Source organism: Zootoca vivipara, chromosome 1 (assembly GCF_965207765.1).
Source record: "Zootoca vivipara chromosome 1, rZooViv2.hap1.1, whole genome shotgun sequence".
Classification (NCBI taxonomy): domain Eukaryota; kingdom Metazoa; phylum Chordata; class Lepidosauria; order Squamata; family Lacertidae; genus Zootoca; species Zootoca vivipara.
Window position 1 is genome coordinate 88,782,840 of NC_142582.1, and position 122,400 is coordinate 88,905,239.

A 122,400-nucleotide genomic window follows, 5' to 3' on the forward strand; every position below is an offset into this window, starting at 1 on the left:
CCAATCAACTGACATGATTATTGACAGGTTGTTCTGAATGCGAATCTTCAAGCATGCCCTCCAAGACCAATTTCCCCACCCACTGCACCTCACCGCACCCCCATGAGCCTTTAGACTCTAAAATGGCAGGCATCATTTCACAGCTTAAAGCATTGGTCTCCGGCAGGTGTGTTGCGAGCCAGTACAGGGTTTTAGCCTGACCTAAGATGGGTCAAAACAGCAGCACTACCACCATTCAAATATATGGTGCACACACAAAACACACACACACACAAAGAGAGAGAGAGAGAGAGAGAGAGAGAGAGAGAGAGAGAGAGAGAGAGAGAGAGAGAGAGAGAGAGAGAGAGAGAGATGGGCCTCCAAACGTTCCATGTCTGAAAACATTGATGAACAGGGTCTGTTTGGGTGGGAATTTAGGCTTGGAAGATAGGAGTCTGTTTATTTTCCACAGCCAGGTCCTTTCTTTCCCATTAGGCCCCAAGCTAGAGGGAAGCAAGTGCTTGTCTGCTTCATTGCTTTCCTTCAGCCTAACTCCCAGTGCCAGCTGGCTGACAGCTTCTGCCTGTGCATCTCTCCGCTGCCATGGTTCCCTTCCTGGCAGCATGAGGGCGACACGTACGTCCAGCCGTCAGCCTTGGATGGTTTTGGATGTGAGGCAGGAGGTAGTTTCGACACACACCCCACCCCACCCCGTTTTCCCTGCAAAACCTAGGGAGTCTCTACAGGTGGTAGAGAGACCCCCTGCAGTCCTCTCCTCTGCGTTTTTGCTTCTTGTTGCAGAAAGACGACACAAATCAAACTGAAGCATATATTGCTTACAACAGACCCTCCAAGTGCCCCTATTTTCCAGGGACGTCCCTGATTTAAAGAAGCCGCCCTGGTTTCTCATTTGATCCCAGAATGTCCCACTTTTCCTTAGGATGTCCCTATTTTCTTTGGAGAAATGTTGGAGGGTATGGAGTTATCTGACCCCCTAGCCGTCTGAAGGCAATCCTGCATAAAGAAGTGTTTTTTTAAAAAAAATGTTTAATGTTTTATTATGTTTTTATATATGTTGGAGGCTGCCCCCAGTGGCTGGAACAACCCAGTGAGATGTGTGGGGTATAAACAGTAAAATTATCATTATGGAATGGGATGCCCTTATTTTCATCAGAGAAATGTTGGAGGGTATGTTACAAACAGCAGGGGAAATATTGTACAGCTCTTTCACCTTTTGCTTTCCTGTCTCAGTAGAAATCGTTTAGTGGATAATGCAGCTGTTTCCTGCCTCTGAATAGATGCTGTTTATACACAGAGCATTTTGAATAGGTAATGTGTTGTTGACAGCTAGCATGTAGTCATGTCCTTGGACCAAATACAAGCAAGCTTTATATATATATATATATATATATATATATATATATATATATATATATATATTATATTGATTTACAAAAGTACATGCATTGTCTCTCTTTTTTCAGACAAGCAAGCATATTGTGTGTTACATTAGCCTTCCTTACCTTGTCATTGCTAGTTATACTTCAGTCAGGAATAATAATAATATTTGTACCCTGCTCATCTGGCTGGGTTGCCCCAGCCACTCTGGATGACATACACAACCAAAATGTTTCCTGCCATTTTGTGCATACTTATACACTGTGTGTTTTACACACACACACACACACACACACACTCATTTTATTTATAAAGGCTCAGGGTGTTTCTTAAGCAGGCACCTGTGAATTTAACGCTATCCTGGAAGGTGCACAGGCTGACATTGTGTCATCAAGGCTGTTAAAAGGGCAGCACTTACAGGCGACCTGTCCTCTCCCTCCCTGCCCCCTGGTCATTTTTAGCATATATTTTTAATGTTTGCAATGCACATGTGTAAAATGCCGGAAATGACTGAATCATAGAATCATAGCATTGGAAGAGACCCTAAGGGTCATCCAGTCCAACCCCCTGCCAAGCAGGAAACACCATCAAAGCATTCTTGACATATGCCTGTCAAGCCTCTGCTTAAAGACCTCCAAAGAAGGAGACTCCACCATAGAATCATAGAGATAGAATAATAGAATCTATCATAGAATCATAGACTGGTTTCTAAAGGGCTGCTGAATTGCATTTGGAGTGTGTTTATTATTAAGGGACAAGCAAAGTGCCTGTCAGGAAGCCAAATGGGAGGAGTCCTCTTAGCTTTCACTGAACCATATGAATCAAACTTGCACTTTGTTCGCGCCTACTGTTTTTGAAAGTTTGTACACTTATGGGAACAGTACTACCCAAAACTCTCTTCCTCCTTTCCAGGGGCAGATCTACTATGAAACTAATGAAGCTTAAGCTTCCGAGCCCCTAATCCCGGAGGGCCCCCAAAAGCGAATTTAGTCCACATTGCTTTAAAATGTTGGGTCTAGTAGACCCAATTTGAGTCACACATTTACCCAATGGATTCTGGGTTGCTCATGGAGAATTTCCAGTAGATAGGCCAGGTGACACGGTTGTCAGGCAGTAGGAACAGCGAGACACATCAAGCTCTTGACATGCTTGACTTGAAGTGCCACACTTTTGTTGACACTGTGATTCTACATCAGCTCAGACCTGATGCAATAGGAGGGATTAAAAAAAATTTTTTTTACAGACATCCCTGAGTTGACAACTGCCCCACCCATGTTACAACACAAGATCATAGGATATAGTGTACACAGCATACTACCATGAGGGAGAATTTGCTTAGATGGCAGGGCCCTTGGTATGTAGCTACATCTCTGTAGCCTTATGTTTGCACACTTAGACTTCAGAAGAGGGGCAATCCTCGTCTTGGGACTCCAGACACAAATAGCCAATATGAAACCCCAACAATTGTGGGTGCTAAGAAAGAGTGTCTTGCATAGGTAAACAAAGAAACAAATATGCAGTTGCATATGAGCCAAAACAATCTTTCAGATAGCTTGGACCTAAGCTGTGTAGCCAATTTTAAATATGGTGATACTATCATAATCACCTTGCCACTAAGGAATTTTTTTTACCCTTTTTTATGAACACACAGAATAATATACATAAATGTATCAAATATTACACCCCTCCCCCAATGAATACAAAACAGGCCTTCATAAAAGAGACATCTTGTTTCACCTTGGTTTATTTGAGCACTGGAAAACAGAAAGTGTGATCAAAGTGTAATTTAACTCATGAAAACACCCACCTGAGCAAGAACACAGAGCAGAACCTGTGGCCTTGAGGTGGTATCCAGTGCTGGTCCTACTCAGAACAGACCTAAGGAAGTTAATAGACATGACTAATTTAGGTTCATTAATTTTAAGTCTACTCTTGGAATGGATTTAATTGGATACAGTCCCAGGATAGCCAGTGGCCAGGAATGATGGGAGCTATAGTTTGGGAGAGTATGGAGACCACAAGTTCCTCATCCCTGGTACAAAGAATCTGCGGCTTCTGATTTTGCAAAGGCTTGTGTACTTTCAGATTGTCAAGCCTTAAGCACTTCTTCGAGTTTGAGATAACAGGAAAACAAAGGAGAGGAACAAATGTGTAGTCTGTCAAAACCAATGACAAGAGATATGAGATTAAAAGCTGTATGAAAAGCGCCTCGCTCAGAGGGCCTCCTGCTGCACCTCTTTGGGAAATTAGTGACAAAAGCAGCAATTATTAGTGGTGGCGGTTTCTCTCACAAAAGTGTGTTTCTGGATGCAAAAAAGTGTTTTATTTAGATAGGGGAGGGGCTGCAAGACTCGGAATTTTCATTTGATAAAGCAGGGAAATAACTTATCCAGAGATTTGACTTTCTACAGCGGAAGTCCAGTCAGGCACTGGGTGAGAATGGGTTGCGAGGAAAGAATTGAGGTGGGGTGGGTGGGTGGGTATGAGATGGATATGCAGGTTGATCCGATAAAATGGAAGAATAAAAAGGTAAAGGGTGGCAAAAGAGAAAATGGAGAGGACAGAAAGGATAGGGCAATATTGTGGAAAGGGTGGGGTTGGCGAAAGAAACCACAATTGCCAACTAACTTGTTCCCTAGCGTATATAACATTTTGCATTCGGAAGCTTGTCTCATCTGACAACCCTGGCCCATTTAACGCTGAAGAGGAGAAATAAATAAAACGAGGGCGGGGAGAGAGAGAGGGGGGGGGTCAATCCCCACTGCGCTCAGAGTTAAGGCACAGTATGTGAAGAGACGAAAATGCCCCAAAAGCACAGGGCGCAAACGGGGCATGGGAAGAGAACGGAGCCACCGCGCTTCCTCCTGCCCGTTTCTCTTCCTCCCATATTCCCCGCCCCGGAGGAGGGAGCTGCTCCTCCTCCTCCTCTTCTTCCCACAGTCGCCGAGGCCGCGCGAGGAGAGCGGGGAGGCGGCAGTCCACGTGCGGCAAGGCGCTGGCTGATCTCCTGCGTTGTTAAGGCCAGCCGGCGAGGCTCCTCCCCTTCCTTGTATTCCTCCGGTCTGCCTCGCCCCGTCCTTTCCCTCTCCCGGGTTCTAACTTCGACCCTGCAGGCAGCAGCTGTTCCGCCGCGCGCTCTGCCTCTGCCCCTTTAAATCCTCGCCGAGGGAGGGAGGGAAGGCAGGCCGCCCTCTTTTCCCCGCCTCCCTCCCCTCCCACTCGCCAGGCCCGGCGCGTGAGGCGAGCTCGCGCTACAGCGCAGGCGGAGTAACGACCGAGAGCGGCTGTTGCTTGTGGCGGCGGCGGCGGCGGCGGCGGCGGCGAAGGAGGAAGCGGGACGCGGCGGAGTTGGAGCGAAGAAGAACGGTCGGACTGACGAGACGAGAGGAGGAAGGAGGGGGAGAGAAAGTGCCCTCGCCTTCGTCGCCGCCCTCGCGACATTGCCCCGAGCTACTTTTGCGTTGGCATTTCTATCTATTTAAAACCCCCTCGCTTGTTTGTTTATTTCCCCTGGCGGCCGCGAATGTTGTATTGGCCGAGCCCTGCGCCAAGAGGAGACGGGTCCCTCCCCTGCCGTAACCAGGGCCAGGCAGACAAGGGCACGCGGGCCTTGCAGCAGCAGCAGCAACAACAGCGGCGGCGGCAGCCCAGCCTCTCAGTGCCTTGGAGCGAAGAGGAGGAGGAGGAGGTAGCAGGAGAAGAAGGGGCCGCCTTCTTCCCGGAACCAGCAGCGGCGGCGGTCCTGCTGTTGGGTGAGCGAGCCGCTGCCGGGAAAGTGGGTGGGGAGGGGAGGGCTGGCGAGGAAAGTGTGGGGTGTGGGGAGGGGGCTGGCGGTGGGGCTGAAGGCGCGTCCTTCTCTCCAACCTCCGCACCTCCTTTGGTTCTTTGTTAGCCAAGCGCGGCAGGCAGGCATTGGGGGGCGGCTGTCAAGAGTTCCTGGGCTTTCCCCTTTCCAGGCACGCACACCTGCTCTGCGGAGCCCGGGGGGTGGGGGCTTCTGGAAAATAATAAAAGAGCCGCCGAGTACAGACGGCGACGGTTTGGGTGGTTTCGAGGCAAAAGGGCTGAGGGCGAAGATGCTTGAGCCCTGTTTTCTGTGGGAGCATCTGTGAATGGAGATTGACAGCCGCTCTCTTCGTCTCCCCCTCCCCACTTCCAAAGGGGAAAAAATTCCTTCAGAGGATTAGATTCCCAAGGGTGACGGTGGGGGGAGAAATCCTGGGAAGAAATCCCATCATTGCCTGGGAAACTTGTCAGGACAAAGCTGTGGTGGAGATGCCAAAACGCTCAAAGTTGCTGGAGGATGGGCTAGTTAGATGCAGCAGTTTTTGTTGTTCTGCGACCCTCATTGAACCCACAGAAGCATTCAGCGACCCTATTATTATTATTATTATTTATTTTATCTTCTGTTTCTGTATTGCACTGCTGTGCTAACCTGTCTTAGTCCAGGCCATGTCCCAAACCACTAGTTGAAGACCAGTGGGGAACATGGATTCTCAAATGCAGATGTGCCTGTCCTGTGTCTACATTGGGGGCAGTGACTAAAGAGAATTCTGGGGCTTGATGACATAACGGAACACAATCTTTATTTATGCCATGTCTCTGAAACCACCTTTTAGTGGGTGGTGAGATGACTCTGTTAGGCTCTGGTAATGTCTAGTTTCTTTGTGTCTGAATCTGTACCGGTACTTTGGGTGCTACTCTACGAATGCTGAATTTCCTGGGGATAGTTATGTTGCTGTAAGTAACTACCTCACTCTTTTAAAAAAGAGGAATAGGGGAAGAAAGAAGACTCTTTCAAAAAAAATAATAAAAATCTGTATCTCTTTAGAAAGTCGTGCTATTTTACAAAAACCTTTTGGGCTTTAGAAGATGAAATATTGCATTAATTTGCTTATCTCTGTTTTAAAATAAGTTGTGAGGTGTAATGAGAAAATGGTTGTGCCTGTGAAAAAGACTAAAAATCCATTATTGGGTTTAAGAGAGAGTGAATGCATTGCTTTCCAGTAATGTGCTCCTCTTCCACGAAACTTTACGTAAGAATTGCTAATCGTATATAATCGTGGCTGGTGTGCTGATCCTGTTTGATCCTAATGTTAGCTGCTAGGATGTGTTCTATAATAAACTTAAAGTAGAAAAAACCAGCATAGCCTTCTGCTGACAAAAGGTCTTCTCATGTTCTCCTTTCCTATAAAATGTATATGCAAGATCAGCTTGAGTGGTACATTGACACTTTATATTGAATATTTCATTCTAAGTGGTGGTTTCCCCCTGAATATTAGCATATTAGTGCTGTGGAGCTGAATTTTTATACAAGGCCTCTGTCTGGTTTAACATTTGTTCAATATTTGGACATACTTTTTTTTTAAAAAAAATCCTTATATTAAAGGGTAGGGGATTGATGAGATTCTCAGTTTTTAATTGTTGTCCTATGCTGAAGAATTCATCATAGAGTTGACATTCACTTTTCAGGTACTGTACATGTGTGTGAATGTACACCTGTCCATGTTAGTTCCCCCCTCCACTGGTTTTGTAGAATTTTGTGAGCTCTGCTACCATACAGATAATACCAACAATTGAATCTATTTATTACTTAGCTTTTTTGTTTACTAAATCCCGCTTTTCAGTATCAGCATACCTATACCTATTTGTTTTTTGAAATAACATTTTGCTTCTAGGCCTGTAAGCAAGAGTCACCACTCTAGTATCAAAAGTCCAGGGGCTGAAAAAAGCAAAAAATGTTGAGATATGTTGGTCTTTAGATTCTTCCCAAATGGCTATACTCAACTTACAGTATAATTTAAAATGTGATAGTGTCTGATGAGCAAAGCTCCACACATTTGGATCCCCAAATTTGTAAGCCTTAGCTAACCAAAAACATTTTGAAACTGCTAGGATTCTCTTTGTGTGCTGTACAATCATAACCACCTGCTCCTTTCCACAGCTTATAGTGTAGAAGTAGCAGCCTTCTCCACCTTGGAGCTAGAGCAGGCATCTCCAAACTTCGGCCCTCCAGATGTTTTGGACTAAAATTCCCATCGTCCCCGACCACTGGTCCTGTTAGCTTGGGATCATGGGAGTTGTAGGCCAAAACATCTGGAGGGCCGCAGTTTGAGGGTGCCTGAGCTAGAGAGTGGAGTGAGGATCTTCCCTGAATTAGGCTGCATTTCTGAGGCACTCTGGTGCCCCGAAAGTATAGTGCAACCACATGAAAGATCACTGCCCCATCTGACAGGTTCAGAGGAAGACACTGGCTGATGGTCTCTTCAGAAAGTGTGGTAGACGAATTTGTGGGTCCCTGCTGAGGAGTAATTTAAGAGACACTAGTTTGGCAAGCTTCAGTTCTTAGGAAATGTGGGGTTTTTTGGAAGTTTTTGAATGTCATCACAATTTATTGTAACCTTGTGTCATACATTTTTCTGCACTGGGAAGGAAGCGAAGATGTTGAAATGTCTTGATGATGCTTGAAGTTGTTTGTATCTCAAGTACTGCCAATTTATTTTATTGTGCTTTCTTTATGTTCCTTTAAATGCTATTGTGTAGCAAGGCTTCACTTGGCAGGCTCTCTTCTATCATGGTAGATATTCAGGGTTTTTCTTTCTTTCTTTTTTTTAATAAAGTGAGTTTCTTAAGGAAAGTGAAGAAGTGTTTTTAACAAAAGAGAATGTTGTTTTCCTAATACAAGTTAAGATTTTACTAAACTCTGCTCAGGGTTGTTGAAATAGTCTTGGGACTATAGTAGCTAAAGCCTGATACCTGTACTTGGGTGCGGAAGCAGGAGGAGGGTGCCACTTTGTCTCCTTCTGTAATAAAATGTACTTGCCTGTCCCAGAACTAGGGCAAGAGAGAAACAGAAATGCTTGCATAGGCCTAATAAATTTTTTGGACAGGCTCTGCTGTCCCCACCAAAGAAAGACAAAACAGTGGTGTGAGTTTGAATGCTAAACATTGAAGCCCATTTATGTGGATTTATGGGCAATGTGTGGATAACTTATACCTGGCAACTAGGGCTAAAATGGCACACACACCCCACCCACTGTACTTCTTCACAACATATAAAAACAGCAGTTCTCTTTCAAGCTATGCCTGTGTATGAAATTCAAAAGGTGTTAACTGGAATTTCTTAAATTCTTCTTAACTTTAACTAAAAAAAACAGAGTTGGAGGCATAATATATTTTCCATTTTTTTGTTAACTAATGGCTTGGCATTGTTTATACAAGTCTGTGTAAAATAACATGGATATTTGTATTTAGCATTATCTGAATGATTGGCTAGGGCTTATGCTTGCAGGAGCAAAAGAGAGCGTACTTTGTAGTCATACTTGGGGCACCCTCTTAGCTGGCTTCACTACATGAGAACTGCTGCAAACTATGCAGCTTCTTCCCATGCTACTTGCATAATATAAGAAGTCTAGACTTGAACTGCAGTGTTCTTGCTCCCACAAAGATAACATCCGGAGGAGCCCTCTGACTCAGTGAATGTAATTTGATTGACTTACAAAATCAAACATGCATTGGATTGAACTGCATGCCCACTAGGGCATGTTGAATTTTTCATCTTTAAAAATCTTGATTTGAGGGGTGTTAAAAAGTTGTGGTATGATGAGGTAATTTGAAATCTATTTTGGTTCCTTGTAAATATTGAGGTCTTGCTTGGTAAATCTCTATGTGAAAAGTTCCTACTTTTTAACATTTTTAAAATTTCCCTGTCATTTAAAGGTATAGGTTATTCCCCAATTTTGATGAAAACAGATGTTGATAAGTGCCTAAAATTTATTACAAGATACAGTGGTACCTTGCAAGATGAAAATAATTTGTTCTGTGAGTTGCTTTGTATAGCAAAAAATTAATCTTGTGAAGCATGGTTTAAAATTTTCCTGGTTTACCTGGTCTACCCATTTAGTTAATGCATTCCTATTCATCTTGTGAAGCGCAGTCATAGGAAACTTCATCTTGCAAGACGCCTCGCGCAACGGAAAACGCTTTCATCTTGTGAGTTTTTCGTTGAATGAGGCATTCGTCTTGTGGGGTACCACTGTATTGTAGTTCTCTTATGTATGTATTGTAGTTATCTGTACTATTAATATTATACAACAGTATGTGATATCTTTTTTGCTTTCTACCACCAGTCCACCCAATGAGGTCATTGGGGTTTTAAAGCCGAAATGCTCTGACAAGTAGATTTATCGTCTATCTGAGATAGACAGAATGGGGTGGCATGAGGACATCTAACCAGCCCTGACAATTGTCTTCTGTGTTTCATTGGAGACTGGGGGCTGCGGTCTTGCTTGAATATGTTACAGAGCATCTCTGGTACAAGAACAATTGTGTGGTCATCAAAGGAGCTGGGATCCTCACCCACCAACTTCATTTTATTATCCTATACTATATTCTATATATATACTATATTCAGCAGAGAATTGTGTCCCTTTGTTGCTCACTCCCACCCTTTGCAAACAGAATTTTATTCCCATGAAGGAGAAAAGCATGTTTTCTTTGAAGAATAGCTATGATGATAAACACGATAATGAAGTCTATGCAGAGGACTGGTGTTAAAAATACACTGTAAAGTAGAGCTACCAAAGTTCAGTCGATTGACTGTCTTTCCTTATTGGATAAAACAGCATTCTGATAGTGTAGGATTCAGGCTGTTGGACAGGCACCCAATCTTAAGAGAAGGATTGCCACATTTTAAGAAAGACAAGATTTTAGTTCCTTCAATAGTAGCATGGATAATAAGCATTATGGTAACCCTTCTATCACAGTGATGGAAGGATGGAAATACTATATATTCTCCTGCTTCAGAACCATTAAATGAACAGAAGTCTTGACCTGCATGGAATATGGTTTCTCTGAGTCTGACACCATCTTTGTGAGGATCAAGAGCAGGCCTTTAGATTCTACTGTAATCAAATTGAAGTGCATGGTCCAGGGGGCTTCTGCCAGTGGCGCTCCTGCTCAGATGCAGCAGATACATGATCATGTGACACCAGCCCTTGAAGTTGTTCATTTATTTTTCTTTTTTTACTATAATAGGACGTTATAAGATAAAGTAATGATATGTTGTTACAGCTGGAAACAAAATTTCCTTATATTTTCGCTTGTATAAAATTATTAAAAACTTTAACTTCACTTCAAAATGCAAGTTTTTGGCCTTTTTTTTAAGTGTATAAGGTGAGTGTTGGGTGTGTCCTGAGTCACATTATGTTCGGGGGGGGGCAACAGTGAAGCCCAACAGGGCCGGTGCATGCCTCATTTGAATGATACCCAAGAACATGTTCCAGAATCCTTTGCATAGTACAATGGTTTTTGATTGGTAGTTTAGAGGTGTGAAAGCCAGTTTTCCCCCTCATAAATAACTGAGTTGTCAAGGCTAAGTTTGGTTTAATTTTCAGTTTGTGATTAAGACTCAGAAATACATTTGTTGTCAGGTAAGCTAAACTCTATTGCATGTGTGATGATGATGATGTTGTTGTTTATGAATCACCCTTCCTTTAGTATCACCCCAGGCGGTGTCCAACAAACGATAATAAAATTACTTCAATGAGTAAAGCAAATAGAGAACTAAAATAAGAAGGTCAGGCTTGTGTCTGGGTTAGTATTATTATTATTATTAGTAGTAGTATTTATTAAATTTGTATACTGACCTTCATCCATGGCTCTCAGGGTGGGTCACAGCATAAAAATACGAGATAAAAACACAATATGCATAATAAAAAAATTCAAGGATACAGTATAATATGCAATAAAAGTCCTTATGTATTGAGCACAGTCAGCATAAAGACCCACAAATATGAAAATTAGTTTTTGTGTACTCCAAAGCATAAAATGGACAATGGACAATGGACAATAACACAATTAGACACTAATACTTTGGAACAAACAATTATGGATATATTTTGACAATCAAGTCTTTTTCAAATTTGTCCCGATCAATCCTAAGTGTGGGTGTCAGGGGAACCTCTCTAAGAAGACATTGTACAGCTAGGGTGCCACTACTGAAAAGTCTTATTATTGATACTATTACTATTAATAAGGGGCTTTCCATTCAAAACTGACCCAGATACAATATAAACACTAAAACCAGTTATAGCAAACACAACAAATAAAAACTTCAGTCAGTAGCTACCTGCTGAATTTTGTTTGGTGGAACACCTGAAAAAGGTCCTTGATGTCCTTAATGTGGCAGGTGTTACGTGGAAGGAGACTATTGTTCAGATAACCTGTCTGGAACCTTTTAGGGCTTTAAAAGCTTAATATTGGAACTTTGAATTGGGCCCAAAACAAGACTTGAAGCTAGTGCAAAAGAAAGGGAGGGAAGAAAACACTGAAGCACTGGTGTATTATGGTCATAATGTCCAGTCCCAGTTGACCATCTTCCTCCCTATTTTGGATCAACTGAAATTTCTGCAAGGTTTTCAAAGACTTCCCCATGTATTATGTGTTTCAGTAATACAAAGAAGAGGTTACCAGAGCATGAATCACTGCAGCTGCTTCCCTGTGCTGTTGCTGTTCTAGCTACCCAATGACTTTGATGTTAAAATTGCTCAAGGCTTTGACTTCTAATCTAGACAGTATTAAGTAAACTGCAGAAGAAAAAAAATGTTTTCTTTCCATTACCTTTTCCAAGTGCTTCCAAGTGAAGCAATTAAAGGAAGAGTTTTAAACATATATAGACCCCAGCAAAGGTTAAGAATGGCCCGTATGCAAACCTGATCAGACTAAAAAATTTGCCCCCTTTACTTAAGACCCAGGTGGCACTTTGGGTTAAACCACTGAGCCTAGGGCTTGCTGATCAGAAGGTTGGCGGTTCGAATCCCTGTGACGGGGTGAGCTCCTGTTGCTTGGTCCCAGCTCCTGCCAACCTAGCAGTTCGAAAGCACGTCAAAATGCAAGTAGATAAATAGGAACCGCTACAGCGGGAAGGTAAACAGCGTTTCCATGTGCTGCTCTGGTTCGCCAGAAGCGGCATTGTTATGCTGGCCACATGACCTGGAAGCTATACGCCGGCTCCCTCGGCCAATAATGCGAGATGAGCGTGCAACCCCAGAGTCATCCGCGACTGGACCTAATGGTCAGGGGTCCCTTTACCTTTACAGAGAACATTGCCCTTTTGAAGTCTATAACATTTAATTTGATATCAAGATTCTTGCCACCTGACTATGTATTCTTTTGTTAATGTCAGTTTTCAGAGAGAGGAAGGAAAATGTCACTGTTACTACATTGAGTTTTTTTAAATTATTGTTGAAGATCTGTGCACGAATCATATGGAATATAGTCTATATGGAATATCATATAGATGCCTTTAGAAGGCATCTCAAGGCAGCCCTGTTTAGGGAAGCTTTTAATGTTTGATGGATTTCTGTATTTTAATGTTTGATGGATTTCTGTATTTTAGAATTTCTGTTTTGTTGGAAGCCGCCCAGAGTGGCTGGGGGAACCCGGCCAGATGGGCGGGGTATAAATAATAAATTATTATTATTATTATTTTATATATGGAATATAGACTATATGGAATATAGTCATAGTGACTACAGTTCCAACTTAGAAACTATACTGAAAGTCTAATTCTTCCTGAAGTGAATTCATATCAAAAAATAGAAGGATGGCATTTAACTTTCAACATTGATTGCAGCACAAAGAGAGAGTGAAAACAGGAAACTTGTTCTGTGGTAAAGTTTGCAAACAGGATATTTTCACAGAACAAACATAGCTCAAGTATAACCTAAGAGAGATAATAAAAAATGTTTTTCTGTAATGTCATATTTTTACCAAGTATTACTTGTAATTCCTCCTGCCAAGTTTTATTGATTTTTTTTTTGTGGTACTTGCCCTGCTTTTACTGGAAAGGGGCAGAGGAGTGCTTCTCTTTCCTTATTTGAATTGATTTAGTTCAGCATTCACCAATAGAGAGCTAGGGATGAGTGACAAAACTGAACAATAGAAGTGTGCATGCACACGAAAGCTCATACCAAAATAAAAAACTTAGTTGGTCTTTAAGGTGCTGCTGGAAGGAATTTTTTTATTTTGTTTCGACTACGTCAGACCAACACGGCTACCTACCTGTAACTGAACAATGGAAGAATGTCAGTTGCAATACCTAGGTACATTAATATCACATTGGGACCTTAAAGGTTCATAAAAAGATGTACATTCTGAGATCCATCTTCACTGAAGAAAGGATAGTTTTGTCTCCTGTCACATAAATACCTGCAAGGAATTAGCAGTCTTGGAAACAACCCAACCTTCCTTTAAATCTGCTTCACACACCCAGAGTGGAATGTAGTGGTATTCTTTCTTGGCAGTCTTAAGCTACTTCAATGTTTATGTTGTTTTAGCTTTATTGTAATACTTCAGTAGCTAATGAAGCACAAGAGGAAGCAAAATCGGTTTCTACAAATACTCAAGCATGAAAATTCTGTTGTTTAACTCTCTGCCTGTACCGCTTTTTAAACTGATGAATGGCACACAGGCTGAAAGCTACTTTAATATTTAGAAAATCCTCTTTTCAAAACTTTTTAATCAGGGTGGTGCAACTTTTTTTCTTAGTGATTAATGTATACTTACAGATATTGTATGTTTCTTGGATGTCTGATCCTAAATACAGTTATCTAAAATTAAGCTAGCATTAGAAAAATCAGGAAGCTTGATGGCTGAATGGGAATTTTGAACCTGTGTTTGCAACATTGAGCCTTGCACTTCTGGAAATGCACTGGATCTTGGGAACAGTGAAATTGTACAGGAGCCCGAAAATAATTATGAAACTGGCTACTGAAGAGCCATGGGGCTTTTGCCTGGAATACTGAAGCACAGCTCAGTGCATATGATTACAAGATATAAAGACAAACTGGACGCAAAGCTCTGTAACTTTGGTGCTTCTAGCATGCTGCAGCATGTAATCGTGAAGAATGTGTGTAAGGTGATAGAACAAAACAAAGGCAACTTCCTCCTTTCTTTTTCCTAGCCATAAAGAACAGCAACGAGGCTGTTCAGATTTATTTGTTATCTTTCACCAGGCTTAGTTCTTTTGGCACATTCAAGATAGTTTTTTGGACAGTGGACGCCAGAGAAGGGATTTAGAAGTTCCTGCTGTGGTTGAATGACAAAAATCAGTGAGGACAGAGAAACCTACAGGCAAAAAGTGTAATGAAAATGTTAATTACAAGGTTTTGGTTTTCAAGTTAGTTCCCTAAAGCAAATCTCTTGGGGGCTAACTACACAGAGTTGTGATTCTGAAAAGCAGCTTCAGAAGAAAGCAAAGTGACAGGGAAGGAGGTACATAATCCTCTTCCTACTTGCTGTTTCTTGGCTTCACACGGCACCCCAAGCATTTTCTCCCCTACATGGGGTTCCAGATGCATGAATCCTGCTTAAAATGAAGAAAGAAGATAAACTTGAGCAGCGAGAGGTGATATTTCAAAGGAAATCTGAGATTCCCTTTAAGCCTTGCTTTTCTGATAGCTGTTTCACATTTTGAGTATTATTAGCAAGCATATTCTATATGCTATATGTACCTTTCAGAGTTTACCATAGATATGTAGTAAGTTCTTTTCTCATTATGTGTATTACGGAAGGGATCTGGGCTGTGTTTTCCAAGCATGCTTGTGGGGTGTAAGGGAGGATGAATTTGTCTTGGGCATTACAGGGAACACTGCTCACAATTTCAGTATACAGATGAGTACCCAGTTTTCTTGTAAAGTGTGAAGTTATGTAAGTTATGTAAGTTGTTGAGCTAATGGAAACCAAATGGAGCACAGTGGCTTGAAGTACAAATGGTGGATGTAGGGATTAATGTGTGCCTGTTATCCTATTGCTAATGTAATGTAATAAGCTGCTTGACACACAAATGTAATCTTTGGTCATATTGGTGGAATATGGATGTGACTGCAGGTGAAAGAGTAGTTTGGAAGCAGAGGAGCAGGCTAATTTCCAATCTGCTGTCTGTGCTAATATTTCAATTATCTGAATCGCCCTCGAGATTTGCTGTTACTGATTGTATTTGAAATCCAACACATTGTTTCAGCGAAAATTCACTCCTGTCTTTGTGAAATGGTTATGCAAGAGTTTTATTTTAAATGAAGCACAACGTGAAAGGCTGGTGTAGATTATATTTAAGACTGCTTCTGTTTGTTCACAATTAATAAATGCAAGAGCAAAGATTTGAGGGAGTTGAGCAGCAATAATTTGTGCTTGTTTTCTGAGTGTCTAATAGTATTTCAGTATGTGCATTTGGTTATTTGTTCCTGAATAATTTGGTCAGAGTGCCTCTTCCTGTGCTATGTTTGTAAGTAAGTGAGCTTGTGTACCCTGGAAAGGTTTCCTAATATGGTTCAGCCAACAAAGCTAGCTTATGGTGAGGAGGTGGGAACTTAAGAGCAATGCTAAAAAGAGCATGTTAACTCACATTTATTTTCATCTTAGCCTTGGCTGACACCTCACTAGTTCCTGTTTGTTACTCTGTTGCTAATCACAGAAGACCATTGCATTTAATATTGATTAATTGTAGACTACATTTTACAGCCTTCACCTCAGATCATCAACTTGGGTGGTGATTCACAAATGCCTATACTGTACTAAGAGAAGTCATTGTTCCTGATCACAGAAACTAAGAGTATTCTAGGTATAGCGATGAATTATCTTTTCAGATGTCAACTGGGAATTATACAGCATGCCGCTACTAGTAAATTAATGTCCTTGAATCCAGGTGTTTCAGTGTAAGCTTCTCAATGTTACTGTATGCTTTTATAATTGGAAACTGTTCTTTTACTTGGCTTTTCTGTATATAATTATCAGGTAGGCTTAAATAAGAAACAATAGGCGGAGACATATGGGGAGGAAGACTTCTTCACCAGAAATCCTATGGCATAAAAGCCTGAATTCTTCAGGTAGAAATAATAGCCTGAAGTTTTTTAGGGGGAGGGAGAGACTATATATGATCTTTCAGATGTCGCTCTTACACATTCTAAAGTCACATTCAGTAGTGTGTTATTTGTCAGTCTTCTGTAACCACATCTGCTTAAATTAGAAAATGACAGACTTTATTTTAGGACAAATTCTATTACTCTTCTTAAATGTATAGCCCTTTTGTTTTTCTTGGCGCTATAAGATGCTTTAAGATAAAAGTGCTGATGCAGGCTGTGGATAAGAAATGGCCAGGACTGCTTTTGATGCAAGGCAGTGTTTTAATATGGGCTGCTGCTTTAAAATAGTATGCTTTTAAGCCTCAGTATTTGCAGTTTTTGAAGTGGCTTCTGAGCATTGAAATGGTTCTGTATTGCACAGGCTACCAGTTTGATAAAAATACTGTTAGCCTTACTTTTGGTATTGGAGTGTGTTTGTTTGTTGTTTTGCTGCAAGTGGCTACGTTTGATATCTCTAAAGCAAACTCTGTACAAACCTGGGTTGAGGGATGCTTTCTGGGAAAACCTTAATTTTGTAGCTGTAACACGAGGGCAGTAAAAAGTGACTCTGTAGACTTCAATCATCATTTTCTTTTAGACATTATCATTGTGTAGGAATAAAAATTTCAAACTTCTAAGAGGCAGCATAAGAATTTCAGGTGACTGGAATTTTTCCAGTTTACCTTTCATGCACTGTTCCATAATTTTGCAGTAGATGCCAGGCAGTGGAATAGGAGAAGGCTGAATGCAGAATATAGGCTGTGAGCCATCCTTTCAGTTCAGTTAGAAGCTTGAGAATCCAAACTGTGAAAAAAAAATTGCTGATAATTTTCTGCAAACGCATAGGTCAGGGGATTAAAAAGGGGGCAGGAAAAAACCCACAAGAGTATGAGTTCCATTGATCAGAAACTAGGACCTTCTTACTCTGTAGCACTTTTAGAAGTTCCCCAAGTGCCAGGCACATTTTGCAACTGGTGTGGGTCCAGTTGTAACCATGTGGAGAACTCTGGATGCCAGGTTGGCAACTGACATCTCCATAGGCAGAAAGCTTATTTGTTGTATTTATATCCCACCTTTTTCTTCAAGAAGTTAATCCCTACAATGACCTTGTGAGGTAGACTAAGAGGCTGTGACTGGCCCAAGCTCACCCAGTGAGCTTCATGACTGAGTGGGGATTTGAACCGTGATTTCCCAGGTCCTAATCCAACACACTAACAACTACACCACACTGGCTTCCTAGAGTACTAGGAATATAGCTGTTATGGGGCAGCTATATAAATTAAGTACGGTAGGTAAAGGTAAAGGTAAAGGGACCCCTGACCATTAGGTCCAGTCGTGACCGACTCTGGGGTTGCACGCTCATCTTGCATTATTGGCCGAGGGAGCCGGCGTATAGCTTCCAGGTCATGTGGCCAGCATGACAAAGCCGCTTCTGGCAAACCAGAGCAGCACATGGAAACGCCGTTTACCTTCCCGCTGTAGCGGTTCCTATTCATCTACTTGCATTCTGACGTGCTTTCGAACTGCTAGGTTGGCAGGAGCTGGGACCGAGCAACGGGAGCTCACCCCGTCGCAGGGATTCGAACCGCCGACCTTCTGATCAGCAAGCCCTAGGCTCAGTGGTTTAACCACAGCGCCACCTGGGTCCCTCAAAAATTAAGTACGGTAGGTACCGTAAATAAATGTGAGGAAAGCAAAATGTCACTTAGAGAAGGATCTGAAATACTTTCCTTGAAGCTTGAATCTATCCTATTCTGGATTGTTTTATTTGATGTTTTAATGTGCTGTAAACTGCTTTGAGATTTTTTTCCTTTAAATATAAAGCAGTGTAGAAATGAAAATAAGAATGAATTCCACTGCAAAAAACAACAACCCACCTCTGTTGTGTGCCTCGAAATTCTGTTGTGGCAACTGTAACCTAGGTTTAAGGTGCCACTTGGCAATTAGCTTATATATCTAACACTGCTCTGCAGTCTTGTGTAATTTGTTAAGAGATTTCAAATGATACTCTTAGAAACATTCTGTAAAAGTGTCCCATCCTGTTCTATCCTAGTCCCAAACAAATCCCCAAATTTGCAGGAATTAAGTTAATAACCTCTCTCACACACACCCAGATATCTGTGTACCGGTAGTTCCCATATTTGGAGTTTCTGGCCATTCAGTGTTTTACATTAAGTGTAGACTTCTAGATTCAGTTGTATAATATTTAGGAGCAATTTTCTTCTTTTACTTAGTGCAAGGCTGTTAGTTGACTTTTGTTTGTGATTTAGGAGGCCTGCCGTCCTTGAAAAGCTGAGTTTGGCTGCGGTGTGTAAGCCACCTCTAATTTTTGTGTTCATAAAAACTATACGTAACAACAGGATCTTAAACATACAGTACAGTAGTTTCATTTTTGCTTGAATTGAGTTTTTGCATTCACCATTTCCACTTCTTGTTTGTTATTGTTGACTCAGCATTTGAATCTTTATTGGGTTAGCTTTAATCTCTGGCCAACTCTTGGTTAATTTGATTTGTTTTGTGTAGTGAACTGTAAGAATTCAGCACTGTTTGATTTTGATTTCTCCTTCTCAGTTGAAATATCTTTAAAATTTGAACTCTTGTTTAGGCATTTTGTCTTGTGTTGCTGAATCGTTTTTTAAAACCACTGCAGGAGGGACAAATAGACTCTTTTGTTTATATTTAAAGGATTAAAATGCTGCATTCAAGCCAGGCCCACAACCTTAGTTGGCATCTGTCTGTCTCAGGAGACAATGGAAGAAGGCGTCTGTCTCCAACAGTAAAGTCAAACTGTTGAAGAGTTACAGTGCCTGTTGTGTTGTTGGACCTCAACACTTTTATCTATCCTCTCTAAAGACCCAGATCGTCCTATGTCAGCTCACTCGTTCCTCCCGTTCCATCAAGGAGTAGCACTTCTCTCCCTGTCTGTGCAACATAGGTTCCCCACCTGGAATCTGCATACTGTCTTATTGTCTCTATAATGTCCTCCCTTTGAGCTACTCAAGTTGGTCCCTCCTAGGTAAAGGGACCCCTGACCATTAGGTCCAGTTATGACTGACTCTGGGGTTGCGGCGCTCATCTTACGTTATTGGCCGAGGGAGCCGGCGTACAGCTTCCAGGTCATGTGGCCAGCATGACAAAGCCGCTTCTGGTGAACCAGAGCAGCACACGGAGACGCCGTTTACCTTCCCGCTTGGAGCGGTACCTATTTATCTACTTGCACTTTGACATGCTTTCGAACTGCTAGGTTGGCAGGAGCTGGGACCGAGCAACGGGAGCTCACCCCGTCGCAGGGATTCGAACCGCTGACCTTCTGATCAGCAAGCCCTAGGCTCTGTGGTTTAACCCATAGCGCCACCTGCGTCCCGTCTCCTCCTATCCTTTAAAGTCCTGTGCCTCATAGCCACTACCTCCGCCAGAGGCATTTCAGAACCAAATGCATTGTCAGTTGAGAGACATTGTTGTGTTTTCCACAGAGAGAGATAGTAATTCCTTCCTAAGGTACTTTCACAATTCCACTGCCAACAAGACCTGATTCTTCCATCATTCTGCCATTTTCTGGTGCATCTGTCAGAAAAGGCAGGGCACTCCCTTGATGTTCATTGAGAAGTGAAGGTATACATTCATCGTACATAGTCTATACAACAGACCAGCTCGCTCTTCAGCTCCTTTCATCTTCTCCTGATGAGGAAAAGAGTAACCTACTACTCTAGCTGGATGGCAGAAACAATGCATTTTGTTGGCTTGCGTCTCTCTCATCCTGCCTACACCTACTCAACTAGGACAGCAGCACCCTTGCAGCCTTCTCCCTAAATGCCCATCTACATACAAGAGTTTTGCTGAGTGGTCACATGGTCAACATCTTCCACATTCCTTTAGCATTACAAAATTGACACTTTGGCTTCAGCTGAAGCTGCCTTTGGAAGGAGGGTGTTGCAGCACCTTCTTCCAGTCACTGTTTGTCCCACCCTTCATGGGTCTGTACATCCCAATCTGGCTGCATTTGTTTCTGTGAAAGGTTTTTCTGGATCCCATAAAAGCTGCCGTCCGAGCACACCCAGGCTGTCAGCAGCTGTTTATTCCATTGCACCTCATCACTCCCCCCCCCCAATAGTTCCTCCATCATACTTCTCTACCTTTCCTATCAGAGTCTCTGAATTTTAAAGGCAACCTTTCTGTTTAAAGCTGTGTTCCATGCTATACTGGTACCAAATTTCCTTGCTTTCTGGCTTGTTATTTAAAAACTGAAGAAGGAAGGGGAGGAGCTAAAACAGCAACTTACTGTTTGAATTCTTTATTTTTTTGCAAGCTTACAATGTTGCCTACTGACTGCTGGGTAGTACCAAACCTAAATCCCAATCTGGCAACAGTTTTTACAGGATCCAGAAATACTTTTCATAGTAAGTATAATGGATTTGCTTTCTCCCTTGAAGAAATATGCATAATCCTGGTAGTTGTGTGATTTGGGCTAGGCTATCTCCATGCTTTCTAGGGGAGAAAGGCATGAAACTGTTCTGAAAGGTTGAGTCAATGGCCCTGCATGGTTTTCCATGGGCCCTCAAAATCTGAAGAGATAGTAGGTAAAGGTGGATCTGGTGAGCTGATTAGAAGGTAGGTAATAATCCCAGGGGCATATGTGCACTGTGCCACAGGAGACTGCTGGTTTCTGTTGCAGTCTCTCTCTGGGTGCAGCTGCTATAGAGTAACCTTTGTTAGCCCCCTTTGCCTTGCATGTGTATGTAGAGGTGTTCTAACATAATCTTGTATTGTTTTGTTGAATTGAAAACTCATATTGGTGTGACTGAAATTTGTTTATTGTTGTCTCTTTTGATTTGCAAGCTGTCAGTTGCCAAGTTTTCTCTTCCACAGCTACCTGTATAGCCCTATGCTCTTCAGCATCCTGTAGCTAACACATCATGTTTTTAACCTAAGGGCATGTCCAGCTGCACCATGATGATGTTTTTGGACAATTCCTTTAAAGTAGTGCCCTTATCATGTCAGGGTTTGCAGAAAGCAGAAATGTCTTATAATAAACAGATGAGTGGTGATCATGATCTGCTGGTATTTTATTACAGCTCAGTGGACACTTGAGACTGCCTTGGCCTTATCCACTTAGTGTTTCCTTGACTAGCAATGATCTTTGTGATAGATTCCCTTTTCTCCCTTCTTCCTTCCAAAGTGGAAAATCTATACAGTATGTCTTTGGCTATAGGGCACAATACTTCCTTGCCAGCTTTGTTGTCTGGCTCAAGTAACAAGGCATTCTATATTCATGTTGCTGTGCTGCTTTTTCCTAGACATCAGTTAACTGAGTGGTGTCAAGTTGGCCTTCTCAAAAGCAGGAGTATTTTTTTCCTGAGGGTGCTTGGTTTATGTGTACTGTTCTCTTAAAAGTCTGACCATTGGGTGGATGTGACTGTAAGGAATGAATGCTTCTGTTGTCTTCTAAAACATAAAGACTACTGTCAGTAACAATCTAAAGATTCATGGAGATTGTTGGGTTTACAGCATTAGTCCATTTCTCTCTGCCCCTTAGTATTCATTTCTGCTGCAATTAATGGTATACTCAGAAAGAAGTTACACTCTTGCTTAGTTCCCAACCCACTGTTTATTTGGGAATATAATGTTGAAGGCACTTCATTGGATAGTTCATACACTGATACTATCAAAGACAGTGCTATTTCTAGGTCTGGAAGAGACTGGTTCATTTGGTGCAGATGCACGTGTATGAGACTAGTGGCGGACTTTCTGGTTTTAGACCTGGTTGCCCAGTGTCTTTAGTTATGTATGTGCCATTTGCAGAAGAGTAAATTGTTTTAAAGGCATGCCAATAGCAGGTGAATCAAGTTTTGGAGTATCCCAAACAATCTGATACTAGCACTATCAATAAACTTTTATTGTATATAACCAAAGGACTTTACAAAGGACGACAGAGAATTAAATGAACCTTTCATCTAAAATCATGTACATAACCTGTAGCAGTTTACAACATAAAAGGAATTTACAACATTAAGACTTAAGATGGGAGTGCATTCCCATAGCTGGAATGGAGGTTGTTGGCTGCCAGCGCAAAAGTGACTACCAAGTATGTAATATATACGGTAGATGTTTATCTGCTAGGTGTTCAGCTGTCACTTCCTGTATGAATCAACCTGGAAGCCAATTAAGAATTGGTGATATAAATTTTCCTCTGGGCATTGTATACAGGGGGACAAGTCAGCAGGTAGTGTGTGATGTCTTCTACCTGATTGTATCCATTTGTGATCCGGTATTCCCCGATATCTCCCCTCTAAATATGCCAAGGGCATCTGTTGAAATCTTAGTTCTACAAAGACCCTGCACAGTTGTGGGAAGGTCAGAGTCTCAAGGTAACGGGGCCTTGAGTGATTGGTCTTAGTTTGGGGGTACCAAGCGGAGTAGCGGGCAGCAAAGATGGATGCTCTGTCTTGGTTGGCATCCTGATCAAAAATCCAATTTCTAAGGTCATGTGGGCTAAGTAATTCTCCATTTGGAAAATTATAAGCCCTAAGCTTATCTTGGCACTTTTGTGCCCAGCCCTTGTCCTTAGTTGCTCTAACCAGCAGAGCTTAGTAAGAGTGTGATCTTCAAAGGCATTTAGCCTGCACCAGTATCTCAGCTAGGCTAGATCAATTCTGGTTGCTACTGAGGGAAGGCCCAACTCGGCTCTGAGGTGGGCTGCAGATGTCCCACACGGAAACCCCAAAATCTGCCTCATAAATTTATTTTGTAGGATCTCTATTCCAGATTTGACATGAATTCCTCATATCTTAGCCCCATTGAGCATTTGTCCAATGATTTTAGAGACAAATATCTTAATAGCTGGATTGATTAACTGTCTGCCCTTTGAATGGAAGAACCTATATAGCTGCCCAGTAGAACAGCCAGATATTAGCTCAATTGCTTCCAGATGGGATTTCCATGATGACTTTCCATCAATAAGTAAGCCTAGATATTTAAATCTGGATACTTGCTCAAGGGTGTGACCGTCTAGAGTCCACCTGGACTTGGTAGTCCTCTTGCCAAATACAGTGACCTTGGTTTTATGGTAGTTAATTTTTAGATACTCTTTTTTACGCAGCCGTCCAAATTTAACCAGCATCCTTCTAAATCCAGTTTTATTATGGGATAACAAAACTAAGTCATTGGCATAGAGGAGAATTGGCACTTTACAATTCCCTAGGGTGGGAGCAAAGAAGGATGGGGATGCCATATCAGGAATGAGATTATTTATATAGTAATTAAATAGGAAGGGTGCATGTATACATCCTTGCTTGACAACTCCGTTAACTGGAATTGTCTGTGAGAAGGGCACATTAAAAGCCTAGTCTAACTAATCAAAGGCCGAGGAGAAGTCAATGAGTGCAGCATAGAAAGTCTTATGTGGGCTTTCGGTGAATTTACAGATTAGGTGATACAAAACAAATACTTGGTCTGTGGTGCACTGACTGCTCTTCTTAAATCCTGTTTGTTCTTGTTTGCTGTTCCATTCTAGAATTTTATTTAGTAGATAGGAGTATAATTTGGAAGCCACATCTAGGAGACTGGCACTATATTTTTTAAGAAAGCTGGTAAGGGAAAAATAGAATACCAAATATAAATCAAAACAGGAATGCTGGATTGGTAATTGAGGGTTGCATTTGCTTTCCAGGACCCTGATTTTTGTGTATTTGTACTGCTTGACTAAGCTATAGTAATACAGGCTAGTTCATTTTTAAGGACTAGTCCCCCCCCCCAGAATAATAGCTAGGGCAGGGTTTCCCAAACTTGGGTCTCCACCTGTTTTTGGACTAGGGCCCATCATCCCTGACCACTGGTCCTTTTAGCTAGGCATGATGAAAGTTGTATTCCAATACCAGTTGGAGACCCAAATTAGGGAAACCCTGAGCTAGGGGATAACACAGTGAAAGTTCAAATAGGATTAACTAGGCTTGCATGTGACAGAGGCAGTTGATAGGAAATGTCTGCCCAGTGCCCACACACTTGTCATAAGTTGAAGCAATACAGATAGCTCTAGTTTCATTGCAGGATGGTTTTAATATACTGTATTATTAATAGATTGTTTCCATTTATATACCACTCATCGCTCAAAGTCACAAGCTGATAATAAATAAAAGGGTAAAGGGTAAATAAAATACCGAATCATGGGCATAGGCAGGGGGGCAGCTGCCCCCCCTAGAAGCAGGGCCGGCGCATCCACTATGGCCAGGACCCCGGCGGAGCGTGCAGCCGGGGGCGAAAGCAGGGCCGTCTTAAGCCTCCAGCCCTTGAAGGGAAAAGGGGGTGCTGTGGTGCGGGTGCGGGCGAGGCCCGGCTTAGGAGGCCGTCCCCATTGCGGCGAAGGGGGCCTTCCTGCCCTGGCGAACTCCTGTCTGGCTGCCCCCTTTCCTGGCGCAGCGGTGGCTGCACTATCGCCGGCGCCTCCCCAGCTTTCCTATCCGTGATGAAGGCGCTCGCCTTTGGCCAGGGTCTTCTGGATTGGGCCATCGCGAGGCAGCGGGAGGAGCTTGGCTCCGTCATCTGCCTGCCTGCAAAACCGTGCAGGGGTTGGCAGTTGCTGAGAGCAGGGCCGCAAGGAGAGAGGGGCATCTGCGCGGTTGCAGATCTCTTTCTCTCTCTCGATCTCTATTGCACTCACTTTTCTATTTCTTGCTTCTCCAGCTGCATTACAGGTTTTCCTCCTCCCGGAGCCTCCCACCTCCTTTTCTCCTCCCCTCGAGGAGACGGCGCCTCGTTTCAAGCTCTCTTTCTTCCTCTCCCCCTGGCTTGTCAGTTCCATTAAAGAAATGCTCTCCCATCTCCCCATCACCTTCTCGTCGTGAAATTTAAATGCTGTTTTGACACCCTCCCCCCCAAAAAAGAGAGAGACGGAAGAAGGGCACTGATATCACCCTGCCTCAGAACTGAAAAGGAAGAAAACGAAGGCGAAGGGATCTGGTTCTTAATTTTTAACCATTATTGTTTTGTTTTGTTTTGTTATAACTCTCCAAGCTGCTGCGTGGAGGAGAGATCCTGGGGAGGGAAGAAGCCCTCCCAGTGCTTCCGATTGGCGCAGCCGCACCATCTGCTCGCCCATCGGGGGTGCCGATTGGTGCAGCCGCGTGATCCGCCCGCAGGGGCTTCCAATTGGCGTGCCCAACCGCCCATTGGCGCAGCCGCCCGCCTGCCAGGGGGTGCCGGCGCTTCTCTGCCACTGCCGCCAGCCATATAGTTGGTGGGATGCAGCTGGCTTGGCTCGCAGAGCGCCCCCAAGAGGCCAGTGCTGCGCTTGGCCTTGCTGGAGGGCGTGACGGGGAGCTGGAGGGAGGGCGTGCTGCGGTGGGCGGGAACGCCAAACTCGCGCTCTGCCGGGCTGTGCTCCGCCTCCGCCTCTGTCCATCAGCCCGGCGCCTCCGGCTGCACTTTCCCCACCCACTTTGTGGCCCCTCCCCTTCCGTGCCTTGCCCTCGCCCCTCGCCCCCCCTAGTTTTGATGCTGGGTACGCCCCTGTACCCAATAGACATGAGCAAGCAGGAGCAAGGTTGCACTCCCCGTTTCTTGCGCTCTACATAAGTCATTAATCACAGTGACGAAGGCCAACTCAGTTCTGTGGCCAGGTCTGAGCCCAGATTGGAATGGAGCTAAATAATCTTTATCCTCCATGAATGCTTGCAGCTGCCCTACCATGGCCCTCTCCATCACCTTTGCCCAAAGTGGGTATTTGCAACTGGTCCAAAGGATCCGGATCTGGTTTCTTTAGGAGCAGTAACACAACTGCCTCTTTCAGTGCAACAGGGACCACCCCCTCATGCAGTAAAGTGTTAACCTCATTCTGGACCCAACCAGTCAGTCTCCCCTCCTGCTAGATTTAATAAGTCAGGGGGTACAAAGCTCAAGGGGGCACATGGTTGCATGCAAAGTTTCAACGTTGCTGCTTTTAAAGGTTGACATTCTGACTGGCTCTCCCCTTGCATGCTGTCTCAATAATCAACCCTTTAAAAAAGCATTTAAAAATATTTTATGTGTGGGTTCCACTGAAGTTTTGTTTAAAGTAAAGGGTTCCACCACTGCAAAAAGTTTGAGAACCTGTCTTGGGTCATAGCTCACTTGCTGCTGCTGACATTGATTGATTCCCATTTAATTTAAGTTCAGCTAATTTAGCCTGGGTCCAGCTCATTGTATAATGGTAAAAAGGGATTAACTACATTTTTAATGTGTTTGCTGCAGGTCTACATTAGTAAGAAAGAGGTTGCTTTTCCTAAGCAAGCTGTACTTAGTAATGGGTCCATTTTTTAAAATGCAGCTGTTTAAAGTGCAGGCTTCAGGTGTGGTCTGGTGTTCCAAATTTGGATTTGAAGCACTGCAAACTCAAATCATTGAACTCTACTGCACAGCTGCTAGATTTCTGAATTTCTATAGGAGCCACAGTCTGATTTGAAAGAGGAAAAATGGCTTTGTTTTTCTTGAGTCATCTCTCTAGCTTATTCTGAATAACTGCATGGCATCTAATTGTGCTGGTGATGCAGATGATAAGCTTCCAGTCTGTACTGAAGGTTTGTATGAGTGGTTTTTAAAAAAGGATAGAGAAGGGTGTTATAGTTAGTAGTAACAAGAGAGCCTGTGAAGCCAATCTCAAAAATTTATGGGCCCTTAGCATACTTTAAGGGCCCCCAAGGAATGTTGGTAATGAACTGCAAACTGATTGGCCCTGTGTGCCATCCATCAATCCAACAAGTTAAAAAGCTTGTAAAGAGGCTAAATGCACTTGCCACGACTGCAGTAAAGCTCACAGTTTCTGGCATAGTAGATGAAAGGCAAGGTGGGGTGGGTGGGAGAGAAGAGCTCATTGCATACACAAAGATGGACATTATTGGGTGGTGGGACAGCAGATACAGTGTTATAAACTGGGATAGAAAAGCTAGGAACCAAATGGCTCCTGGGATCTGGGTTGTGGGTGCCAAAACATAATGAGTCGCCATTTAGTCGGCCACACTTTTTATTTATTATTTTGATGCACATGATGAACCAATATGCAATTCACATAAGTGACTGATCGTTAATATCACAGTGGTTTTTTTGTTAATACATTTTAAATTTAGTGTTTACAGTAAAAATATTGGTACCTCAGTTTTCAAAACACTCTACTCTTTATTGTTAAACTCCTTAACATACTGTCTGTCCTTAACATATATTTTGAGACTTCAAAGCACATAGGTAAAGGTAAAGGGACTCCTGACCATTAGGTCCAGTCATGACCGACTCTGGGGTTGCGGCGCTCATCTCGCATTATTGGCCGAGGGAGCCGGCGTACAGCTTCCAGGTCATGTGGCCAGCATGACAAAGCCGCTTCTGGCAAACCAGAGCAGCACACGGAAATGCCGTTTACCTTCCCGCTGTAGCGGTCGCTATTTATCTACTTGCACTTTGACGTGCATTCGAACTGCTAGGTTGGCAGGAGCTGGGACCGAGCAACGGGAGCTCACCCCGTCGCAGGGATTCGAACCACCAACCTTCTGATCAGCAAGCCCTAGGCTCTATGGTTTAACCCACAGCGCCACCTGGGTCCCTATTCAAAGCACATACATTTCAGCAATTCTTGAGTGTCACCCAGGCACAAAAAATGGCACCCACCTTTTGAGGTTCTCGCAAATGGAGAATCTTTAGGTGCGAAATGTGCCTGGCGCCATGCTAATTTTGAACCCTGAGCAGATATGCTTCTCCCTTTGGAAGACCTTCCTTCTCCCCAAAGGACAAGAACTCAAAATTCTTGTTGTTACTCCTTAAAGAGTGGACTAGTTTGGAATATACATTGTCACATGAAAATGGTGGCTTTATTTCTTCATTTTAGCAAATGGGGAAAATCTTGGATGTTTCAAATTCTGCCCAAGTTTGGTAACACTTTCTGCTCTGAACTATTCTCTTGACCTCTTAAAGAATTTGCAACTGTGGAAAGAGTTGCTTCCTGGCTGCGTCTGGCCAGTCTATCCCATACTTGTTTGCCAAAGGTGGAGCCAACAGAATGAGTCTGCCTTTATAGAGAAAAGTATTTTTAGATACCACAGTATCGGTTCTGAGCAGCATTTCTCATTTCTGACAGCTACTTCGCATACTTTCAGACACCATGACGTCATATGGTCAGCATGAGTTGAGGAAAGAACTGATTTTTTAAATTTTTAAATAAAAGATGGGGTTTGTGTTTGCTCTAAATGAGTTAAGGCAGGCTTTCAGTATTCTGTATCTGATACAGGCCATATGGCATTTCTAGTGAAACCAACAGATGTTTCTCTCACTGTGTCCTTTTCCTCGGTTGCTGCCTGATCTCTTCTTTTGTTCCCACATGTCCTGTCTGCAGAGGGCCGTCAGCAGTAACGCAGGCAGCAATTGTTGCTGTGTGTCAAGTTATTGGTGTGGATTTTATAATACAAAAATTCATGGACAAAGGAGCTGCTCACCATGTAGAAATAAAGCCTGTCTTTTCAAAGAGTTCAGTAACTGGATCCTGGCTTCTCAGTCATCATCTTTACCGAATATCCTCTCCTTTGTGTTGTGCCTGCTGCTGTTCAGAGCCAATTTAATATAAAGCTGAATTTGCTCAGTGGCTTGCATTTGTGGTGAGTGAGCCTACCCTCTATACAGCTTTTCACTGCTTTTGTTTCTCTCTCTCTCTCTCTCTCTCTCTCTCTCTCTCTCTCTGTGTGTGTGTGTGTGTGTGTGTGTGTGAGATGAGAGAGAGAGAAGAATCTGTGTAAGAATAAATTGTGGGGAGTTTTCTGCCAGTCCCACTGACTGATTTGTATGTACTCAAGAGGTGCTGTTGGGTTCCTGTTCTAAGTGTAGAAGAAAAAAGCTTGGCATACAATAGGCTGTTCTGAAGAAGTATTTGCAAATATCCATCTATATGGAGCAACTTCTCCCACAACTAACACAGAGGGAATAAATCATAAAGGCTGAGAGAGCCATTGTTCTCTGAAATGGGTTTCTTGAATAGCTGTTATGTTCTTAAGCTGATTATGTACTAACTGAAATTCATACAATATTTAAACTGTTGTGAAAAAAGGGAACTCTAGACATTTTTAGATGCTTCCAAATTCACATACCAGGTGTTTCATTTGGACGTACCATATCAAATATTTGGTTTTAGTTTCTGTCATTTTCGCAGGGCAAAACAGTATCCTTCAATGTTGTCATCTGCCCCTATACTGTAATAGAGAGAGGCGGCAGTTACCCCCCTGCATAGATTCTCACATGTAGAAAATTAACATTTTTACCAAAAAGTGTGCTCACAGCTTCCTAGAAATAAACACAACAGCAAATGGGGTAAAATGGCAATGTGGTGCTGAGCCCCAAAGACTGAGCAGATGCTGGAAAGTGAAACTTATAAACATCTTGGGGAACTTATATCCTTCTCTAAAACTTTCCCCACCCACAGGTAGTTAAAACAGAGTATTAATGTTTATTTGCTCTTGGATGTCAGTTTACTGAAACATCTATAATTTGCAGCATGATATTATATTTAAATATGTAGCTGTGTTATGGACTTCCTTTGTTTCGATGCAACTACGAACTTCATTATTTTATTTATATGAACAGAGTTTCTGCTTCTTGGCTCACAGCACTTAATATACAGTGTAACTGCCACATTTGACCAATAAGAAATAATTATGTAAAAAGCCTAGTAATTGTCGTATTGGGTGCAATTCTGTGGGTACAAATAAATGAATATAAGGAGTAGTCATACAGGAAGTTCAGAGAATAAACAAAGTATCTTCATTCAATAAGCATAGAATACTATGCTATAGATCAGGGATCCCCTACCCTTTTTGGCCTGGATGGTTCATTTGGAAAACTAAAACTGCTGTGGGCAGCATAAGATAATAAGAAAAACTGGTGATGCTGAGACCTCCACAATAGGCAAACCATTTGCACACACCAAATCAAAAAAGCAGATACCATCACTCCCAAACCAGGCAATCTCCCACCAGCAAAACATTCCCACAACCAAACAGCCCCCCCCCAAGAACATCAGTTAAAAAATTAATAAACAAAAGGCAGGTGCTCTTGGCAAGTACCATTGGCAGGTGCTATGGGGGTGTCTGAGGGTGCCATGGTCCCCACATTTGCATCACCAGCTACAGAGTGTGCACATAAATTAACAGAATGATAGAGTCAGATGCACAGTTTGCATCTATTGTTATCTCAAGGACCATGTGGTTGGTTTGAATCAAAGGGCGTACATGCTTCAGTTTCACATCAGATCACTTGATGAGAGGGAAATCAATGGGGAGGAATTCAGTGCCATGCTCTTCTGATTAGTTTATTTCAAGGATTAAAACTGATTATCCATGGCAAACGAAAGTTACTGGTACTCTTTAAAATTGATACCGGTACTTCTTGGTACACTGGTTCTCAGATTGTTACTTCTTTATTCCTCTTTCTTGTTTCGGGGTCCCCTTTCCTTCCCAAGAAAAACAATTTGTAAACTCAGTTTTTTTCTCTTAGACACAGAAAAATGATATTTTGGCCCCAATTCCACTTGCTCAGCAAATTAGTGGAAGTCAATGCAAGGGATTCCACTAGTGCCCCTGTCCCACGCCACCACCAAATCCACTCTGGATGGCCAGGAAAAACCCCAGAACAATGCACAGAGGGAGGATAAGGAAGTGCATTCTTTCTGACAAGCAGGGACAAAATAAAGGACAAAAGCTACAATTGTAATAGCTCCCCCAGAAAGGGTGTCAATTGAACACACTGTTATATATTTGATTGTTTTCCTGATGCTTGGTATGTATGAAAATAGGGTTTTCTAGCTTGCATGCTTTTGCTTGGGCTGTCTTATTGGGGCCAGGAGGTTTCCTGATATTTTATAGAGAAGAACATTTGGGGGTTTGAATTAGTGGTGCGTACTACTCTCTCTTTCTCTCTGTGTGTTCTTTCCTATTCCTGTTAATAGCTAAACTCAGGTTTGTTTCAAGCTAGTTTTCTGCTGTGGTTTATAAGTATCTACGGTATGTGTTCATTCAGAAATCTTCCACCCACTGACATAGCAATTACATTTCCCACAGAATGTTATCTGCAGGGGTTTCCTTTATAAAATCTGTATAATGTGATCCTTTTAAGCAGATGAAGGGTGGGGAATTCAGCATAAAATTGTTGAATTTTCCTTTCAGATGTAGATTAGAGGTCTTGTTAAAGATGGGCTTTTACCTTTTGAACTTGGTCTCCTGCTGCTCTCCTCTTCCTCCCCTTTTATGGCCTGTGCCCCCCTTGGCTTTAGAGTGACAAAAATCCCTTGGTGCACACATGTTTGGCCAGAGCTTCATATCTATTGAAACTGATTTGAGGCCTTACTAAAAAAGGGTGCTTCCTGGTAGGTGCTTAGATTTTGGGAAGCAGTCCCCTTTTTTTAGATAAACTGTTGACTAATTAAAAATGCATTCTGTTGGAGAATTAGTGCAAGCAAAGAAGCTATGCAGCAGTGAGAGTGAGCAGTAATTATGTGGAATCCAGTTGCTGAGCACTTTACAAGCTTCTAACACCTTGGGTTGAAAGAGGTGAAGAATGAAAGAGAAAAAAACAGGAGTATCAGCCCTTTAGGTCAAAGGCAATTAAATACAGGCAATTAAATACAGCCTATCTTGTGACTTGTTGATCAAAGGTAGGCTTCCACCCTAGCTTTTGAAATCAGCCCAGGTAGAATTTGCCTTCAAGCTGCTGCTGAGATTTATGCAGCTGGTGGCTGAATATTTGACACTTGAGATTGTTCCCAGAAGCTTTTTCAAACCTAGACCTGCTTTGACTCTATTCAGCAGAATTTTATTGCCTCTAGGTAGGAAGCGTGTGAGCCTTAAATTTATTTTGAAGAGCCCCTTTTCTTTTCCCCCTCCCTAAAAATACAGCCTTGGCAAACATTATCCAGCAAAGTAAAGGTGCTTTTGTAAACAATTTGTCTCTATATAGTTATGATGAGTGTGCATCTACCAGGGTTATTTACTGCCAAGAAACTGAGATACGTTATTGAGTAAGAGGGAAAATTTGAGTAACAATAGCTGCTTAAGGAGGCATGCTCACATGCATTTGAGAGTAGAAAGCTTCAGTATTTTCAAACAAAGGAATGTGTTGATCTCTTGCTACTTCAAAAGGCAATGATGGAATGACTGGAGTGGTCTGTGGATTAATTCACAAAGGCAGCAGCTTCAAAGTAACTTTTCCTGGCTGCATAATAAGAGAGAACAATAATAAAAGATTTGAATAGTGCCTGTCTTATGTGTATATGTGTATTGGTTTGATAGGAGGTAAATATTGAAATACTTAGAACCTGAAACCCCATGGGACTAGGAAACATCTCTCCATAACCAACCCACCCTAGCTGCTTGGCTTTTGTTGCTTTGTGATATTACAAGATTAGGGTAAGGGTTGGGAATTTTCCGCAGGAGGTGTAGACCTAGACATAGCATTAAAGTGTCATGTGCCTAGTGCTTCATAGGACTAGGAAATAGATGGGCTTCTGTTCGATTGTTATGGTGTTTTGGGTGTGCAAAGGCTTTCACCATCCTTAAGCTATTCATCCTTGCAGCAACCAATAGGAGTCACGCTTGCCCCACTTAATGGTTGATGAATGCTGAATGAGTTGAGATGTTTAAGCAGATGCTTTTACAGTGGTTTGAGAGGTACTGCCCTCTGTAAGAGCTCTGTGTCAAGGATTTTTTTAAAAACCATATGACCTAGGTAAGTTTGCAAACTTAGACCTAGGTAAAATTTGCAAACCGGGACACTACTTCCAGTTTTGCAGAGTTCATAAACAGGGCTGTTCTTAAACCGAGGTATCACTGTATTTCAAAGGCATTTCTTAAATTATCCACATAATTTGAAGAGTTAACAATTAAAAGCATAAGTTCTGAAACAACTGTGTTCTCAAAAAGCTTTGAACTTAACTTAAAACCACTGAAAATAAACCACAAAAAAGCAGATGGAATTTCTACAGACTAGACTTTAAACTAGTCTTTCTTCTATTGGCTTACTGTTAGGGCACTTTCCCCCTTGAGATTACTGTTTTTTTTTAAATCCTGTTTGGGATGAGTTCTTTTTAAATTAATTTGACTTAGTTCACACAATCCAAAATTTGGTATTAATTTTATTAAAATATTTATAGAATGCCTTCCTGGACAAATAAGGGTTGTCGACCTTTTTACCCCCAGGGACACATTTGTGTTTTTGATCAAGTACCATGGACACCAACCTCTCTGATCGCTTCCCTCCCCCACCATGACAGAAAAAGAGAGTGTGTGCATACAAACACAAACTTTGCTTTTCCAAGGGATCTAGGTAAAAGTCAGGTAAAGGTAAAGGGACCCCTGACCATTAGGTCCAGTTGTGGATGACTCTGGGGTTGCGGCCAGCACTCATCTTGCTTTATTGGCCAAGGGAGCCGGCGTACAGCTTCCAGGTCATGTGGTCAGCATGACAAAGCCACTTCTGGTGAACCAGAGCAGCACACGGAAATGCCGTTTACCTTCCCGCCGGAGCGGTCCCTATTTATCTACTTGCACTTTGACATGCTTTCGAACTGCTAGGTTGGCAGGAGATGGGACCGAGCAACAGGAGCTCACCCCGTCACGGGGATATGAACTGCCAACTTTCTGATCGGCAAGCCCTAGGCTCTATGGTTTAACCCACAGCGTCAGATACAATACAATAAATATGAGCCTGGAAGTGTGTGTCATTCTCCAAATTCAGTTAACTTAAGAGTTTGAGTGCTGCGTGAAGCCTTTTCTGACATGGAAGTGAATACTATAGCCCTTGGAATTATTGCTTGCATTAGGTGATACTAAATTGTAAATATCTGTGTACAGAATTCTCACAAATGCCCAAGATCTGGGAGGTTCTTCTTGATTGGAATCTTGGAGTTCGGCTTATGTGAGCTGCTGAGATGAATAAATGAGAAGTCAGTGAGAAAAGGAGCCCTTTTGGGAGGAAACTTCAAAAGGTGGAGGCGTGCTATACTTTTTATTACAGTTATTTATACTGCCCCCCCCTTCAGGATATAAATTCTGCCAAAATGACTCACAAGTAACTTTTCAGTTACATATTTCACCCCGTGAACTTGGGGTGGGGTTAAGAATCAAGTACTTCAGCTCCAGCTGATAACTTGGTTTAATTGGCAAATAGTGTTGATTTGAAGGCCTTGATATCACTGGTACTGAATATCCAAGGTGTGCCTTCTCCCTCCTCCCACCCCAGTGAATAAATAGCATAGGTTTAGTTGTTCCTGTATGCAAGTGCATATTCATTGATGGGTTTCATAGAATCAGAGAATTGTAGAGTTGAAAGGGACCTCGAGAGTCATCTTGTCCAACCCCCTGCAGTGCAGATATTTAGAAATCCAGTTCCAGGAAGTTTTTGTACTGATTTGGGATTGAATGTTTGAGAGTTATAACAGCTGTAAACTGTGTTTGAATACATTATTAACCCCCTGAAGCTACTTGCCAGAGGACAGGTTTTTGTTTATTCATTTGGCTTCCGTTCTGAATATAGAAGGTGACATACACCATTGGCTTGAATCTAATAGTCCACAGGTAGGAATGATGTCACTTCCCTGAATTTAAATAGCTACATTCTTTTGTAATTCAGAGGTCTGGCATTTCTGCTCAGCAGCTTGTTTTTCTCGCTGGCTTCCACTTATACGGCAGTTCCTTTCAGGTAGTGTATGTATTCTGACTATTTTTCTCCCTTGGGGGTTTGGTTTCTGTCTCCTTCCAGGTGGCTAATGAAGGATTTTGGTTTATTTATCGTAGCTGTCTAGTCTGTCATATCTGTGTGAGTGGTTCCTTTTAAAGACCGATGCCTCTGTCTAGTAAAACTGGTTTACCTGAGGTCTCTTGAGTGATATCAGCAGATGAGGCAGTTTGCCAGGTGACTTGTATCTTTAAAACAAAAACAAGTCACCCTCGTAACATATATCATCTGCCTTAACAATAGTCAAGAAAGGTGTCCCTTTTTTATAGACTCCTGGCATCTTTATATTTCCTGGATTTTTTCAAAAGGCTTCTTGAATTTTGTTTCATACACACACGTGCATTTGCCCAGATGGAAGTCAGTTTAGTCAGGACTGTATTTATTTGGAGATGTCTAATATTTTTTTTCCATTTTACAAGTTTAGCTGACCTTCTCCCCCCCCCCTTTTTTTGTAGGTAGAATTGATCTCTGCCAAGAAAACATTAAACGTTGGAGGGGGGGAATAATCAAAAGCAGTTGGCGTCTAAAAGATGTGCCATGGAATGGTATCAACAACAAGCACCACCACATCGCTGCTTACCTTGATCAGTCATGGGATATTTTTTCCATTGGCTCTCTTCAGTACCCTCACGGTGGAAGGACTTGACTCAGGTAAGTAAAGCTCTCCCTACTTAACTTTGGTAGGTTTCTAGCTCTCTCTGCGATGGCTCAAAGCAAATAACAATAAATGCATTTAAAAATGGCCTCTTGTCACTTAAAAATTCAGAAACAGAAGATAGAACAAAAATGGCTTAAGACAGCTTCCTTATCCTTTAAGGGTCTTGGTAGGAGCTAGGTAGGGGTTTATATTGCCTCCAATGCATGCTTGTGAATGAAGTGGAGATTCTAATCTCACCGCATGGAACTGATTACACAGAGAACTATTTTGGCTGGTTAGTGCAGATACAAGGGTGTAATATTGTGAGAGTTGCATTAGTTATGTCCTGTTGTCTAAATGACAGGTTACTCTAGATATTAAAAGGCAGCTTGTGGTTTTCTCCATTGTACTTTTTAGTTTAATCGTGAGTTAAAACCTAGAACCGACTTGTGTAGATAGAATCAATGGACTGCAGTTGGGTGGGGCAGTGGTTAGAGTGTCGGACTAGGACCTGGGTGACCCCACTCAGCATAAACAAAGCTCACTGGGTGACCTTAGGCTAGTCACTGCCTCTCAGCTTAACCTACCCCACCAGGTTGTTGTGGGGATTAATTGAGGACAGGGGAGAACCATGTAGACCAGCTGGAGTCCTTGGAGAAAAATGGTGGGGAATAGAAATAAATAATAATTGTAGATAGGTAATACCTGCCCTCTCCCTGCCTTGGATAGCACTGTGCACTAAAACCCCTCTCTGGAGGAGCACACTTTATCATTGGTATAATCACACTGAGACACTGAGTATGGAAAATAAGCAAGCAAATTTTATTATAGGAAATACATGTTAGATAGGAAATATTCTATTTTTCGCCATGTCTCTGGGGGACAATATCTTATGTGAATTGCTAACATTCAGTAAAAATAATCACTGTTGTTGAGGACACTGACTTGGTCCCCCTTTTTGAGTTTACACCCCTTTATTCTAGCTCCCATTGAGAAGGGAACCCTGATAGGGCAAGTGTATCCATGCAATATACAGTACTGGTAATAAAAACTTAGCAAAATATTAAGTATGGTTCTGGAGGGCAGAATAGAGGTTGGAAAGGAGAGACTCACTAGCTGCTGTCCAGGTGTGGCTAATGGGCAATATTAGTCTCCCCCCCCCCATGTGGATGGTCAGGTAGATTATGGCTGAATTTTATCTAATAAAACTGATTATAATAACTAAAGAATGGGGAATGCCTGTTTTTAAAATACATGCATCCTTATTTTTGAATTCTCCATAGCTTCTTTGGCCATAAGCCTATGGGATGCTTGATTGTAATGTCTCGTTCCTGAAACTCTCAATTATTTTCTGAAATATCTGTTTCTTTTCAATATTTGTAATGGTAACTCATCTGGCCATAGATATGTAATTCAAGATGGTGTTTAGAGCTCTTCAGTGTAGTTTTCCAAGTGTGTCTGAGAAAGTTGCCTGAAACAGCTGTAGCTTGCCTTGGTTAAGGTTTGTGCCTTGTATTAGAAATGGGCTGCTTGCCTCCTACAGTACATCACATTCATTCCTTTCTTTGGAGTTTGAATTGGGTAAAGAGATTATATCATACAAGCAGGTGGCTGGACCACAGTGTTTGTGGGGAAGAAAGGTTTTAGTTTAGGAGTATTCCTTGACACACTAGAGCAGGCATAGGCAAACTTGGCCCTCCAGAAGTTTTGGGACTACAACTCCCATCACCCCTGACCCCTGGTCCTGTTAGCTAGGGATGATGGGAGTTGTAGTCCCAAAACATCTGGAGGGCCGAGTTTGCCTATGCTTGCACTAGAGCCTTCTCCTTAAGGATGTGACCATTTCCAAATACACGGTAGCTATTTTGTGTTAGTTGCAAGTTAGCTGATAACTTCAGGGAGAGGTGGAAGATGGTAGACATGCAACAAAGTTCACCTGCAGCAGAGTTACGTAGGTCTTTTGTGTACTGTAACCTAAAGTCCACTAAGGATTTGATATATTGATAAGTACCCAGTTCTGCTTTCAGTAGGCATACCTACCTATTTTTGAGCAGTTTAGGCCTCTCAGTTTCCAGCTCAGTTGTAAGGATTTCACTATCGGCTGCTGTCGGGAGCAGCCCTGTTACACATCTTTGGTGCAGGCGTGGAGGTGCCCCTGATGTAGCACCAGATGAGGGTGGTTGTGTGCTCTCGCAGCTTTGAGTGCTCATCATGGTGTAGAAAGGGCCCTGCATTGAGCTGGCATCCATTCAGCAGAGAACACACTGGTTTAAACTGCTGATGCTGTCAAACCTTATTCCTGCTGAACTGTAGCAAGCAAATCACTGACTTTGTGCTTGTAATAGTATATTCATTCAGAATGCTGATCTGTTCTTGTAACAGCAAGCGTTGACATGTTCCAGTGTCTGCTGTTTAATTAATACAGGGTTGTTCAGAGAAAGGGCTGTGGGGAAATGCTTTGATAATAAGAACTTGAGGTATTTCTTCTCCACTCCTACTTCACAAGTTTCTTGTTGGAAGCGTTTTCCATTGTGTACGACCATTTTCTTTTCCATTGCTCTAGTGGGCTATTTCGTGATACCACATTTAGGTTTACGTAGGACTTCTTTCTGGAAAAAGAGGTGTCGGAACTTGTTGGGCCTTTTTTGGGAGGGAGCACCCAAACTTCAACTTTCACCACCCACCTCTGCCACCGCAATTGCCTGCCACCCTCTGCAGCGCAACAAAGAGATGCCGGAACTCAGTTCTTGTGAGTTCTGGCTGGGGGGGGGGGACTTTTCCTTGAAGGCTTGTCCATGCATTCATGCTACAAACAATGTGTAGTACCCAGTAATTTTAAAACATTGGCAATGTTTGAGTTACTCAAAATGCAAGTCACTGGATTTGCTTCTGTTTCTGCATTAAAAAATGGATGCACATTTACATGCAAAAGGATTTCTAACACTTAAGTGGTTCAAATGATCCCATGTCCCACAGATGAAACAGAATTTAAATTCAATCCTTCAGATTTTGTGTTTCTCCAAAACTTAGGATATAGTCCTCTGCTCAGAAAAAGCACCAAAATAAAATTTAAACACATGTTTTAAGAAGAAATGCATTTAGAAATGCACATATTTTGATAAAATAAATACTTTAAAATGAATTTTCATTCAGATATTTTTCACAGATTAATGCCAGAAACAGGATGGGGCAGAATTATTTAATTTGCCAGATTTCTATACTGCTCAATCAAAACATAAACTCCAAGTGGTTTGCATAAAAATGAACTATTTTATGAGCACATATGAAATTGATAGACTAGAAATGGACTGATCTGTCCATCCCTACTGAGCAGCTTATTTGATCCCAATATGTGAATATGACCTTGCATTTGCATTTCTGTCTGTTAGTTCATCCTGCTGAGGATTTGTGGATGCTTCCTTGGTTTGGAATTGCAGGTGGCTGAATGTTCTGATTGGTAAATTCATCTCTTCCATTTTGGGAAAGAAAAAGCACAGTGTCTCAGCTCTCTTTTGGGAGAGTGCATTGGGCATTTATGATGCTTTGTGTTTGAAGTCAATATTTTGTCAAGTTGTGACTTTCTTTTATTGACTTGAGCAAATAAAATTCATTCTTACATATGGATCGTTGGAAGAAACAGCACTTTTCCAGATATGTCTGTGTAATATACATAATGAATACTTATAGATAGAGGCAGATTGGCTAATTTGGTTTTTCTGCACATTTTAGACAGTTGATTCTTTATAAAATGGGATGACTTTTGTAGTGTCTTGAATTACCCACACAAAACACACATTTTATAAGATGTTCAGAACCAGCAAAGCTTGAAATACCCCCAAAACTCCCAACCCTATCTCATAAACATTAGCCATAAAAAATGTAATATCGGCCAGAGCTATGAAAGGTGCCTATGCATTGACAATGAGAATGTGCACACTTGTACAGGACTGCAGACATACGCTTTAGTCAGTAGATAGGAGTTCTGAGGAACATTTAGACCAGGCACCCCCCAAACTTTGGCCCTCCAGATGTTTTGGACTACAATTCCCATCATCCCTGCCCACTGGTCCTGTTAGCTAGGGATCATGGGAATTGTAGGCCAAAACATCTGGAGGGCCGCAGTTTGGGGATGCCTGATTTAGACAAAGGGAAACTAGCTTACTGATTGCAGGAGGAAAGCTTGTTGGTAGTTGGCATCCTTCTGTCTCAGGAGACAATGGAGGAGTGCGCCTTTAGGGATGAATCAAACGGTTGGGAGAGTTACAGGTCCTGCCATGGCTATAGAGACCGATATGGGGGAGGCATGTTTTGTTGCAGCTGGAGCAGATGAAGGCATCTGGTTGTGCTGCTGCAGATGCACCATGATGTTTCTTCTCTCTGCACTCATCCCAGTGGTCATTCATCCTCTAGTCCAGGCATCCCCAAACTGCGGCCCTCCAGATGTTTTGGCCTACAACTCCCATGATCCCTAGCTAACAGGACCAGTGGTCGGGGAAGATGGGAATTGTAGTCCAAAACATCTGGAGGGCCGAAGTTTGGGGATGCCTGCTCTAGTCACTGCTGTAGATACACAACCTGTCTCCAGGTATGGTTTTCTGCAAGGGATTCCCATACAGCAGGGAAAGAGGGTTGGGGTGAGCACACAGCCCTGTTTCACAGTGCTTTTAATAGGGAAGGTGTCCGAGCATGAGCCATCATACTGGGTGTTCTCGTGCATGTTCTCGTGGAATTGCACAGTAATCTTGTGGAGTTTAGGTGGGCATCCTGTCTTGTTGATCACTGTGAAGAGTCCTTTTTGGCATAATACTAATACTAATACTAATACTAATATTAATATTACATAATAATAATAAATAAGACTTTCCTCCAGCCAAAAGTGAATGGATTTTAGGGTTGGGCACAGCAAAGAAGAAACAAAACTTGGAGCAGCTCAAGAGCAATGTTGACATCATTAGTGTGGGATGGTAAGGCATGGCATAGAATGGTATATTGTCATTCCTTCCAGGAGCTAAGAACAGTATTAGCTTTACAGCAGCCCTGAGGAATGACGTGCGTGGGCTAGGCTGAGCAATTGGCATGCTCCAGGCAAGGATTATCTTTGTAGGCGAATGGAAATTCGAACTTGAAATTCCCACATCCATACATTCCTGCCACCTGGCTGGTAAACACTTCACATGGCAAGTTCATAACCCTGGTTCATAACTACTGTATATTCCTGCATATAAGACTATTTTTTAACCCAGGAAAATCTTCTCAAAAGTCGGGTCATATTTCTTATACGACGAGTATATCCCAAACTCTATATTTTAACTGGAAAAGTTGGGGGGGTCGTCTTATACGCCCAGTCGTCTTATACCCCGGAATATATGTTATGCCTCCCTTGGAATGCTGTAGTGTGTCAGAGGTAAATGAATTCCTGGAAATTCTTTGTATATTGAGGAATTATGGCCACACACACTGGCATGGGTCCATTGTGTGCCTGCACATCTGTATTTCCTTCTTGAAATATTACTGTACTCACCAGAGCATGGGCATACCCACCATGGGGCAGGGGTGGGCAGCTGCCCCCCTAGAAGCAGGGCAGCTGGAGAAGACAGGCAGGGATGCTGCCTGCTATGCTCTACCTCAGCCTGCTTGGCTGAAGCAAAATGGCAGCAGTGGCAGCAAAGCTGCCTCCGTTGAAAAAAACCTGGACCTAAACCTGGGCTAACTTCAGCCCACACTCTTTCAAGTCACAGCGAGCACAGCACAGAAAGTGCTGCCCCACAATGCTCTGCGCCACCTCATTTGCATGTATGTGGCACAATGCTCTGTGGCACCTCATTTGCACACACTTTCAAGTCACAGCGAGCACAGCACAGAAAGTGCTGTCCCACAATGCTCTGCGGCACCTCATTTGCATACATGCAAATGAGGTGCCACAAAGCATTGTGGGGCAGCACTTTCTGTGCTATGCTCGCTGTGACTTGAAAGAGTGTGGGCTGAAGTTAGCCCAGGTCCAAGTCCAGGTTTCTTTCAACGGAGGCAGCTGCTGCTGCCTCGTTTTAGACACTGCTGCCATTAAAGGAGTGGGCGAGGCAGGAGTGCAAGCGCAAGCGGCTCTGTGTGCTGCCTTGTAAATGGCCCCCTTTTCTCTGGGGTGTGTGGATGTTGACCATGCCTCCTGGGGGGATCCTGGCTACATCATTGCCAGCTAGCCAGTCGGGTGGCTAGGGGGCATGGCTGGGGGTGTGCCTGGTCTGCCCCCCCTAGCTTTGATCCTGGGTACGCCCATGCACCAGAGGGCATGATATGGTGAAGCTTGTCTGTCATTTAAGGTTAGAATTGTCCCATTCTGGCATACACATTATATATGAAGCTGAACAAGATGGTAATTCTAACACACTTTCACTATTGAAATAATCCCAACAGGTTTGTTATCATGTACTGCTAGCAGTTTCTACTTAACACTCGAATGTTTTTTTATTCCCTCTTTACCTTTTTTTCTCCCTCTCTTGCTGTGGCAGTTTGGGCAAGGTGAGCAAGTATTCCTATAATGCTGACTTGTGATAAAATGGTTTCTTTATATGAATTTTCAGCTTACTGCTTCTGCTTTTGGCAAGATGTCTTAAAAACAATCATCTCTAAATCCAGCCAGGGAACAAGTAGTGGAATGGAAACATCTTTTGAACACTGGAATATTCATTCACTGGATACAGTAGCTTGATCAGCAGTGTCCGCTGCCAGTTAATGTGTTTTTTCACCTGTTTAAATGTTAGCCTAGTTTCCACTTGACTGAAGGCTCAGCTTGAAGCTCTGTGTGTGGTCTGCTTAGAGACTCATTGAAATCCCTACAAATTAGAGGTGGGGAAACAGTAACATATGAAGAGTTCTTGCTTGATGTCAATGTAAATATTATCTTCCGGTAGTCCTGGATTGGTTGGTGACCGTTCTGCCTATTGCAGTATTTGGGTTGTCAGCTAAAATTCTAACTTGCCTTGTATGTAAATAATTTCATCCATTTGAAAATGTGGTTCCTGTTTGTGTTTGGGTCAGGAAAAAGGTTACAACCTGAAATTTCTCTAATGTAAGAATTCATGGCTTTGGGATATGTAAAAAATAAGAATCTTAATATTCTGTCCTACATTTTAAAGGAAGGACAATGGCAATGAGTACTTTCATGATGTTGCACACACAACTGCATCCTAAGCCCCAACTTGATTTGAGAGTAGACCTTTGAAGAACAATTCATGATGTAGTGGTTTGAGCTAAATTCTCATTTCAAATGTTGCCTCCACTGAATGTAAGGTAGCCTTAGGCAAGTTGTAAGCATAGCTGACAATGAAGCTTCACACTGCAGACGGTTGGCACACTTATTCCTCATTTCACTGTTCCCCATTACAGTGGTACCTCTACTTACGAATTTAATGCGTTCTGAACACACATTCATAAGTAAAAAAAAAAATTGTAAGTAGAATCCCATAGGAATGCATTGGGAGAAAAAATTCACAAGTCGAAGCAACCCTATCTAAAAATTCGTAAGTAGAAAAAATCCTATCTAAACCACATCCAAGATGGCGGACGGACCTCCATTCGTAAGTAGAAATGTTCGTAAGTAGAGTTATTTGTAAGTAGAGGTACCACTGTACAGTACTTGTTACCAAAACTTTATTTATCTGGACCACAGCTGTCAAATATTCCACAGAGGAAGGGAATAGCTCTTGAGAGTGAGAGGTTAGGTAGCTTACAATAGACCTTGATTAAACCATCTGTAAAAGCCCACAGCCATAATGGCTTGTCATCCAGGCTCTGCCAGTTGTCTTCTGGTGCTGTGCTTGTAATAATATTAGCATTTCAAAAGGGGAATTATCATAACCCCCAGGTTCTAAGAGGTAGATGGTTTGCCTCCTAATTGAAAAGCTGCTTTGTAGCTATTGTACTCATGATTGACATGCATAGCAGATAATAAAAGTGAGACTTGGAGAGGCTTTAAAAGTGAAGGTTGCCACAATCCTTAACATTTCAAGGGTCTACAAATGGCACTACTTATATCCTTTTTAGGGACGCAGGTGGTGCTGTGGGTTGAACTACAGAGCCTAGGGCAGGCACCCCCAAACTTCTTTTGGACTACAATTCCCATCTTCCCCGACCACTGGTTCTGTTACCTAGGAATCATGGGAGTTGTAGGCCAAAACATCTGGAGGGCCGCAGTTTGGGGGTGCCTGGCCTAGGGCTTGCTGATCAGAAGGTTGGCGGTTCGAATCCCTGCGACGGGGTGAGCTGTTGCTCGGTCCCTGCTCCTGTCAACCTCGAAAGTACGAAAGTGCAAGTAGATAAATAGGTACCACTCCAAGCGGGAAGGTAAACTGCATTTCCGTGTGCTGCTCTGGTTCACCAGAAGCGGCTTTGTCATGCTGGCCACATGACCTGGAAACTGTACGCCGGCTCCCTCAGCCAATAACGCAAGACGAGTGCCGCAACCCCAGAGTCGGTCACGACTGGACCTAATGGTCAGGGGTCCCTTTACCTTTTTATATGCTTTTTAACATGTCCTAGGGATTTTAACTAGTTCATGTAACTACAGGAATGATCTGCCATTGGAGAGACTGAGAAAAACTAATCGTGATCACAGTGTTCTAAAGCATATTAAGTGTGCTTTTCCTTTGCATTTATTTTTTACTATTCGGATTATATTTATAATACACTGAAATAATGGATGTTTTCTGTATATTTAAAAATTCTAAAAACTTCACAAGAAGCCTTTTGCTTTCATGACAATACTTGGTACTGTCAAGAGCACCATTAAATAGAAGAAGAGTTTCCAATAACTATTTTAAAGGAGATTCAGGTAGAGCATAAGGTCACAACTTTTGAGGCGTTGGAGATGGCGTTTATAAGTGGTCCATGTTTCCCAAGCGTACAGTAAGGTTGTAGTACAATACACCATGATCAACTCCCGCCCGGAAACCTATGTCCCCACTATGGAAGGACATGTGGATCCAGAATTATCTTACTTGGCTACGAGTGATCACCAGAGAAGAAGAAGAAGGTCACAACTATTAAAATATTAAATATTAAAATGTTCTTAAGAATGGGGCTTTCATTAAGAGTAACAAACTCTGCTTCCCTAGATTGGCTTGCATTTATCTTGCTTTCACACAAATTCCAGATGTACATGGATGTTAAGATTTATTTGCATATTCCATGTTATCTAAAAACTTGCTCAAATTGATGGATTTTTCCATTCAAAGACTACTAAGGATACTATTATAAACCCGTTTATAAAAATTATAAAATGATCCAGTAATAAAATGTCCCCAAATAGTAAACACAAAATAAGCCAAATGTTAACTGTAGTTTAATTCAATAAAATACCCGTAGCATTAATTTTTTAATTATTCCCTTCAAAGGTTCATAATATGTAAAAAGGGGGTCAGGCCATTCTAGCATTGCATAGTGTTGGGATACCACCACGAAGTCCCTTCCGTATATTTAAGGAAGCCACTGCTACCTCATTTCAAAAGAGTAATTTTAAATAATAAATTCTCTATTTTAGTAGTCTGGATTCATATGGAGAAATGGGATTTTCTTGCGCTCACAGGTTTTATGAGGAGGAGAAAAAGGAATCACAGTCTCTAGCTGTGTTCAGTTTGGACTGACTTAAACCACTTTTCAAAAATATCTGAGCTACAGTACACAGCAGACCATAGCATTATTTCCAACACTTACAAAGAAACTTCCCCAGAGTCATACCAGTGAATCTGAGACTGAGTCACTCTGTTGTGCTCTGGTTTTTTCCAAATGGGTTAATTGTGTATATCCTGTGCTCTGACACATGGAGGCTCAGAAAAGTAGGTTCTGAGAGGTGTGCAATTTGTAAGGCCTTTGCTAATGTACATATGTTGTACACATGTATGGACAAAGAATGGTAGAGCTTCTATTTCCTGTGATCTCCATGATTCATGTAGGTTTGACTAAACTTCATGTGGCATTGATTTTTAGGAGCCTGAAATGACTAGCACACAGAACCACACATAGTCAAAAGTTCTTTTTATTTTAAAGCAATTTTCTATAGCTCTTGTTGTTGTAGAGGGAGGATGAAATATGAACTGCATCTGTTTAATAAACCAGAGAGAGTTAAACATGGTCAAATGAACTCTGAAAACCTAATGTTCAAGAATTTCTTCCATCGGAGAAGATGGATTTCTATGGATGTTTATGGCTAGTCAGAGCAAACCAGGATCAATCAAGCTATGGCTTCGGATCTTGGCTTTTGTTCTCAAATGGTAGGTTTAAACAATTTACACTTTTTAGAGTTCAGTGTGTGCGAGGTGATCTACCAGGTTGTGTATACTGTTATAGTGCAAGATGCAGTAATTTTGGCATGTTTCATCATGTAATGGAATAGGTTAAACTCTGGAGTTCATAGGAGTCGTCTCCGGACATGAACCTTGAAAACCTCTGTGTTTCTATTGTGCCAACAGTCTATGGGATCCCTTAATTAATAAATAGGATCTAAAATTGCTCCTGTGGAATCCTGAGAATCTGAGCTATGATTTAAGTTAGAAAAGCATCCAGTTCTTATGCCTGCAAAGAGCAGCATTAAATAAAGTGTGAAGAAGTTCACTGAATCTTAAACAAGAATGCTCTGAGTCAGATTTCTATTGATTGGGGAAACTATGGTTTTATTTGGTGGATCTGAGAGTTCAGCAGTGTTTTGCATCATAAGGAATCCACTCAAAGCTCTGTCAAGACTAAAACTTCAGTATAACCATTACTCATAAATGTTAGAAGTTACACAAAGGTTGTATAAACCTTCCATTTCTACAGTGTCTCAGCATCGATCTGGTTTCTTAAAGTTCGTTTCTTGTGTCATCTTGAGAAATGGAACACAATATGCTTTGTCTTTTTGTTCAATGGCTTAGCTCACTTTGGGGACAGGTTTCGGGGGGGAATCATATTTTGAGGAAGATATTCTGATGTTAGTGTTGCATAAATTGGTAAATTTAAAATGATTTCAAAGTGAAAGGCGGGCAGGGGGTTCTGTGCAGTCTGTTATTGGGAATGTACCTGCATCCAGCCGTAGAGCATTTGGGAAATTTTTGAACTTCCACCCCCAGGTTCGGTTGGCTTCCAACACATGGGGCAACAAGGTAGAACCAGTGCTATTTTGTTCCGTTTCTTTCTGACTGGCATCTAGCAGAACCAGGAAGTGGCCTCTCTTTAAGAACTCTCTGAGGGGTTTTCCCCCTGAGAACTTTCTTTTTTGCACTTTCACTCTATTTTGGTGAGTAGAGCACTTTTCGAGAATTGTTACACTGTACTGTTGCAGCAAAACCCCTGAATATGACTGTCATAATCTTGGCCTCATTTGTCTTCGTGAAGGTTGTTGAGACCTGCAAATGTTGCTCAAGGCTTACAGAGAAACCTAGGGAACCCCAGGTGCAACAGTTCCCATCTATTGATGTGCAAATGTGCTTTGGAAGCTATTTGACATAATATTTCAGGGTGTGCACCCTTTATTCACTTCTCTGTCTCAGGGATCCCATGTCTATTGGGGCTCAACCTGTGACTCATCACTTCATTCTGTTCTTCCAGCTGTCTCCAGGGAGAAATTCCATATCTCCTCCAGCTTCTCCACTGAGCTTATTCTCCTTCTGCTACCTCATCGATTTATTAATCACAACTTCATTATAATCATCAGCTTTTAATTCTCTCACTTCTGAGTCTTCGGTTTCAGAGGTTGTGATATCCACCCCAACTTGCTTCATGACCCCTTCAATAGCTCTAGTCTTTATTTGCCTTATTAAGAGAACCATTAAAACATTTGGCTACCTATCACTTCTGGTTAGAGTTCTATTTTAGTGATGCTTATCTCGTCTTGTGGGTGATTGAAATTGAAGCCTTCATACTATCTGCTAGTGACTTTTCAGCTTGTGTTTGCCTTGGAACACTGAAGCTTTTAGGTGTCCTACTAGTGGACACAAATGTATTAATTGTGACAGAAGTACTTGGAGAGCCAGCAGACACTTAGTATACAGACTGCATACAATGTTGGTTTTGTTGTTGTTGTTGTTGTTCTGTTGAAGGAAAGCAGATTAATGATAAATGGCCTTTGTTTGCTTGCTTCTGGAATGCTGTAATGAATTATGCTAACCCTGGGAATGGATTTTCTTTTTCTATGCATTTTTCCCCTGTTACATTTGTTGCTGTTTTTGATAGAAATAAATTACAAATTAGAATATAGATTTGACATGTTTAGTGTCACAAAAATAAAGTACACCTTTTCCCCAGTGAAATGTCTGGAAAACTATGGGATATGTGTTTTTTTGAAGGTCTGTCAACATAAGCAAACACACTTTAAATCCGGTTCATAAGTAATGCTTTTGCTGGTGTGTAATATTTTTAAAGCCCAATTTTAAATTAATACAGAAACCAAATTAAGGCAGCTTATGAGATACAAATATTTACTACATTCCACAATCATCAGCTAAGATTTTATACACCATTATTTGACTCTTTAAATTTCTCAAAGCGTTCTTAGGAACATGGCCTACTGATGAGATGGTTTTAACTGCAAAGTTAGAGCATGCTACAAGACATAGGGTAGGATTAACCAAATGAGTCCCATCAGCATGAACCCTCAAAATTGGCTTAGGGAGGTGTCCAGAGAACCCCCAGAACAGTGTGCAGAGGAGGGAGGGGGGATCATTCCATCTGGGAAGCAGAAATGCTTGTGCGGATTGCGCGGTTGTCATGGCATGGCATTAAAGTCCACCCAATATTTTTAATAAAAAGCTGTACTCTGGCAGGTTTCCTCCCTGGTTTGCTAATCATGGTAGAGGGTTAATGAGGATGCGGTATTTCTAGTGTTGCCGCATGTTAATTAAGAATTCAACTCTGCTGCTTGTGAATCACCAGCTGGTGACTGCATTGGTATAAGACTGTAATTAGTCTTTATTTCTCTTTTGGGGATCTTTTATTGAAAAGCTTTGGGGAAGTCTGGAATGACTGGGCATATTTTACACTGTAAGTGTTTGTGTCTAATTACATAAATGCACAGCTATGATTACACAGACAAATCCCTTCTCTTGAGCGTGCTCCCATTTATCAACATTAGCTTACAAAAGTAGACTCTTCTTCAAAATACAGGCTTGACAGGGAAACAGTAATTTCCCAATAATGATTTGATATGAAGAAACCAGGAGCAACAAACGTTGAAGTTTTTTCTGCTGTGAATACAGTAAAGTTTATAGTAAAATAAACTGTTTGGTGGGAGTAAGAAGTACACTAAATGTTCGTTTTAAAAATCTTGTACTGTGTGCCTGTTGCATTATACATTACATCTTATGTGATATAGAGACAGGTTTTTGAACAGCCATCAACATAGTATGAGCTTGATGTCAGCTACAACCCCAACTATTGTGGCAGATTTTAAGAGAAGCTCCTTCTGGAACTTGTCCTTCTCTTGACATAACCATCTGCTCTTATGCTGAAGATGTCTGATCTTCAACACTACAAAGAGGAAAAATGAAGATGTCTAGTCAGAAAAAGTCCATGTTGTTCAAGGTTTGGGGTGTTGAACTTGCATTCTGTGCTGAACTTCAGCTTATTTAAAAAACAAGAAAAAACAAAAAACTGAGTCAATAATTTATAAGAACCTAGTAAAATCTGATATTGCAAGTTCACTTTATTTTAGGTAGTTTATAAGTTTTCATGGCACTTTGTAAGTAATTGTCTCTCACAAATTTGATAAATGGTGTAAAATTATTTTTGAACAACTGTGCGAATATTTGTCACACGTGCTGTACGGGTTGCACTACCACGAACTTCAGCTTCAGCTAACGTTTTACATATTGTAGGAAATGAAACGAGAGCTCACTAATTTATAACAGATGGTTTTGAACACGGAGTGTGGCACCATCTATTTTCTACACCCCAGTACCATGTTACCTTGATGAGCACATTTACAAGGGAAATAGTGAGGAAAGCCTAGACAGAAGACTAGTGCATGTATCTTTTATTTATTTGAGGCTGTTGTATCTGCACTTTTGGAAGAGTGAAAGATCTGACACTCATAAAGTAATATATTCTTGAATCATTAGTGCATGTTTTTATAGACCTAGTCCCCACCACCACCGCCAAAAGTAATCAGTAGTGCAATTGTACCATTGTGTGAATAGATTATCCACGGTCAGAGTCATCAGTGCTTCTGAATACCAGTTGCCAGAAGCCACAGGAAGAGACGGTGCTCTTGTTTGGCTTCTGCTTGCGGGTTTCCTACAGGTACCTGGTTGACCACTGAGAACACGAAGCTGGACTAGATGGGCCATTGGCCTGATCCAGCAGACTTTTTTGTTCTTATTATAGTGCTTTTCTAAGTTAAATTGTTTTTCCCAATTCCCAGTCCTTAAACTGAAAAGTTGTAATTGAAACAAATGATTTGATTTGATTTGATTTATTATATGTCTATGCTGCTTTTGATTCAAATGAATCCCAAAACTGTTTGCAAACAAAAAATAAAAATAACATGAGGGAACATAATTGAACATCACAAATAGTACATAATTTGTTGTTGTTGGCATCCATCTATCTCGGGAGACAATGGAGGGGTGCACTTTTAGGGCAGAAGTCAAAAGAACATACTGGTAATAGAACATCACAAATGCAGCATATATAATATAGGATAATTAACAAATCATCAGTGAAACGGTTACAATTTGTAAAACACTGTTAACAAAGCAACAACTAAAAAATAAGCTAAAAATCACCATTAAAGCAAAAGGCATATTATATGATTAGCAAAACAATACAACATTTATCATGCATAAAACAAAATAAACAACATTAAGTTCATGCTGGCCACATGACCTGGAAGCTATACGCCGGCTCCCTCAGCCAATAATGCGAGATGAGCGCGCAACCCCAGAGTCGGTCACGACTGGACCTAATGGTCAGGGGTCCCTTTACATTTACCTTTAAGTTCAAGTTCAAACATACGCTCTCCACCCCCCCATGAGTCTGACTCATATTCTTTCACTCTATACAGCTCATTTAAATACATAGACTCATAATGCCCCTGGCAGCAACTCACTTGGGCTGAAGGTGGGGCAGCACAGGTGAGACCAACCTCCCCTTGATAGCAAACAGGGTCTCTTTCCCTCTCCCCTCCCCCTCTCCTCACAATTCTTCTGGAAAAAGCTCCCTTATGAAGGCTCCTGGGGGGCAGGGTGAGGCAAGGCAGGTGGAAAAAGCCATTACCTGCTGGCCAACACAGAGTCTCTCTCCCCTCACATTGGAATTAAAATAGGTTGAGATTATGGCTGTGATAATCAGAAGCAACTGAAGGACCTTTAGGGACGCTGCCTGGCTTTTCAGCTGCCAACCTAGAAGCAACAGAATATGGTGCCTGTGGCAGCGGCAGAGAGCTAGTGGGGGGTTGAGGTGCTCAGTCAGCATCCATTGCATATGTTCCTTTCACCTGTCATGAGCGAAAAATGGACAATGATTATTATGCAGCATTTTTCATTAACGGTTGAAATTCAGAAAATCTTTGTGCTATATGTCTCAATAGCACTTATAAGAATTAAGCTGGTAGAGGGAGGGTATCCAGTTTATTTCGTGTTGTTTCCTGCTGCTTTTATTGCTCTCTCCCCTTGTTCAGTTTGTTATCATAACTGCTCTTTCCCCTCCCTTTTCAGTTTGTCCACAGCCACCCGAGCCTGAGAATGGAGGCTACATATGCCACCCATCCCCCTGCAAAGAGCCATTGACATCTGACAGTGTCATAGAGTATTTATGTGAGGAAGGCTATCTGCTGAAGGGAGACTACAAATATTTGACTTGCAAGAATGGAAAGTGGAACCCAGACATGCAAGTTACCTGTAGGCTCAGCCAAGGTCAGTGTGAATATATACTCATTCTCATTTTGTTGTATGCCTTTCAAGTACTAGCAAATAAATCAGTGCCTGTCTAGACCTCAGAAAATGCATTGGGTTAACCTTATTATCTAAGGGCACATTGCCACTGCAGACTTGTAATCATGTCTTTCCTGAAGTGTAAGTTGCTGGGTGAGAGACAATTCTGCCAAAACTCTCTAGCCCAGTGGTTCCCAACAGGTGGTCCGGGGACCCCCAGGGGTCCGCGAGCTATGCCAGAGGGGTCCGCAAGATGCTATTAGAATAAAAAATATATTAAATATATTTCGTATGATAACAGATTTTTTGTTTTGGCCGCTTCCTGCATGAGCAGAGTCTAGCGCAAAACTAGAATTAGATAGAGGCAGTAGTTCTGCTGTATGCCGTTAGGTGGCGCTTTACAAACACTACTGTTTTGCAAAGAGGCAGCGCGCGCATTCTACTAACGCTCACCTCCTCAAGATGCTTTGCGCGCGTCGGCTTCATTTGTGCGCTACTGCGCAGGTACCCTGTCTTCTCCATTCCTCTCCTTCCTCCCTGGACTCTTATAAAAAGACTCTTAATTTGGCTCTCACTTTTTAATTTTAGGATTAGGAATTAATGGGGGTCCTTGTCACAATAGCGGCTCGATGAGGGGTCCTCCAGAAAATTTTGTTGGGAACACCTGCTCTAGCCCATTCCTACCCAAATTCACGACATTATCACACACCAGTTTGGGTTGGTAAAAAGGTTTCATGCGTAACTCTGAATGATTCCCCTTGATCTTCTTTTAAAATAGCAAGCTTATGGTTTAAGAGCAGCCCTGTAGAGGTTGTTTGATTTCAAATCGCATCAGCTTCAGCGAACCTGGTCAAGTTGAGGGAGAGGGGTCTAATTTGGGTACTGCTTGATTGTACCCTGCTGCAGCACAGAATGTTCTCTCTGCCTAGTCATGCCTGTCTCAAAAATAAAAGAACTTTCCCAAAGTAACTTGACAGTTGTGTCTTGCAAGGTTTTTACCAGTTGGATAGGAATTCCTTTCCCATGACAGAAAGCCAAGAAGTCTGCAGGAAAATGTTTGTCATTTAATTGACCATGAGGTATTGGAGCAGAGGAGAGAGGAGTGTGTGTAATTGAATAAAATGTTATGGAAAGGAGAAATTCCCTGCAAGCTGGATGATGTGCTGAAAATCATGCATGTTTTTAAAGATTGTTGGGGTGAGTGGAGGAAGGATTGGTGCTTTCCCCACCACAGGAAGGCAGGTTAAACAGATAAGATGTACTGTAGCAGTCTCACAGTTCACCAATATGCTCAATGAGATGTTGACTTAGTCATCCAGACATAAATAAGGAGAAAATTTCAACTTTTTCCCTAGATATAAAATGGAATTCAGATGAGAGGTAGGGGTGGGTGGGTGCTAGCTTAGGGTTAGTTTGCATTCATGTAACCAAATAGCCTCAACACTTGAAAGGGGCCCTGGCTGTCAAATGGTTAAGGTTGCTTGGGAATTGTGTTGGAGTAAGTGTCATTCGACAACCCAATGAATGCATTTGGACATTCCACATGGTACTGACTTGCAATTCCACATGCAATTCCACATGCATTTCCACGTGGTACTGACTTGAGGACAAAGCTGGCCTTGTGAAGACCAGAGCATCCTTATAATCCTACTTTCTCTCCTAGCCCAGTTTATTAGGACTCTTATTTGGTGATGGGAAACAGCTGCTTCCTAAGAAGAAACCATTAAAAAACAACTTTTTCTTTTGCTCTACAGATAAAGGTTCGCCTCCAAGTGTAGGAGTGCCCACCCTGTCCATAGTGGCTTCCACGGCAAGCTCTGTAGCTCTCATCCTCCTCTTAGTTGTGTTGTTTGTTTTGCTGCAGCCAAAGCTGAAGTCCTTTCATCACAGCAGGTGAGCTTCTGGGAGTTGGTGGAGATGACCTGTAACTAGAGGGCAGATGTTTGTGCATGCAGATGCTTAGAGAAGAGAAATGGAGTCTCTCTCGCTGCTGCTGTTGTCCTGCCTACAATCATGCTTATTGTCTGTTCCTTTTTTATTATTCTTTTGGTGTTATTTTCACTCTTGTGGATTTCTTCTCTAGGTTGAGTTCTAGTAGGCAGAGTGTCTACATTCTTTGGCCAAAAGTTGCTATCGGGCTGCTGATCCTGCTGCAAGTCTGCACAACTAAGACTGATCACTAAGCTTAATGCAGTCTAGCAGCTCCATGTTGCAACCTGCAAAGGCTTGATAAGCCTCTTGTTCTTATTGCCTCCAGGGGATTGTAAAAAAGGGGGCGGGGGCTGTGAAGACTGCATTGGGCCTGATGGTTCTCAAGTTGTGCAGGCCTCTAATGACTGCAGTCTCATCATCTGTAGAGAAGATTCAGCCTTGGTAGTTCCTTGGGAAGCATTCCTTAGGCACACAGCTTTTACTGATGAATTTTGGCAGGGGTCCAAAACAGCCTGCTAAAAGCTGTGGCTGCCAAGATCCTATAATTTCCCTTGCTGGTTTGGCCACTGCATGGCCCAAAGCGTGTTCTCGCCCTTACCTGCAGGAAAAGGGAGAGTGGGGGGCTTGCAGACTTGACCTTTGTGCAGCTGAGGTGCTCTTGGCACTTCAGTAACACTGTTGCAAGTGCTGCTAAACAACCCCTATCCAGCCTCCCACTTTTGGAGCTGTGGGGAGGGATTGCAGTGCAACTACCAGAATACTTGCTCACCGCCATAGTTCGAAGGTTGGGGGCTGCTCATGCTCACCTGATGGTGGTGATGCACTTGCTGAGTGGAAGCTTTGCTTTGGTCTTCACTTAGAGGGATAGGGGAGGGCTTCGTATAGAGGCTTAGTTAGCCTTCCAAGTCTCTGCTGCAGAGGCTGTTAAGTGGCAGCAGTTAAGTAGCTATTGCTGTAATACAGGCATTAGTATGTGGGTTCTGGGACATATAGAATCATAGAATTGTAGAGTCAGAAGGGATTCTGAGGATCATCTAGTCCAACCCCCTGCAGTGCAGGAATATGCAGTTGCCCCATACAGGGATAGAACTTGCAACCTTGACGTTATCAGCACCATGCTCTAACCAACTGAACTATCCAGACTTATTCACACAGAGCATATTTTGCAGCGAGGTGGAAGAAAGGCATGTTCTTTTGAGAGAGAGAAAGGACTTTCCATCTTACTAGTTTTCATATTGGAGCAAACAGATGCAGAATGAGGCATAATTTTCCTTTCTAAGCCCAGTATCTGAAGTAGCAGGAGGCTTGGTGGTTGGGGAGAGAAAGTCTGCCTCTTAACAAGATAATGAACTCAGGGCAGCAATCACACAACACAGAAATTATTCATTGAGGAGAGCGCCAGAAACATCTGTGGTGCTCTTTTGCAATGTATGTAGGCGATGAGGCCCACAGTAACAGGCACTGCTTTGTTGCTTCATGGCTAATTTCTGCGGCAGTCCTGTCTGCTGTTCTGCTTTTACACACTCCAATTTTGCAGTGAAACAGATCTGAAGCTTAGTCTCAAACCATATAGACATGTTGTCTTTCCTATACCACTCTCTTGGATAATGGACACCCCCCTTCCCCCAAAAGAAGAAAACATTTGTGCATTCTTTTTTAAGGTGTGCTGTTCTTTGCATCGGCAGCTGTGAAATGGAACACCCATTTGAGGGGGCGGGCAAACAGAGACCAATAATACTTGTCCATTTCACAGTTGTAAAACTCAGCAAAAGCTTATTTCACAGTAGGGAGAGTGGTGATGTTAGCTGTTTCTCTATTAACCACCACCAATATACACTGGACCACCTCGTTGCTTAAAAAAAAAAACTCAGAAAAATCAGCGGCTGCTACTGAAGCTCAGTTATGAGAAAAAGAACAGAAGCCACAGTAAGAAGGAAGATATGCATGCACATCTTCCTTGGCTGGCCAGAACAAGGGAGGAAACTGCCGCGGAAGCCAGGCCATGTGACTCAGTGGGGGCAAGCAAAAAGTGTGTTATAAGTGATGAAGAGCAGGGAAAGAGTGCGCTTTGGCTGGTGGGTGCAAGAAGGGTGCAGCTCCATCTGCCCTAAGTAAAGAGCCACCTCTAATTCTTTAGATTTTGATTTTCTACTAGGAATTCTGACATTGCTTGGGATAGCTATCAATTCCATTGTCTCAGAAGCTGAAGCCCTTGTTTGAATTGGACATTTGAAATCTTACTTACGGTAGTTCTGGAGCCTTGATGAGAGTTTGTTAACACACACACACACACACACACACACACACACACACACACACACACGGTGGGAGGAAGCCCAGACAGTTCCATGGAAATGTTGATAATTTTGCCTCCTGCTATGGTCTGACACATGCGGTTCTTAGTCACAATATTCCCAGTCAGTCCAGCTGTTCTTAACCTGGATATAGGGTTCAGTGCCGAAGCATTCCTGTTTGAGGAGTCTCATCGAGCAGTTAATCCTCCTGACAGACAACTTTTGCTGCTGTGTAGACCATTTCTCTGGCTTCGGAGGCAGAGAGCTGTTCCACAGAAGCCCAGCAATATTGCGATACCAGCCCAGCCAGGAAGTTAAATGCCATATTTTTTTTTAATCAGGGCGCAGATTCCAGAGCTGTGGCTCCTTGCCCTGATTATGGGGTTATGGTATAAGGTATTTGCTAATAGTTAATAAATTCACCTCAGTTTTCTGTCTGTTGCTTAACACTCATTTGATACCGTTTGCTGATGAGGTGTATTGTCCCACCATGTCCCACCACTCTTCAGTAGCTTCTGCATTCATTTGTGTCCAAATATTTCATGTGTGAGAGTCTTAGTCCCACCCCCACCCCCTCAGTGTATAACCTACAGAGCTAGTGTTGCCCAGTGCTGAGTTAGGAACTGGGACTGTCCCAAGTTCAAATCTCAGTTCAGCCATGAACTCATAGGGTGGTCTTAACATTGTTTCTTAGTCTCTTCTCTGCCCATCTGCAATGCATACAATTACAATGCAATTGCCTACCTTACATCCTTGTAATGGCTGAGGTGTAAAGAGCTTAGAAACCTTAAGAGCACTTCCTTTTTCAACCCAAAAGGGAAGCATGGAGTCTGGCTGCCGCATGGCTGATGTGCCCCGGGTGCCACGACTGGCTAGGAAGCCCCTTGTTTTCTTTTCCTGCTCCAGCATTACAGTTGCTAAATTGTCCCCAGCTTTCCTCCCAGGTTTGGAACTGGGATGGGGATTAGATTGCCAAACAGTTGCTGGGATGAACCCTGCCCACCCAGCCCCCGCACCTCCAAGGCCAGGAATCATGCTTCTTGCTTGCCATTGCCAGTGAAAGTGTTGAAGTCCAGTTTCTGCTGGCTGATTTCAAGTATAAAGTGTAATGAAACAGCATGTCAAGAAGAACTGAATCTAGGAGTTCTGCAGATACAGTATTGCATAAATGCTTTTGTATTCTTGGGTATCACAGAACATAATGTGGATTCTTTCTCTAAAATTCAAATACAGGCGTGATCAAGGCGTTTCTGGGGACCAGGTTTCCATCGTGGTGGATGGAGTCCAGGTGGCTCTGCCATCCTATGAAGAAGCTGTCTACGGCAGTGCTGGGAACTGCATACCTCCTTCGGATTCACGGGTACAGATTGTCCTTTCAGAGGGAGCTGGGCAAAGTGGAGCGAGGGAGATGCAGCAGCCACCAGACCAAGTGGGTCACAACTGCTTTGCTGGGGAGGATGAAATCCCTGGACGCTCTGGACTGTGTGAAGCTAGCAGCTCTCACCACTCGGAGGCTGTTCTAGTTCATCAGGCGACCACTTCCTCTTGGGTTGCTGGTGCATCTTGTAGCAGACCTGGGCACAAAGAAGCTCCAGACTCAGAAAGCAGTGATGTACAAAGCCTTCTATCACTTGCTTCCTCAGAGGAGTACACTGATGGTAAGCAAACTGAAAAATAAGTATTTCACCTAAACTCCTGCTAATTGGAATTTTAAAAGTTCATACATCCTAGTATTTCCAAAGTGCCTTTCACCTTACAGTGGAACATTTACAAGAAGAAATACAGTACTTTATTGAAAGTACTAGGATCCCCCTCCCTTCTCTTCCCCCTTTCTCCAACATGCACACACAATCCCTAACAGCATTCTGGTATAAGTTATTCAGTAATGGACTGAGTAATGATGTTGCTTCTGCTGTGGATCTACAATGGTGGCTATTCATTGGTCATAAAAACTGGCAATCACAATCGTACTGCACATTCTGGGGGGGGGGGAACCCTGCACATTACAGTTTTTTCTTTGTGAGTGAAAAGAAGTGGATCATAGCTGCTAACTAGCAGCAGCTAGACTGGTGACTGGGAGTGGCCGCTGGGACTATTTAACACCAGTCTTAAAGGATCTTCATTGCAGAGGCAGAGCTAGCTGGTCCGGCACCCGGAGCGGCATGCACCCGGGGGGCGGGGCAAGCATCCCAGGGGTGCGCTGCCCATGGTGAGCATCCCAGGGGGTGCGCCGCCCGGCGCAAGCGCAGGGGGAGCGGGGCAGCAATGTCACACCCCCCCCCCAGGGATGACACCCGGGGTGAGCCGCACCCACCTTGCTCTGCATCTTCTTCATTGGTTCCCAGTGTGTTTCCAAGCACAATTCAAAGTGCTGGTGCTGACCTTGAAAGTCTTAAATTGCCTCGGCCCAGTATACCTGAAGGAGCATCTCCTCCCCCATCATTCAGCCTGGACACTGAGGTTCTCCTCCGAGGGTCTTCTGCTGGTTTCTTCACTGCGAGAAGCGAGGTTACAGGGAACCAGGCAAGATGGCCTTCTCGGTAGTGGCGCCCTCCCTGTGGAATGCCCTCTCATCAGATGTCAAGGAAATAAACAACTATCTGACTTTTAGAAGACATCTGAAGGCAGCCCTGTATGGGGAAGTTTTTAATGTTTGATGTTTTAGTATGTTCTGATATATGCCGTGAGCTGCCCAGAGTGGCTGGGAAAACCCAGCCAGGTGGGCGGGGTATAAATTATTTGTTTGTTAGTTAGTTAGTTTAGTTTATTACTAACTTTCAAAAACTAGTGCCCACCAAATTGCCTTCTCTGAGACCCAATTTTTGCTTCCCATCGTGAATAAATTGTCTACATTTGAAACAAGCCGAGAACAACAACAAAAGCACATCCTTATCTTGTAATCTGAATAAACTCTACCAAATTAGTAATGTGTTTTAAATGTGCATAATTGGTTCCAGCTGCTGAACCCTGGACTTTGTATTTTTATGTGGATGACAGAAAGTGCAGGATGTTGTGTGTGGAGAGGAAGAGGGAAGTTAATCCTTTCTGCTGTGATTATTTTGCAGTCCTTTGACACCTGCTGAAGAAAGCAGCTTTGGTCAGTAAGCCTTAGTCTCTCGTCCCAAGAAAATCCTCAGTAGTTAAGAGACTTTGGGACTTTGCTAGGGGAAAGTCCTTGAAGAAGCATGACTGACAAGGCTTTTATAGAAGCTTGACATGGTCAAATAAGAACTTGATAAACGGAAAGGGCTTTATGGACAGCCAAGACTTATATCAAGACTGTGCTGTGTGGTATTTCAGATATGGAATGTAAACACAAAAGATTGTTTAACTTGTCTTTTCTCTCTCTTCCTCTCTCCCAATCCAGATATTCCATTGTTGAAAGAAGCATGAGGCTTGCTGCATTTGTCTAGCCTTTTCTCTCCATTTTCCTTCTTCCGGGATGGTGAGCACTCCTCGCAGACTTTCCCCACTCTCATGCGCTGTGCCCTGAATACCTCCAGGCACATACCCCATAGCTGAAGATCCAAAGGATGCCGCCAGGATGCCTCGTTGATGCATCAGTGGGGTGTACAGGGTGCCAGCTGTTTCTCCCCACATTTTATCTACATTAAGGGGGGGCTTCAGTGACATCAGTGGACTTTAGCTCCTCATACCTCTCCCCTTCCCCACCAAATGTTTGAGTGTGGTCTCTGGAGAGCTGCTATTTACTTGTGCCTTGCTCCTTCTCACACTGGCTTGTTGCAGCTTCTCGTGGGCTTTACTAGCTTCTGGATTTCTGCTCAGAAAGTAGGGCCAAGAAACAACAACCAAGCTTGCTTTGCTGGGTGCAGAGAGTTTCCTTCCATTTATTCACTGTCTTATGGAGGCAAGTCAGAACACCTGTGGATGGGCTGTGAGGAGGGGTGGGTCAGAGTCCAGTTGTAGTGACATACACATACTGCAGGTCTCAGAGTTTTCAACAACATAAGACTACTTAACGTAGCTGCACTTGGAACTTGGGCAGTGTTGGCTATGTTAAAGGCCACTGCAACTTGCCAACCTTTCTTTTTTCTTTTTCTTTTAAAGAAAAAGAAGAACATTAATGGCAAGCTTAGGCTGCTACTTGCTTTTCTTTGTTTCCCAAAGAGAGGGAGAAAGTGAACACTTGCTGGGGTGAAAACTGTCCCCCCTCTACCTTTGTTCATCAAGGACGAGTCTCTAAACTTGGTGTGAGCTGAAGTCTAGGGCTGTCTTGAGACAAACAGCTTAGAGCAATTCAGTCTATGGCCAGATTTAAGGGCACTTGCATTGAGAAGCCCACATGGAAAATGACTGCCCTCTTCCTAGAACAGCCAGCCTGCCAGCAATACGACAGCTGTACAATAGTTGATCCAAAGCCTTTCATCTTGGAGTGTGTTGAGCTCGTTTTCTGTGGAATGACTGTAGGATGTCAGTGTGTGTGCACATTGTGCTGTTCCCCAAGTAGGGTTCATCGCCTATGCCTTTACTTTGACCCACCTTAATGAGAGAGCAATTTTGGCCTCACCACTTTATTTTTGTTGCTGTTGTTGGGTCCCATCCTTGCAAAAGCAATGCCAGGGCTTTTAGTGTTTAGCCTACATTGCTTATGTCTTCCTCTTGGTTCTGTTAGAAACTAGTCATTGGAAAATGGATCACCATTAGCAAGTACCTAGCTTTTTGTATCTGGCATGTCCTATTTGCCTTGAATGAATAACAGTGATAGTCTGCCTTAAAACAAAATAGAATGGAAAGAGCCATGCTGCTGTCTTTACCCTTTTGGAAGATCCCTTGCCCCAGTTTCTTCCTCTACCCACTCCTATTGCACACTGCTTCTTTCTATGCAGGGAATATGTTCGCTTACCTCCACCTCTTTCCATATAAATATACTTACTGCTCTTCTTTATCTAGCCCTCTGTGGTCAGTGCATTGCAGTTTGATGCAGTTTGATGGCATCATGGAAGTATAAATTCCCAGATTTTCTCCAGTGAGCCTTCCTCAATCGAACAATTCTGTGACCTTTCCTAAAGATTCCTAAAACAAAAGTGGAATGGCTTGGTTGCCAGTTCTCACACTTGCCCCTGTCTTAAAGCCAGGGTGAGCACACAGAACCACAGTGTGCTTTAAAATATCAAGGGAAGTAGAAAGCCCATCCTTTGAAAAATGGAAGTGGCAGAGGTCAACCCCGTTTACTATCATAACAATGCACTGATGTGGGAGACAACTGTGGGAAAAGGCAACACTTTGCCTCCCCCCCCAACCTGCCTACCACCAAAAAATCTGAATGGGAAGCAGCATCATTCCCTGGGCCACTGTCCGTGTTCTCCAGCATTAGATGGGCATTGCACACTGTGCACATTCCACACAAAAGCACACAGTTTGGTATTGAATATAGACCCAAGCAATTCAGATAATTACAGGTTGCAGCTTTAATTCAAAGCTGTTTAGCTCCTTTGTGAAAATTGCCTTGCAAATCTGTGGGTGATGTATCTGATTGAAATCAGACCATCGTCTTTTCATCACTGGCTTATTTGTATGCTGCTTTCTCTCAGGATTTTACTCAGATTGGTTCACAATATATCTAGGGACTGGCAACCACAATTAAAAGAACATAAGAAAAAATAATTATAATGACAATTAGAAAAACACATCATTAAAAAATCAATATGTACAATGCTGTGGAAAACAATATACACGTGCTAATGTAACAGTTTAAAATTAAGCAGAAGAGAGAATAAAGTCTCAGGGCTCTGCATAGTTCCTCACACTTCATCCTGATTAGCAGAAGCAAACTAAATTGCCCAAGAGTAATCCAACGGATGGCAATTAGTTTGCTTTTCATAATGTATACAGGCCACAGAAATGTGGATTGCCTTGATGCCCAATATTGACTGTTATCACAGAATACATATATGGCCCTAACCTTAGGCTTTCCCGGCTTGCTCTTTGAGACTCCCAGTTGTAGAGCAGGCTCTCACCTTGTTCAGAGAGTGCTTCTCTTCTTCAGTGTGGTGTTTAGATCAGCCTTCACTAACTGGATGCCCTCCAGATGATTTGGAGTACAGTTCCCATCAGCCCCAAACAACATAGCCAGGCTGTGGCTTAGATTCCTCTGCTCTTTATAAAAGAAAGCCCCCCCCCCCGGCCAACTACCCTGCCTGATATATTTGGGACGTTGTTGCATGGGGAGGTTATATCAGCAATTAAAGAGCACCATTTATGCAGAAGGGTTTAGATGTGCCCATATCTATCATCTTAAGTTGCACTGACAGAACTCGTGCTAAATATTTTGGACAGTGTGAAAGAGTGGCAGAAATTTGGGTGACACCTACCGGTAGCCCAAAGAAAAGTATTCAGTTTCTTCCTTTTTTAAAAACAATAGAATGAAGCAATAACACCACTCTTAATTTCCATCCCCCATTCACCCGTGGATGGTTCGTATTTATTGTGCAGATACATGAAGAGTCAGATATCAAGTTGGGTCTTAATTCTGGAATAGGCATTTCACCTGAGTAATTTAAATGAGGGACACAAAAGAACTTTATGGTCAAAATCTTATGGGAGACAACAGAAGAGCAGTTTTTCTCTTTCATAAAATTTGGTTTTTGAGAAATGAAATACAAATGTTACGGTCTTCAGGCTAAGAATGTAGGTTCCCCCCCCCCTTTTTAAAGATTTCCTATTCTCAGGTTCTTAAATACAAATTTATGAAGGGCAAGAATAGCAATAGCTATTATCTATAATGCTCAGGGCATCTATTCTAATGCTCAGGCTGGAAATGAAGGAGGTCCTCTGTTTTAAAACCATGACACATTTTTAAAGAATTCTGAGACATCAGTTGAAACAACCACTAGCCCAATGCTGTGTGGCTGTTAGGTGCCTAATAAGTCAAACTAACTTAATTAACTTCTTCCAGACTTGTGTACAGAATGCCAGATGCTGCAAGGACACACTTTGTGCCTGGCAAGAATAAAACTCACCTAAGGTTGTATTTGTCTGCTTTTGAAAATTGTAGGCATCTAGAATTTGATTCTGCAGGCTCACCTTGCCCTTTGAATGCTGGAACATAACACCTTTGATAAACGCGTGGTTCCCATGCCACGTCGCCCTCCATTTATTTAGAATATTGGTTGATCGTCTGAAACTGCCTTATACTGAGTTAATGCTGGTCCAGAAAAGCCTACTCTGACTGGCAGAGGTCTTTCCTAGCTGAAGTGGGGTGTGTGCGTGTTTGTGTGTGTGTGTGAAGATCTGAGGAATTGAATGTGGGACCTCTTGTGTACACTGCATGTACTCTACCACTGAGCAATAGCTCTTCCCTTATACTTCCATGCACCTAGTGCTAAAAGCAAGATAACACTTGTTTAAACTAAATTGCAGCGCTTCTCCAGTGGTTAGATACATACTGTGGTATGCATCCAGTTTATGTATGGCACATACAGCAAGTGTCTCTTAAAACAGCTGCTGCTGACATTGGAGACCTTCTGGAGAGAGGGCAGGAGTCCAGATAGTCTGTTTGAGGTATGATGAGGCCCATTAACTACCAATGACCCAAGAAGCTTTAGCATTTACAGGAAGCCTGATGTCCTTGCCATGGTGTCACTCCTCTTGTAGGAAAATCTGAAACCTGAGAGCCCGTGCAAGTTGCGGCAAATAAGATTACCATTTAGTTTGCAATGCCATACACATTTACCTGGAAGTAAGTCCCACTTAGTGAGGCTTACTTTTAAGCAAGCACTTGTAGGATTGTGCATTCAGGTTTCTCAAGTGCTTAGCTTTGAAACTTACTCTCACATAAAATACCGGTAAGTGGTGAAGTAAGACATTGGATTGGCTTTCCATTTTAATGGCATGAATACAGTAGGCTTTGGTGCACCCTACAGATTGGGGAAAAAACAGGCAGGGCAATGGATGAAGGGGAACTGGAGGGGCTGGACACTTGGGTGCAGGCTTCTCTTGCATCAACTCTTTTCTAGGGCCACTTCTGGTACACACTTTTCTCACTGGAGCGCTTTTGTATGATATTTCCTTGCAGCATTTTTAGGCAGAGTGGTAAATGTATGCTACTAACTCTGAGAGAGAGAGAGAAGGGTGCCGCCCAGCTCCTCATTGCCTTTTAGAAGTAAGTGGAGATGGAAAGGGCTTCTTTGTACACTCCATACTTAATCTTTACCACTTTCTCGTTGAGAGATTTTCTTTTGGATACCACAGGAGCTGCCAGGGGCTTTTTGCACATGAGAATGCATACTCATGTCTACCAAATAAATGAGTAAATACCACAGTAGTTGGCTTCTGTGGCGCATCTGGAGAGCATTTCCAAAATCAAGATGCTCGTGGTACCTGCACTAGGGTAATATAGCATATGCACAACTGAAACTGCTAGTGTACTGTTTCTTAATCCTTGTGAGGAAGCCTGTGACATCCTTGACCAACTTGCTGCCCACCAGAGGTTTCTTACTACAGTGTTTTCAGATGGTTTAAGCAGTACTGGATGCATTGTATTACAGCTCTACCATCATTTCCAAATATGGTCCACCTAGACACATTGTTCAGAAAAACAAATTTGGCCGCGAGTTAAGATCAGTTCACTATTTGCACGTCTATGGAGTGACTACTGCCTAGTGTCTGTAAACACGTCAATACGTGCATTTCTGTCACACTTTATTATTGGTATGGGGGAAACCTGTGGACCTCCAGATGTTGTGGGACTACACCTCCAATTATCCCTGACCATTATTCATCCTGGTTGGGGCTGATGAGTGTTCCCACCCCTGCATCTACAATAGATGTTGTGCCCACAGCAGAAAGAACTGCTGTTCTGATGTGTGAATCAACCCTCTGTTTCCCTTATTGCTTTTATAGTAGCGTAGTGAGCAGACAAACAAGGGATTGAGTATGGTGGGTTTTTTTTTGTAGGACACCTTCCATTGGCTCGATTCATCTTAGGTAGTATCCTATGGAGATCTCTCTCTCTCTCTCTCTCTCTCTCTCTCTCTCTCTCTCTCTCTCTCTCTCTCTCTCTCTCTCTCTCTCATATGCTTCAGTCCTGGGCTTCTTTCCTGCAGATTTTTTAAAAATTGCTTTTGGAGTTGACCACCTCTGTCACTTTATTAAGATTTCAACGCTTGCACCAGAGGAGATGTGTGTTGAATGGTGAACACTTCTATGTTAATATATAACTTGAGATACTGGCTTCTGCTAATAATGGTTGTCCATTTCTACTGGAGATAGCACTGCTGCATTTGCTTTTACATGGAAGCTCACACAGTTCAGACCAAATGTTCCATCAGAACAAGCACTTGCACACTTTCTGTTACCCAGTGGGCAGGCTGCAGGTAGTTGGAGATGCAAACACACAGGGAGAACCTGGTTGCCTTCAGTGCTTTTTATTTGTTTGTAATCTGAGTTGCACCACTATGAAATTATTTGCAGAATGGTACTCGTATATATGTGGGATTTAAAAATACCATAACGCTGTGCAGGATGTCAATCAGTTTTTATTTTGCTTTATTTTATATATATATATTTTTCTGGTATCCTGTACATTGAAGTGGGTGTGAAGATAGTATTTTAATATTTGTACAAAGTTTAATTTAATTTCAATTATTCTATGTATATAACTGCATTTCTAAATTAAAAAAAATCTTTTGAAGTTAATTGCTTGAGGGTCTTTTTTTGTCTGTACAAGAAGTATTTTGATGTGATCCTGCTTCCTTCCTTCCGGATACCATACAGCTGAATAATGGCCCGTTTATCAAGTTCATAGAACAGAAGGCTCATCAATTTGGAAAGCAAATTTCTCTGCTGGCAGAGAAATTACTGGCATGCCTCCTTCATAGAATCAGAGAATTGTAGAGTTGGAAGGGACCACAATAGTCATCTAGTCAAACCACCTGCAATGCAGGAATCTTTTGCCCAATGTGGGGCTCGAACCCATAACTCTGAGATTAAGAGTCTCATGCTGTACCGAATGAGCTATTTCAGCAGCTGTTCAGCAACTGGCTCAGCTGGGCAGAGGGACACCCCCATTCAATCTCTAACCCCTTCCATCCAAACAGCCCAGCATAAGTGCTGTTTGGATTACTCTGTTACTAAGGATCTTTTGTGTTTCTCCAGGCTGGCATTTTTCTTATATGGCAAGCTTGAGGCAAAGTATTTCCATTTTGGGAGACATGGTGCAGTTTAAACAAAAAAACAAAACAAAAAAACAACCCAACCAACATCTGAATAGTCAAAAGTGGTCAAAAAAACCACTCAAGATCCTCACCAGTTCATCCTGCAAGTTCCAATTTTGTCTGAAACAGCCCCACTTTGGTTTGGTAGTCATCAGTCTCTCTTTTTTACACCCATGCTACTTGGTGATAGTTTAAAAACTGATTGTTCTTTTCATTTTGGTGGAGAGTGAGTGGCCACGGGTGAGAAGCCAGATGGCTGAGAACTGAGCTGTGAAAGGACACTCAGGTTTGGAGGGACCTAAACAAGAAAGATCAGGAACTAGCCGGGGTGTCCACTTTATTTGCTGAGAGGCAGAGATAAGGAAAAAGGAAAGGACCCCTGCTAGGCCTTTTCTGAGAGGGAAAGGAAAGAATTAAATTCACATGCTACTCAAGCTGAGATTTCCTGTGTACTTGTGGTTAATAAAGTCAAAGATTTAGTCTTACAAAACATTAGTGTTTACTGGAAGCTTAAAATGTTGGATTGGTCTCTAGGTTCAAAACATATTTGGTTTCACAGATTAGGTAAAGGTACCCCTGACCATTAGGTCCAGTCACGGACAACTCTGGGGTTGCTCACTCATCTCACTCTATAGGCCGAGGGAGCTGGCGTTTGTCCGCAGACAGCTTCCGGGTCATGTGGCCAGCATGACTAAGTCGCTTCTGGCGAACCAGAGCAGCACACGGAAATGCTGTTTACCTTCCCGCCAGAGCAGTACCTATTTATCTACTTGCACTTTGACGTGCTTTCGAACTGCTAGCTTGGCAGGAGCTGGAACCAAACAATGGGAGCTCACCCCATCACGGGGATTCGAACCCCCGACCACCTGATCGGCAAGCCCTAGGCTCTGTGGGTTCGACCACAGTGCCACATGTGTCCCATTATAAATGGGACTACTTATAAATTCACTACTACACCAAAAGACAAAGAGGGATTAAGTGAGGGATTCACAGCACCTTTATGCTCATTCTTGCTTTCCCATCCATGCAGGAACACAAATACTTAAGTTGCTGAACATTGTAGGAGTGTACTCTTAACATAGCTTCCCATAAGCTGAAGAATTTGGTTAATTCTTGCTTTCCCATCCACACAGGAACACAAATACTTAAGTTGCTGAACATCGTAGGAGTGTACTCTTAACATAGTTTCCCATAAGCTGAAGAATTTGGTTAAGAGGGACAATTGTAACACTCTGACGCAACATTAGGTCAATGGAATATCAGTGTTCTGCTCTTAGTGGAGGAAAAGGATTGGGAAACAAGACCAAGGGAAAGTATAGAATGAGTGCCAATGCAGGAGAACATGGTTGCTACATCTATAGCACAAATGTTAAAGAACGAAGACCCCTGCTGGATCCGACCAAAAGCACATCTAGTCCAGCATACTTTCCTCGTTGTGGCCAACCAGATGCCAATGGGAAGCCCACAAAGTGGACCTGGGTGCAACAGAACCACTCCTAGCTCTGGGTCATTGATGGACAAGTTGAAAAGCACAGTCATGGAGATGTTCAAGTTCTGTCACTTCCTGCTTACAAAACATGGATACAGCATTAGCCCAAGTGGTTTCTTCAGCCCTGGAGGGGGGTAGAGAACTAGATGAAAAGATCTAGTCAAGCAGGCAATACAGCAACAGGAAAGTGAGATATCAGGAAGAGGAACCCAAAACTGGAATGGCAAGCTACATCTATCAGCCCTTGATAAGGAGAGGTGATAAAGGTAAACTCACCATTCTAGTTTTGGGTTCATCTTCCTGGTGTCTTGCTTTCCTCACCTATATCAATAAAGGTTGTGTCTGGGATTGTAAAAGGTAAAGGGACCCCTGACCATTAGGTCCAGTCGTGACTGACTCTGCGGTTGCGGCACTCATCTTGGTAGACCACAAACTTGACATGAGTCAACAGTGTGATGCAGCAGCTAAAAAAGCCAATGCAATTCTGGGCTGCATCAATAGAAGTATAGCATCTAGATCAGGCATCCCCAAACTGCGGCCCTCCAGATGTTTTGGCCTACAACTCCCATGATTCTTAGCTAAGAGGACCAGTGGTCAGGGATGATGGGAATTGTAGTCCAAAACATCTGGAGGGCCGAAGTCTGGGGATCTGATCTAGATCAAGCGAAGTAATAGTACCACTGTATTCTGCTCTGGTCAGACCTCACCTGGAGTACTGTGTCCAGTTCTGGGCACCACAGTTCAAGAAGGATACTGACAAGCTGGAACGTGTCCAGAAGAGGGCAACCAAAATGGTCAAAGGCCTGGAAACAATGCCTTATGAGGAACGGCTTAGGGAGCTGGGTATGTTTAGCCTGGAGAAGAGAAGGTTAAGGGGTGATATGATAGCCATGTTCAAATATATAAAAGGATGTCATATAGAAGAGGGTGAAAGGTTGTTTTCTGCTGCTCCAGAGAAGCGGACACGGAGCAATGGATTCAAGCTACAACGATTCCACCTAAACATGACAGTAAGAGCTGTTCGACAGTGGAATTTGCTGCCAAGAAATGTGTTGGAGGTCCTTTGGAGGTCTTTAAGCGGAGGCTTGACAGCCATCTGTCAGGAATGCTTTGATGGTGTTTCCTGCTTGGCAGGGGGTTGGACTGGATGGCCCTTGTGGTCTCTTCCAACTCTATGATTCTATGATCTCGCTTTATTGGCCGAGGGAGCCGGCGTACAGTTTCCAGGTCATGTGGCCAGCATGACAAAGCCGCTTCTGGTGAACCAGAGCAGCACACGGAAACGCCGTTTACCTTCCCGCTGTAATAATAATAATAGTAATAGTAATTATTATTATTTATTTATTTATTTATTTATTTATTTATTTATACCCCGCCCATCTGGCTGGGTTTCCCCAGCCACTCTGGGTGGCTTCCAACAGAAATATTAAAATACACTAATATTTAATATAAATAGCAGTACCTATTTATCTACTTGCACTTTGACGTGCTTTCGAACTGCTAGGTTGGCAGGAGCTGGTAACGAGCAACGGGAGCTCACCACGGGGATTCGAACCACCGACCTTCTGATCGGCAAGCCCTAGGCTCTGTGGTTTAACCCACAGTGCCACCTGCCACCTGGGATTATAGTTGCTTCTGTTGTTCACACCTTTTATGGTTCTACAACGAGCCTCTCCATGTATATCTTTAATTGCCATAACTTCTTCCAAAGAATCCTTTACAAAGTGGCTGTAATGGCTTTGGAGTCATTTACCCTTTCTCCTCTTATTAGAAAAGTAATTATATACTGCTATTCATTTTTTTTTAAAAAAAATCAGAGTGGCTTACAACAGTATGTACGGTATGTATGTGTATAAACAGTAACTAAGTTGGTCTGTGCGGCAAAGTTTACAAAAAGCTTAAAATTGTTAGCCTTTAATTGCCACAAGACCTCATTACCACTTGTAAAGATGCCCAATGTTTCTTGAAGGTATGTTGTTGTTGTTTAGTCGTTTAGTCGTGTCCGACTCTTCGTGACCCCATGGACCAGAGCACGCCAGGCACTCCTGTCTTGCACTGCCTCCCGCAGTTTGGTCAAACTCATGTTCGTAGCTTCGAGAACACTGTCCAACCATCTTGTCCTCTGTCGTCCCCTTCTCCTAGTGCCCTCAATCTTTCCCAACATCAGGGTCTTTTCCAAGGATTCTTCTCTTCTCATGAGGTGGCCAAAGTATTGGAGCCTCAGCTTCACGATCTGTCCTTCCAGGGAGCACTCAGGGCTGATTTCCTTAAGAATGGATAGGTTTGATCTTCTTGCAGTCCATGGGACTCTCAAGAGTCTCCTCCAGCACCATAATTCAAAAGCATCAATTCTTCGGCGATCAGCCTTCTTTATGGCTTGAAGGTATAGAGGTCAGTATTACAGTGTCCCATATGGTGATACTATAGTCTTGCGTGCGGCATTATGATACCTTTATTTTCCACCTTGCTATAACAACCCCTTTCAGTTTTGTAAACAGGAATTTTTGAATGGCCTTATTTCAGTATCAATGATTACTTTTGCTTGAAAAACAGCACTTAGACAGTAACTTTCAAAACTCCTGCAACTAGTCTTCTCAACTCTGACTGTCAAAACCCATTGCAGGAGTTAGCGGAGGCTGAATTTGTTGCTATCTTTCATTCTGCTTTCCCTACCTTAACCCCCAAAGCCATTGAAGGTGGGTGTGATTTGTCTATCACACAGCTAAGTTTATATACTAAGCCAAACCACAGGCTGTAAGTGGGGAAATGAGCACCAGGCTTTTAAAACGCTCTTTCCTGTGTAGGCGGGTTTCGTGTAAGGTGAGTGGGTGGTGACCACAGCTTCAGGGAAACTGGCTTTTAAAAAAATTATTTGTTCATTGTTTTGTGCAAGGTCAGGCTTTCCTGCAACACTTGCAGCTGGGATTATTTTTCCCCTTCCAGTGTTTATCTGACAAATCATGTACTGGAAAGAATTTGTCTCTATGGTTTCATGCCCGTAATGGTGAGGTGGGGTATATGGGACATGACTGAGCTAGTCAGGGAGTGAGGAAGGAAGTATCTGTGTCTCAGATAAGGAATTGTGGTTATGCTTCTGTAAACCAGAACAGGGCATTCCAAGCATCCAAAGGCCTGAACCGGGCAAGAAGAAGTGTCTGCCTCTGTCCTTCAAGCCTGCCCAACGGAAAGCAGCCAATCAGTTCAGCTTATTGCAGAAATTGCTTCCAAGCCATTCAAATCCATGGGGTTTGTTTGCCTGCATGATCCAATCAGCACTCATTTCATGCACTTCTTTGGCCTGTCAACAACTTTAAGGATGATTTGCGGTGCCTTTGGTTCACTGCTCATGCTCTCTCCAGCTCAGCCTCCCTTCATTAAAGCCTTCATTTCCATCTAGCGAGAGTGTTCTCAAAGGGGCAAAATACCAATTAACAAACCCTTCATTGAGGGATTTGAGATTAAGGGTTATCGGATTTTAGAATTGTGTAACATGCTGTGACATTAAATGCAGAAGAATAGCCTTTTGCCCTCAAATGTGTCAGTATTTGTAAATGCACTTCCTTGCATTCATCCTGGCTCCTCCTGTTCCTGTTTCCCTCCAGATGTTGATGCTTGAGCTCTAAACACCTTGCAGTGGGTAAATTTCAAAGAAATGTGTCGTGAGTCTCCTATTGTGCTGGAGAGAGGCTGCTCCTAACAGGGGAAGACAGACCCCGTCTGCACTGTACATTTAGAGCAGTATCATACTGCTTTGAACAGTCATGGCTTCCCCCAAAGAATCATGTAGTTCCTTAAGGCTGCTGAGAGGTGTGAGGAGATCCTTTCCCACCTCTTTGGGAAGAGGGATTCATTGTTAAACAACTGCGACAATTGCAGCTCTGTGAGGGGAACAGGGGTCTGTTCACAACTCTCAGTACCCTTTACAAATGACAATTTCCAGAATTCTTTGGGGGGGGGAGGCATGACTGTTTAAAGTGATATGATACTGCTTTAAATGTATAGTGTCAATGTGGCCTAGGAGGTGTGAGCAAGGAAGAACAGGTACTGTTCTGTTTGCCTTTGCTCTTACATGTGCAGTGCTATTTTTCTAGAAAAAGAGGTGCCGGAATGTGCCATGAACGCCTTCCTTGTTCTCTTAAAATGGCAATTGCGCCCACCTGAGAGGTGTCAGAACTGAGTTCCAGCTGGAAAAAAAGCCCCTTATGTAAGACGGTCGCAATAGAGAGAGCCCTTTCACCACATTGTCTCCCTCCGACCCACCCCTCCAAAGACTCTGTGGTCTTGACAGAACTGATAGTTCAGGTTTTCAAATGGCTTAAAAGGAAGATTGCAAGGATCTACACAGTACTAAGAATAAAGGGAAGTATGAGCCAGAAGGGGGAAAGTGTGCTTATCGGTGGAGAACAGGCCCTGGTTTTGTCATTGAAATACAGCCATCAGTCAGTCCCAGCTGTAGATTGTTTGCCTCAAAATAGCCTGCTACTAGGAACCCCCCCCCCATGCAGCCTTAACAATCTCCTCCTGCGCCAGTCAATGTGCTTTGCTGTGGGGCCACACAGTGCTCTTTTATCTCCCTTATTTTACTCTGTGATTATCCGTTTATGTGCAGCTCTGCTTTTAAACGTGAGCCCTTAAAAGCACAAGGGAGGGAAGGAGGGAAGAAAAGAGAGAGGGAGCCCCAAGAGAGCTTCTGACACGCAAGGCGTCTGTCCGCACACAAAAGAGAGGATTCCATCCTGCTGCCTATGGGGCCGGGCTGCCAGCTGCTCTGCCATAAAGGGCAGGCATGACATCACAACTTCCACATCTCCCTATCAAAAGTGCTGAGTTGCTCTGTCCTGCAACAATACAGATAGCACATTGTGAATCACAAAAGGGCCATATTCCATCTGCGCTGAGGGAGATGAGGAGTGACTGCAGAAACACAGAAGTGCTGTATTCAGTGATTGTTTACAAGATGACTAAAATCTTCACATGCCTTACGATCATAGCTGCCAAGTTATCCCTTTTTTACAGGGATTTTCCCTTATGCTGAATAGGCTTCCTCGCGAGAAAAGCGAAAACTTGGCAGCTATGCTTACGATACCACACACATTCCCTTCAACTTGGCCTGCAGTCTCTGCAAGACACACGTGCTGGAGGGGGAGAATTTGGTTGGCTTTCTCTGGCCTTCATTCACGTCTAAGTTTCTTGATCTTGATCCAATGAGGTGCCATTCGATTATACATACATACATACATACATACATACATACATACATACATACATACATACACCGCCCTCCCCGGCAGCTAACACCAATTATAAATTAACACCAATTATAAAATACAGTTTTAAAAAAACAACCAATTGATTAAAATACAGCTTAAAATACGTACAGCTTAAAATGCAGCCTCATTTTACTGGCAGCCCATAAATCAAGACCATAAGGGGAGGAAACCATAAGGGGAGAGAAGAAGAAGAAGAAGGAGAAGGAGAAGGAGAAGGAGAAGGAGAAGGAGAAGGAGAAGGAGGAGGAGGAGGAGGAGGAGGAGGAGAAGAAGAAGAAGAAGAAGAAGAAGAAGAAGAAGAAGAAGAAGAAGAAGAAGAAGAAGAAGAAGAAGAAGAAGAAGAAGAAGAAGAAGAAGAATTTTTGAGCTATTTTTAAGGAAATTCATCCAAATATACATTTCTGACATGTGTTGCCATACGTCCGGATTTTCCCAGACACCATCTTTATTTCCTTGTGGCATCTATAAATATCAATGGACAAATGCTAATTTTATGCAAATGTGTGTCATGGGCCTAAGTTCACATCTTTTAAATGCCCAGCAATGCTCCTAGGCACATCTACATTACCTGCAACTTCTACCAAGTAACTTTAGGCTTCTAGCTATCTTTTTTTTTAATGCACTGTGCTAGCTGCTGTACGACTTCATTGTCTTTTTATTCATTCTCTTGTTACTTATACATTGTATTCTATAGGTTTCAAATTGTAATACAGTAGTACCTCGGGTTACAAACGCGATCCGTTCCGGGTCGCAGTTCGTAACCCGAAAAGGTCGCAAACCGAGCGCGCGCTTCTGCGCATGCACAAAGCACGGTGTTTGCGTTTTTCGCGCTTTGCGCATGCGCGAAGCACGCACGCCGCTTCTATGCATGTGCGGGACGCGCACGCGCCGAAAACACTTCCGGGTTTGCGGAGTTCGTAACCCGAACTGTTCGCAACCCGAGCGGTTCGTAAACCGAGGTACGACTGTACAATCAAATATAAGAAATAAAAGAAGAAATAAAAATGAAATAAAAAGCCAATAATCTGATGGGTTGCTGCCTTCCATCTTCCACAAAGCATCACAGATACGCCATGGACCAAATGAATGAAGTTTTCAGACCATTGTTTGGAAAGCCCTGACCTAGAGCAAAACACTGGGGCTGGGAGCATATCCAATCCATTCTGCAACAGTTTCACTTGCTGTCAGTTAGCTTCCAGACTGAGTTCAAGGCGCTGGTTTTAACCTTCAAAAGCCTTTTATGGGCTGAGATGCTTCTAGCTATGTAAAAAGGCGCCAGACTCGGTATTCAGTTGGAACAACAATTCCCAGAATAATCATAACAGTTATAGATTAAAACTTGTTACTTACTAAAGACTGAGATACTGAAGACACACTTGGCCAGGTCTTACTGCATCGCTGGCACAAGCTATATGCCTAATGAAGAGTGATAATCATCCTGGGCTCCTTGAACTTTGGGTCTGCTCTCTGGCCTTATCCCAGCTGTACTGTTCTTGTTCGTAATGCTACTCATTTAATTATTAAACATTTATGCCATTTCCCCATTGAAAATAAGAAGCTCTGCCTGATGTGGCTGCCCGATAAATCATATACTGCCTGAGACTTGCCTTGAGAGTTGGCTGTTTGGGTGTGCCTGTCTGTCTTTGTGCCAAGAAGATACTGAGAAATCTATGCCCTACGTAGTTAGCTACCCCATAATTCCTTCTTTCCTAAGCTTCCTAGTCTATGTCCTTCACCCACACTCTGAACTTCCAGAGTGGTAGAGGAAACTTTCCACACACTTTGCTCAGCTTTTGCAAAGAGTGTGTGTCTGTATAACTGGCTACATTAGGTCTTTTGCCTCCCAATAGGAACATTACTTTTGGGGACTTCTAGTTACACAGAAAGCCTAACACTTGCATGCTTTATGCAGCCATTTATGTGAATCCATCTGCATTGGAGGTGGGGGCTGCTGCCAGTGGGCAAAAGGGTGGGTGAAGAAGATTTTGAGACCCAGCATATAGAAAAGGGGGCTCAGAGAGAGTAAGAGCAGAACAGAGCCAAGGGGAAAGAGTCTGAAGTATGGTAATTGGTTATGCGACTTTGAGGATTCACAAGGAAAATAAAGGGAAGTTGGCTATGGCAACACAGATACCAGGAATATACCGTGTTTCCCCCTTTTTAAGACACCGTCTTATAACTTTTCCCCCCTCAAAAAACACAGGGTGGCTTACTTTCGGTGGGATGTCTTATTTTTTTATTACCGGTACGGGTTTTACGGTTCAGGGCGCTGGCTCAGGGCGCTGCTGGGCTGTCTTGAGTGCTCGGCGCTGCAGCAGCCCCCAGTTCCGGGTGGCGGGGTGGCAGGCGTCTTTGGCCGGGCCAGGCAGAGGCCGCTGGCTCATGCGCTCCGCCCGCCGCTGCAGGGCGCTCCAAGCTCCTTGGCCGGGCCAGGCAAGGAAGAAGCAGTGAGCCCAGCAGTGGCGGCAAGCACGGAAGTGGCAGGGATGGCGGTGGACGAGAAGGCAGAGCGCGGGGATGCAGCCAGCAAGGCGGGAGCGCGATCAGCTGTTAAGCGGAGCTCTTGGAGCGCCTCTTCATAGCTGATCGCGCTCCTGCAGTGCTGGCTGCATGGGGTGACTCTGTGAGTGAAGGTGCCTGTGGAGGTTGGTTTCCGCGGCGCGGAAGTATGGCTTATTTTCGGGGTATGTCTTATATTTCTCAAATACTTAAAAACCCTGCCATGGCTTACTTTATGACTACGTATTAAAAAAGGGGAAACAGGTAAGAAAGCTACTAATGGAGTCTGTCCTAGGCACCCAAAGGGCTGAAATGAAAGCTCTGACTTCTGGAACGACTTTATAAACTGTGTGAAGGAGGCAATGAGCTTGCTGTAATTTTTCTCTCATGTGCAAATTGGAGATTATGAAAGTGCCTGGCAGGGAACAGTTGTGCTTAGGACAGAAAGGGTCACCCTCAGCTTGTTTTTCCTGTTCTTCAGGTATGCTGTTGCTTAAGGAGAGCTGCAAGCGCTCATTCCCCCAAGGACAAGTCACTTCCTTGAAAAGCTGCTCTTCCTCTCAGCAGTATTTGATGATTTTGCACGGGGTGGTTTTAGAGAAACACCTTACAAGGGATTTTTAAAGATGCATGCCGTACATATATATGTAGGCATAGCAAAAAATGCATACCTCCACCAGAACATATGGAAGCATGCAGCTAAAGATAAAATGCTGAAACCCATGGTATGTTGTAATCACTGTTTTGCACAGGATAGATAGAGGCAATGACTCAGCCAGTATTTTTATCACCTGTCTGTCTGTGCTTCCAGATGGCATTTATTGTGGAATCAGTGCTGCTTGTGCACACGAGGTTCTTTGCAGCATCCACATTATACTGTCCTCAACCTGCCTGTGCTTTATTTAAAGAATTCATGCCCACTTGCCCCTTTCCACATGCTTCTCAAAGCAGCTTACAAAAAGTAAAACATGCAATGTTCAATATCGAAGATGTAGATTCAAACATCCGAAAACAGAAACATTAGAGTGGCATTCATGGTGCAAACGCCTTCTGAAATAAAACTGTTCAGAGTCGCCTGAAACTCTGCAGGAATGGTGCCTGTCTAGTTTCTGCTTGGAGGGTGTTCTGTAGAGAGAACGACACTGAAGGCACTATTCCTCATTGATAATGGCCCTGCATGCGGACCATGGGAGACCACTAAGAGTGTTTCCCCAGAGGTTTCCTGTGATCAGCTTGGGACATTCTTGGCTCTGCCTTTGTGACTTCCCTTTGGGCCCAGCTCCACTGGCTTCCAAGCCACCTCACCAGTCCAGTGATCCCAAGCCGCCACTGGCCACTGGTGGTATGGAAGCTGGTTAGTGCATTTGGGGCGGGGTGTGTGTGTGTGTCAGTTTGCAACATGTGCGATGACCTTTCAGCAGGTAGCCTCACATACCACACCCCTGCTCCACACCTGAGCACAACCTAGCCATTTAGTTTCCTGCGGGAAGCCATGTGCATGTTTGAATTTCAACAACCCAGTTGTCAGAAGCTGTACTCTCAAGATCGCCACAGTGAGGGACTGCTTTGGAGGCTGTAATCACAGTACATACATAGGGGTGGTTGTTGTTTTTGGTTCTTCTTTTAAAAGAGATCTTCAACAAAACCTTTAAAAATCACTCTTCTATAAGCCTTAGTAACATTAACATCACTCTTGCACAATACCTCAGCATTGATTTTGCAAAACCCAAATGGAAATTGATATCCCATCCACCCCAAAAACCGCACAAGCATTCATTTTGCTCATTGTGAAACATGGCAACATTTGTTCTCGTTCACCTCCTAGTGAAAGGAAATTTTCTGAGATGCAGAAATTCCTGTGTACATGCTGAGAATAGGGGGGAAATGGAGGGCAAGAGAGGAGTGATTGAGTAAAGGGATGCAACACTCTCTCTCTCTCTCTCTCTCTCTCTCTCTCTCTCTCTCTCTCTCTCTCTCTCTCTCTCTCTCTCTCTCTCTCTCTCTGTCCAGCTCTGCCCATCAGTGTGAATGGCAAGTGGCAGTATGGCAATGAATATCCACTACTGAAAAACAACAATGGACAGGTATGAAAGCTAACAAGCCAAGCATGCTCTGAGCAACGTGTTTGCAACATGAGGCCCAGTCTGGAAGTGCCTTCTGCCTTAATCATGAGAGTGTGCCTACTCTACTAAGTTATAATAAATAATTATAAAACACAAAAGAAACTTCCTGGGTGGCAATGAAGTTCAGCCAGTGTACGTCACTCATTGATTGAAGCTGTTAGGATTCCTAGATCCTAGAGCAGAAATAGTGTAATTGCTGTGACACACAGAGTTTGGATACTTGCCAAATGAAAGCCATGGTCGAATGGGATGTAAACAACAATTTGTAAGAAGGCTACTATAGGGGCCCAGTCTAAGTTTGACGCTATTAGAAGAGTAAGTAAGCCCACAAAGCTATAAAAATAAATTTTCCTCCCTGTCGATAGTGTTTGTGGGAGGGAAATTGATCATAGAATTGTAGTGTTGGAAGGGACCCCAAGGGTCATCTAGTCCAACCCCCTGCAATACAGGAATCTCAAACAGATCACACATGACAGATGGCCATCCAACATCTGCTTAAATTCAGGATGTGGAAATGACAGAGGGGGTTGGTGATGGGATGCAAGCCCATTCAAGCTCAGGAATTATATATTTGCCTTCTCAAGAGAGGACAACAGTAAGTTTACAATCAAATAATTGTTTGGTTGGTTAGTTGAAATCATTAAGAACTCTGCTATACAGCTACAAATAAAACACTTTAAGTGTGTTGTAAAGTGAAATATACAAATGTGACACTAGATGGTGATGGTGAGCTATGGCAAATTCAATATATTTTTCCAAACTTTTTTTAAATACAAACAGCAACATTTTCACAGCTTTTTTTATGTGTGTGTAGATTCCACCTAAGTAGAATGCAGTTTATGGTGACCCACCTTGGAGAATTCTTCCTCCGCATAACTGTTAAAAACTGCGCTGGGCTAAAGTTGTCACACATAATAATAATAATAATAATAATAATAATAATAATAATAATAATAATAATTTATCATTTGTACCCCTCCCATCTGGCTGGGTTTCCCCAGCCACTCTGGGCGGCTTCCAACAAAAAATTAAAATACATTTAATTTAACATTTTCCTGTATAATTTTATATACATTTGTGTCAAGAGAAAGGTGAAATGGATAGAACTGGCAGGAAACACACAGGTGGAGGGAGAACTGGGACACTCAGAGCTTGGGTTGGATATTTAAAAACTATAATTTAAGCATTTACTTAACAGTCACAAAGATCAAATATGCAAAGAGCAAAGAATCAGGCCATGCTGACAGCTGGAGTATTTGTGGTGAGCAATACTTGCCTCCAGGCCAGGGGTCCAGAACTTAGTGGCCCTCCAGATGTTGTTGGACTCCAGCTCCCATCAGCCACACAGCGATGGTCAAGGATGATGGGAGTTGTAGTCCAGCAGCATCTAGTGGGCAGAGGCACACTAGATTCCCAATCCCCGTTCAAGGCAAACAAGCATCGCTGCAAGTGAGTTCAGAGCACAGATGGAATAGCAACAGTACTTGAAATAAAAATAAGAAGGAAAACTGCAACACACTGTGGATGAAAGTATATACAGTATGAACACACAAGGAAAGATATAGACACCAAGGCAACTGTGATTAAATGTCACCATCTAGTGCTGAAAATGAATATTACCTGTGCCAAAAAAGGAAGTGACAGAGGGCTTGCTCAGACCTGAAAATCTACATTTTCCAAATCCGTTTTGTTCTCCATAGCCCTCTACATTTCCATTCCTATCCCATTTGTTAACGATTCACACAGCTCTGCATTTATTGATTTAACAGGACAACTGCAGACCAGTTAAGCGTGCTGATCGTTGATAGGAAACCCCTATCTACACAGCTACAATTCCCAGAGTGGTTTAACAAGCAATCCCTCTTTTCCAAGACCTTGCAGAATTGTAGCCTTCTTAGCACCCTCCACAAATTACAGTTTTCAGGATCCTCTGGGGGAAGCCATGACTGTTGAAAGTGGTATGATACTGCCTTAAATGTATAGTGCAGATGGGACCCCAGTTAAGTAACCAAGAAGCTGCATTCTGCACTAACCAAAGTTTCTAAACAATCTTCAAAGTCAGGCCCAGACACATATAGCATATTAGAGCTGTACATGTTAATGATGCATAGAGGCTTTTTGTGGTTTTTGTCCCCTTATAATGTGGAAGAAACCGTTCACTGAAAGCTCTAGAGATTAACCACTGCCAATCAATTTACCCATGCCTGGAACACAGAAATATTAAGGGCATGTTGTGGCCTCCCTACGAGAATGGTGCAGATCACACATGTCCTTATTCCTGAAATTCAAAGCATCATTGTTCAGTCATTTGGCACATGACTGAGATGGCAACAGATGGTCAGCCGCCCTGCCGACATGGAATTCCCAAGGCACTTTGCTCAGGGGCTCTTGCTTACAGCACTACTCTTGTTGTTTTTCATTTTCAAAAGCTGGATTTACAGAGAGGGAGGGAGGGAGGGAGGGGAGGGAGAGAGAGAGAGAGATTGGTCATACAGAAAAATAAAAAAACAAGCTGTGGTGAAAGGTAGATGATGATGATGATGATAATGATGTTGTTGTTGTTGTTGTTGATGATGATGATAATTTATTATTTATACCCCACCCATCTGGCTGGGTTTCCCCAGCCACTCGGGGCGGCTTCCAACAGAAAAATAAAATAAAATTAAACATGAAAAGCCTCCCTAAACAGGGCTGCCTTCAGATGTCTTCTAAAAATCTGGTAGCTGTTTTTCTCTTTGACCTCTTTTGGGAGGGTGTTCCACAGGGTGGGTGCCACTACCGAGAAGGCCCTCTGCCTGGTTCCCTGCAGCTTGGCTTCTCGCAACGAGGGAACCTCCAGAAGGCCCTCGGTAAGACCCCTACATTAATTTTACATGTGTGTAACTGTGGTCTGCAACAAAATGTTGCTGTTTGGTATGGTGCTGTTCCAGGATCACTTCCACTCCAATCCACACACCCGTCTTCTCCTGGTTTAGCTCCGCCCACCCTAAAATAGTCCACATTCCGTGATCACTGAGCATGCTCAATCCTCATGGGGCTACCTCTTACGAGTGGCTTTGACTACATAAGCAGCAGACCTCACAGCCTGGATGTACAGATTACGGTGTCTGAATCCAGCCCATTTCATTACTCCCTGGAATTAGTCCAAGCATTTTTGCATTTTAATTGGGATATTTAAATACTTTGTAAGCTGTAATGAGACCATGTGTGCTGTGTTCAGAATTTTCTCTTTGTAATAATGATTTTAAGCAGTGCTTTCCCCCCCCTGGGGGTACTCAAGGTTACGCTAGGGTTACCAGATGTCCCCAGATTTGCAAATCTGTCCCCGGGATATGTGGCAGCGGCAGCCTCAGCAGCCTGGAGCCAGCCTGGTAGCGCAGTTGGCTCTGGCTGGCTTCAGCAGCTGCTCGCTGCCTACTGCCGTGGCGCCCGCCACTTTTCCTTGCCAGAAATTCTGGCGAGGAAAAATGGTGGGCGCCACAGCAGTGAGCAGCTCCTGAAGCCAGCCAGAGCCAACTGCGCTACCAGGCCGGCTCCGGGCTGCTGAGGCTGCCGCTGCTGCCGCCACTGCCACAGGGGAACCAGGGATGTCTGGCGGTACAGATCTCCTGCGCCCTGCCCCCTTTGTTTTGACTGATTGGAGGAGGCTCAGGAGTTGCGGGCATTGCCCAGATTTTTTAAAAACCCTGCGCATTTATGTTTCACAAGGTGTGAAAGAAGGGCTTTGCACTTTATACAATATGCATGTGTCCTTGGGCCCAGGGTCTTTTGCCTCACCATCCCCACTACTGACTCCCTGTTGCTACTCAGCTTCAAGGAAAAAAAAATAGTGTCCCCAGATTCATTGAAAAAATCTGGTAACCATAGGTTACGCAGTACCAGCACCTTTTCTTTTAGAAATGATTTTAAGAAATTGCTTTTGGTTCTATGGATGATTTTGTTTTGCATTGCATTGCTGTTTTTGATGTTGGAGGCTACTTTGAGCCAATGAAGAAGCCAGGTTGTTGTTTTTTAATGGTATTATAAAAACAAAGTTTGAAAAATAGCCTCATAGTGGCTACTAAATGAACTGGAATAAAATCCAAATAATTGATGAAATAGTGATTAAGCATACCTGCCAAAGGTCCCTATATGTGTCCTGAGATGCCACTTTTACAGATCTTTTTTAAGTTTCATTTTGCATAGCAGAATAAGTCCTGCCCTGTTTGATTTGCAAAATACCTGCCAGAGCTCATAAGAGCCAATCCTGTCAAACAGGTCACAGTATTGCTTCTCTGTTTCTTAGTTACCATAATTTTGTAATAGCCTTTAGTTGAAAAACATGTGCATTGCTGTTGATTTCAATGATTTCAGGGATAAACTGCAGATGCTATGGAAAACACTGCGTGGAATATACTTTGCTCCTGGCCCCACTAGTAAGGACAAAAGCTTATTCAGAAAAAAAGAAACTTACTATGATTAACTTGTTTGAATGATATTTCCAATGCACTCTGAAACATGCGTACCCACTGAGTTCAATAGGGCTTACTCCCAGGTATGTGGGTATCGGATTGCAGTTTTCATCACAACTAACTTGAGTTGGATCCGTGCTTTCCTCACCCCAACTTCTTAAATTAGGTGGAATATAAAACCTATACTTTAGCCTGAAGATGACATTGTACTTGCTAGAGTCACCAAGGGTAAGCTCTCTTTGAAAAGCCAAACAAAGGCTAGTTCAGTCTGATCCTCATTTTTTTTTTGAAAAGTCTTTATTTCAATTCTTTAAAACATTACAAAAGTATAACAGAAACAAAAGAATTTGCAAAAGGTGAAGAAATTATGAAAATACCAGAAACAGAAAATAAAAATGAATAACCAAAATAAAACAGAATTTCATCTAAACTTATACTCAACACACTGCATAACAAACATTGTATAAATGATTTAAATCAAGATAAATCAAAATATAAAAGTTTCGAAAAAGAAAAGAAAAAAAGGGGGGAAATATGTTTTTTTTTTAAAAAAATCCTTCCGATTGTTCACATATCGCTTCCTCTGTCTTTCTTCCCTTTTAACTCACTTTCTTAAATTCCTTTAATTAAACCACCCGCCACAGGTGTACCATCTTCTTTTATCTATCAAATATCTCTCTTTATACGTTACTTAATTTAAGCAAATCACCAGATCAGTTTTAATACCTTCTTTCTTCAGGTAGTCCTCTACAAATTTCCACTCGTTTTGGGCTTTTTGTTTGGGGATATTCCTTATAGCTGCAGTCATTTTAGCTAACAGCTTGCAGTAGCTCTCTAGGATGAGGTCCTTTTAACTGGAGATGCTAAGAGCTGGGCATGGGACCTTCTCTGTGCAAAGCATGGAATGATGTGGAAAGACCTGGAGTACTGTGTCCAGTTCTGGGCACCACAGTTCAAGAAGGATACTGACAAGCTGGAACGTGTCCAGAGGAGGGCAACCAAAATGGTCAAAGGCCTGGAAACAATGCCTTATGAGGAACGGCTTAGGGATCTGGGTATGTTTAGCCTGAAGAAGAGAAGGTTAAGGGGTGATATGATAGCCATGTTCAAATATATTAAAGGATGCCATATAGAGGAGGGTGAAAGGTTGTTTTCTGCTGCTCCAGAGAAGCGGACACGGAGCAATGGATTCAAGCTACAAGAAAGAAGATTCCACCTAAACATTAGGAAGAACTTCCTGACAGTAAGAGCTGTTCGACAGTGGAACTTGCTGCCAAGGAGTGTGGCGGAGTCTCCTTCTTTGGAGGTCTTTAAGCAGAGGCTTGACAGGCATATGTCAAGAATGCTTTGATGGTGTTTCCTGCTTGGCAGGGGGTTGGACTGGATGGCCCTTGTGGTCTCTTTCCAACTCTATGATTCTATGACTGGTGGTGCAGGTTTGTTGCGCCTGGTGGAATTTTGGTGTATGAAACTTTGTTACACCCACAATGATTTGACCTCCTTTCTACTCTTGCTGTTACAAAATTCCAGACCACCCCTCCATGTGTAGGTAAGCTGTTGTTAGCTGACAAGTACTGTCCTCAATTTTTTCCTGCATGAAGCATCTCAGCTCTGTTATAATAATTTTAAGGTCTTATATATATATATAAAATAAATATTCATAAATGTATAAACCACATGTCTAAAACCCCACAGAAAAAAAGTCCTGAAACCATTTTGTCTCTCCCAAATGACCTCAGATATTTCTCTGCAAGGTCGAAGGGAATGGGGAGCCTCCCCGTTGTCTCTGCTCACAAATCCTGTCTCAAGGGCACATTTAAGATATGAATAGGGTGAGCCTGGGACCTGGGACCTGGATTCAGGGATTGAGTAGTTATCATAACAAAAGAGTGGCCAGGATGCCCAGGTAATCGAATCAGGTAACCCGGCAGACAGGATAAAAACAACTCACTCAGATTTCTGTTGCAGTCCGCCCCTTCTCTGATGCAATAATAATAATAATAATAATAATAATATATTATTCATACCCCACCCATCTGGCTGGGTTTCCCCAGCCACTCTGGGCAGCTTCCAACAAAACATTAAAATACAATAATCTATTAAACATTAAAAGCTTCCCTAAACAGGGCTGTCTTCAGATGTCTCCTAAAAGTCGTATGATGTACGTATGATGTATTTGGGGGTTGGGTCTTGGGCTACACCCCTTCTGTGATGTATGTATGATGTATGGAGGGGCGGTCTTGGGCTCCAGGGTGGACAATTTCAAAGTCTATATAAGAGCTTACACACCTTTGTCCTGGGTCCTCCTCTCTCCTGCGTGTGGGGGGAGCACCCTACTGCAAAGGCTTTAATAAAGATCAGGCTTAGGGCTTCCTGTTTCCGGCGGTGATAAATGGCTAACTCCCCCACGATACCTCAGCCTATAGCTGCCAAGTACTCTGTTTTCCCCGGGAAACCCCCGTTTTTACTTCCCTTTTCCCGGTGGTCCCCCGTATCACTTCATCTCCCGTTTTTCTCCGTTATTTTCTCCTGCCAGCGGCCATTTTTTTCTTTCTGATTTGCCCTTCTATGGGCACCAAAAATGGCCGCCGCCGGCTTCAAAAGTCCCATCTACGCATGTCCAGAAGTGCATAGACGCGACTTCCGGTGTCGGCGGCGGCCATTTTTGGTGCCCATAGATGGGCGGAGCGTCACCGGAAGTCGCGTCGATGCACTTCCTGACATGCGTACAAGCGACTTTCAAAGCTGGCGGCGGCCATTTTTGGTGCCCATAGAAGGGCAAAGCGACACTGGAAGTTATGTCGACGCAACTTCCGGTGTCACACGGCTGCCGGTCCCGGATTCTGCAGTCCGGGACTTGGAAGGTAAGCCCCACCGTGCCAGTAATTCAGGGTTGATATGGGGGTAATTAGCCCTGACAGACTCCCCAGGGTGGGGGAGGACTGTCTCGTAGACCCACAGACCGTCCGAGATTGTCAGCTTGCATCAAGGTGCAAGCGGCAGGATGCTGTGTCCCAGAACACGCCACGGCTGGCACTCTCCGAAGTCACTCTCATAGCTGGAAATATCTGCCTGATAAAATAATTAGATTTGGACAATAAACAGACATAGTCTGAAATGAAGAAGACTGAGAAAAAACCTGCAGAACTGCACAGTCCCTGGTGTTTAACCTCGGATTTCAAAGAGATTCTCATCATGGTGTTTGGATCATGGAGGTGACTGGTATGTTCTTTTTCTTCTTCTCAATACCTACAATTGTTTTTCTATGCCAAGCCTCATTAGGAAACTTTTTTTAAAAAGTACAGATGGACTTCTATTTATAATTAAGTATTCAATTGCACAGCTTTACTTAGACTTGAAAGACTTGGTAAAGATAAAAGAACAAACAAGAAGAAACTTGTTAATTTGACGCGGCACAGAAAAATGAGAATTCCTCCCTTTTTCGAGGGAAGTGGGAAATACTTGCTAGCTGACTTTATAATGACTTGAGACAACAATTTTGGATAACATACAGTGCATCTGTTTGCAGAATTCCTTCATTATGAGCAAGAGAGAAGGCTAAATGGATGTCTAGCAATCCCCCTTCTAGGGCCCAGATTGTGTGGTCTGAGGGAAAGTTGATCAATCACCAAATGACTTATATCTGTGGAATACAGTTCATTTACATTGCAATATTGCAAACAGTATGCTCAAACGACAGGCTTGGACAACAGCCCATATTGGAATAATTTAACAACTTGGGAGTTGCTGCGTCATTAAACTTTAAACAATAGACTTGGACAACAGCCCGGATTGGAAGATTGGAATGAAGTCAGGAAAAGCTGCGCTGGCAAATAGACAGTTGAAAAAATATATATACACAAATAAAGCTGTACTCAAAAGGATGAAGGGATATATGATTTCTGACATGATTGAGAATTGCATAGTCAGGGATGGAGAATTGTAAAGCGTTAAGATCGGAATGTGGAAAATATGAGAACAACAAGAAGGCAGGAATGAAGATATCATAGCTGCCAAGTTTTCTCCTTTCTCGCGAGGAAGCCTATTCAGCATAAGGGAATTTCCCTTAAAAAAAGGGAGAACTTGGCAGCTATGGAAGATATTGGAGATATACTTCAGAGGTCCAGACTATGGGAAGCCCGGAATAATTAATAAATAATAATTAGGATTGTAATTTGGTTGTTTTTCATTTTAGTTTATTGTTTTTAATTGGATTATGACTTGATGGATATGTTAATTGGCTGTTTTTATTAGAAAATCAATAAAAATGATTTTAAAAAATAAAGAACAGGCTTGCTAGCTGCTTTGCTTCTCAATATTCTCTGGTTGGCCTCTGTTATTTTCTCCTACTGATGGAGAACCTACAAAGGACTCTACAAGGGCTCTTGTGGGCCCCATAAGGGAAAGGGAGCGGTTTTTGTTTACAACAGCTCTGAGTCAGCTTAGCCTAGCTGTTTGATTGATCCTGCCTCTCAGCTCTGCTTCAAGAGAAAAATGCAGGGTGCAGATTGACTGATCTTAAAGCCAATTGCTGGAGAAAATCAAGGGTGGGGTGGGGGGAGTCATAGCAACCTGGTTTTTTTAAAAAAAAAGATTGAAATGTCTGTTTCTTATGTTCACATTCTTGGAAGAACAATGATGATCAAAATGACAACAAAAGGCAAACAGATTAATAAGAGAGAATTGCTTATCCTTCGGCAAAAATCCCTAAAGATCTACAGTGGTACCTCGCAAGACAAATGCCCTGCAAGATGAATTTTCCGCAAGATGAATGCGTCTTGCAATCTGATGGTGACTCGCAAGACGAATTTGTTTTGCGGAAAATTCATCTTGCGAATTGCGCTTTCCCATAGGAATGCATTGAAATTTAATTGATGCGTAAGGTAAAGGTAAAGGTACCCCTGACCATTAGGTCCAGTCGTGACCGACTGTGGGGTTGCGCGCTCATCTCGCATTATTGGCCGAGGGAGCCAGCGTACAGCTTCCAGGTCATGTGGCCAGCATGACAAAGCCGCTTTTGGCAAACCAGAGCAGCGCACGGAAACGCCGTTTACCTTCCCGCTGTAGCGGTTCCTATTTATCTACTTGCATTTTGACGTGCTTTCGAACTGCTAGGTTGGCAGGAGCTGGGACCAAGCAATGGGAGCTCACCCCGTCACAGGGATTCGAACCGCCGACCTTCTGATCAGCAAGCCCTAGGCTCAGTGGTTTAACCACAGCGCCACCTGGGTCCCTTAATTGATGCGTACCTATGGGCAAAAAAAGAAATTTCAATGCATTCCTATGGGAAACTGTGATTCGCAAGACAAATTTTTCGCAAGACAAATTGACTCGCGGAACGAATTAAATTCGTCTTGCGAGGCATCACTGTATAGATAACTGGTTGCATGGGAGAGGTATGGAAAGTCGCAACACTCCTTTTAAACACGCAACCAAATAACACCAGTACAATATGGTACCAGCACCCTTGCCCCAATGCACTGCTGGTGCAAGGTTACTCACGGAGCTCTGCGTAAACAGAGGCAGCCCAGTTCTGTTCAGTGGTAGGAATGTTCCAGGCATGCACAAGGAGTAAGGCATTAAAAGGCATTCTGTCAACACTACATGCCAAGAATGGGCTCATCGTTTGACCCATTTTACTCAGAGCGGATATTTTTATGATAGTGATTGCTGTGGGCACAGCAATGTTTAAGAGCAAAAAAGGAAATCAAAATAAAGAACGATGGGGTTGTTTTTATAAGGACTTCCACTTGCCAAGGGAACTTCTCCTCCCCCTGCTCCCCCAGTTCTGTTCCGGGTCCGCCCCCCCCAACCCTCTGAAACAGATTTGGGGAGCTGGTATGGGTTTGTGGAGTTGGTAGGGAGAGGGAGGGAAAGCTCTGCTGTGCAAGAAGTCCTTGCACGAATGGAGCAACTTTGTTGGATACAGCCCCGGTGTCTGTATGGTGTTAATTGGTGAAACAGCCACCGTAATTCTGCTTCGCTCACAATGCAGAGAGGGAGATGGCTTGCTTGTTTAATCCCAGGAAAACAGGAGTTCTAATGCATGCAGTGTGCTCAGGGCCGTCAAGCCCATCCTGCGCCGTGGTGCAAAGGTCCCTCCGGCGCCCCCCCGTTTCCCAGAGTTACTGACCTTTACTGAGCAGCACTTTGCCCGGTGCGGCATGGTGGAGGCGCCCTCCAGGCATTGCTGCTCCATGCCGCCTTGCCGCTGGGGTAACCGCTGCTGCCGCTGCTGCCCAAGGCTTGCGCGGCGTCGTGGCCACCGGGTGCCATGGAGGCAGAGGATGGCAGCGGCCTCAGGACCCCCTGAGTGGGGAGCGCTTTCCCGCCCCACAGCACGGCCAGCAGGAGGAGGAGCAGCCCCGGCCACAGCTGCCGCATCGGCACCCAGCGAGGGTGCACAGCCCTTGAGCTTCCTCTCCTCTCCTCCTCTTGAAGCAGAATCAGCGAGACTCCTGCCTAGAGTGGCAGCAGGTGCGTGGTGCCACTCTAGGCAGGAGTCTCGCTGATTCTGCTTCACGAGGAGGAGAGGAGAGGAAGCTCAAGGGCCACGCGCTACTGCCACCGTGGGGGGGGCCGCCGGCAGCAGCTGCTCCCAGACAACAGCCGTTCAGCGCCCCTTCTGCGCCCCTGACGGCCAGGCGCCCTGGCGCCTTGCGCCACCTGGCCCAGGCCTAGAGACAGCCCTGAGTGTGCTACAGTCGTAACACCTGACCCTTCAAATGTGCTATTTAAATGGAAGATATCAAAAGAGGGGGTGGTGTTACAGCAGTGGACACTGAGTATATCTTTAGGCAGAAGCGGGAAACCTGCAGCCCGCAGGCCAAATTTGGGCTGCTAGTCTGTTTTTCCCAAACCACGCCTGCTTGCCCCGCACCTGGTGTCAGCTGGAATTGCTGCTCAAGCAGCAGATCCCTGAGGAAAGTTAGGAGTTCAGTTCTGTTTGATGGCTATTTCCCCACCCAACATGGGTCAACTTAGACAGGTGGACCGGATCAGGGCCGGATTTATGTATAGGCTAAGTAGGCTGGAGCCCAGGGCCTCTAAATCTAGGGGATCTCACCAGATAGACTAGGCAAGCAAGCTCTCCCATAATCAGGGTCACTGGAAGGCTGGGGGACTTGAAATTAGTTCCTCTAGATTGGGGGCACTCAGAGTCATTCAGGGAGGTTACATGATACCTTAAAACAGAGCTTTCCAAACTTTTCATGTTGGTGACACACTTTTTAAACATCATTTTGTGACACAGTAATTCAGTTTTACTAGCAAACTGCACCTACACACTGCAGCCGACACACTATGGTAATGCAGGCATAGGCCCTCCAGATGTTTTGAAACTACAATTCCCATCATCCCTGACCACTGGTCCAGTTAGCTAGGGATGATGGGAGTTGTAGTCCCAAAAACATCTGGAGGGCTGAATTTGCCTATGCTTGCACTAATGTGTTACAACACACAATTTGGAAAGCTCTGCCCTAAAACAATGTTTTTCGTCACTGGGCCCTCTAGGTTCTGGGACAACGCAGAAGTTCAAGTGGATTTGAAATCCCTTCCATAGAGTAAGAGGCAATGAGACAATCATGTAAAGGACCCACAACTGACCTCTAAAACTATGTTTAAGAGCAATTCTAAACTGAATCTTAAAATGGGGCAGGGCACCTGTCACTTTCTAGTTTGATGGATGGCAGGTCCTATAGTCTTCTTACAGAAATACATTTCCCCCTGCCCAGAAAAAAATCAAAATGAAACAACCTGTTCCCCAAACCAAAGTCCTCATCTGGAAGTATCCTAACAAATTTATTATGGTAAAGATCCAGTTAATGTTAGGATTTCAGGAGCTACAAGATCGTTTCTTGCAACAAACATGGCAATTCCCCTGGAAGTTGTTCGCTGGTGGAAAACTGTATTTGCCTAAAAACATTGAAATCCAGTTCACTATTTGTTTGCCTCAAAAGAGAAGGATCCCCTGCAAAAGAGATGACAGCTGCACTAAAAGCAAAACAAAGGGGGGGAACAAAAAAAAAAACCCAATGTTTAAAAAATCCCTGGGATTTGGAGGGAATACTTTTTCCAGCCACAACTTTCCAGAAAATGGAAACGATGTGTATGATATTACAGATACAGAACTCTCCCCCCTTCCCACTTCTGTGTTTGCCTCTCTATACATGCACAGTAGCAGAGAACCTCAATTTCCTGGTGTTTGTACCTTATCACACATAAAACCGGGCATCGTGCATGTGTACATAAAGCGTTTTGCTTGATACTGTAGAAAGTGTAGGGAACAATTCTACAAAAGTGAAACACATTTGCCCACTATTAATTTAGATTTAAGCAGGTGTTTGTGACTTCAGGTACAGAATTGTAGCCCTGATAGCTTAACTGGCTGGATTGTGCCCACAGTGAGTGAAGCAGCTATGATACCCTTGATAGAAAACCAGATGTGATGGAATCGGCACTTTTTTTCTGGAGTCTCTTATGTGGTACAAAGTGCATCCGACCACTGTTTTTTGTGCTGTGTTTGGTATTGTTGGTCCTTCACTTGTTGACGTTGGAGATGAAAGTGTATGCATGGGTGAGGAGTAGCAATTGCAGTGCCAGCAAAGCAGGCGCCATTTGCACTATTTCAGGATTTTACAGTCCAGGAGTTCCACATTTGTGTGCCAAAGTTCACACAAGCTCCTGTTTGTGCCCTTTCTAAGCATACACAGCTCCTCCCTGCAGTAGTATCACTTCTTATCTTTAAAGCATACAGTAACACAGAATAACTCATGGAGGCATAAGTTCAAAGTTAACCATTAAAATAGTGAGGGATATATGACAAAACTCTGTGGCTTTAAAAACAATGCAAAAACATATTTGAATGAATATTTCTAACGAAGTAAACACGCTTCCAATTGGAAGCATAAGTACCGTAGCAGGAAATTAACCAAAATTGCTTTTGCCTCTCCTTAGATAAGGATCAGAAGGTCGGCGGTTCGAATCCCTGCAACAGGGTGAGCTCCCGTTGCTCAGTCCCAGTTCCTGCCCACCTAGCAGTTCGAAAGCACATCAAAGTGCAAGTAGATAAATAGGGACCGCTCCGGCAGGAACGTAAACGGCGTTTCCATGCGCTGCTCTGGTTCGCCAGAAGCAGCTCTGTCATGCTGGCCACATGACCCGGAAGCTGTCTGCGGACAAACGCCGGCTCCCTCGGCCTATAGAGCGAGATGAGCGCCGCAACCCCAGAGTCGGACACGACTGGACCTGATGGTCAGGGGCCCCTTTACCTTTAGATAGGGATCTGTCCTTTGTTCCTTTATGCTACTCTGTAAAACATTGTGTGTACATAGATGGTGCTGTAGAAAATAATAATTACTGAGCATCCAACATGCCTATATTAAACAGGGAAGAAAGGTAAGTGGGCTGCGATTGCTGGAAGGGGTTGCATTTATTTGTATACATTTTGTTTAATGTTTTTGATCTGGGATTTGTAAATTTAATATAATCCCTTTTCATAAGCTTTTATCAAGCTTCACAACTTAGCTTGCGATAGAGAACTATCATCCTAAGAAAGGAATCAAACCCTATCAGAACAGGCAGTTTAATTAATAATCCTGTATACAAACTTTATTACTGTATTATATTTATAACACGCAAAAAATTCTGTAGCACTATTATGGCGGTGAGCAACGAAGTTGCATTCCTTATAAAAGCAAAAACAAAATGCATTTCAAATCCGTTGCATGATTTTTCACCCCGCAACCACTCCGCCAAGATTTAACCATCGTGCATACTGGAATTCTGGGAAGGTGCTGGAGAAGTCGGGCCTGGACTGGAAAGCTGTGCGTTGTGTAACCGGGTATTTTTATGGAGGCGGCCGTCGTCGGCAGCATGTCTAGCTTAATTCAAAATGCCGTCCAAATCCCTTCATGTTGGCTCGTGGATATTATAGAACAAAAGTAGGAAATGAAAGGCTGCCTCCGAAAGGAAAGCTGTTTAAGAAAAAGAAAAGAAAATCGACACCGCTTTATGGGAGCAAAGCCTGCAATGCTACGAGCGTTTAGACGGGAGCATGTCCCAGGACTTATTAATAAACAAGCATACAATCACGCTGGATTTAAGAAAATCTGCAAATGCTGCATCGTAAACACGATGCATGGTAAGGTTTATGAGTTAACTCGAAATGGGGAGACTAGCCAGCCCCCCATTCCGGTGCTTCGCCCACTTATGCAACATCACTGTTACTTGCACGGACTTATTTACCCTCCCTTGACTATCCATCTACTCTATTCTATTCTTTTCCCTCTACAGCTGATACGAGGGGGAGGCTGATAAGATGAGGAGGCTGTAATGGGACGCCTAGTATTGCTGGGAAAAACCCGATAATCTCCCAAGACCAAGAGCCTTTCCCTTTCAGCTTGGCATGAGACACCAACTCCATCAAGCCCCCTCGCTGCGTCCCGACTGCGCACGCGCGCCGGCCAACCTGACCCGCTTATTCTCTTTTCTTCCCCTGACTCAGGAGAGCCGAAATCCCTCCCCCCCCCGCCACTCCACCGCTGACCTAGATTTTTTGCATCCCGTTCCGCCTATCCATGAGCGAAAAGGGCGTCACGTGCCTTTTCGGTCACGTGGTACCAGCTTCCATTTTGTGGCGCAGTCAGCGACCGAACTACCCAGTCGGGAGTTAGACGCCGTTGGGGAAGGTTCGAGGTAGTTGATTGCCGAGTGTCGATTGGCGTCTGCGCTGCTTCAATCAAGAACGACCGATCATAAAAATATAGGTTCGTGCAGATTTTGCAGCTGTTGGAAAAGGTTTGGAGACTGCGAAGAGGGTGGGATCAGGAAAGGATGAAGCGGCGTGAAGACGGAATATCCAGTTAGCAGGTCAACGGGGAGGGTCGTCCTTTTGACCTCTTGTAGGTGTCGGAAGAGGGAAATGGGGGGCCTGTGTTTGAAGGGTGGCTGGGCGCGGCCATATTTATTAGGTACATATTTATTTAGGCCGCGGGGAGCGCAGGCGGTGCCGCTGGTGAAAAGTCGAAACGAGGGGTGCGGCGGGCGCCCGCCGCCATTTTGTGGAAGAAATGGCGTCTGGCGAAAAAGCTCGGGCCTGCGGTAGAGAGCATGCGCGGGTCGGTCGCGCCGAAGACTCGCAGGGCTGGTCCTCGGCCCTATGTCATAAAAGGCGAAACGCATGCGTCGTTCTCTGATTGGCTTTGGGGTGGGGAAAGGTGGTGCTTGGAAGCGAATTCCGACTGGAGCAGCAGGCGTGGAGGCGGGGCTTGTTTGGCGTTCTGCCTGCCTTGATGTCAGATTGCGGCAGCGAAAGGCGGAGCAGATACTGCGGCACAGTCCAAGGGGCGGGCGATGCCAGCAGCTGCTGACCTATTTTTGTGGCAGCCATCTTCGGTATCTCTGTTCGTGGTTTCCTGCTTAACGCATTGGTGTTTTTTTTCTACAGCTGATTCATCTTCAGATACACCATGAGTGGTTGTCGTGTATTCATCGGAAGGCTCAATCCAGCCGCCAGAGAGAAGGATGTTGAAAGATTTTTCAAGGGATATGGACGCATCAGAGACATTGACTTGAAAAGAGGCTTTGGATTTGTTGTAAGTGGAAATAAGCCGTTCATGTACAACTAGGATTTCAGGGGATAAACGGATCTCCCTTTTTTGGGCGGGGGGGGGGATCTGCCAGTGGCAAAATAATGCATCCAATTGTATTTTTAATGAAATAGAAGCAATGTTCTAAATAAAAATAGTTTGTTGTAATGTGAAGGTCAAATGCGACTTGAGGGTTTGAGGGAAAGTGTAAAAAAAGCTATGACAATGGCGTTTAAAATGTCATTCTGGTTTTGTTACGTTAATTGACTACAAAGCCAGAACTCAGCAGATCCTATTTTTAACAGGAGTTTGAAGATCCAAGAGATGCTGATGATGCAGTCTATGAATTGGATGGAAAAGAGCTCTGCAGTGAAAGGTAGATCATAGTATCTTAACATTTCTTCCCCAGATACTGTAGTTTTCTGATCTGAGTGATTATGAAAGCCTGAGCAATGAAATCAATTTGTTTGGTCTGTCTTTCTAGGGTTACAATTGAACATGCAAGGGCCCGTTCTAGAGGTGGAAGAGGCAGAGGTCGATACTCTGACCGTTTTAGTAGCCGCCGTCCACGAAATGATAGAAGGTGTGTACATAAAGTTAGAGCTAAACATGGTCCAGAGGACCTGACAGACACTTAATTCATTTTTTATTAGATGTTGCTATTGAACTAAACATTTTGTTTCTTCCAGAAATGCTCCACCTGTAAGGACAGAGAATCGTCTCATTGTAGAAAACTTGTCATCCAGAGTCAGCTGGCAGGTTTGTTGAAACATGATTATCTCTTAGACATCAATTAATGGGTATGTAATATGTAATATGTAAATTGTTTTTTACTAGAACTAATTTTTATCTTAAGTTTAAAACATTATCAGAATTATTAATATTTAATGCTTAAATACATTTTAAAAGTAGATTAATGGTAGAGTTTTTAATGTAATTTTACCTTGTTTTCAAAATCCATTTTAACCACTTTAAAAATCCATTTTATTTGCCAGCCTATCTGTGTCGTTGGCCTTATGACGAGGAGTGCCTGTGGGTTATCCTAATCGTTCTGTCTTGGTCACTCTTGGTTGGGCCTGGTTGACTTATCCAGTCAGCTCCTCCAGTGTATCAGTTGGCCACCTCTAGATCTGTGTTTGCTGGTCTAGACGTAATCGATGCACTTCCTTAAAGTGCCGGGTTGCAGCGATCCCCGAAAGTTAAAGAGCTCTGATTCCTAAGTTGAGAACTGTACCTCCTGTAACGCTTCGAAATATGATGATGATGATCGAGAGAGTTGAAAAGATACGCATTAGGTGGTCGTTGGAATCCTGATCGCAGTAAAGTGGTCCTTGGTGTAACTTCACAAGATTAGAGAATGTCTGGATCCGCCAGTAGTCTGCTAATAGGGAGGGCTGTGCGATTAAAGGCTTCCTTCGACTGGGTAGTGTTCTCCACATGGTTGGCGAAGAGCCAGTCGGGCATATATCATGACGGTACCTTCGATCGCTTAATGCAGTTTGCTGCTTGGCTAGCCTAGGGAAATTTTAATGAAGGTAAAGTAAACTATATTTTTAATGACATATGGGGCACAAAATAACTGGTGTTTTTGTAAATGTACTGTTTAATCATAAAACATTTCAGAATGCTTTTCTGCAAATAAACTGTTATGCATTCTGTTCAGTAAAATGTATAGACAAGTAACTTAAATGTTAAAAGTTGTTGAGCATTTTGCTTAAAGCAATTTGCTGTTTTCATTTATTTCGTGCCCTGATGTATTCTATCAAATGTAGAATTATCTACAATTGTGGCATCTGCCACATTGTAATTCTTAACACCTTTTCTTACAGTACTATTTTTTAAAATATTATTCATGAATATTGTTTACTGCTTTGTCTTAACGTGTTTGATCTTGTGTTAGGATCTCAAAGACTTCATGAGACAAGCTGGGGAAGTAACCTTTGCAGATGCACATAGGCCCAAGTTAAATGAAGGGTAAGTATCTTGCAGTAATAGTAATTGAGGTATGGAGTAATTATAGTTCTGTGATAATGTATACTGTACTGTCCTTTCTTGCTTGGTGTCCTCTAGATGTGAGCATTGCTGTGCTGGCCTAAGTTGATAGGAGTTGTAGTCACAACACATTTGGAGGACACCAGGTCGGCAAAGGTTGATGTATAGTGTTGGAGAAAGGTCTCTCTTATAAGAAATAGTAAAAAGACTATAGTAAAATGTTCTTTTTCTCTTAAGCTTATTTTATTCACTAATTTGTATGTCCTGTTTTGTACTACTAGGGTGGTTGAATTTGCCTCTTACAGTGATTTAAAGAATGCTATTGAAAAGCTTTCTGGCAAAGAAATAAATGGAAGGAAAATAAAACTAATTGAAGGCAGCAAAAGGCACAGGTAAGAATTTTAATTTAGAAATGTTTGCATATTGACATGTTTGAGATCTGTGCAGAGGAGAACCTAAAATGAATATTTTATTCCATTACAGTAGGTCCAGAAGCAGGTCCAGGTCTCGTAGTAGGAGTTCCTCAAGGTCTCGTAGCCGTTCTCGCTCCAGGAGCCGCAAGTCTTACACCAGATCTAGGAGCAGGAGCCGTAGCAAGTCACGCTCAGTTAGTAGGTCTCCTGCCCCTGAAAAGAGCCAAAAACGTGCTTCCTCAAGTAGATCAAAGTCTCCAGCTTCTGTGGATCGCCAGAGATCACGCTCAAGGTCAAGATCTGTTGACAGTGGCAACTGAACAAATAGCTTGCCCTGGGGACTTTTAAATCATACTTGCTATTAGTTTTGGTAAGTATGTGACTCCTGGGAAAGAGGAACTGAACGGGGTGGGTGTGGGTGGGTTAACAGCTTTGTATATGTGGACCACACAAGTTTCTGAATTGTATTGTCTTTTTGATAATCCTTTTCCTGCTCACTTCATTAAGTCAGAAGTGCATAGCTTTATGTATATTGCTAGAGCTCTTTGAAGAAAACTTTTTGTATTTAAAGAGAACCCTACTTTTGAACATTTTTAGTTCTTGGTGTACTCCAGTATATGACACTTCAGGTGTTGAAAATGTTTTGTTAGCAGTAGAGCTCTACACCAGCTGTAAATAAAGCTTTATTTCAGATTTTCCATGCTTCCTTAGTGTTCCTGCATTGGCTTGGTCTCCCATTATTAATTAAATAAAATGCTATTAAAGTTGTGTGTTTTCTTTTTAAAAAAGTAGTTAGCATATAGTGTGTTTATATATACACAATAGTTTACAACTACTGAGCAGGAAATGTATGGGCAAGCTTTTCAGAAGAACAATCTCGGCATGAATGTAGGCACTCCATTTGAGTCTGGTTTTGAATACAAGGGGAGCTGGAACTAGAACATAGGTGGTAAATCCCTAAATTGCAGAAAAACTGCAGGACTGGAGGTTTGCATAATGGAATTTCTGCACTGACAGTATAAGATAATACGTAATGTTTTTTGTGTGTAGATTCCACGTTTTGTTTTTTAAATGTTTAAAAACATTTTAATCCACACACATTAAGCAAAATAGAAACATTGTCACCTGACCCCACACCCTCCCCTCATCTACTCCTCTTCCCCTTTCCTCCCCAATGTCTCAACAAATGAAACGGATTTTTAAATATTATTAGAGGCATAGCACATACCTTTGTAAACCAAGAAAACCTTCAATAAAAAAATATTAATCACTTTGTGCCTAATGACCCTTTAAACAGCTTTTTTAGTCCAGCTGTTTGGCCCCTTTCCCTAATGGGTCTAGCACCTGGAAATCCACCAGTAGCTTAACATACTTGAGCAGTTGGGGAGGAGAGATTCACACCCATGAGAATACCGGTAAATTGACAGTTCACAAGAAAAGCGCACAAGATAAAGGTTTAAATGAATATGTTGAAATGTAAATTAGAAAATTTAATATTTAAAATAAAAAATTTACTCTAGGCATTTTGAGACTGCCATGCAAACTAGTCATAGGCTTGGACCACATGGTAGGCCCTATTTCAAGAACCTTTACCAAAGGGCTTTTCTTTTCCTATGGGGGGGGGCATAGTAGGCCTTCTCAAAATCAGGCTGAAGCTAATTGTCCCTGCCGGCTTTGTTCTGGGCTGTTCGGAGAGAAACCAGGATTATGAAGAAGCTAGGAGGATGTGTTTTTCCTGCTGCCTTCTGCCAGGTGCACAAGAGGCTGGGTTAATGCATGCTTTTTCAACGCCTCATTTATAGTACGTGGACTGCATGGTAAACATGCCCAATTGTGTGATGGGTGAGCTGATTATGGAAGGCCAAGCCCAGTATAGATTTCTTGCAGCCTTGTAAGATTTTTTTTATAGCTGGAGCTCCAGAACAATTCTCGCTAGAAGGGAAGTATTTTAAAGCAATAGTTAATAATCCTTGCACGGAAGAGGCAGTTGCGGGCCTTTCTCCAGCCGCACCTTTCACGCTGCCGCATTATCGCCGAGACGCAGGCGCCGGGGAGCCGGACTTGCCAATTGCATTTTAAGAAACCCCGCCGACGATCGCTTGTCCTACCCATATACTGCTGTTACGCCGTGGCGCTTTCTTAAGCTGCATAAGGAACCGGGGACTGCCACATTTGCGGAGCCGCTGCTTCTACGTCCCCACCTCTGAAATGCAGGGATAAAGACGCAGCCAGAGCAGTTCTCGGCGACTCTCCTCTTCCCTCCCCGTCTGCAATGCGGAAGCTAATAAGCATTTGCTGCATATATATTTCTCAAATGCCGACAAGCTAACGCGAAATATTCGCAGCTTAGGTCTTCCTTTTCTGGGGTCGGGGCATAAGTTGCTGCCCAGCAGTTGCATTTATACCAAAGCGCTGCGTTTCTCAACGGGCAGCTTCCCCCTTTAATCGGCTAGCGCGGGTGGGGAGCGAAACAAAATGGCGTCAAAACTGCCTCGTTTTCTGGGTCTGGCGCATAGCTGCCAAGTTATCCCTTTTTTTCAGGGATTTTCCATTATGCTGAATAGGCTTCCTCGCGAGAAAAGGGAAAACTTGGCAGCTGTGGTCTGGCGAATTATGCAACCATACCCCCCTTCGCGGTCTCCGTGTTTCAAAGTCTGTCGCTCTGCCCGCTGCCGTGGCTGCTCCGTTTCCCAGGGAAGCCAGGCGCCATTTTGTCGCGCAGCGGGCAAACGGGGTGGGGATGCTGTATGGTTCCCATCCCACCGCAAAACCTATTTGTTGTTCTATTAAGCGAGCCTTGTTTGCGCTGCGTGTGAGAGGGAACTTGTAGGCGAAAGAAAAGCACGTGTTAAATTCATAGCAAAGGGGTCCTATATTGATGAGGACCCCGCACGGAAGGCTTATTGCCGCTTATTGCCTGTAGTACAACAATAAGGATGAAGGGTGTTGCTAGTTTATTGCGTTTATATCCTGCCCTCGCCCCCTCTCCAATTAAAAAAAACAAAACCCTCAAGGCAGCGTTCCTCGTTCTCCCCTGGTTTTCAACCCCACAACAGTGGCGATCAGGCCAGTGTTTCTTCTCAGCAGGGAGCGTCTTCCACTCAAAAAATATTGCAAGAAAATATCTCCCTCCATGGAAAAAGTTTGGCTCCAAAACAAGGATTATTTTGAGTTACAGGGCAGGGCTTTTGTACCTGTAACAGAGACATGACAGGCAGACATTCAATAGGTGTGCCGTTCTCAGTGTGGAGGTTGATTGGTGCGGAAATGTTGAATTTTTGCCTGCCAGGCTTTAGTTCAAGACACAAGAACCCAGCTTAGTCATGGGGAAGGCCAATCCTATCCCCTGAATCATGCAAATGGTATTAAATATAAGTAGTATCTAACCAAGCCCTATGCAGAGTAGATCCATTGAAATTAATGGACCTAAGTTTGTCATGGCCATTAATTTCGATGGGAGGTATTCAGCGTAGTAGTGCTATGGCAATCGTTCCATTGGTGCAAACATTTCAGCTGTTGAATTTTTGCCTGCCAGGCTTTAGTTCAAGACCAAAAAAACCACCCCCACCTCCGCTGCACACTTTTCAGTGGGTTGGCTCTGCCCCTGCTTAGTCAGTTTTTTGGGGGGGTGGTTATGGGAGGAGAAGAAGGGGGAAAGCCCTATTGCACTAGTGGAGGTCCTTGCTTGGCTTCCGCTAGCAAGACCTGTTAGCTGAATCCAGCCCAATGTGCCTACTCTGAGTAGGACTAACCCTGGATACAACCCTATAATAGGAACCCACAAACTAGAACCCGTCATTTATGGAATTTCACCAAGTAGCATAGGAAGATAGTTTAGGACCATAAATGTGATGTGCTTTAATAAAAGTAGTAGAAGTATTGAAAAATCTTTTTTTAAAAAAACATTCCCAATTATTAGCCATTTGTTAGTAAAATTAAGAACATTTCAACTGATAAATTACAGCTGTTTGGTAATCTTGTGAAACTGTGAGATATTGAAAAACAGGTGTGTGATAAAGAAAGACTGGATGTGAGTTCGACAATTAGCCCTGGATCATGGTGATCATATGTGTTGATCTTAATGGGACCAACTCTTATTTGAAGCAGGAATAATGGCAACGTAATTAGTGCTGAATCGCTTCAGGATTTGTCTTAGAAAACTAAATCTTGAATAACATTCCTCACTCTTCACGGTCATAGGACTCAGCTAAAGGTAAAGGTAAAGGGACCCCTGACCATTAGGTCCAGTCGTGACCGACTCTGGGGTTGCGCGCTCATCTCGCATTATTGGCCGAGGGAGCCGGCGTATAGCTTCCAGGTCATGTGGCCAGCATGACAAAGCCGCTTCTGGCAAACCAGAGCAGCACATGGAAAAGCCGTTTACCTTCCCACCATAGCGGTTCCTATTTATCTACTTGCATTTTTTTGATGTGCTTTCGAACTGCTAGGTTGGCAGGAAGGACTCAGCTACACAGCTGCAAATAAAATGTTTTAAGTGTGTTATAAGGTGCAATATACAACAACAACAACAAATCCGTTTATTGTGAGGACCATGCCTGTACACAAATAACAACACAACAATAATTAAAAATATTAAATGATTAAGAAAAATAATTAAAAATATTAAAATTCATTGCATGCTATCCCAACAAAACCTTCATCCCACAAAACAGGAAGAGAAGGAAGACAAGCAACGAGTTAAACAGATGATGAAGGGGTCTTTACATTGTCATCCATAAATCTTTCCCTGGCTTTCATGGCCTTCATCACAAAAACCGCTACCGCATGGGTAATACGTGGGTTTGCATCAACTAACAAAAATTTTACTCTATCTTCAGGATTGATTATAGAGTTGGGTATAATTTGCAGCATTGCATCTCTAAAGCCCGAGTAAATGGGGCAATAGAGGAGGTAATGGGTAAGATCCTCTTTAATTTTCATAAGGCAAGGGCATAAACGATGTTCTACTGGGGTTTTTGTGAATCTACCGGTCAGATATGCAGTTGGCAATGTTTGGAACCGCGCCATAGTAAAAGCTCTCCGAAGGGTGGGATCAGTGATCTCCACCAAGTAGTTGGCACAGATTCTGACTGCTTTTACTCGGGGAAACCAGTAGGAAAACCCAGAGTTTTTTATCTTCGTGGTGTCCAAAAAGGCGTCTTTTTCAAAAATCCATTCCCGAACTTTATCAGGGCTCCACAGTTTGAGAGTATTAAACTCAGGTAGATTGTATCTGGATAGAATATCTAATAGGTTTTGACGCCAAGTAGTATTATGTTGTAAAGATATAAAGCCTTGCTTAGCCAATAAGGTGTTTGAGGCATCTGCGAGGTTGGTGAAAAAACGCAGAAATCTTAAGTGGGCCCTGGCAGACACAGAAGGTAATCCTACTTCCACTCTTAGGAAAGCTGCCGGAGTACTCTGAGGGAGGCCTAGAATTCTTCTGAGATAAAAATTTTGGAAGATTTCAAGCCGTTCTAGCAGCTTCTGATTCCATCCCCAGAGTTCTACCCCATATAGCATCTGGGGAATCACTTTTCCAACAAAAGCTTTTAGTGCCGGGATCACCAGTTGCCCTCCTCTCGTATAAAAGAAGCTGAGCAAAGCACCAATTGTCCTACGTGTTAGGAGGGTTACAGCCTTGACATGGGCACGCCAGCTAGATGTGGCTTGGAAAGTAATACCAAGATATTTAAAAAAAGGACACTGTTCAATTATGTGTTCATCTAAAGACCATCTAAATGTGTGGCGAGCTCTAGTAAACACCACAATTTTTGTTTTGTCATAATTTATCTTTAGAGAGTTTTGGGAACAATAAGCTGCGAGCCCCTCCAGCATGCTGTGTAGGCCCCTTCGAGTAAGTGCCATGACAGCCATGTCGTCAGCATATAGCAATATATTCAGATGTTTGCCTTCCAGGGCAGGAGCTGATGACTTGTACTTCGCCATATGTTGAACAATGTCATTTATATAAAAATTAAAGAGGAACGGCGCTAACAAGCAACCCTGTTTAACCCCTTTCCCCAGTGGCATTGGGTCAGTATAGCTGCCTGACATCCCGGTTCTGATTTTGACTGTGGTATCTGTATGTAACTCTCTTAGTATTTTGAGAAGTCGTCTGTCAATGTCTGTTTCATATAGTTTTTGCCATAGTTTGTCCCTACAGATTGAATCAAAGGCAGATGTAAGATCTACAAAAGCCACGAAAAGCTTGCTCTTATGTACCTTTGTATACTTATCTATCATTGTTTGTAGTACCATACAATGACCTGTTGTGCTATGGCCCTTTCTGAACCCTGCCTGTTCCGGATTAAACAAGTTAGAGTGGTCAGCCCAGTCAACCAGTTTGTTTAGTAGGTAGCGAGTATAGAGTTTGTATGCGATGTCCAGGAGACTTATGGGGCGATAGTTTGACGGGTCTTGGGTGTCTCCCTTCTTATAAATGGGGGCTACCAGACTCAGTTTCCAGTTTGCCGGGATTCTGCATGTATTATTTATTACAGTAAAAAGTTGGGCCAAAATAGCGGCCCACCACTGGGCATTTAGTTTAAACACCTCCGGGGGAATCATATCCTCACCGGGAGCTTTACCATTCTTGAGAGTTTTAATTAGCTGTAAACATTCTGATTCGGTAACAGGATCCCAGTCCATTAACAGATCGGTTTTAAGAGGAGGAAACTGACTCGGCTTAACACTGTATGGAGCTGTATAGAGCTGGGAAAAATGTTGGTACCATAAGTTAGATGAGATACTGTTGGTTACAATTTTCCCTTTGGGTGAAACTCCCTGAGCAATTATTTCCCAGAATTTTTTGTCGTCCCGCAATTTAATCGCTTTGTCAAGTGCCTCCCATTGTTCCTTCCTGTAGAGGGATTTCTTAAGTTTTAGAGTATTTTTATAATGAGAACGGCACCTGTGAAGGTTCACCATGGAGTTCAGAGTCCCTTCCTGTTTTACCTTATTTTGTAGTTTCCTGAGCAAGGATCTTAAGTTCCTACAGTCTTTGTCGAACCAGGCCCTCGAATTGTTTTGTTGTTTGGGAGGATTGGAGTTCGTGAGTAGTGGGAAGAGCGACTCTGAGACCCGCTGGAATGTTGAGAAGGGGTCAGAATTAAATAAAATACACTGGTCTCTCAAGGCCAATAAATCTGATGAGTGTAAGCGTTGTTTGATTTTAGATTCCAGATCGCTGTTCCATTTACGCCTACGGGGGGGCAGAATTGGAGGTAGGTCTGTGCAGTGATGGAGTTGCGGTTCCTCCAAACCAAGGGGAGTTAAGGAGATTGCTATAGGGAGATGATCACTCTCAGTTCTATTGAAAGTGCTGAAGCCCTGTGACCTCTCCAAAAGTTTTGGGGAGACCAGGATATAATCAATAACACTCGCACCCCTAGGCCCAAGGAAAGAAAAGAAACCCCCTGACCTATCCATATAGGTACCATGCAGACTATACAAATTGTATTTGAAGGCAGTCTCCATTAGTGTAATGCCTGCCTTATTCAAGACCTTATCGTCAGAGGACCAGGGAATAAACCAATCTGCCTCTGGCAGGAACTGAGATTTGGAGCAGTACATGTTAATGTCATTTCCTATCCTGGCGTTGAAATCACCGGCCAGCAGGATATCCATGCCAGGGAGTTCTAGTTCGGCCTTCTCCAAGCATAGCTCTAGATCTTCCCAGGTTTGTGACGACTGGGGAGGGGTGCCCATGGGAGGGATATATATGTTAAAGCAAAGGAAATCTCCTCCTTCACTGCTAGAAATGAGTAAGATTTGTAAATTGTTACTCTTCACCCACTGCTGTTGCTGGACCTTGCACTTTAGCTTGGTTGAAACAAAAGTGACTAAACCGCCACTAGGTCGGCCCCGGATATTTGGTTTTATCGCAGGGGTAACAAAGGCTTCATATCCCTGTAAAGAAGGGACATGGGGATCTAGACACCATGTCTCCTGTAGACATATAATCTGAAATTTTGTAAGAAAATCCAGAAGGTCGACGTCACCCTGCTTAGATAGCCATCCCGCCATATTCCAAGATAGAATGTGGAAATAGGGTGATGGTGGAATTAGTGGCAGTCAGTCTCTTTTCCGATGGGTTGAGGCTCCTGGGTTAGGCTCGTCCTCTTTCTGCCCTGCTTGGTGTTTCCAGGTTTGAGGTCGCTGGTCCCTAGGTGGGTGTGATAACTTTAACTGAGGGGCCAATAAGTTGATATGGCCCAGAGGATCTTCGATGACACTATTACAAATATCAAGATGTTCAGCTGGTTTTTCCAGAGCAAGGGCTTTGCCGACCCGTATAGGTTGCAAAGGTAACAGGTCAACAGCTGTATCTTGTGTCGATGTTGCTAACGAGTCAGAATTTGACAAATGCTGTGAATCTTGATTGCGTATTGGGCTTAGAATGATGGAAGCCTCCAATTCCGGCATCGAGGCATATGAGGACGAGAGCATTTCAGACTGGTCTTGCTTGGGTAGTCCACTGTCAGGCTCGTTGCACGTAGAGACCAGGGTACCAAGCGGGGGGTGTAGAAAATCAATTAAGTCATTTGCAGGCAGGCTTGCCACTCCCTGTGGGGTAGTAGGTTTGCCCTTGTTTGGAGTCCTTGGCTCCATTCCCCCGTCTATTTGTTCTTTGTGGCACACAGGCCCAGCATCAACACAGGCAGCACTTATCCTGGTGCATAGCGGTGTACGGGTCAGATTGGCGAATACCCTTGTAAAGTAGATGTACCATTTTCTTGTACGGTTTCTTAGTTTTAGAATCTTTGCAACGAGATGGGCAGATCTAAAGTTAATAACCATACGTCTCATATAAGGTCCAGAGGGCAACCATGAGATGTCCACGATATCTACGGGGCGTAGTGTCTGCCCCAACAGTTGGGTCAGGGAATTTGCGACCGAGTGTTTACCCACCCATTTGTTATAGTTCAAGGGGTGGTTTCCCACCAGTACTGCAAGTTTGCTGTTCTGGAGTTGCAGACTTGAGTTTTGTACTTGGTTGGGCAGACATCTCACTTGTTTTTGTGCAAGGTTGGCCTGCACACTTGGGCAGGGATGAGCGGAGTTTGCAATGTTGTTAAGCTGAGGAAGTGAGGGGGGGCAACTGAACAAGCCAAAGACTTTTTCAAGCTTCTTTTCGATCCCATCCAGCCTTTTATATAAGTTGGTGATGGTATGTGTTATCAACTCAGTCTGACAGATTAGCAGTTCCAGTGCCTCTCGGTCCTCGTTTAACTGGGCTGGTGACTGGGATAATTCAGGTGAAGTTTTCTGCAGGGACTCAAGAGTCTGTTCCTTCTGTTCCTTCATACACAGGCTCGAGGCTAGTTGTGGGCCATCCACAGTGCCGGCAGGCTCCTCATGAGTAGTACTGGGAGCAAGGACCTCATAGCTGTTTGCGGTAGGGAAGTTTCTACAGATATCATTTAGGTCATTGTCAGGCAAGAAATCCCTGATATTTGTCTGTTTTTTGGCAGTGCTTGTAGCTTCATTCGAATGCTGTCTGCGGCGTTTCTTCCCTCTCATATCGGCAAGAAAATAAGGAGAAGATTTCTCAAAACTGCAGGGTCAGGGCAGGTTGTGCTGTTAATGAGCCCCGCTCCCTTAAACAGTCTTTATCTACAGCGTTTTCTTGCAGATTTATGGGAGAAGTAGAAATAATCTGAACCATAAAACCATAAAACTTCTAAAATAAACGTCCTAAGGCATCTTAGAGCCCTTAAAACCCTTCAAAGCAGAAAGTAAAAAGCAAAAGCTTTACCGAGCATAGAACAAGGCTACCGTTCACGTCGCCATCTTGGATCCTCCAGTCGTAAAATGACTAGGAGTCAACTCCGGTGCAATATACAAATTACACACTAGATGGCGACAGTGAACTATGGCAAATTCAATATATTTTTCAAAACTTTTTTAAAAAAGCATTTTCAGTGCGTAGATTCCACCATAATGTTTTGTGCAGGACTGTCGCCAGAGTTCAGCAGACCTCAGCCATAGGAGTAATCTGGAGTTCTGACGGAATAGTTGCCCTTTTTGTGTATGTCAGCATTTCCTCAGATTATTGCTACTACTTAGGGGCTCTAGTGATTGGGGCTGGTTTCCACTTCGGTGTTGTCCACATTTCTGTAGATTCTGAATCTAAAATGAAAGGTGAAAAAAGAGGGAAGATGCTCTGTTACCTATATCAATTTTTTTGGGGGGGGGGTAGCTTTAGGAAACAACCACTCCTATTAAACTTGTAAATATATTACTTTTATCTCTCTCTGAGGCATACACAGTTAAGTCTGCCCCATGGAATCCAGAGTAGGTTTATTATTATTAATTTTAAGTATTTATAGTCTCCCTTTAAATAACCGTTTCCCCAATAAAACAGATAAAAATGCAATAATACAATCAAACAAATAAAATGCCACAGATAAAATGAATAATCTGGGATACAATTCCACAAAAAAGGCCTTAGAAAATAAAAGGGTCTTTGCCTGTTGCCAGAATTTATCATCAATTTGCCATTTTGTTCCACATTTGCTGGTTTAGCTAATCTAGAGCCAGATTAACAATGTGGAAAAGTGCAACTGGGAAAGGTGGTTTCCATGTGCTTAACTATATCTACATGCCTATGCATGTAGTCATAACTGAAGTTTACACAAGCTGAATCTCAAAAACCAAACAGCCTTCAATTTTACAAAATTCCATGGCATTGGAAACAGAATGTATGTGTGGTCTATTGCTGTATCATAAAAATTAACAAGGAGATTACATGCATTGAATAATACAAATGGTGTAGAAGATGATTTTGTTGAAAAAACATCCTTCAATAAAATACTTCACTGATAACTAGGGCTGCCATACATCCAGGATTTCCCCAGACATTACCGGGATTTCAAAGGTGGAAGTGACGTCCGGGGAGAATTTTGGGATCCAGTTGCCTGGATCTTCGACAACTTTTGGGGTGCCTTGGTTTTTACTTTTGGAAATATGGCAACTCTACTGATAACCCTGAAGAATGGCAACTACTGAAATCACAGATTGGACTCTGGCAAACTTAACTAAATTGATCTGCCCTGGCAATCTATAGAATAATTGCTGATCTTTAAAGGAAGGAACAGGTGTGTGTGTCCCCCCCCTCCCCAAAGATTGTACTTGCCATTTGTTTCTTTTATCTTTTCATAACTCCTGAAGATCACAACCAGGAGAAGGCCCTCTCCTAACTGGAAAATCAGGTACAGAGAAGGGAAGATGAAGAGTGGCCCAATGACTTCAGATGCAAAGGCCATCTTGAGGATGGTTAAACAGAGCTGTACATTCTGGCAACCAGTCTCAAGGCAGACTGTCCGTCTGCACCTGTGCAGGAAACACAGAGCGGTATGTGACTGTTACATGGAACTATAGTTCTGTACAGACCACTCCCAACACATGATCATTAGTTTTCAGAGTTGCTCACACAGTTTCCCCCTATCCCCATTAAAATGCAGGAGTAGCATGGGAGCAGTACGCTTGCAGAGTGGCCTTGTGTCCTACATTGCAGAGGGCAGTCCTCTGTTTGAAAGGGTCCTCTGAGGACTGTTTGGTTCAAGTCCGGTTTAATATAAGGAACCCTAAGAAGGGAGACCAGGAGCCTTGAAGCTGCCCATCAGCCAGTTAGCAGTACCTGGTCAGCGGACTGAGCAGGCACACAAGTCATGTATTGTTCTTCTATTTAAATTATCGTACTTCATTCCTGATTCTGTGTGTATACATATAAATTGCAAATATTATGCAAAATTGGCAGCATCTTTTTTTTTTTTTGCAAATCCTTTTTTAAAGCAGTGAATAACTGGCCACCACATATTCATATCCCACCTACTTTAGCACTATGGATAAGTACCCCAGACCCTGAACTTGCCAGCCAGCAGCAGAATGGTGGAAAGAAAAGGGTCGATAAAAGAATAGCAATGCTGCTTTAAAGGTGGAGAAAACAGCCTCTGAATATAATTCCCTGTATAGTGAAGTTGTTAATGTTTGATGTTTTATTATGCTTTTATATTTGTTGGAAGCTGCTCAACTGGGGCAACCCAGTCAAACGGGCAGGGTACAAATGATAAAATTACTATTACTATTATTATTAATCAGCTCTGTATGTGTGTATGACACACAATACATAATTTATCATCTGCTGTAGAGTCTGGTTGATATAAGAAGTAAGGCATTCATTTAATAGTGGAAGCAAGATGCCTTTCCTCATGTTCTGAAGGAAACCTGGGAGAAGGTTAGCTGGTGAACATCAGATTCAGCCACAAGATACCGGTACTAGATCTGGACACCTCCTGAGAAGGTTGATTTGTTTACACAGTTCTTGGAACAGGGCCTTCTCTGAGGATCTTCACGTGCCGGGAGTTACCGTAATTCAGAAGAAATCAATTTTTAAGGTAAATCCTATTCCAAACTTAAAAGATTGACTCCACTGAATTGTGGAGCTGATGTGCTGCATTTTGAACTAAACAAAGTTTCTAAGGAGTTTGCAAAGGCCTCCCCAATATGGTAGTCAAGCCTGGAGACTGCCAAGGTATGTGTGGTGGTGGTGAGGTCTCCCACGTTCTAGAAGTGTCCACATTTGGCACACCAGTCAAGGTTGGCAAAAGGCACTTGTCCACAGCTGCCTCCAGGAATTCCAGAAGCACCCCCAAGTTGTGCACCTGCTCATTTAAACAAATGTAACCTCATCTAGCCCAGGCCCTGTGTTGGTCTGTGAGACCATTTCCCCCAAGTCACATGCACCTGTCAATCAGTTGATGTCACTGGGTGACATCAGCTCATGGGCAGGGTTTGATCCTGCTGGGTGCTGCTTCACCAGCACATTTCCTGAGTGGTACATGCTGGCAAAGAAGACCCCAGCAGCCATCAGGATTGAATCAACAAACAGATCCCTCTCCCCATCCCACAGGTCAACTTGGACAGGTGGTTGTGACCTATCATGATATCAGATGATTGACAGGCGGGCAGCCTCACACACATGTCTAAGTGGACCTGCAGTCGTTTTCGGTCATCAACAGCTATCAGTCAGTCAATCACCCATTTCCACCACCCTTCTGAGTGATCCCCCCTCCCCTCCCCATCCCCACCCCCTCCCCACCCCTTCTCTACATAAGTGCCTGGGGACTCCTATTTCACTGTATCTGAAGAAGTGTGCATGCACACGAAAGCTCATACCAAAATAAAAACTTAGTTGGTCTTTAAGGTGCTACTGAAGGAATTTTTTTATTTTACTTGGACCTGCAGTGGTAGAGGGTGATAAAGGGCCAAAAATGTTCACCAGTCCTGGTGCAGATATTAAAAGGCTCAGGGAACAAGACACAACTCTGTGATATTTTGATACAACCAGGCAGGCTTCCAATGAAGCAGGGAATTCTACTGGCAGAAGGCGGAGTGACTTTCACTGATCCGCAGTTCAGTACCTGTCTTTAGGCAAAAGGAATTGGGTTTAGTTAAGAGGACATACTGATCACTGAAGCTGAAGAATGCAGACAGGATATAGCCCAAGGAGAAGCCAATAGCAGGCATCAAAGCTGATGTCCCCAGCAAGCGTGGAGAGAAGATGATCAAGATACTGCGTCCAAAACTGACCACAGTCAGAACAATTATTGGGATAGATAGCACAAGCAGAACAACCATACCTGCCTGAACAAGGGAGAGAGAGGTTAAAAAAAACACAACCCCCCCGAAAACAAACACTGCATTTAATCCAAAACTGGCATCATCTGTTACATTAATACTGTTCTATGAATTGCAGTTCCCTTGTGCCACATACCTCATAGACTATGGGAGGAAGCTGCTTCACTCATTCAGTCTTGCACAGTGATAAGGCAATTCCCCCATTCCTCACTTTGCCTAATTGACTTTGGCCCCTGACTATAACTTTCATTGTTCATTCCACTCTCCCAGAGTTGCAGAACAGCTACCCCAGCCAATGGCAGCTACAGGGTTGGACATTTTAATTAAGGAAAAAATGTGCACGGAATACACCCATTACTGTTGCTCCAGTCAAAATTGGAGTCTCCTTTAAAGTGCCTCACTGAATGGCTTCTTTAAAGTTCCAAAAGGTCAGCAAATTCAAATAGGGTTTCCTCCTACACCCCCACTGATTTTTTTTTTAAACGAAAGTAATAGCCAAATGCACTAGAAAGTGTGGGATAGCTATTGCTTGACATTGTTCAACCCCCTTGCAAATAAATCAGTATTAATGCTCAGTAAACAGTAAACAAGTGACCTGCATTTCAAAGCAGGATAATACATCTCATTTTGATACATGCATTATTTGGACATTTTGACCCTGGCAACAGAGACTTCAAACACAAAAAACATTTCAACAGCAGAAAAAAATTAAGAAGCTCAATGCATGAGGATAGGGCAAGTTGAACAAAACAAGGAAATTCAAAATCAAGCATTGCTTACCTTTCACATCTAGCACTGTGGGCTGCACTTTGCATTGAGGCAGCAGGTAATACAAAGAAAAAAGAATTGCAGTGCACAATTTTTTTTTGGTATATATAAAAAAATCTTTCTATGTGCAGGGCAGAAGAAATAATGGAAGATAAAGGACTTTCCCTGCAGCATTTACATACGCGAAGTGAGATCCAAATAGTACTGCAATCCCCACTTACTTTAACAAAGCGGCGAGCACACTGAGGCTTCTTTTCATTCAAGAAGATCCCAATGGCACAGGGGATAAGTGTCATGACCAGGGCGATAACAATTCCTTTGTAAGGCACATTGTCCTGTAGAGTATCCTGGTACAATCCCTTAGCGTAGAGGTACAGGAGAAGAGGCATCAGACCAAGTGCCAAGAGTGTTGAGCAGGTTGTCATCACAATGCTGAGACAAAAGAAGAGGAACCCATGGGAAGGTGGTATTCCGAATTTGGAGACATATTTCCTTTTCTGAATGTCTCACATGACCTATTTTTGACCCTTTAACGTATAGAACCTGTCTGGTCTCTTGCCCATGCACCCTACACATCCTGAATCCAGACCTGTCCAGACATGAGGTATTTAGCATAAAATCCCAGGCGACTCTTGAACTTTGCAGCAATGATGCTCAAGACACAAGTTTTCAAAGTTCACATATAAATTAGGAACAACATTTTCCTGCTTTGTAAAGCTTTTGGAAGGAGGAGCAAGATAAGGGAATGTTGTTATTCACACGGAGCTGCAGAGAAAGGCACCATTTTAACTGCAAAATGAATGACATAAGGATCTGAAGGCCGTCTGAACAACTTGAGGTTTAATCTAGACAAGAGAGAGGCACTCCAGGTCAGTTGGAAGGTGGATCGGGGAACAGGGCTTCAACCTGTGTTTGGTTTACAGTCCCCTTGAAGACTTGGGCTCGCAGTTTGAATGTACTCCTGGATTCTGCCCTGAATTTGGATGCCCAGGTTTAGTTGGTGGCCAGGAATGCGTTTGTATAGTTATGACTCATGCACCAACTATGCCTGTTCTGTGAGATGTCAGATCTCACCACACAGTGATGCATGTCTTAGTTACATCCCAGTTAGACTACTGTAATGCACCCCAGACGGGGCTGCCTTTGAAAAATGTTTGGAAGCTTCAGTTGTCCAGACTGCTATGGCCAGACTGATGGCAGGCTGGTTACAGGGAACATGTCACTCCCCTGTTGAAACAACTGTACTGGCTACTGGTACACAATTCAAAGTGCTGGTTATGACCTATAAATCTCTACAGTATATGGCTTGGGCCCAAGTTATCTGAAAGATCCTCTTTCCCTTTACACACCTGCCTGGGTGCTAAGGTCCTTGGATGAGCACCTTCTCTGGGTCCCATCAGTGTCAGGAGCATAAGAGAGAGCTTTTTCTATGGCTGTTCCCAGTTTGTGGGATTTCCTCCCAAGAGAGGTTAGACTGGATCCCTCCTTGTTATCTTTCCTTTTAGCTGGAAATGCGAGGGATTGGATCCAGGACACTATATGAGGCATGTGCGTTTTGTCCTCTTGCTGTTCCATAATAGTGATGAATGTGGCTATGTATTGTACAAATGGGGAAATCCCAGCCTTGTATTCAACCCAGTAACAATCTCCCTGTCAAGGCAGCTTTGCCATTAACTGTCTAGTTCTGCCTTCATAAGCACTAACACACATCCTGCTTACCTGAGGTTCATGTCTCCTTTTGCTGCCAGACTCAGGATGTTGGAAAGATTTCCACCGGGGCAACAGCCACAGATGAGTACAGCCAGTGCCTCAGTGGGTTCCAGTTGGAAGAGTTTGCCCAGCGCGAATGCTGTCAGAGGCATGATTCCATACTGAGCCACCACAGCAACAGCTACTTCTTTGGGTTTCCGGAGATAACCCATGATCTTGGAGATCTCCATTGTGCAACCCAGAGATACCATAACAATGAAGATGACAACAATAATGACACCATTCAGGGCAGAGTCAGCCCTTTGACCAAACCCAAATGGAAAAGTGAAATTAGCCAAAGAGGCGTTGGCCAGCTGCCTTGGCCTCCAGTGTTCCAGGTTTCCATAGGAGTTGCTAGTGTCAGCTGGTGGAATCTGAGTCATCATTCTCCCTATGGGGATTGACAAAGGTGTTGAAGAAGGTGATGTTAAAACATTGAAGCCATAATCCTTATTGAGCCTGCTGATCACTCAAGACCACTCTTGTCATTTGTTGAGGATGTATAACACTCTACACATGCACTACAAATACTTGATCAATACCTGTTCAGTTGTCTTGTTTTATGCCGGTTTTGAACGCAGGTTATAGGGTTCAGTCTGGCTCCACCATTGTCCCCCTCCTCCCTCTAATGTTCCTATTTTGAATCATAGGAATGGATAAGGATTTCAGTGATACTGGCAGTGGCATAGTTGAAGTTTGTTTTGCACCCACTATCTTCTGTTGAACCAATGCCTGCTCTATGTCAACTGATCTTGGTCCATTCTTTACATTCCTTCTTATTGAACATTTCTGTAGTGAAACTATTTACTGACTCATTCCCAACAGAATAATAGACATGTGAATGCACACACAAAACGCACACCACAATAAATTAATTTACTAATGATTCCATACACCACTTTGCAGGGCAGTTGCATTTTGCTCCAAGTTTTACTATGAGGTGAAGCTTAAAAGCACCATTCACTTGGGGAGAATTCCTCTTCTGTCTAATACTATTATTGTTTGTTTACCTTTGCTTTCTTACCATAGAAAAGAGAGGAAGGTCAATGATTCACCATGGAGATATAATCCAATTCCAACTGATTCCTTTGGAAATTAGATATCTGATGCTTCCTCCCCTCATTCCATTCTGGATGTGGGAGAAAATAAAGATTTTCACTTCACTGCTTTCTTCTTCTGTTCTGGAACTTCTGTGCCTTATTAGGAGGTTACCCTGCTCCTGTCTTTAAACACACTGGTAAATTATTCATTCTTTCTGTTAAAATTGAATCACTCCAGCAAGCCAATTTTCCAGCCAAATTGCTCTGGGAACTCTGCTGGCAAGAGGAAGGAATGTGGTAAGCTTTTCTCTCTTCCTGGCTTGCCCTATCCTACTGATTTCAAACAATTCTGAATCCACAGAGGGTCAGAAGAAGTTTGGAGGATGGATAACTCTTGCTCAAATTAGGGGAGAGACAAAGACAGCTGAAGCAAGCAGTGTGAACTAGTGGAATGCACTAGTGCATTTTCTTCCCAGACTTTGAGGTCTGTCAGTGGACAACAAGGTTATCTATTCATTTACTAGGTCAATTGCTGGCTAACCGCTCCATCACTCTAACCCAGAGCTACTGTAATTCAAAGTCCTCTGACACAGGGTATAATGTTTTTTTAGGGTTTTAACACTTCAATCATGCATGTTTTCGCAGAAGCGAGTTCCACCGGGTTTAATGGGAATTACTCCAAGGGCTGGCCCTTTAAATACCTAAAGTTATCAACATGGGTGTTGAGCCTGGGAGAGGTAATTTGAGTGCACAGATTTTAATAGGCTCAGGGCTTGTCCATACGGTGCTTGAGCGTGGTTTAGAATTGGTTCCCATTCATATAGTCTGCTCTCAACTACAGTCATACCTTGGTTTAAGTACGCTTCGGTTTGAGTATTTTCAGTTTAAGTACTCCGCGGACCTGTCTGGAATGGATTAATCCACTTTCCATTACTTTCAATGGGAAAGTTCGCTTCAGGTTAAGTACGCTTCAGGTTAAGTACGGACTTACAGAACCAATTACACTCATACTTCAGGTTAAGTACACTTCAGGTTGAGTACTCTGCAGACCCGTCTGGAACGGATTAATCCACTTTCCATTACTTTCAATGGGAAAGTTTGCTTCAGGTTAAGTTCGCTTCAGTTTAAGTACTCCGCGGACCATCTGGAACGGATTAATCCACTTTCCATTACTTTCAATGGGAAAGTTTGCTTCAGGTTATGTACAGACTTCTGGAACCAATTGCATACTTAAACGGAGGTACCATTGTATTGCCAGGGCAAGTTGCTCACTTGGAGCTATCTGTGGTGCTGAAACTTCTGATCTTGCCCCATGGATTCTGATGTGAGGCCTGAACCTTTCTTTCTCCTGGCCAGGTTGTATTAAAAGCAGCAGGACATTTCTGTGAGCAATTTGTTCCATTCGTTTCATTGGCACTTAGCGATCATGACCCACTTTATCCAGAGTAGAACAAAAACCACCTTCTTGTACTCCTCCTATCCTGGTATTTGCTTTCCACTACCCAAAATGCCCTTGTGCTTCCATGCCTCTAACATTTCCTGCCTTTTGGATGCAGTTCTGCAATTCCATACAGAGCCTGTGGGATGTCATGGTTGGACTGCTGGATCAGGATGCGGGAAACCAGGATTGAAATCTACATTCAGCTACAAAGCTAGTCAAGTTTGTTAGCCTAACCTTCCTCACAGGGTTGTTGTGAGGATGAAAAGGGGAAGAACCAGCTCCTTCAGCTCCTTAATAATATTATTACTACTATTAAACGGCCTCTGCCAACTAACAGAGACTTTTGTGGCCAAAAGGTCTTGGGCATATTGCAAAAATAAAAAGCCATGTATATCTTGAGATGTATTTCTCTTTTTTGTAGCTACCTAGCCAGGAAGAGTGTTTTCCCATATTGCTGGCAGTTTGACTGAGCCGATGCCGTGATGGGCTGGATCTAGGGTTGCCAGACTCAATAGAGGACAGGACTTCTGTGCCTTTAATTACCCTGCTCTCTTTTGAGTCTGGAAACCTTGAAGAGAAACCAGCAGACCCTTTGTTTAATTTCCAAGCAAAGGGTCTGCTGGTTTCTCTTTAAGGTTTCCAGACTCAAAAGAGAGCAGGGCAATTAAAGGCACAGAAGTCCTGTCCTCTATTGAATCTGGCAACCCTAGCTGGATGACATAAAATGAAATCATTGGCTGGGCTAGCTACAGCTTCCTGCACTTATGCTTTCCTTGACTTGTAGTCAATGGGACTCCTCTTTCTCCCCTTGGCAAGTAGCAGGTGTTCATGGAGTGCGGGGGGACACAATTCTGATTGGGAATGTGGTGACGCCTCCCCCTCCATCCCAAAGCCCTGATCTGGTTCTGCAACACACATACACCCTGGCTTTTTGTTATTTTAATCAGACACACAAGGCCAAACCATGTGGATAACATCACATGTAATTTGGGCCTGAAATTCTCCATTCGTGATCATAGAATCATAGAATAATAGAGTTGGAAGAGACCACAAGGACCATCCAGTCCAACCCCCTGCCAAGCAGGAAACACCATCAAAGCATTCTTGACATATGGCTGTCAAGCCTCTGCTTAAAGACCTCCAAAGAAGGAGACTCCACCACACTTCTTGGCAGCAAATTCCACTGCCGAACAGCTCTTACTGTCAGGAAGTTCTTCCTAATGTTTAGGTGGAATCTTCTTTCTTGTAGTTTGAATCCATTGCTCCGTGTCCGCTTCTCTGGAGCAGCAGAAAACAACCTTTCACCCTCCTCTATATGACATCCTTTTATATATTTGAACATGGCTATCATATCACCCCTTAACCTTCTCTTCTCCAGGCTAAACATACCCAGCTCCCTAAGCCGTTCCTCATAAGGCATCGTTTCCAAGCCTTTGACCATTTTGGTTGCCCTCTTCTGGACACGTTCCAGCTTGTCAGTATCCTTCTTGAATTGTGGTGCCCAGAACTGCCCTTTCTCTGTCCCCTGTTCGCATTTCACCATCTTCTCCCCTAAGTAACCCCACTGTTCCCTTGTTCTTCCTTTTGCTACGGACATACCCATAAAAGCCCTTTTTGTTGCTTTAAACCTCTCTAGCAAGCCTGAGTTCATTCTGTGCTTTAGCTTTTCTGACTTTGTCTCTACACGTGCTGGCTATTTGTTTGAATTCCTCTCTGGTGATTTCCCCCTTTTCCCATTTTTGGTACATATCCCTTTTAAATCTTAACTCAGTTAAAAATTCTTTAGATAGCCACCCTGGCTTCTTTAGGCACCTTCCATGTTTCCGTCTCATTGGTATTGCCTGAAGTTGTGCTTTTAATATCTCCCTTTTAACAAACTCCCAACCATCATGAACTCCCTTCCCTTTTAGTATTACTGTCCATGGGATTTCACCCAGCGTTTCCCTAAGTTTTCTGAAGTCGGCTTTCTTAAAGTCTAGGATTTGAGTATTAGTATGCTTGGTTGCTCCTTTCCGCTGTATAATAAACTCTAGAAGAGCATGGTCACTCCCACCTAATGATCCTGCCACTTCTACCCCACTAACCAGGTCATCACTATTGGTTAGGACCAGATCTAAAATGGCTGATCCTCTTGTTGCTTCTCCCACTTTCTGGACAATGAAATTGTCTGCAAGGCAAGTGAGGAATCTGTTCAACCTTATGCTCTTGGCTGAGTTTGACATCCAACAAATATCAGGATAGTTGAAATCCCCCATTACTACTATCTCACTTCCTTTTGAATGCTTGGCCACCAGTTCCAGGAAGGCATCATCTGTGTCCTCAGTTTGGCTTGGGGATCTATAGTAAACTCCCACAATGAGATCACTGTTATTTTTCTCTCCCTTAATTTTGACCCAGATACACTCAACTTGGCTTTGAAGATTTAAATCCTGGATCTCTTCACAGGCATACACATCCCTGACATATAACACTACTCCTCCTCCTTTCCTGTTTGGTCTATTTCTCTGAAATAGATTGTATCCCTCTATTACTACATTCCAGTCATGAGACTCATCCCACCAGGTTTCAGTGATGCCTACCGGTATTATGTCGTATTTAGTTTGCTGTACCAAGAGCTCAAGTTCATCTCGTTTATTTCCCATGCTCTGTGCATTAGTATACAGACATTGAAGACCATTGATCATTCCCACATGTCTCTTATTTAAGGATATTTTCCTCCTGCCACTAGGTCTGTGTGCTGTTTGCTCCATTTGGTCCTTGACATTTGGATGATCATCTTCAGCATTTGGTAGGCTCCTACCTTCAGGACCACTGTCTCCCTCCCCCACATAAGTCAGTTTAAAGCCCTCCTGATGAGGTTTTTGAGTTTCATGGCAAAAACATTCCTTCCAACCCTTGTGAGGTGCAGCCCATCACTTGCCAGAAGTCCGTCTTCAAGAAACTGCAGACCGTGATCTAAGAATCCAAACCGTTCCTGTTTGCACCATTTGCGAAGCCAGTTGTTCACTTACCCTATTTTTCCCTCTCTCTCCCTGGGCCATGTTGTTCAACTGGGAGGACAGATGAGATGACAATTTGTGCATTTAATTGCTTCAACTTCCTGCCCAGAGCCTCATAATTACTTTTGATCTTCTGGAGGCTATGGCTTGCAGTGTCATTGGTTCCCACGTGATAATCAACTTGGATGGCTTCCGAATACTGTGAAAGAAAGGGGGATTTCTCTTGCCGGGGGAATTGACAGATTTTGTAGTAATACCAAACTCTACAAAGTGTGAAACTCTTTCTGAAAGTTGTATGGTTTTGAAATTAACACCATGAGTTCAGAGTCCATTTTTGCTTTATCAGATTCAATTCAGCTGTGACAATAGCACAAACTCCAATTGAGTGGCATGTAAGGACCACCAGATGGCAGTGTGGGACTTCTTTTTCCACATTATTTTATCTTCAGTTCAGGCAAATTACCCGCCTTTTCATTTGTGGATACATATCGTGAAGCTGAGGCTCCAATACTTTGGCCACCTCATGAGAAGAGAAGACTCCCTGGAAAAGACCCTGATGTTGGGAAAGATGGAGGGCACAAGGAGAAGGGGACGACAGAGGACGAGATGGTTGGACAGTGTTCTCGAAGCTACGAACATGAGTTTGACCAAACTGCGGGAGGCAGTGGAAGACAGGAGTGCCTGGTGTGCTCTGGTCCATGGGGTCACGAAGAGTCGGACACGACTAAACGACTAAACAACAAAATCTTTAAATAAATTATTGCTTTGTAGCAAGGAACATAGAATTGATCTTTATAATCTAAAACCAGTTTCAATGTTGGGAAAGTGATGCATGAAGAACAACAGCAGCGCTTTATAGGGAAAAAGCCATTTGGATGTTCAAAGCACGCTATCCTCACATTGATCCTTACAATGACCCTCTGGAAGAGGCTAGTATTAGCTCTGTACATCTGTCCCTCTAACAGGGGCAGTTTGGCTCCACTGGTGCATCCATGCAGCCCCAACATCACTGCTGCCCTGCCCTACCTCAAGTTAGGCTTTCTTTGCATTCAGTGACAGGCAGGTCCAGTTCTGACAGAGGACGTCAAAATGGAAAACAGAGCTCAAGTCTTTCCTTTCGATTGTGCTTCTTGGCAATTGGCATCTGGTCTGATAGCATACCTGCCAAGTTCCTACTTGAAAAATAAGGGACCGGACCGGAAGTAGCAGACCGGAAGTAGCGCTGCTGCCATTTTGGAACTGGGCGGAGCATGCTCAGAAGTGACTTTTGATGCTGCTTTGCCCAGTTCCAAAATGGCCACCACGCCAGAATAAACCGGGGAAAAACAAAAAAAAATCCATTTTTTCCCGGCTGGGAACAGCTGGAAAAACGGGGGTTTCCCGGGGAATACGGGAGACTTGGCAGCTATGTCTGATAGGCAGCCCAGAGCTATGAAGGAGAGGGAGAAAAGGTAAACACCAACTGAAAGCAACCAAATGCTCAGCATTTGAGAGGCATGCATTGAAGTAGGAGCTAGGGGCCTCACATACATCATGAGAAAGGGGGGGGGACACAAAGGCACAGATTTGCATAAAGGTTGCATATGCTTAATGTATATATATCCAAGCAAATTGAGGAATAATCAAGTAATTTGAGTGGGCATATGACACAGGACAGCTCATCATAGTGAGGAAGGCTTTGACCAGGTGACCTGTGTGGCAGCTTGGTCTACTGCCCAGGTGTTAACTATTGATGGGCAACTGCAAGCTGCCCCCCCCGCTCTTTCCTTTCTTATGGTTAAGAGATGAAGCTACCTTTGATCCATCTAGCTCAGTGTTGTCATCACTGATTGAGAACAGCTCTCCACTGTTTTAGGGAAAGAGTCCTGCCTGGAGATGCCGGGAATTGAACTTGGGACCTTTCGCATGCAGTCTTTAAACTGGACTTGGATCAGACAGCCTTTCCAACAGAAAGGCAGTCATCTCGAAGCAGGACACACAATCACCCTAGCAAGAATTGTTGGAAGCATCCCGGATAATCCAGTCTATGCATTCCCACCCCACTCCCAACTTTCTCTGCTCCCCCCAAATAAGAGGTTGTGGGGATTTGTGTGTGGTGGTTATGTGTATGTGTGTTGAAGTTGTCTTGTTTTAATTACACTTAGAAGGCTGCCATTGTTAGAAATATGCTTTAATTCCCATCTGCTTGTTCGGATGGCAAACAAGGGGCAGCCTAGAACAAAGGAAGCCATTATCTGTCCAAGGGGGCGCTCCAGGAAGTCTCACTGTAAACAGAACTAACAAGATTAGTGTAAATGGGGGACAAGGTGGTGGCAGCACATTCTGTCAGCTGCAGTGATCAATAAGAAGTCCAGACCATTTAGGACCTTGAGAGTGAAATTATAGCAAGATTACATTTGTAAAGGGCATTTATCCTTATGTTAATTAGAAGAATGCTTACAAGCAGATTTACAAACTGTACAGTCTTCAGAAATATATCGGCTTCTTGTAGGAGTCAAATGCCTTGACATAATCTGAGGTTTGGGTCAGATAATGTTGTACACAAACCCAAGGCTAGTAAATTGATATATATTTTTAAAAATTAAATTTCTTGAAAATAGTTTCTGATCAACTCCTCAGCCTGCGAGGTGGGAGAGAAATGCCCCCCCCCCCGGGCACCCATGACTATTGATGAAATTATAGCCGGTTTCAGAAAGGCAGAGAATGCACATGCAGGGATGGGATTTTTCAGAACCAGAAAAGGAATGGAAGAAATAAGATGTAGCTGCACCTGCATGATTAATATTTGCAGGCAGTGTTTGACATTTCCATTTGGAGGGCACAAAGTGAGAGCCCTCTTAGCTCCCTCCTGAAGCTGGCTGTCAGTTTTTGCACATGCACTCGGGAGATATGGCCAGCAATTTCCTGTCCGGATTCTAACACCCTGTGGATTGAGTTTCTTTGCGCCTGACTGAGGACCTTTCTGCACCTTACATGATTTAGGTGTTGGGTAGTGGGGCAAGTCAACGTTTCCTGTTATTTCCTTGTGTTTGAACCTTGCACACTTTTTCTCGTAGAAGAGCAATTTTAAGATGTTGGAAAGAATTACCTAAGTAACACTGGCTAGCCAATTAGTCCGGCAATTATCCATTTGCTACCATTAGTAAGAGGATTTTTTGCTTCCTATCACACTATAGATTAATAGAGTTTCTTCTTTCCTGCTGTCGCCAACAGAAATTCTTTTAGTTTTCCAACCACTGCCTCCCCTCCCCCCATGTCCTTGCCTGAGCCCAGGCAGGTTGGTTTGTTCTTGATGCTGAGGACACTCCCTATGATTGTTTCGCAAGATCAACCTTAATACCGAGGCATCACAAGCATGAATCTGTTCCAGCACAGCCTGAATAGCACCATGAGGGACAGGTGTCAAATCATTGCAACATTCCTCCTTCTTATTTATTTGGTTTCTTGAGCTCAGCAGCAATGTGGCTCAATGTTGCTGCAATGAACACGAGTGACTACAAACATTTGGTGTTTGCCATTAAATCTAGTGCAGGGGGGAAGGCACACAAGGAGATATTGGAATGGTTGAGGTGCATGTCCTTCACACTTCTATCCTGAAGCGTGCAGGATCTGTTCGCTACTTCCCCTGTTTTCCACGGCAACTGTGTTTCCAAGGCTGGCAAAGATCTTCAAAATCATACTTAAAACTGCTACCCGAGCCTAGCGTTGGAACGTTCCCAACATTTTTTAATGCAGTCAAAACAAACTGAAAGTCCACCACAACACTATGGCATGCTTTGCCTAAGCAGCAGTAATTTGCTTCATTCCATCTAGGACTAAAAACATATAATTCCCCCAATTGCTATTTTGAGAAGGGTGGACAGCAAGCTTTATCCATTATCCTCCCAAGATAATTGCTCTCAAACCCTAATGCCCTTCTGTTTCTGCAAGAAACACAAGCTTCTCTGCATCTCGTTCCCCCCTCCTCCTGTTCTCACTTTCTGATGGCCTCCTGCCCTTTCCTGCCTCCCTTCTGAACAAAGAACTCCTCCTGCTTCTCTTCCTCCCCATTCAGCTTCCTCAGCATTCCCTAACCAGCACAAGATGTCAGGCTTTACTGCAAGAGTTTCTCTTGAGGAGCGAGGCCTTATATCCACAATGTTCTAGGAAGGATCTCTTTTTGTACTTTACTCTGACCTTACTCTCACTCAGTTAAAAAAAACCCCTACCCTTTCAGGGGAAACTCGCTCCTCTTCACCCACTCACAGTTGGAATTTCCAAGTTTACAATAATGCCTGGGGATATATGCAGATTTAGAGTTGTATCCAGGAAGTTTGTCTCATTAGTGCAAGGACTTTCCTCCTATGCAATGGGACTCCCAGCCCCTCTTCATTCCACTTGCACCTTCCATATATTTTGGACATGAAGAGTGTTCTGTCAATAAATCACCATATATGTTTAAACTAGGGTCGAGCACACACCATAGCTTTAAATCACATATCTACTACCACCCTGAAAGAATCCTGGAATCCACATGGAGCTGCCAATTCTCAGCACCTTTAACAAACTACAGTTCTCAGGTTTCTTGGAGGGTAAAAAATGTCCTTTAAACATAGAAGGGTACATATCCTATATCTGGTCTTCCTTGAGCATTTGTTCTCACTTATCTGTGGGGCAGGAATAGGACAACGAGCAATCGTCCCGATTTCCTTGCAAGCTTTTCTACGCCTCCGTTTTAATCATTCATTCATCCCACACTTTTCAGTGCATTTCGCTGACCCTCTCGGAACTGCAAAAGTATGTTTGTTTTAAAGTGGATTTGTTGTGCTAGGGCAACAGAACACTGTAAATCTGAAATTCCAGCTTGAATCCCTTCTGGAAATCACACCAGTCTGGAGGCACCCAAAAGTGATCATGAATGAGAAATGAACAGCGGCTCAATAGTTGACGGACCCTGTGTGACAGGCAGGGAAGAGAAGATCTCCTCAGGTGGGAGGATGGGAAAAGCAAGGGAAATT

General features: G+C 43.3%; 3 protein-coding genes across 5 annotated transcripts; 2 read left to right on the top strand and 1 right to left on the bottom strand.

Annotated features, from left to right (window-relative positions):
• The first annotated feature begins 4,352 nt into the window (after positions 1 to 4,352).
• SUSD6 (sushi domain containing 6) lies at positions 4,353 to 65,419 on the top strand. Of its 2 annotated transcripts, none has more exons than XM_035113478.3 (6): positions 4,353 to 5,129; positions 35,459 to 35,654; positions 51,321 to 51,518; positions 53,291 to 53,429; positions 56,996 to 57,420; positions 59,130 to 65,419. In XM_035113478.3, the coding sequence occupies exons 2-6, from the start codon at positions 35,534 to 35,536 to the stop codon at positions 59,153 to 59,155; spliced, it is 909 nt and encodes a 302-aa protein (XP_034969369.1). In that variant the 5' UTR covers positions 4,353 to 5,129; positions 35,459 to 35,533; the 3' UTR covers positions 59,156 to 65,419. The 2 variants fall into 2 exon arrangements, with proteins under 2 accessions (XP_034969369.1, XP_088526035.1); XM_088669909.1 differs by lacking the exon at positions 4,353 to 5,129 and adding an exon at positions 28,624 to 28,882.
• Positions 65,420 to 92,444: 27,025 nt separating this feature from the next.
• Positions 92,445 to 96,458, top strand: SRSF5 (serine and arginine rich splicing factor 5). 2 transcript variants are annotated; one of them, XM_035113464.3, is made up of 8 exons: positions 92,445 to 92,535; positions 93,216 to 93,363; positions 93,663 to 93,733; positions 93,842 to 93,940; positions 94,047 to 94,116; positions 95,258 to 95,331; positions 95,631 to 95,741; positions 95,833 to 96,458. In XM_035113464.3, exons 2-8 carry the CDS (start codon positions 93,238 to 93,240, stop codon positions 96,080 to 96,082), a joined length of 801 nt encoding a protein of 266 aa, XP_034969355.1. In that variant the 5' UTR covers positions 92,445 to 92,535; positions 93,216 to 93,237; the 3' UTR covers positions 96,083 to 96,458. The 2 variants fall into 2 exon arrangements, with proteins under 2 accessions (XP_034969355.1, XP_060129814.1); XM_060273831.2 differs by lacking the exons at positions 95,258 to 95,331; positions 95,631 to 95,741; positions 95,833 to 96,458 and adding an exon at positions 94,353 to 94,632.
• Positions 96,459 to 105,838: 9,380 nt separating this feature from the next.
• SLC10A1 (solute carrier family 10 member 1) lies at positions 105,839 to 112,308 on the bottom strand. The gene is made up of 5 exons (XM_088657492.1): positions 111,894 to 112,308; positions 110,396 to 110,606; positions 109,234 to 109,412; positions 106,899 to 107,099; positions 105,839 to 105,896 (listed from the first exon to the last, which is right to left on the bottom strand). The coding sequence occupies exons 1-5, from the start codon at positions 112,304 to 112,306 to the stop codon at positions 105,839 to 105,841; spliced, it is 1,062 nt and encodes a 353-aa protein (XP_088513618.1). The 5' UTR covers positions 112,307 to 112,308.
• Positions 112,309 to 122,400: the final 10,092 nt, after the last annotated feature.

Excerpts from the sequence above, each read along its gene's own strand:
- SRSF5 (XM_035113464.3), top strand. The coding sequence starts at position 93,238 with ATGAGTGGTTGTCGTGTATTCATCGGAAGGCTCAATCCAGCCGCCAGA. Across the intron at positions 93,364-93,662 it reads AAAGAGGCTTTGGATTTGTT|GAGTTTGAAGATCCAAGAGA; the intron begins GTAAGTGGAAAT and ends TATTTTTAACAG. Across the intron at positions 93,734-93,841 it reads AAAGAGCTCTGCAGTGAAAG|GGTTACAATTGAACATGCAA; the intron begins GTAGATCATAGT and ends CTGTCTTTCTAG.
- SLC10A1 (XM_088657492.1), bottom strand. The coding sequence starts at position 112,306 with ATGACTCAGATTCCACCAGCTGACACTAGCAACTCCTATGGAAACCTG. Across the intron at positions 109,413-110,395 it reads GTGCTCGCCGCTTTGTTAAA|GCAGGTATGGTTGTTCTGCT; the intron begins GTAAGTGGGGAT and ends TCCCTTGTTCAG. Across the intron at positions 107,100-109,233 it reads TTCTTCAGCTTCAGTGATCA|GTGCAGACGGACAGTCTGCC; the intron begins GTATGTCCTCTT and ends TTTCCTGCACAG.
- SUSD6 (XM_035113478.3), top strand. The coding sequence starts at position 35,534 with ATGTGCCATGGAATGGTATCAACAACAAGCACCACCACATCGCTGCTT. Across the intron at positions 53,430-56,995 it reads AAGTCCTTTCATCACAGCAG|GCGTGATCAAGGCGTTTCTG; the intron begins GTGAGCTTCTGG and ends ATTCAAATACAG. Across the intron at positions 57,421-59,129 it reads CTCAGAGGAGTACACTGATG|ATATTCCATTGTTGAAAGAA; the intron begins GTAAGCAAACTG and ends CTCCCAATCCAG.